This window comes from Leptosomus discolor, chromosome 5 (genome assembly GCF_034619465.1).
Source record: "Leptosomus discolor isolate bLepDis1 chromosome 5, bLepDis1.hap2, whole genome shotgun sequence".
NCBI lineage: Eukaryota > Metazoa > Chordata > Aves > Leptosomiformes > Leptosomidae > Leptosomus > Leptosomus discolor.
Genome location: NC_141395.1, coordinates 22,958,620 through 23,077,825, shown reverse-complemented (window position 1 = coordinate 23,077,825; position 119,206 = coordinate 22,958,620). Strand labels below are relative to the sequence as shown.

General features: G+C 39.3%; 1 protein-coding gene across 1 annotated transcript; it reads left to right on the top strand.

Moving 5' to 3' along the window:
• The first annotated feature begins 27,391 nt into the window (after nt 1–27,391).
• TLK1 (tousled like kinase 1) lies at nt 27,392–98,645 on the top strand. Its single transcript, XM_086466077.1, has 21 exons — nt 27,392–27,536; nt 54,369–54,487; nt 58,995–59,066; nt 63,581–63,656; nt 66,220–66,266; nt 66,626–66,712; nt 67,828–67,917; nt 68,758–68,850; nt 70,070–70,180; nt 71,908–72,044; nt 73,280–73,468; nt 81,757–81,823; nt 84,960–85,057; nt 87,871–87,952; nt 88,245–88,336; nt 88,423–88,512; nt 89,315–89,484; nt 90,666–90,801; nt 93,368–93,479; nt 93,771–93,878; nt 96,896–98,645. Exons 1-21 carry the CDS (start codon nt 27,392–27,394, stop codon nt 97,070–97,072), a joined length of 2,298 nt encoding a protein of 765 aa, XP_086322203.1. The 3' UTR covers nt 97,073–98,645.
• The last annotated feature ends 20,561 nt before the right edge of the window (nt 98,646–119,206 follow it).

Genomic DNA, 119,206 nt, shown 5'->3' with positions numbered 1-119,206 from the left:
GAATGTTTCATTTGTTGTAGTTTATATGTGCTATGCATGTGTTTGCAACAGTGCAGGCAGGTTTATGATACACCTGTTTTTGCTTTTTCCTTAGGGACCTATGTTTTTACCTTCTTTCAAGTGGAACTCTATGGTGACAGAAGCTACACTTCTAACCTCCTGGGAAGCAAATACAAAAGAACAACAGAAGTGTCTGCATCCTGATTGTGTTCAATTGAGGTAAGACAATTAAATTTATTCCATATGTTCTGATGTTGTCCCATTTAAATCAAGACCATATCTGCAGATTATCACCTTGAAGTGCCTCCCAGTCTCAGTTTCTGTTATACTTGCATCTGTTCAACAGAACTTAAATGAATTTGTATAAACTGGAAATACATCTTAAAAGGAAAATAACAGAATAGTCTTTAGGCTTTATCTAGGGTTGCAACAGTTTAGAGAAGGAATATGTTTATTATTTTTAAAATAGTCTCACGGTTGCAGAGAAGCACTCATCCAAGAGGGTGAAAATTCAGGTTATTTGAAGTAAAATTTACATCATCAAGAATATTAAACCTAATATCCATGTTACGAAACTTTGTATACTTAATGTTAGGCATAGGGGTCTTGTCAATTGTTGCTGTGAAAAAGGAGTTAGCAGCAAAATAGTCCCATTTTCCAGAGGATGTTTTATTGATCAGGTTACTACAATCTTGAAGGGAACATGAAAGATTAAGAAAGCAAGTGAATTAGTTTAATGATGGCTAAAACCCACTGATGACACATACGATTTAATAAATGCTCAAAGAATAATCTGAGCATTCCTGTGTATTGATACTAAATGAAATTTTAAGTTCATTAAAAACACAGATTTGGTGTATGCTGTTAGTTCTAAAAACAACCGAAATGTTAAAATTTATAAATATGATGTAAAAATAGAATGCTATATAGTTATAAATGTGATGTAAAAATAGAATGCTCTGTAGCTACTGCAGTAATCCCGTGTATAGTCTTCTCTGTAGTGTGTTCTGTTCAGCTAGAAAAAAGATGCAGTAGAAATAGATGGTGAAAATTTCTAGAGACATGAAAAAACTTCATATGATGGGAGGTTAGGGAAATGAATGATAGACAATGTGAGAATGACATATAATGTTACGTTTTAGTATATAGAAGATCTAGTTTAGCCCTTTACACGGTACAAAAAGCAAGATAAATTAGTCAAGTTGGCAGGCAACAAACCTACATTGACAGGTATGTACAGTGTGCCCTATACAAACAAAGAATCTTAATGTTCACAAGGCTTAAAGATTGGTGAGTTACCAAAAATGGGTTATATTAGATTTTTCCATTTTATTTTTACAGGTGAGAGAGGGAAAATCTGCATATTTGTTTAAGATTTTAAAATGCCTCCAATTAAAAAAAAACCACACACACCAAAAAAACCCCAACTACGATCCTACAACCTTTCTCATTACCTTTTGTGAGATCCTAACGTTGCTCAGCAGTAGAGCTGGGGAATAAACCTGAATACAAAATGGGTCTAGTAGGCACAGTTTACTGAATTAAGAAAAGATAGAGGGGGAAAAAAGTAGGAAAAAAAAAAGAGAAGAACATACTAATTGGCATGACAACATGTAGTCCTGCAGCAATCATACAGCAGTTAGTATTTTATATAGAATGACAAATTCAGTACAGTGCCTGAGAGAGAGGCAGAGAGACATCAGTCTTACCACACTTCCCTGTCACTTATGACAATATCACTGTAAACTGGCATTTGGACAAGCTAAAAGCCAAAGAATTAAAAGTAATTGGTTTGCTAAAAGAGCATACAATTGATTAATTATGCTTGGGTCAGACTGGTTGTATTGGAGGGTTTCACTGCAGAGCCAACATTCATTTTTTCTTTCTTTAGTGTCAGGCACACTCTAGCCTCCATTTCCTCCCAAATAACAAGTGCTCTTTAAATGGAGAAGCTGCATCTTTGAACTTGAATAAAAGGGTTGTTGTGCAGCGTAGGATTTAGCAGATGGGTTTAGAGAATCTGAACTTACCACTAGTCTTTTATTCCACACTAGGAAAAGCTTTGCCGTTTTTAATGGCGCTGTTTGCTACATACCCTATTAAGCACAGTAGTCAGATGTCATTCTGAGGAATCGGGCAGCTTAGTTTCCAATGACATTGATTACACTCAACAGTGAGAGGATGAGAAAGAGTGGTGGGTGGAGAAGTGAAAAGGCAGTGTGAGGCATTTCAAGGAGGAGGTTTGCACTCCAGCGCTTGCATGTGGGTGACAATCCCTCTGAGAAACAGTTTTTCCTCTGAAGTGAAGCAGAGTTGAATCTTCTGTGCTCACTTCAGGTTTAACCTCTATCCCTGCAAACTACCAGTGCAGCCTGTAGTTAAATGTGCATTTACTTAAAATGAAGAGAAAATAATAGTAGCAAGAAACTGCATCTTTAGAATGGAGCTGTGATTTCACAGAGACACACCCTGGCATGTTAATCCCTGGCATAAATGGGTGTAATTCTCAATGACAACACTAAGCCTGTTTACACAGGGGCTGAGCTAAACCCAAAGATGATATACAATGCTGTTCAAAATCAATCATTTAATCCTTTTTAGATTTTTGTGATCTAACAACCAAAGATGTTTGTGTTAAAAAAAATATGGTGTGATAAAACTGTGATTGTCACAGAGCATGGCTTGCTTTGAGATAAAAATTATGAAAACCACACTCATAATCTTATTTTAGATAAACATTTCATCTTGTTATTCAAGAGTGAGTATTAGTGAGCTGAATAAGTACTCAGTGATAGTTGTCAAACTCTGAAACAAGGTCTATATTTTAAATTGGAAGCAGTCTGAGTGAGCTTATACAAAGAGAGAAGAACAAAATTACACTGGCAATAAGTCTGTGGGTTTTTTTTCTGAAGTTTATGAGGAATCAATATAATCAACAAGAACCTTGGGTTTAGTTTCTTTTTATTTTGCATGTACTTATTTTAATAACAAATGAAAGCAGATGAAAAAGGAAACTGCATGACACACATTCTGCAAAGCATGGAAGTATTATTATATCACTTAAGATATTTAACAAACTGCTTAATCGCACTCTTCTTACATCAATTGGCTTGAGGCAGGATATCAGAAACAGTAAATGTTTATTTTACTTTGAAACAATTAATGTTAATAAAAGGCCTCAGGGTTAAATCTGAAAGAAAAAACATCTTTGAATCTTTGACCCAGATTCCCAATGTCCTTTATGTTGGTGTAAGTCCAGAAGACTCTCAAAGTCTACGGAGTCACTTCAAGATATAGACTGGTTGCTTGCAATTATAATCCAGATTAACTGGTGCCTAATATTCCTTGTAAAAATAAAAATGCATATGTACAAGTACAAAAATATTCTGTCAGTAAGAACATCTACATTAAATATGAAAAAATTGAATTCAAATCAATTGCACAGAGACAATAGCTTTGTTCACCACTCTTGCTTTAAGGGCTGAAATTTGGTTTGGGTTTAAGATGCTCAGATATCTGTGTCCATATTTTAGTTTAGGATATTCAGAATTTTTTATCCTACAACATTGTCTAACAGGTATGAACCTCGACAACCAACAAGATAAGCATTGTTAATTAAGGTAAGTGATTTACAGTAAAATGCTTAGGACATGTTAATTTTTGCTATGTTTCTCTCTCAAATACTTGAGAAAGTACTTGTGAGAAAGTATGCCTATTCTTAAACTTAACAATCCTTTGAAGTCCAAAGTAACAAAATTTGTGAAGATAAGACTGAAAAAACCAATAAGGGAAACATTATTTTTTTTTAATGCATTGTCAGGAAGTGAAAATGCATATTTATGCTTTCCTATCTTTTTAGATTTCATAGAAATTGTGTTTTGCTATTGTCAAAAGATTTTGCATGTTGATATGTGTTTCTAAGGAAATACCAGTAAAGAAGTATGATTTGAACTTACATTATGCTTTGGGCTTTCATTTTTTTCACAATTGTTTATTCTTCTTTTCTTGAATCAGTCCCTCAGATTAAAAAAGAAAACAAACATCATAACACTCTTTGAAAGCCACGAATTTTTGATGATAGTGCAGGCAAATTTTAACTGAGTGTTGTTTCCAGTGGATTTTTTTGCCATCTGAGATCAAGAATGGGACAGTTATCTGCTTTACCACCATTTTTTTTAGTAGAGGTGCACTATATGTATGTTTGTGATACTTCAGAACATTTTCACATTCTTGTTTCCAGCTACCCTACTTTGGCATTTACGTAAATAAAACTTTTGGAGATTCCCAAGTGGAATGTAAGTATTACTTACATATTACTTACATTATCTAAGTATTACTATTTGCATTCATAAAGTGAATAAATACAAAGTTTAACATAAATCTCCACATGTAACCACATGAACGGTGACAGCTTCAGGCCTCTTGGTTTTCATCCCCAGCTTACTGGATGAGATCAGCAATGAATGCGCAAACTTTCCCCAGGGGAGCCTAGAGCGACCTTTTTTTATCTCCCTGTGCTGCCAAGTATTTCAGTGCTCCCTGATTTAAAAAACAAAAAACACAACAAAACAGTTATTGCCAAAGAGAAGCCTAAAGGTCTTAGATTATATACATACATACATATATGTGTGTGTGTATAAAAATAAAGTGAGAACACAGAGAACATCAGCAGGTTGGGAGGTAGAGAAATGGAAATTGGCTAGCATCCAATTAAAGAAAAGTCCAGGCATGAGAAAAAAAGGAATTCTTTAAAGAGGCATTTAACATAGGGTAAAAAAGAAAGGTTGTGTGCTTAGAAATTCTCCCTAAAACAGATGGTAGTATGGGATGAGAACTAAAAGAATCGTTATTAGTGGACTTTCAGTTTTCGGTCTGGAAAAGTGTATAAGCCCTAACTTTCATGTTTGGACTTTCTAAGCACTTTTAGACAAGAGGCCTGCTGGGGATCCACATTCTTTGCAGTCAGTATGGGTGCTGAGTCATCAGGAAAGTTGGCCATTCGGTTTTAGGTTTCTAAATATAGAGGTGAACATTTAAAGTCCTAATCTGGGAACAGTGGACACTCATATGCAGCTTTGGTGACCTGAATGATTTCATTCTTAACAGTGCTCGTATCAGAACCAAAGCCATGCCTGCATTACACGTACTTCTGAAAACCGTAGCTCCTATGACAAACAAACAAAAAAATGAATTAAAATTTAAAAATATTAAAATAAATATAGAAGAGCAGCTAATTTCAGTATCTGCTAAGCATCAAAACTCTCTCAGGGTAGCTTGTGTGCTCTTGCTCTTCACAGAGGAGGTGGAACAAGTAGACTTGGGGGAGGGAACAGAAAAGCAACCTAACTTAAGGAAGGAAGCTTAGGTTAAGCCTTAGAAGGGGTGAATTTTGACTCTTCAATTGTGTTTTAGCTACTATGTTCAGGGGCCAAGAAGTGTGAATTTGTGGGAGTCAGTCTGGAAATCATCAGTTCTCTGAATAAATATTATGAGAGAACTTTTGTACTAACTTTACCTTTGCAGATGATAGTTTTTTATTTCCGATGAACTTCTGCACACTTTGGTTTGTTAGTTTGGGAACTTTGCTAAAATAAGACCTTTGACATTCAAAATGCTGTGACAGAAAATCAGAATTACCAAAAAGTGTTTTCATTTTCACTGTAGATAAATTTGTATAATCCGGTATTATATAGTAGGAGCTTCTTCTTAAAAAAGTGAGGTTTTACATTGGTGATTCAGTGTTTTATTTTGGCAGCATTCTGTGCCTTCTGCATAGATCCTAGCTGAAGAAATGCTAACTGAGTGCTTTGCCACCTGAAAATGTGGGACAGGGAGGGAGAAATCCTGTCTGGTGAACGATTGTGTCACTTTGGCTAATCGTGTACATTGCCGTCAGTGGTGACACACCTCTCTGCCAGGGCAGGCCTCAGCCATTGTGCCTGCTGGGTGCCACCGAGGGGCTGTGACTCACTCTTGGTTCTCTTTGCATGGATCTGCTGCTGCAGAGCATGTGCAGCATAGGTCCTGTCTCCCCACCCAGCTACCAAGGTCTTCCAGGAAAGTGAGTCCTTGAACAAGCTGTGAGGTCTGATGGGTATTGTTCTGGCAGGCCAGGTATGGCCCAGGGGCGCACTAGTGCCTGGCTCTGCTTTAAATGAAGCAAATGCTTCATTACTTCGGTTGATTACAATTCAGGTAGGCAAAACTCTTGGTGTTTTTTGAATTAGGGGAAGGATGTCTAGCAAGTGGATAGCAGCAGAGGAAAGACTGTTTTGAGGGAAAATGGCTTTTTCTATAAACTTTATATCAAACTTTCATCCTGAGTATCTACAGTGTGTTTCAAGAACTGTTTTTTGTAGATGAAAAAGCTGGGAACAGAACTTCTTAACAGGGTGCAAAAAATCTGTAGCTATGTTAAGCGACAAAGTAGTAGCCATTGCATCCAACGTGCAGTGCTTTTGTGCAGTAGCAGTTCATGTACAGCTGATTGGTTAAAAAAAAAGTAATCCCCTTACTATAAGATGTGAGATTCAAAATGAGACTGTGCCCTCATTTTCTATGAGAACTTAAAACATGCAAAGTTTGAGGTTTTAAAAGTTAGTCATCCATGTGTGAGTTACAAAACCACAACAAGTTAGCAACTTACATTAAAATTTGAAATGAGTATTTTTTATTTGCTTCTAGCTCAAAACCAATTTTATCAGTTTCCTTCCAACTGGTGTAACACTAAGACAGAAAATTTTACAACAAAAGGGGGATTTCTTGACAATATTACAGCAGGATTATGAGAAGAATCTGTTTCCGATTGAACTAGAGTGGAGGACTGCACTGACACTTGTCTTAAAAGGTACGGTTACTAACCTGCGCCTAGCCATAGACGTCTTGTCTGTTGCTCTGCAACACCTGCTAAATTCTTGGAGTTTCTCATCAGTATGTACATGGAGTCAAGATCTTTGGGGTCCAGAAGATAAGTGCCTAATACGTGACCTAGAAGTGTGTTTCTGCTGCCTGTGATAGATACAAAGAAAGCAAGAAAGTCCTGGTTTATTCCACTAGGAGGAAAAATCAGTAAATGTTCTATTATCCAGCCCTTTATGTGGGACTTTCTAACAAGTTCTTTGTCAAGGACTGAATCCTACTTTCAGTTATGCATGGTACACTGAAGGTATTGATTTGCGACTTTATTACTAGTCTTTATTATAATTCTCTTTATTTTGGGTGCTGACTTTGCACAGGATCAAAACCAGTGTGTGTCAGTTTTTCTTAACTGAACTTCTTTCTCTTATTAGTCTATTTTATACCTACAACATTTAAAACACCAGATATTTCATTAATATACAATAGATGAGACCTTGGTACAATTAAAAAATACAGAATGCAACTGAGATGAGACAGAGATACGAAATGTGACTTAGTGATTGTCTAATTTGTAGCCATGATTCCAGCTTAAAATCTAACGTTGTATGACCAGTTGCTGTGTTTTGTTTGACTCTTGTATGAAAAGAAGCATGGAAAATGCAAAATATTTCCTGTATACACAAAACTGCTAGTGCTTCTTTTCTCCAGTGGAAGTGACCTCCCTGTGTCTTTAGCAGTGAGATATACCCAGTCAGGTAGCAGTAATTCCCAGTAATATAATTTGCTTTTTTTTTTCCTTGTGGAATTCAATACCATTTTCATTTAGTCTTTTTCTTCATCTGAAGGCCCTGAAGTTTCAGTCATCCCTGTTAATTCTGAAAATGCTGCTATATGAGTTGTGGTGAAATTAGATTTCCATAGAAAATGCAAATTTTGTATATAAAATATACTTGTTGATTTCTCTCATGAATGTGCCAGTGCCACAAAGGGCTCACAACAGTTTCCTAGTCAGTGGCTACTATTATGCAGTGTTTAATTTGTGCACATTTATAGTCCCTCATGTAGAAAGCATCTCTAATATTATATTTAAAATATGACATATGATATGACATATAATATAATATATAGTTTTCTTTCCCATGATTCCTGAGACCCTAACTGAAAATTGATATAACAAATGTTCTGACCCACAGGAACTAAGTAAAAGTTTTGCCACCAACTTAATTCAAGACAAGATCTCATCATAAAGAAATTTCATAGTCAGATCTGCAGCTATTGTGCATACCTGTTCAGGTAGATTTGTTGATGTTTTGATCAGTTTAATATCAAGTATTGTTGGGCTGCTTTTTTCTAAGACCTTTTTGGTATTTGTGTTTTTACCCTTCCAGATAGGAAAATGTGGAATCTTTTGGCAAAATGAAAAGGAGAGAGAAAATCCTGCAGCTTAAGTATATCTATGCGTTGCTGTGTTGTCAGACTTGCTCTTTAAAATTAGTTTTTCAGTTATTCTCAGAAGTGATTTAGTAAAATATTAATGTTGGTGTTCAGCAGTCACAGGACAGAAGCAGTCCAGAATCTGTATCTGCTTATAGAAAAGGCCTGTAATAGAAGCAGCAGGATGACTTAATACAAAGAATTTTGAAAAAGGAAGATGTTCTGTGTTCTCGTTTAATAGAGGGAACTGAAGAGTAACCTTTAAGGAACTCAAATCACACCTGAATAATTTGCATTTAGAAAGGATGTTCCTTTCGTGTTCAATTGGTTTATTGAATCCATGTTAGAGTCCTGTAAATGCTGCACAGCTTTTGCATCTCCAGTACTTTGCCTAAATGAAAGACTAACCTTTGGAATCTGGCTTGGCTATATTACATTTATGTTTAGTCTAATAGAGGTGATGAAAGTCATTGAACTGAATGGCACAAATTCCCTTGGTCCTTTAGAAGCAGCTTTAACAACAATCTTGCCTGGATGTTCAGAGTGACAGGAATTAACATCATTCCTATACATAGGAACATGCTTCTGCTTGAAACAGCCTTCACAAATTCATGTTTCAGTAATCTTCCATGAGGGCAGTGGGGTGCCAAAAGAGGAAAAGCTGAATATACTTTTCATTCCCAGGAGAAATTAAAAGGAAGGCAAGTGCTTTGAGTGGTTAGAAAGCCTGCCTTCATTTTGATTCTACTGACCTGCTGTAAAGAAACTTGAAACAAAGCTCATGTTACTGGAAAAAATATTTTGAAAATGAGTGTCTTAAGGAGCCATGGGGTTGGTGTGAATGTGGTCTAAGCTCATTTTTTTCCCCTCTAATGTACAGTATATATTGACAGTAAATTCTTCCTGCAGATAGTGGTCATAAGAAGTTTTGCCCTGGGAGTCAAACAGAAAACAATCAGAAGTGTAAGGGAAATCTCACTGTGTATGTGGGACCTCTATATAATACACCTATTTCAGTCCCTTTCCATTTCAGCATTTTTGTGTAGAACTCTCGGGTATCTAGTATGAATTCTTTATGGACAAGGTAGTATTTAACAAGGTTTTTGAGTCCTGTAATTTTTTGGGATTTGTTTGTGATTTTTATGCAGAAGCAAAATTGTATTGAAATCAGCCATGAATCTAGTTTGTGAATTACATTTGTGAAGTGCTGTGTGGAAAAATGCCCATAATCACAAAGAGGGATTAGAGATTTGATATTCTCCTTAATATACCCAGCATTAGACACATAAGATTGTAAGTAGCATTTCTGTGTTTATTAATAGCAATAACTACTTGCTTGTATTAAGGCAGGGTGACAGTTTAGTTCTGATCCTGAAAAGCAGGCAAAAGCTAATATCTTTGTGAACTCTGCACTCACACTCTATGGGAACTCTTCAATAACAGTGCAATTGTTCTTTTGAGCCAGAGTCTGGGATCTCCTGAGTTATTCTGAATGTGTGCTAACCTTGGTTATTGACATCCTGGTCCCCAGATGGACTTTTTCTTCCACTGCCCTGCAGCATTCCTTGCCAAAAAGGTTACTCTTACCCTGTACCACCTGAAGGTAGAAGGGCTAGAGTTTGGAATGATGGTACCGAAAAGTGAAAGCTTATATGAAGGAGAAATTGTAACTTTTTTTCTCAAAAAAGCCTGTGTACACTTTGCTTTCAGATTGTTGAATCCCACCCCAAGAAGCTATCCAGTAAACAGTTTGTCATTGCTGGGTGTCAGGACCAAATAACAAGAGCCATGGATAACCTCCATCATAAAGGACTACTAAAGCCATTCTCAAACAACCTGGATATTTTGTACCTGTCACATCAGCAAAAAGGGCCTAGCTGCAATCCTGGAGTTCAGTACAGCTGCCTAACTGCAACTGGTTGTGAGGCAGTCTAAGAAATTGTCCCATACTGGTGAATAATAATCTCATCTCAGTCATTGTCAGCTCATGGTTGGGTTAGAATGAGGGTGATATGATAATAAGCATAAATCAGTATCCTGCTGTATTTTCTCTGGGCACGTCAAGAATGAGCTTTGGGTTATTTAAGGGAGCAGAAATAAAACATGGGTCATCTAGATCAACAAATCTTTCTGCAGTGATAGCAAAGCTTAACTACAGGAGAACAAAGTTTTCTTTGGAAATGGTTCATCACTGTCTCAGAAGCCACAGAAAAGTAGCATTTCTTTAATGTTGTGTGCTCCAACATAAGTACCCAGATTTGTGTGCACGTGTGTGTAAGACAAAATAAAATTCCAAAACAAAGCAAGCTGACTTGCTCCTTCCCAGCTCCATGCAGACAAAATCTTAGAACTGCATAGATAGCAGTTGTGTTGCTTTATGCATACCTGAGACGTGGTCTGGAAATATAGAAGTACATAAAAAATAGAATGAAAAATAGAAACTAATGTGCAGAAGTGTCTTGCTGCTATTTTGTTTGCCTTATTGTTATAAATAAATGAGTATGTGCAATTGAGCATGGATTATCCTTTACCCCTGAGGATCTAAAAAACTTGATTGGAAACAAGTTTTAGAGAACATTTTACGACATCTTTGGATTTTTTTTTTACTTTTTGATAACTTGGCATATTAATTTATGAGTGCACTGGGGCACTATCATCAGAAAGAATATCAAAATAGTGACTAGAATAAGTGAAAAGGATATAGAACTGGCCCAAAATCTGTATGGAACAAAGTTGTTACATTTATTATCTGAAGTACAACTCCCATTGGGAACTTGGGTAGGTATCATATAAATCATGATGGAATATGTCCTCTAATGAAGGACCATTATTATGGGAAGCAGGTAGTCTCCATTTAAAATAAAAAGCTAGGCACAATTATATTAGTTGTTAGCATGCAAGCAGCTAAAGGAGCCTGGTGTGTTATTAGACACTTACCTTTACTACCTGAAGTGGAATTGTCTGATAGGAAAATTGGGTAGGACTTCCTGTGAAAAAGGTGCGAATTGTATACAAGGTTGCCTGTATGAGTCTTACGACTTGTTTTAGTGCTTTAAGGTTAAGTTTCCTTGACAATGAAACAAATATTTTGGTTCTGTTCCTGAGGTCTGTGAGCTCTATTAAGTACATGAATAACAAATTCACTTGATGTATCTGATAGCAAACTATGTTCCCTTTGCTTCCCTGGGATCCTTAAACCTTGACTGAATCCTGTCATCTGAGACAGGCTTTGCTTTTACCGTTGTTTCTATGACAGTTGAATGTGAATGGTGAATCTATCTTTGGAAGGCAGAAAATGAGATGCATTGTCTTCTAGTGGTCAGGTCTGATAGATACGCTCTTTTATGTGTCGGTATTGAGTCTTATATAAGATTTTGTGAAAGTGAGAATAAGTTTTCCCTAGAGAGACAGATGAGGAATAAAGGATTAGTACATCTCTCCATACAATAACTCCTAATGCGAAATTCTAGCCCTATTTATAACAATGAGAGCTTTGCCACTGACTTCAGTAGGATCACAACTTTACCCCTAAGGTGCAGTTGTGCTTTCCTAGGAAAGCTAATGTATAAAATACAGCCTCTGCCAGCACATCATCAATGCAATAGCATAGAAAGAGGATAACGCTGAATGACATCCATAGCCAATAATAGCTGCTGCGAGGAGCCTGTCGAGCAGTGTATTAATGTTAGTCACCAGCTTTCCAGGTTTGTATAAGATTATTTTCTTTGTACCTGAATGAGGTAGACTCAGGATGAGTTGGGGTTCTTTGTGGAAATGTGGTTAGCATTTGTTTTTTGTAATTTTTTTTAAACTTGTCAAAGAACATCAGATGTGGTAAAGCTTCTTTGATTTTTATTAATAAAGCACACCATTTATAACTAAGTAAGTTTTTAAAGCCCTTCAAGGGACTGTTTAATTTTTCAGCTCTCTTTTTTTAGTTCTATCTAGTTCTGTATTAGCTTCCTATCCTTAGGTCTTGCCTTTGTAAAGCAGATGTTGTCATGCACACATTTCTAGGAGGTTATCTTGAACCACATGAAAGAAGGAAAAAGAGTCTTGATTGGGATCCCAGTCTTCACTGACCCACTGCTCAGTAGGTAGTGTGCTGTGGATGTCAGCAACATAACAGAGGGTCTTTGGCCAGTATGTTGTCTACAAGTTGTAGATTGAAGTCCCTTGCTCCATACATTCCAGGTAAGGCTAACATACTGTTTCTGATAGGGCTGTTTAGATGTCAGCTAAGAAAATAACTCCTTGATATGTTTGCATGAGAATGAATCCTGTAGATAAAATTATATTGCATAATAGTTCCCTGCAACTCCCCAGGTAGTTGTTAGAGTAGTCCAAAATTTAATTCAGCCTCTTGCTATGAAATTGGATCTCTACTTTGTACTTCTGATTGCTTATCTCAGCTCGATTAATGACATGGAAGCACTTGTTCTTTCTCTGAATAGTGGCTGGGTGCCTCCTGCCAAAGCAATGGAGATCAGCTGCTGCTGAGCTTATACATATATGCAGCAATAGCAGCCATAATGGGTGCTTCAGTGCACTGTGTAATATCTTCTTCCAAATTAAGGAGGCTCTGACACATCAAGTCAGTTTTTCCCTGCCTGTATTTGATCGCACACTTAAAATCAGCTGACTCTCAGATCAAGTGGTGCCTTGTAGCTTTAAGCTGAGCAGTGGCTGTTGTCTATGTTAGGGAATTCTTCTGTCACTGTAAATGGTAAAACAAGTCTCATACTAAAGCTGGTCCTGAAATTTCTTTGCAATGATCCTCCCTGAGAAACTTGAGCTTTCTTGATTGCAGTTACAAAAATTCTTGAAAGAGTGTGTGCACATGGTAGAGAGAACTTAGGAAGGGAAGGATTTTATTGAATAATTTCCAAAAATGAAGTGAAAAAAAATAGATGTATATCAAACCAGAAGGAAGTAGAACAGTAATGTGAGGTGACAGAGTCCTTTTAGAGTCTGAAAGTACTGTAAGTTTTACTCAAGACTGGGCAAAGTTCTGCATTGGGGTATTAGAAGTCATCATCCTGAGGTACTCAGCTTGGCACAGTGAGACCACTTCATTGCCTCATTTCATGTAGTGTGTTTCGGGCTACGTGCTGTGTATCTCCAGTATTTGACTTTTTATCCTCTGTGCAATAGATTCAATTTTCCTATTCTTGCAGGCAATATCTTTAGCAGTATGCCCTGAAATGCCTTATGGATTCAAGCTGTCCCTTAATCAATGTTGTGGAGGCTGCAGTTTTGATCTTTTTCTCTAACATATGAACTATGATACTAGATTCATCCTAGCATACATCTGTCAGACCAGACTGAAAGCATTCAGTTAGAGACACTTCATTACCAGAATGGGGCCAACGAATTGGAGACAATCTAAAAAGGGGGGATTGAAATATAACATAGATAGGAAATAGAGAATATCTCAAAATAAGATTGTAGAGGAGGACTTAAATTGCACATCTATCCAGACAGCAACAGGACATCCTCAAAATATGCTACAATATCTGCATACTGATACTGACTTTAACAAATATGCAACAAATACGGTTTGTTTGTGAAAAGAACAGCTATGGGTCAAGATGTAACATAACAGAGAAAACAACTCTGCAAATACAAATATAAATATTTATTATTAGTGGACAGTAACTGCTTCCTACTAAAATTGGCAAGAACGATGAATCCAGCCCTCATAATATTTATTGGAGAATTAGGAAGCTAATGAGCAAGTGCAGCGAAAACCCTCTTCTGCCTTCTAGAAAAATCAGCAGAGCTAACGTTGCCAGACCGTAATGAAGAATACTCCAGTGTTCTGAGAGCTACTGGGCTGCAGATCCACTATTAAAACCCACCAGTGCTTGATACTGAACCAAGGAGTCAAAAAAACAAAATGAAAAATCCTGCATTGACTGAAGGACATGCAGACTCCTTTTCCATCTGTAGTTTTTGTGACTGTTAATACTTCTGTGAAACACTGCTGGACTGCCATGGAGCAAATTACAAGCAAGAGATGAATGTATCTGGTGTGATCTTCGAGCCTCTTTGATTAGGTGCAGGTAAGAGTCAATGTCATCTCTGCATACTGTGGCGTGTTTTAATATCTGCTGTTACTTTCTGGGTTGGTTTGCAGTTTGAGTCCTTAACTTATGACCTTTTTTTTTTATGTAGCCATTGATTACACCCCAGAAGATGTGGTTCACTTGAACTACAAAATAGCTGTTTGTTGTGATACTAATAAGTATTGTGCCTAGTGAAAGCTGCAGCAGGAGAAAGGGAGGAGGCCTAACAGGCTTGACACCATCTTTTGTCTGTGTTGCAGCAAGGGGAGAGGGAAAGATGTCTAGGAATTGTCTTATCGTCATATGCACATATACACATACATAAGCATTTTTATTTGTTTATCTCATCTCTTGGATGCTTTTTCAATGCCTGTCTTAACCCTTTGTTCTTGAAGTAAGCAAGGAAAAACTATATGACAGGCATTTAATTTTTTTCTTTCTCAAAAGCAGCTAGTGTCCCTTGTGTCGAGAAGAAAATGGGACCATGTGGAAAGCTAGATTTCAATTAACACATCAAAGGGCAGTTTGTGAGGTTTAGACTAAGGTCCAACTGAGTTGCAGGACTGTGGGAATTTTGTGTTTTCCATACACTTGCATATTGCATTCTTACCTCTCCAATTTCTCTACTTTTCCTCTGCTTCTCCGAAGGGGCCGAATGAAAGCAATATAATCTTGTTGAATATATTCTATGGTTCTTGCTGATGAATTAGATGAACAGCTGCTGGGAACAGTCTGGGAATACAATTTGGTGAAAAAAAAAGAGATGAGATACAAATTCCCTTATGATGCCATTCATTCTGTATGCAGTATTATACCAGAGGGGTGGAAAGATGGGAAGGCCTAAAATACAATTTCAGTTTCAGCTGGTTTAAAAAGAAGCAATTCTACATACATTGCACCCACAAAAACATGTATTTATAGGCACAAACTTTCACTTTGTAGGTAGAAACTACACAGCTGGTTGTATACATTTGGTTTTTTGCATGCGTAAGGACTTACTTTTACAGGCACAACCATTGTTCTTTCTTCCCAATGTTTCCCAAACAGTTACACTATTTCTTACATTATATAGTTCATATCTCTGCTGTGTGCTTTAAAGAAAGTTGGGAAGGGGGAGAAAGGCCTACATTTTGGCATGCAGGACAATCAAAAGTCCAATCTAGAAAATTAAAAGGGAATCATTAGTATGTGTCAGTGTTCCTGCAATATCCTCCTGCTCACATTGCTGCATTGTAAAAATCCAGCATGCAATTGTGTGTTAAGACTGGAAATTAAAGCTAATCTCCTCAGTTGCCTTACGAATGTAATATACCAACTGAAGCAATGGGCATTTTGCTTTCTTGTCTTGCTACTTCAGTAAATTCCTTCTCAGGTCCTTCACAGAATTAAACACCCCTGTCTACAGAGAGAGCCAAACATAAGAATTACATTGATCTTGGATAAATTACCATTAGTGTAGTTCTGAAAATTCATAATATTTTGGAAAGGTTGATTAGGTTTTTTGATGGGGATCTTGGTAATATAGAACATGTTATGTCCTTTGGCCACATATCCCATATTTTGAACCAGATGTCTGTGGTTTACCAATTGTTTCCTTTTATCCCACTGCAGGCCAGTAATAGGAATTATTTTCTTGGTTGGTTGGTTGGAACATGCAAAAACCCTCTTATGCTGAGTATGTTTTGTAAACTACAAGCTTGGTCTGAAAACATAACCATTTTAGAGTTCTAGGAAAGTAATTTTAAATAAATTAATGTTATTCTGGAACAGATTTTTTTTAATACTTGGATAATTGGAAGAGGCCTTCTTGGTAGTTACAAAAAATGGAAAAAGAAAAATGTATTTTTAAAAATTAACTCTTAGAAATCTTCTAAAAGTTTAATAGTAGTCATAAAGACTTCAACACAAATGGTGGTTTGTTTCTTTAAAAGGCATTGGATTAGCTCTCAGGATGAAAGTGTCATCAGATCAGCTGTAACTATAGCTTGACACTTTGTGCCTCTATGCATGTGCATAGCTTGATATTATCTAAGTACTGGTAACAGTGATACCTAAGGCTGCTGTGGATAAACACAGAAGGTTTCTGATGACAGCATCTTAAGCACAGGAGAAAAGCTCTCGTGTGGTTTATGATACCATCATAACCCTGAGGTGCTGACAGAGCTTCATTCACAGTTTTTCTGTGAGTTGTTTTTCTTTATTTTATGTATCATTTTTGTTTCTTGTCGAAAATCATGGATACTTTATCTCTTTAAATAAACCCAGATTAAAATTAAGAATTAAAATCAAAATACCTTTTACTACTGTGGTTATTTTAAAAGAATTCAAAATCTCAATTCGACATCTTAATGGTTATAAAATGGGTGTTTTGGACAACAGGACTGTATTTTAGGAAATACAATTTAGTTAAATTAACTCAGCACTATGATTTTTGTCATGTGGTTGATCATATCACTCAATATGACAGTCAACTCCATCATCATTATTAACAGAATATAGTGAGTATTGAATGAAGCTTTTGCAAAGATATATATGTGCAAGCCAGCTAAAAAAAAATTGCCACTATAAAAATCTGGGGTTTATTTGTCTGTTTCTTTGTTTGTTTGTTTAAAAATTGCTAAAGCTAGTCGTCTTTATTTTCTAATTTTCTGAATTGTTTCTCGTTTTACATGGAGGTTTGTTTTATTTTACTGTTTTTATTTTACTTGGCTGCCTACAACAGTTGTACTGCCTAACCTATAGCAGCCAAGTTAAAGGAAACAGGTTCTGTAGTACTGAAATCATTACAGGGAAAAAAAAAAAAAGGAGAAGGGCAGAAAAAGACCTTAAAAGGTCATCCAGTCCATCCCGGTTCTGAGGCAGGAAATGGGTAACTAGGTCATCCCTGACAGATGTTTGTGTAGGCTGCTGTTAAAAACCACAAATGAAGGGGATTCCACAAGCTCCATAAACCTATTCCATCTAATCTAGACTTTAAGTTGAAAGGATTTTTTTTTTGTGGTTTAATTTTTTTTTTCATCTAGTCTGCTCTTTTTTTCCTGCAAATTAAGCAATTACTTGTTATAATTCAGGTGAGTACAAAGAACTGTTGTTCATGGCTTTCTGTATGCTGCCTTTTAAAATATGCATTTTTCCCCCAGTCTTTCCGAAAAAAACAAGCCCCATTCCTTCAACCTTTCCTGGTAAGTAATATTTTCAAAATAACTTATCATTCTTGTTGATTTCATTTCAACTCCATCCAAATCGTTGAAATTGTTCTTGGAGTGCATTGCCCAAAATTGCACAGAATGCTCCAGCTGAGGCCTCAGCGGTACTGAAGATTGCAAAATAATTAGGTCCTGCATCTCACATACTGCACACTTCCTAATACATCCTGGAATGCGAAATGCCTTTCTGCAGCATCATCATGGTGTTGACTCATATTTAGTTTGAAATCCGCTTGAACGTTCCTATCCATTTCTGCAATCCTGTTGCCTGTTAAAGCATCATCATATTGATATGCTCTATTTTACTTTCGTCATGGGGTAATACTTAGTTTCTCTCTATATAATATGAGCTTGTTGCAGTTGTATTGTACTTCATGTAATCGAGATATTTTGAATCTAATCTGTTTTCCTATGCATTTGCAACCCCTTTCCAGATTTTTTGCAAGATTTACAAGTTTACTTCCTGTTCTGTTATCCAACCTGTTCAATGAAAATTTGCATAGAATAGGACAGATGAGAAATCCCTGAAGGATGTTACTGTAGTGCCATCCTGCTTTTTCAGGAAACTGTTGATAAATACTGTTTGGGAGAAATATTTAACTACTTGTGTGTCAGCTGTTACAAAAAATGGTGTAGAGTAAATGAAGTATTGCAGGCAAAATTAGAGAGGACTCTACTAAAAGCTTTGATAAAGTGCAGGTATAACATTTACCGCTTCCTTCTTATTCAATAGACCTGTTGCCCTTTCTAAGAAGGAAATTAGGAGATGTTTGACACAATAATGATCCTAAGATTACATTTTAATGTCTTACTGCTTAATTGTTTCCTATCATATTGGTATCTTCATGCCTACACACTAACTACCTAATAACCTATGATAGTGCCCCTCAGAGATGGATGAAGTATTTAGAAAAGTTAGTTCAACTGAACTCTCATTCCTAAGAAAGGCAGTATTATCATGCTTTCTAGTCTTCTAGGACCTCCCTTGTACTCCATGAATTCTCAAAAAAAAAACCAAAACCACAAACCACAAACAAAACCCAGAATCATCACGCAGAGATTATTTTATCTTTTTAAGTGCTCCAGGGTAAATTTTAGCACATTTTTCTATGGAAACACAGTTTATATGATAACACTGTATGACCAGTCAGACCACACCATGCCTTTTGAACTTACTGCTCACTTTCCAGCTGAACTGGACTGAGTAGTCGTGCTCTCAAAGGTACCACATTTCTACAATTTTTGTGAAAATGAGCAGGTAAACAGAGTGTCCTCCATGGCAACAAGGAATTCAGTGTAAATGAAACCATGATATCAGGCACTGGAAAACTCACGGAAGAATGTTATGAATATTCCAGACATAAATTTCAGTCAGAGCTTTTGCTTTGGGCTAATCCAAACAGGAGACACAAGGCTACAGGGAGGTAGGCTTTATCCACTGCTTTCTGAACTACACTTTTAAGTCAGCAGGATCGGAAACTGGCATGTCTTGATATCACTCAACCCATTCCCTCCCTTTTCTGGTTGGTGCTTCTTGGATCTTTGTTAAAATTATTTGCTTTGGATATTTGATGCTAAGACTTTTGTAGACACAGGCAAAAAAGAGCATTGAATATTTTAGTCTTCTCCATGTCACAGTATTTGCTATCATTCTTGTTAGATACTGGATTTGACCCTTCCTTTTTCTCCTTTGCTTCGTGTGTATGTGTGTAACCTTTTATTGGCTTTTAGGTCCTGTCCTAGTTTAGCTCGTTTTGCCTCTTAGCCTTCCAATTTGTTCCCCATATGAGCATGTTATTCTTTTAAACTAATTTTTAGTCATCTGTTCTTTTTTTTGTGTGATTCCTTCTTAGGTTTTAGTTAATCAAATAGCTCCTGATGAAGCCTTGCTGCTCTCTTGCAGTGCTTTCTTTGCATCAGGGTAGCCGTTGTGCCTTTAATCACTTCTTTCAGTAACTGTTGGCTCTCCTATGCTCCCATTTCCTTCTGAATTTCTTCCAAAAGATCTACCTACCCATTCATTCCCTAAGCCAACTAAAACCTGCTTTTGGAAGCCCATTCTCTTTCTGCCTCTCCATGCTTTCTTTGGCATCATTAATTTTGTTGTTTTGTGATCAGTTTTATATGTATACCTTCCACCTTTGTCTTAATCAGGAAGTATTAACTGATAAGCTAAATAATATGCAAACCAGCCTTATCCTCTCTTATCTCCACAACTGTCTGAAATCACAAGTAGTTGTTCTCAGTACCCTTCAGGAATGTGCTGGGCAGCTTGTGTCCTGCATGGCTATTTTCCAGACTCTCAGAATGGTAGGGGTTGGAAGGGACCTCTGGAGATCATCTAGTCCAACCCCCTGCTAAAGCAGGTTCACCTACAGCAGGTCGCACAGGATCATGCCCAGGCGGGTTTTGAATATCTCTGGGGAAGGAGACTCCACAGCCTCCCTGGGCAGCCTGTTCCTGTGCTCTGTCACCCTCAGAGTAAAGAAGTTTTTCCTTATGTTGAGGCGGAACTTCCTGTGCTCCAGTTTGTGCCCGTTGCCCCTTGTCCTGTCACTGGGCACCACTGAAGAGAGTCTGGCCCCATCCTCTTGACACACCCACCCTTTAGATATTTATAAGCATTGATAAGGTCCCTCTCAGGACCCCCCTTCTCCAGGCTAAAGAGCCCCAGGTCTCTCAGCTTTTCCTCACAGGCGAGGTGCTCCAGTCCCTCATCGTCTTAGTAGCCCTCTGCTGGACTCTCTCCAGTAGTTCCCTGTCCCTCTTGAACTGGGGGTGTCAGAACTGGACACAGTGCTCCAGATGTGGCCTCACCAGGGCAGAGTAGAGAGGAAAGAGCACCTTCCTTGACCTGCTGGCTTGCTTTTCCAGGACCTTTTGTGTGTGTGGAGGGGTGGTGGGTGAGAAGGAAAGGTTGTCCCAGATCTGCTGACTATGGGGCTGTTATCTTTTTCGTGGAGGTATATGACGTGTCTGGACAGAGCCAGGGATAGGACACTGGACTAGGTGGGTGTCAGATCAGATGGAGCTCCCCTATTCCCAGCACAGGGAGCATTGTGGAGTGAGGCAGCAGACCAGCTCACCTGGAGCTGGAAGGCAACAGAAGCAGGGAATCTGTAAATTATAATACTGTCATTTTAATATCTGATATTTCATCATCTATCAGGCTTATTGTTACTGTTATTTGGCCAAAATCCGAAGGCCTTATTCAACAATGACAAAAAACCCAACAACCCTAAACTGGTATGACTTTTGCCTGAAAAAAAAGCATCAAGACATGCCCCATTGCTATTAGAAACCATACAGACATGGCTTTCTGCAAACACTGTCCGTCTCTAATGGCTTAAAATCAAAGGCAACAAAATAAGCTCCAGGCAAGACAGATACTTCAGGAAAGAAGATATAAGGTGTAAAGAGTGAGACAGAAGTATGAAAGATGTGTGGAAAAGCATGAGCTTAAAAAAAGATGGAGAGGAAGCCTGACAGATAAAAGGGGCCTGTTTACCTGAGAGCAGCATTGTAAAAGAATAATCTTGAGTGTAGGAAAAAATTGCAGGGAATAGCAGACAAGTAGATTGCAAAGGGCATGGGAAGAAAAGCAATAGAATAAAATGAAAACAGACAGGTAGGGAAAAAGAAAGTGAATGTGGCATCCATCAGGTTGAGGTTTTTAATTTCTTCATCAGGGAACATTTAAAACCAAATTATTTTTTTATTAAAATGACATACACAAGAAGGGATTGTAAAACTGTCCTTGATTCTGACTGGAATGTAGCTAATAAGCTTAGTAGCTAGAGCAGGGAGAACTGGAGTCAAGAGGAACATTTTTATGGTAAAAAAAACCCACCGTTTAATTTTCATGTTTGGTTTGAAGTGAAGCTGTTTGCAGGCTTCTTAGAGATTTGGAGTACAAATAATCATGGCAGAGGTGGATCAGTGAATCTGACTGATCGTGATGGTATCAAAGGTATGATAAATGCAGTTTATGACAATTACATGGATGATAAAAATAGATCTGTGCTTACATGGTGTTTGTGTCTATTTCTTGAATGTCGGCTTAATGTGATACCATTTTTTTCATTTTGGCTTCTCTGCATCTTGATATGCTGGTATATTTAGGGAAGATATTTTTGCTAGTATATTATTTATGTATGTTTTTTGTTACCTTGCAACTCAGAGTTGCTAGCAAGTGCTATATTAAAAAAATTATAAAGCATGTAGTGCAGTATATGGCTCAGGGAGACAGCTCTAATTCAGTGAGCCTCAAAATGGATTTAATCAAGATCTAAATAACTTTTTCCTATAAAAATATTAGTGCTCTAAATCAGTTTTCTAAAACTTTATCTAAACTTGAAAATTAATATTAGCACAATTGCAACATTCCTATTTGCTCATAAATAGAAATGCTGTATGAGAATCAGAAGCTGTTACAATCTGAGAATCAGAAGCTGTTACAATGCATTTGCTGTCACAGTCACTTGGCATTTTACCTTGTACTTGTGCTAAAACTGCATTTTGAATTTTCTGAGCTACAGGACACAGACTGGAAGATTCTAGTCATCGTTCCAGCCCAGACTGGCCAGAAGCACATTGGTCTGTTACATGGAGGGTCCATACATGTGCTCAGCTGTGTCAGGAAGGGTAGAGTGTTTGAGCTACAAACTTCGAGCATTCACCAAGACAGAAACCAGTATTTTCTTCTCCCAAGTTATGTTTTCCCAGCATACTACATTCCATCTAACCTAGAAATGTCATAAATACATAATTTTGATGATGAAATAATTTAGGCATTTTCTACTCAAGCTGCTGTACCAGTATATCTATTTAGTTACAAGAATATTTTTGTACTATGATCGTTAAATCAGATTGGCTGCTGGTGTTGGCATAGTTATAGGGTGTGTATGTCCTATATATGGGGTAGGTGAGTGCGTGTGTACATGTGTCTGTATATATATACATATAATATTCATATATATTGGCAAATAGACTGGCAAATATACAGCGTGGCATACTGTCTTTACAGTAGCTTTTGTTTTAAGAAAATACTGGTACAGGTATTTTCATACATGCTAGGATGACATGGAACTAACAAAGAATTTGAAGCTGCCTTAAACAAAATCTCAGTTTCACTGGCATTACAAATAATTGATGGACTAAATCAAAGGACTTGAATATTGCTTACAGAAAATAATTGCTTGTTTGAGGAAGGGATATAAACAAGGCTGGATTGCTCTACTTTGTCTAAGAAGGTAACTTGCTCCAAGTCCAAGAAGATGGAAGGAGACTCCATATTAAACATGACTAAATGTACAAAAAAGTAGAGATGTAGTATCCTTGTTGGGCATATTTTAGAACTCTTAACCAAAAGAAGCAGGTGAAGGAAATAGATACCAAAATCATCTGAAGTAAAGACACTAATGATCTCTGATTCCTGACATTTTCCTGATCTCTAGCTGATAGAGACTGATTTACGTTTGGAAGCATATAGTTTAATATTTTGCCAGGGATGTTGTAATTTATCATAATTTGGGAAACTCTTGACTTTCATTCCTTGAAGTACAAGCATACTAAATCAAGTTCCTCCTCTACCTCTGTTTCTTCCAACTGTCCCATGAATTTGAGGCCTTCCTTCTAATTATTGACAGAATTAAAAAATAGTCTTATTTAGAACCTATATGTAAACATGTATTATTCATATAATTGGTTACCTGACCTGATCAGTCACTACTTGCAGGTATTGCAGTATCTGCTGCTTGCATGAAATTTAAGCCAGCAAATATTTGGTTGGAAAAAGAAAGAAAAGACATACCCAGTTATTAAGAATTTGTATTACTTGATGTTAATAGAGTAGGTATTTTTCATGAGGACACCAAAATGTGTTTGGGACCTGTGAGCAATTGCTCTGCAATTGGTCCCACAATCATAGCATATTCTTCCTCAAGAACATCTGGGATAAACTCTGGATTTTACCAAATGAAATGTTTTAAACTATGTCTCTTTGTTCTGTAAAGGATATGTAAAAGTTTTGAAATTGACATTTGACCTGAGTGCAGTTATCTTTATGGGTGCAATGCAGATGTCTCTAGAAACTTGCTCCTGCTGTGATCTTCCATATTTTCCACTGTGCAGCCCATCAATTCTTTTCTTTAAGCCCTTTCCTTCACTATCTGCCAGTTAACTTCTCTTACTTTTTGAAAGATTTAGGGGTAGATTGTGAACTTACTGTGGTAAAAGTTTTTTGCACAAATAATTCCAGTGGCAGAGTCTCACAGTTTTAACATTTTCCAGGATGTTTTTGGCTTAGCATTTTTATCTTTGCAGTAACAAAATTTCATGATGCTTTTCTGTTCTTCAAGTGTCGTTGATTCAAGGGTTACTACTGTGATAAACCTTGCTAACTTCCATTTGACACATTCTCATGAGAAAAATAACACATAGACATTTCACTCCTCTGTTCTGATCTGAATTTTGAGGTCCTCTTCCTTAGCAGTTTGCAAAACTAAGTGAGCTTTCTTGGGCTTCACCTGGAGTTGAGCTTTCCCCTGTATGTAGGTATGTGGCACCTTCTTCATTATTATCTGGTGCAATCCCACTGAAAGGGGATTTCTTATATCTACTACCTCAAGTTATGCCTGATAGCGTGTTTACATAGGAAACCTTGATAGCAGATTACTCTGCTCCTGCAAACTAGAAGGCAAAGAAAAAGATCTAATATTTATTATATTTTTAAAAAAGAGTGAGTAATACTTACTCGGTACTCTTTGAGTTGGATTCAGTTTTTAACTTTTTGGGTGGGTGACACTGAGCTGACTGCTCAGCACTGTGGCCAGTGGACCCCCACTGCGGCCACTGGACCTTGCAAAACTAAGGCAGGGCATTAAAGGAAAAGCATTATGTACATTTATGATGCTATGTAATAAGGGAAGTCTTTTAGAATATGCTTCTAAAAGGCATTAATGAACATGTTCTTCTCTCCTGCTGTGATACTATTAAACTGGTAACACTGAAGCAATGTGGCTTTACAAATAAAGGGATACCTTAAAATCACTGTCAGGTCTAACATGTTAAGAAAGTAGGTTTTCTATGAACTACAGAGAGGAAACATACCAGCTCCATGTATTTTTAGAGTTATATAGATTGTCTTATCTGGAGATCTTCTATGTAATTCACGCCCTGCTTTCAATCTACATCAACAGCTTGCAAAACCAAATGCTATAGCTCTGCTGTATTACAAAAAGCAGACCCCAACCTGTATTTTGCAGCAGGTACCCATTTCTGCCAAGCAGCAGGCACTGTGTTTAATGAGTGCTCTGGTGGGGAGTCCTGCAGTAAGTGCCCACTCACTCCTGGTTCTTCAGTAAGGTACCTTCTAACACATGATGACATATTGCAAAGATCTGATTATTTTTCCTAGTGTTAATTTATGCCAGTTTAAAAGACATCTCGGTGTTTTTATAGTATTTAAACTGCAGGTCTGATAGAAGAAGTAATGAATGGGATCTTCCTCTTCACATCCTGTTCCCCTAGTAAAAGCGACTGGTGATTTATTTAAACAAGGAGTCCCAAACATATCAATGGAATGACTTGTAGGCAAGTTTGTAAGTGAAAGTGGCAGAAAGAATGCTGGTTTATGTATGTTTTTGTAAGGGTGGCAGGGGCTTGTATTAAGTGGATGCAAATGAGTATAAACAAAGAGACTGAATTTCTTTAACTTACTGCTTCTTACTTGGCAGACTCCTAAAGCAGCACGCTGCAGCAGGATATACTCATCAGGAAACAAGGTGCACATTCACTTGTGCTATCATATGGCTTGTGGAATTATGAGTATGTTTTGTTGTTAACCTTGCAAGAAGTTTCTATGCCAGCTGCTAAATATTAATATTGCAGTCAGAGTGAACTAGCGCTGTTTTACTTCATGCCTAAGTACTAGCAATTTCCTGGTGTAATTTGCTTAGGTAAAGCCTGAGAAGTCTTCTCTAGGATCAAGTCTTTAAAAACAAGTAAGTCTTGGTTGAAGTAACAGACCACTTCTCTCTATAGCTGTTACTAAATATATGTCCTGGAACAGATCTATTTAGCAAGTAATCATACTAATTTTTACTTCAAGTTAATACCGAATTGCTAAGAAACTTGCAGCTATGCTGTATACTTGTGGGAGGTGAAGATCTTAGATAATTTGACAGATGTCACTTTAAAAGGAAAAGACAGAATTGGTAACATCTGTGTTGTGCACAGAACTGCAACCCAACAGTAGTAATCTGTTCCTGCCATTCTCAAATAGAGGGGAAAGTAGGTTAGTAGAGGGCCAGGATGTCTCCACACAGCAACCACAAAATGAGCACCATGCCTGGCTGATGAATATACTTCTTTATACATGAAAAATGCAATATATCTGCAAACCACGATATTTTTTAAGTAATCAAAATCATTGTCATACCTAAGTTGCACTCATAAATTAAAAGGCTTTGTTCCAGAACTGATTTTGCCATGTATCTCTCATTCTTAGTGAAGACTATGTTCGCTTTAAGGAAGGAAAAACGGAAAATTTGGTTTAAATTCCGCTATATCTGCACTTTAGCCTAACTCAAGGCGGAACGGAACGTTTTGCAAGATGCACAGGTCAGGCTTGGTGCCCAGCTGGGAGCCCCAGCAGGTGGGGTGAGGCAGGTGAGCGGTGGTGGGGCCTGGCACGTGGCTCCTGCCCGAGTTTCAGTTACTCTGCTGGGAGCCGCTGCTCTGCAGCGAGGCACGTTTCTGGCTGGCGAGTAACACCTTTCCCTCAGGACAACAGCTTCTCTTGGGTCGCCCCGAGTCTCTACCGCCGCACCGTCCTGCTCGGGAAAAGAAAAACACTTGAAATCCGGCAGATCCCTATCAGCCCCTGGAGGAAAAGCTGCAGAAACACCACTCGCCTAGACCCCGCTGGGCAGTGTCCCCCGTTCAGCCCCGCTGCTACTGCACGTACTTAGCGCAGCAGCGGGTTGGGCTCGGGGGGCGCGGTCCCGGCAGCGGCGCGTACCGGCTCCGCTCCCGCGCCGGCCGTCGTGCCTTCCCCCGAGCCCCGCATGGCGGGACGCGGGGGAAGGCGCGACGGCCGGCGCGGGTAGACCGGGCCGCCCAGGAGACCTTGACCGAGGGAGGCGCCGCGGCCTCGGGGGAGCCACGGCCAGCCCCGCCGCGGCGGCCTACGGAGCGCTGCCCGCGGCGCGGAAGGTGCGCGCGGGGGCGGGGTGGGAGGTCCCCGCCGCCGCGGGACGGGCCTGCGTGGGGAAGGGTGAGGGGCGGTCAGCCGGCGGGCGGCTGCGGGCCGGCTCAGGGCAGGGGCCGGGAGCGACCATGCAGGCGGGAGCCGTCCGGCGGGCTCAGGCCGCGCCGCGGGGCAGGTGCGTGCGCGGCGGTGTGCCGCTCCCCGCTCGCCGCCCCTGGGCGGCTACGGCACGGCTACGGCTCGGCTGGGCGCCGGCGGAGCGCGGCGCTCGCTCGGCTCGCGATCGTGTTTGCGCATGACCCCTCCCCGCCTGCGCCCTCCCCTCCCCTCCCCGGCGGCAGCGGCGGCGGCGGGGAAGGTTAGCCTCAGACACAGGCGGCTGCTCGGCGGCGGCGGCCGCGGCGACGCAGTGCAGAGGTGCGGGCAGGTTGCGCTGGCCCCGCGCCCCGTCTCTCCCGCGCCCCGCCTGCCTCCGAAGCCCACTCCTCGCCGGCGGCCTCCCCGCGCCGGTGTCGGGCCGGCCCCCCGGCCATGAGCGCGGCGCTGGGTGTCCCCCCGCCGCGTCGCCTCCCCCGCCGCCCCCGGCGGCTGCCGGGCTCCAGGAAAGTAGCTTGATGAGTGTCCAAAGTAGCAGTGGAAGTTTGGAGGGGCCGCCATCTTGGTCCCGGCTCTCCACGTCCCCACCGAGCCTGCAGGGCTGCTCCGCGGCGGCGGCCTCCCAGCTCCACGGCGCGCCTCCCGGCAAGCCGCCCAAGGAAGGTAACCAGCGCGCCGCGGGGCTGCGCGGGGGGCCCGGCCCTCGGGGAGGGGCCCGGCAGTCGCCGCCGGAGGCCGGTCCCGGGCTGGCGGGGAGCGGCGGTGGGAGAGGCTGGTGCCCCCGGCGGCGGCGGCGGCGGCGGCGGTGTGGGGTCAGCGCTGGGCCCGGTGGCGGTGAGGGGAGCCTCGAGCGCTGGGCGAGCGGGGCCCCGCCGCCCCCGCCCGCGCCTCCTGCCGCCAGTCGTCAGCGCGGCGGCGCCTCGTTGTTCCCCCCTGCCGCCGGGCCGCGGAGAGGGGATCGGCCGCGCTCCCTCCGCTCCCGGGCCGTACGCCCGCTGCCGCTCGCGTCTCCTCCCGCGGCGGCTCTCCTTGGGCGGCCGCTGGCCGCGTCCTCCTCGAAATCGGTTCCCCTCGGCCAGCGGCAAAGTAAAAGTGCTGCGCCGGAGGATGCGGCCGTTGTTGCTGGATGGAGGGAGTCGGGCACTTTTGGCATCATGGAGGTGGGGAGGAGAGAGGGGCCGACACCGGAGGGTTCGTCCCCGTGGGGAAGGCGCCCTCGGGGGCGGCCGGTTTTACGGCCAGAAGTGACAGGGCGCCTTACGGCCACCACGGAATGACTGCAACTTTCTCCTGTCCTCCATCACGCCTTAGATGATAATATTTTTCTCCTCCCTCCCCTGCTCCTCCCCTCTTGTGTTACACCGACAGCGACAGCAGGGTGTTGTGGGTGTTTGCAGGGAATATCTGTATGAAGGTTATGAGCAAACAAGTCCCTTCGCTGTTCCCTTTCGGGTATTGTCTGGTTTTCCTCCTTGCGTTGAAATGTATTGCCACAAGATGTAGCAGTTATACAGCTAGTGAATTGCTCGGTGCTTTTAGATAAAATAACTACTTCCTGAACGCCGGTTAGTGGTGGAGGAGAACTTTTATATGCGGATACTTGCATACCGAGCAGTTGTATAATTTTACTTGATTTGCCCCAGTTTAATGAATACCATGTAGCGTTTCTTGTAGCGTCTGCAAAACGTCATTGCCCAAGCAGGAAACTTGCTAACTTAAAATAGAAATAATAGCGAAAATGGTGAGTCTTTGTTTTTCAGGTCTTCCTGTAGCTGCTTGCTTGTTTGGTGGTTTTTTTTGTTTTTTTTTTTTTTTTGGTTGATAGCAGATGTAAGGACTTGGTAACAGGGATTCTACATCCTGAAAACATGCAGTCCTTGTTTCTCCATTTTCCACGCCAGTAGTTGTCAGACTTGTATCACTCTGTGCCACTTTTGCACACGCTCCTGCAGGTAGATTGACATGAAATGCTCTAGAAAATACCTGGAAAGGAATTATGGTATATGTTAAAGATGCTGAGTAAAGTGGCAGGCATTTTGTGCTCATCTTCTCTGGGAAACCGAAGCTCTTAGGAAAACAACAACCACTGGCCAAATATGTAGTTTAAGTTTATCAAGAGTGCGTTTCTTCAGTGTTCAACACTTGTTATGAATATATGTACATATAATATTCACATAGAGTGTGTACGTGAGGTGGTTTTGGATGTATTTCAGATATGTGGCGTACAAGCCTGAAGTGTTTATTGCAGCACAATTTATATACCTATTTATTTTAAAGAAAATTGGTGTTCCTTGAGTATCTCTATAGAGACAAGGAAAAACATTTCTGTGAAATTAGTTTTTTAACGTCATGATGATGCTTTTTACTTTTTTTCTTTCTTACAACTCATGCCGTTGGATTTTTCTGGATACTGTAATTTATATCCTCTAATAATACCGATTCAGGGTTACAGAGTAATCAGAACCCTGGTCTTTCCTTGGTACTATAATGTGCTCTATTTGCATAGTGTTCCTGGGTTGTGATAATTGTGCATCCTCACTAGGTAGTTCTGTTTGAAAATCAGCATAAGCTGCCAGCCATGCTTCGGTTTATATTTTGCGTTCATGCTTGTGAGATGTTATCAGGACACCTTACTTTATGTGCGTACATTTTACAATGAAGTACCTTGCCTGAAAGCAGTAGGCCCTGAAATATGAACATGTCAGTACATTCATAGATATTTGCTTATATACGTGAAAGAATGATGTCAGATTGAACTAGTAAGTGTGCAGTATTTGCAGTGCAGTGTATATATAGGAGTTTGTGTTCTCATTGGTTCTGAACTTGGGATACCTTGTGATGTTAACAGAGGTTATGAGCTTTGGAGCAGTGCATGAGGCTGCCAGCCCGTACGGGATCAGAGCTGCATCGCTGCTAATGCCTGTGCCGGTTTTGAGTGGGTAGTATTTCCAGATACGGTGCATTCAGTACTTGGGCTGAGCTTGTGGCCTGGCCTGGCCTCGTTTGTGGATGCACATCCCTTTAGTTGGCTTCTGTGACAGTTAGGCCCATGTTGCCCTCAGATGTGCAGGCCTCCACTGCATGCACCATGTGTGCTGTGGTTTATCCGCCCTTACCTGTGATTCACTGTGAAAGTCTGGCATGAGCCCACGTCTCTCATATGGGCTTTTAAAGGTTCTGATTTATTAAGAACAGAAACCCTGACACTCTGCTTTAGGAAGTCCTAAAAATATTCTGGGAAGCTCTAATATGGAGAAAGCAGAAAGAAAAGCTCAGGCATATATAACTATTGCACAAAATTATTTTTTAAAAAAATTGCAATGCCTTGTCAGTACCAAAAAAGGACTGCTTGGGAAATAAAAGTGAAATTAAAATAATTTTTTTTGAACTGCACTACAACATTGCAGCAACACTTTTCATTGGATGTTATCTTCTATGTCTTGACTTAACAGGGGCATCATGGCTTAGGTGTCTGGATTTGAATTTATGTTTTAAGGTTTTAAAATGAAAGGACTGGAGTGGACTTGAATACAATTGCATCTATATGCTTTTATTGGACCAGAATTGTCTCTTGTTTGTATTTCAGTATAGCTTGTAAATGTCTGTAGTTCTGTCAATTGTTTTATATGCCAATAACTTCTCTGTGGGATATGTGTTCACTTACTCAAGAGCCCTGCAGTAGATGCTATCAGGAATTTAGGAGGACTGCTATGCAGTATTATTTTACAAACAGAATGTGATCGTGTGGCTAAACTGTGCCACAGCTCACATAATTTCAATCACACAACTTCAAGAAGTTTCTTGACTTTTGACCATTTTATGTGTGTAATTAAAAAGACCAAAGTGCATAGCTGGAAAGTGCTGTTTTGTACATTGGGGATGTTCATATCATTGCTGACAAGGTAGAGAGACATAAGAGATTTTGGGAGATACATATGAGTGACTTGGAATAGCTTCTCTTTTGAGGTTGGGGGCAGTGCCACAGTGTGATAGGCAAGCGTGATGCTTTGCAAGTTATTTTTTGTGTGTGCAGTTGGCTTTGAACACTTTACTAAAAGCAAAACAGAATGCCAGATACAACTATTAGTTACCATGATAGGAATGTGAATTTTCAGTTTTCAAATTTGAGCCCAAATTAACATATGATGACAAAATGGTAAATAAACTCATGACATGTATTTGGCACTCTTTGAAGAACTGATGTTGTAGGTGTAGCAAATTTTGTTGGTGAACTTTTTTTTTTAAATTTGATAAATGTATGTTATTTGTATTTATTGCTGCCTAAAATGTGATGGTAATTATCCGTTTGAGCATAAAGGTACAGTTAGTACCCTCCTTGGGTTTCCAGTCTAGGAAATTTTTCTAGATGCCAGGTTGTGTCACATATGCTACATACGGTATGTTGATCCATGAACGTGAAAGCTACTTGATCCTATTAAAACTTCCAGGGTGTTTTTTTTTTCTGTTGTTTGCTTGTAGTGTAAGATCTCAACTGCTTTATTTGTTTAACCAGTAAGTTCTCAGTAAGTTTGTTGTTTTTTATTGTTCAGCTGTAGATTCAGAATTTTATGGATTTGGCCAGTTTGTATGGGAGCAGAGAACAGTAACACTTTGCTTTTAAAGGTAATGGTACATTTTTACTTAGGATGAGCACAGCAATCAAGAGAGTTTTTAGGCTGTCTGTAGCATGAGCAGGTGTTGTGTAAGACTGTTGTTCCACTGATATGTGCAGATTCTAGCTTGGGATAATGTTGCTGGTTTTGTTGCAGATGTGGTTCTCATAGTGAGCTGGTGCTTATGACTGATTCTTAGGAGATTTTTATAGCGTGTCCAAATGAGAAATGGGAAAAAATGACCTTTTTTTAACATGGGCCCTTATTTGAATTTGGTTTTCTAAAAGGTGAGTGGTACAGAGAATAGAGCAAATTAGTACCTGGGTGATGGTTTTGTTTTAATTCTGTTCTAACTTGCCTAGAATGGAATTTCCTATTAAACTATTCAATTGTAAATGGAGAGGGAATCAATACCTTTAAGGACAAGCTGTTTATTATTATCTAAATTCAAATAAAAAGCTTGTTATTTCTCTCATTCTTTTTTTCCCCCTTTTTTTTTTTTGTTTGCTTTTTCTTTTGGCAAGTAAATTTTTTTCTTCAGCTTGCTGGAGAAAACTTGCTTATTAGTGATAACTCTGGTCTGCAGTTAGCCTTGACATTGCTTTGGATTTTCTTGGAGCCTGGTAATGCTAAATGATTGCTAAATACTGTTGGGACTCCTGGGGAAGGCTACTGTATACATGTGCATCGTGGTCAAAGTTAGGTCTATAGAATTTTGCAACCTGAGGTGTGGAGATTATGGAAATATGGCAGACTTAAATAAGCCTTTATGCTTTCTGTGTTCTTGATAGAAGCTTGTGTTTTAAAGTAGTACTTGCCCCCAATCCAGATAACTCCCATACTAAATTTCTTGCCCCCATGCTGAGGGGTTTTTTTACACAAGAAAATGTTGAAGTTAGTAAATTGTGTTTATGCAGTAGAGTATTTCCTAAACTGTCACTCTGCTAAAATGTAAAAGCAAGCAAGGTGAACGTAAAAGCAAGCAAGGTGAGGGGAAAAGCTTTTTTCTGTTTGGCTTGTTTCAACTGTAAAAGAGGAAAAGGGGGATTTGGTTTGACAAAGGGCTCCGAGTGGAGGTGAAGGTGGGTAGAGGAAGAAGAGTGGTCAGGGTTTCTGTTGAGAATGCTGGTGCTCCGGTTGTGGTCATTGGAGAGCCATTAAACAGAAGCTGGCCGCCATGATACAACCCAGTTTCTCAGGTGGGCTTGCAAGTAGAAAACTTCTAGTGGTTGCTGAAGATAACAAGGGATGAGTACTGCGCTTTATGTTCAGTACTTAAGGATTGAGTCTGGTAGCAGTAGAGAAGGGTTAGCGAGCTTCAGAAGGTCTTTTGGATCCTACATTTCCTTTCATCTTGACTCCATCTTTACTGAGATGCTCTGTTTGGGATAGAAACTTAAGAGTCTGCTTCCTTCCCAGGCACCTTCTCTCTGGAGGTCTTACTCCTTTCTTTCATTCCTGAGCAGAGTGCTGGGATATGCCAGCAGAAAAATCCTGGCAGCCAGCCTTTCCCTGGGGAGGATGTGGTAGGTGTTGGGAACATGAATGCTTGTAAGCTTTAATCAATCTCAGTCAAATTTAGTCCCAGAAGAGGGGAGTAGAAGGGCTTAAGTGGGGTTGGACATGCTGAGGATTGACAGGGGAAGGGTGGGGCTGTGCGAACCTTTGGGGGTGGGTCCGTGCTGGAGGGATTGACTGAAATCAGAGTGATTATATTACTAATTTTAATCATTACTTAAATCAGGGAGCAGGAAATCCTGATTAAATAATTGTTTTTAATTTTATTTTGCATTTGTGCTTAATTATTTTTCTTAAAGAAAAGTTGATTCTAATTGGTGTAATTTGATCATGCCTCTTGCTGGGCAGAAGGGTATGCATCTATATGCATTTATTTAAGTAGTTACGCAGCTTAGATTCTTAATGTTTAAGAAACATAGTTCCCCATGCCTTAGACAGCTTTTAGCTAACTTTATTAACTAAATAAAATGAATCCTAATTGTGCTAGATACATAAGAAGAAATAAATATATCTAAATGTGTTTTACATTTAAACCAGGCTAAGTAGAACTGTCTGTAGTTTGTGAAATGAGTGTTAATTCTTGTCACTGCGCCTTGCAAGATTTGTAGTTAATATATCAAATCCAGTCACCGTTCCTTCTTGTTTATCATTTGGAAAAGAAAGCCAGGCTTTCCTGCTTTCCAAGTTGTCAGTTGCTCTTTAGCAGTTCCTAGTGAACCAACTGTTGAAGTGGTTGAACAAATGAAAATGGCAGAAGCGGTTGCTGGTGAAAGCCAGTTGAGTGCTTCAAGTCAATCAAGTGCTTCAGAGCTCTGATTTGGGTGGCTCGCCGGCAGCTTCCAGCGATGTGATCGTTTGGCTGCCAGCAGAGCATTAAAGTTTGTATTGTTTGAATGTATTTTTCCCTTGTATGAATTTAATAGACCATAAACTTTAAACCTCACCATAGATTCTTACTGCTTCAAGTTTAGCTTAAATGTTTAACACTGGGGTGTCTTTCTAAAATAAGCAAATAAGAAAAATTATCTACCCTGTGCTCAAAAGGCCTTTTTAGCTTTAGCTGGAGAGTCTCTGAGGCCGACAATTGTCCTCGAAGGATTTAGAGGGAAAGCTAGGGATTATTGGATGATTACACAACTGCGATGGGAATCTGGTTGCTTTGGAATGGGAAGCCTAATTTACGGGAGCTTTTATGTGAAACTGGATGTCATGGAGGTCAGTATTCCCTGGGACCGCCTCTGCTTACTGAGAGGTGCCAGCAGGAGCATTAAGTAATGTATCTTGCCCCATCATATCTGCACAGTCTTAAGTGGGTGGAAACTTAAACGCCACGGTGCTTTCTTTATAATGTCCTTAAAAACAAAGCACTCTGCACTTCAGATTTTAAGAGATGAGGATGGTGGTAAGAAACTCCAGAGTGCCTTTTACAGGAAATGAAGCCCGACGATATTTACTTGGAGACTGGCAAGTACTGGATTCCATTTCTTTGGACTTCTAATACAGCTACACCTATAAGAGAAAAGAAGAAAAGTTTATTTGTTTTTTTTTTTTGAGGAATAACAGGAAATCTTGATGCTTTTAGAAAAATCTGTTGTATGATGTCACATACACCCGACCTTTTAGATATTTAATTTTATGACTGTACCTTGGGCTCAGAGCATATAGCTTTGAGCTATAGGCACTGTGTCCTGCGGCTGAAGCTTCTGGTGGGTTGCGAACTTTTATTTTTTTGGTAATAGAACCTCTGTACTATACGTGTAAGGGCAACAAATTGAGAAGTAATGTTAAATATACAAATAAATATTTAAGTTGCTTTTCATAACTCACATAAGTCTGAAAGAATATAGTTTAGGTTCTGGTCTGTACTTCATGGGTCTCTGATGCCCTTGGGATCATGCAGCTTTAACAACAGAGGTGTTCCCCATTTCTCTTCACCACTGAACTCTTGGACCTCTTGATTCTATGGAGACAAACTTATATGATGCTACAAGTAGGATTTCTTATACTTCTTTCTTGCACTCTGTGGCTTAGGCTAATCAGGCCTGTACACTGCGTAGCTATATTTGTTAAGTATTGTTTTTTCTAGCTAAGGCTGTGTTCTCATATGTTCTACATTTTTTTTCTCCTAAATTTTGCAGCTGTACTTCAGCCAATGCTTTTTTTTTTTTTTTTTTTTTTTGGTGCCCTGATAACCTCTTTCTAGCTATTTTGGCCCTCAGGGACGTTGCGGCCTTTGCTGTTTCTTAGCTTGTTCTTGGTAAAAGTGATGAGAGAAGTAGTGTCCTTAAATAAGTTCATATTTTCATTGTAAAGCAAATGAAAATAAAATCCACACGTTATTAATAATATACTCATTAACATCAATAGAAAGATGTATTTTTAAATTAATATATACAGAATTATAATTTAAACTGTATTTATTTGTTTAGACAGGGCAAACTTTTTGATCGACACTGGTGACTTGCAGCAAGATTTATATTTTTCTAAGCAATATCATTGTAAAGGCCAACTGTATTTGCACATATAAAACTGTAATGAAACCAGTTCTCTTAATAAGTATGTTGTTTGTTTGGTGAAAAATAGAGTAACTTTGAAATAGATTTGTTTTTTTCTTTTACAAACATTTTGCAGCTACTACGCTGGAGATCTTTAATACCTGTAAAATGTTTTCCTTCATAAACTACCATAATATTTGTAAAAGAGAAAAAAACAAAGCTATTTCAAAGTTACTCTATTTTTCACCAAACAAACAACATACTTATTAAGAGAACTGGTTTCATTACAGTTTTGTGTATCTACAATTATCTGCAATCTCGATGGGTAATGATCTGTTTTTAACAATTCTGTTAACAGTTGTATTAAAAGATGTATCAAAAGTTTTGAGACTTTTCAAAGTAAAAGTCATTTGTTACTGCTAAGGTGTATCCAAGAAAGTGTCTTGCTTCCCCTTCCCAAGTCTTTCCCCCAGAGTGTGTTCCCTTCACCAGCCAGGTGAGAACTTATACTGTGGTGAGAAGAGCGGTGGTGGTCTAGGTGCTGTGGTTATCTTCATAATTTTTTTTTTTTTTTTTTGGTTCAGTTGTTGTAGTGATAATTGTAAAGAGTAGATTTATAGGTATTAGTCACTAGATTGGTTTGTTTGTTTGTTGTTTCTTTTGCAAGTCAGTTGTTCCTTGAGCTGGCTGTCATTTGGGAGCAGTTGTGTCTTTGATAGGTGTTTTAGAAACTTTTTGATTATTAGTGTTGCATTTTTGTTTCAGTAGTTTTATTCACAGTACTGATCTATGGTAAAATGCTGTCTCGCAAGTTTTCTACAAGCTTAAGTTAAAGTGGAGTAATTCTTGTTACAGTACCTTTGTGTTTAGTATTATGAAGGGCCATTATGGGGAGTGGGATGTTGATATTTTAAAGTTACTGTAGGATGCAAATAGAAGTAATTCCTGAAGATGCAGGTTTAGAATTTTTGAATGAGATACAAAATGCAGTTTTTGCTGTGCGTGTTATTGCCTCAATATGTGCTTGATTTTTGTGAAGTTCATTGCCTATTTAATTTACCTCTACTTATATAATCAGATTGCATATTACCTCTCTCTAATTAAATTGTGTTAGTAAATGATTGTGATACTAATAATGCCTAAGGGGGGTGACACCAGTATTCAAACTATGAAAGGCAAATATCATGGTCTTTACTTACTTGTTAGACAGTATTTTGTATTCTGCATCCATAGATTTATTTTTTTTCAGTCCCTTGCTTGATACATGCTGTCACATCCAGAGCATCCAAGTGGATAGTATTAAGGAAGAGGTAACTTTATATATCATGCGTGTGCACACTTTTATATAAAAACAAAATGTTTGTGTGAAGTCTGGAGGAGCTCTCTGTTTAGTCATTAGGAATACTAATGTTGTTAGGAACCCCATCCCCCATATCAGTCTCATAAACAAGCTAAGAGTACACAAAAACTTAGCTGCTTTTTAGTAAAAACGTTATAAGTTCCTATTGTCTCTTACTACATACATTTAAAAAAAACAGTTTCATTTTTTCAAATACGTAATTTTGTTAAACCTGCTGATTAGCATTGCAGATGATAGAAGATTTGGCTGCTAGATTAATTGTGCTGGTTTTGCCATACCTTGAGTTTTAGGGGTTTTTTATTGCTGTTCACTTTTAAACAGAGGAGTAGAAACATGTAGGGTTCACAAAAAAACAATCTGGTTGTGTATTAGATTATGTATTAATATTATATTTCTTCTATTTTTCTCTCTGTTTGTTATACTTAAAACATATATCATAATTTGGGAATGAAATATGGAAGCTATGACAACAAAATAATTTCCAGTAAATGACCTTAATAGTGATTTCCCCCCGCCCCGTGTCGTGTGATTGAAAGTTGACCTGATTTGTTCTCCTGGCTAAATCGCAACGTGCTGTTCTCTCTGAGCCTTTCACTTGTTTTTCTTTTCTAGAGAAGTGCAAACAATGGGCACCAATCTCTGCCAGTGTCTGACACCACCTTCCTGCTGTTTTCTTTAAATCTCTTTTTCTTCAAGTTTTTTCATACAAAAAAAAGAGAGAGAACTTGCTATTTTTCCTTTTATTTCTGTTGTTCTTGCGACTTTGAAATCCCGTCTTTCTAAGGGAAAGGAGTGATGAGGCAGCAGTACCAGTGACTGTCAGAAGTTGCAGAATTTGGTGGTGTGCCACCATCCCTGTATCTCTCTGGGTGGGGTGTGTGCTCTCTCCTAGACCAGGTCCACTGTCAACCTGCCTCCTCCTACCACTGGTTTCACTTACTGACCAGTGCGGGGCCACAAGGGTGACCACCAGTCTTGTCCTCCTCCTCTGCTTCCCTTGTGCTTTTCTAAACTGTCATTTTCCTTGTCAAACGGTGGTCCCCCTGCTCAGCTTTCATTTGTGCATGCTGTTGATTTTGCTGGAGGGAGCGTAGTCTTTGATAAAGGGAGCAAGTCGATGCAGTAGAAGCAGGAACCTTCCGGACGCTCAAGCATTGTCCGCCCACACTCAGCTGGAGGTGCACTTGGTGACACGGTTTTGCAGGGATGTAGCCGGGAGTCTCTCCTCTTGTGTCCCGTGGCGTGTCACCATGCAGGAGTTCTCCCACTGTAGTGCCGGCAGCAATAATGAGTGCTTTGTGCAGTTAGGAGTTTGCAGATGCCAGTGTCTAGAAAGACTGGAGAGGAATGTTGGTTTGTCTTGTGTGTCAAAATTCTGCTTGACCACCAGTTGCCACTTGAGAAATGGTAAAATCCAGTTTTGATTGTTGTGGATAAAAGTCCAAATGAGGGGTTTTTGGGAAATGACAGGTTTTGTTAGTATTTTTTCAGTCTTTAATAGTGGAAATTCCTTATGGTTTTTAGGTTTAAGTCAAGAGAGGCTGTCACAATTGTATTTTGTTACGTCCATTGAGTCATTGAATCTGTTGGGTTTGTTGTATGATCCAAGGACACTGAGCAGCAGAATTTATTTCTGGTAAAATGAGACATTTTTAGTACAACTTCTCTCGTTTGGTAAATAATCATGTTAGCATGTAGTACTCACAGAACAATATTTTGTTATGTAAAAGCAGTAAATGAAAATAGTGAATTAGTGATTCAGGTAACTACCAAAATAGATGGTGTGACTAGCTGTCAGGGGTGTAAAAAAGGGTTTTGATTAGAGACTAAACTGATAATTTTTTTTCTAACAGTTATACCAAAATCTGCATGGTGTACTTGATCACATTTGTGACCTTCTATTTAGAAGCTTTCCTGTGTGTGGACTTTACCACGTGTGCATAATAGCTGTGGTGGTGCGGTATCAGCCACAGCCATGGCTGCTGGCTCTGGGGGCGCGCGGTATGGCTCGGCCCTGCCGGCTGTGGTGGCTCTGCTAGGCTTGGTCAGGGCGAGGAGGGAGGCCTCCAACTGTTTTTTCTCCTTTGCCATTGGTGAAACTTTCTCCTTCCTGATGTGTTTTTATTCACTTGCTTTTACTAGTTCTTAAATTTCACTTGTCTTTCCTTCACTGATGTAGCCCGCTAAAGCGGCAGGCTTGGGGAGGGAGTGTAGTGTGTGGCAGGTGCCCCCATGCATATGGAGACTTGTCAGGGCTTTAGACTTGTCTGACTGTACAGGCACTGGTCTCATTTGGACTGACTGGTGATGGAGGTAAGCCTGTCTCAGTTCTGGATCCTCTCTAAGTCCATCATAGATTTGTTAATAGATTTATTCAGTTTTAAAAGATGTGTGTGGTTAGCTTGGTGTTCAGTTACCCCCAAAGACAAGAGTGTGGAAGCAGTTGTGTTAAATGTACACCAAGTGAAACTCACCCTGATTTGTGAACCATTGGTAAGGTGTGCTGCTACCTCCCAGTAGCACTGGCTGTTCTGTCCCTGTCAAATCAGCTGTAGGAACGAGGCTTAGGGAAGCCCACTTCAAACATCCAAGGAATTTCATGGTCCTCCCCTGCATCTGGTGTGAGCTATTTTAAGGAGAAGTCCTGCTTTATCTCCTGTCAGTTGGGGAAGAGAACTTGGATCACACTTGGTTTTGCTTAAATTATAGCCGCAGGGGTCCACAGAAGCCAGTGTAGTGCCCATATCCTTTAACTAAGAAGAAATGTGGTTAGTTTTGTAGGGCAACAAGTACTATGCAGCTGAGTGTTCAGGTGCTTCTACATGGTGGATGATGTTAATTGCACAGAATTATTTTTACTGGTGTCTTGAAATATGTTTTGACAACATACCTGATTTTTTTTTTTTTTCCCAATTTGCAATATCAAAGACTTGTAACTCTGCCCTTTCTTAATTTCTTGTTGCCCTCAGGGCTTTAACTGCATTTATGTTATGAAATTTTATTCACGTGATCATAGACTTTGTTCCATGAAGTCTGTTCCTCGCTCAGCCTGCAAGATGGGCAGTGTTGAAAGGAATGAGAATCCTTTCTTTCTTCTAAAACTTGAATGAAAGTGATAGTATAGCAGAAAAGAAAGCTAGTTTAAAATTAGGCAACGAGTGCTGGATAGGAGAAACGGCTGTAATGCAGATTTCTTTAATGATAATGCTGAGCAACACTAAAACCGCATTTTTGACAGATGATTACATAGGATGTTTCTTTGTCTGTGAACTGGGTGGGTGCTGAATTTTTAAAAATGTTCAGTACACAAAGTTGCAAATGAATTTAATGTATACTGTTGGTATCATCAGGCTTTGTAGCTGTGCTATAAGAAGGATGAGTACAAAGTTTAAAATATTTTTTTCCACTTAGCCGTAAACTTGGTTTTTCACTGATTCATGTATGATTTAATACGAGTCTAATTTTTTCCCTATATGTAGAACGGGAGCAATGCTGCAAGGTCCTAGGAAAATGCAGGTGTAGTCATTGACATGTCAGCTTTGTGTGTGTGTGTAATTTGTCTATTTAGAGCTGTATTCCGAGAGGCTCCTCCCTGTGAGGGACTTTGAGGAAATGAGTTTCTTCCCCTCTTCAGTGAAGCTCAGATTGTCTTATCAGTTCTTATCAACTGCTGATTGAGTTGTAAATTAAAAAAAAAACCAAAAACACAAACCCTAAGGAACAGTTTTTAGTTGCTGGAACCTTTGAGCGCTACCTAGCCTCTAGACAGTGTGCCTGCAAAAGAAACGTAGCCATCTAGCAGGTAGCATGGCCCTACTCAGCGTGGCAGGGCAGGAACCCCATTGCATGAGCTGCCTGCTGGTGTGGTGGTATCTCGTGAAGCTTGTGATTCTGCAGTCTAAATCTCTTAATGTAATTTTTTTTTGTTACAATTTTTAGTATTTTCTATGCTGTGTATGCCATATAGGTATTTTGAAAGGAGGAAATTGACAGTGTTATTCGAGGTTAATACCTTTTTTTTTTTTTTCCCCTTAAAATGGTGTAGTTCAAAAGCCAAAATAGTTCATGAGTCTTGTGGTTACAGTCTGAGGTGAATTTACTGTCCCAGTTAAATCTTAAAGGTCTAATAAACTTTTTTGCATGTTTGATGTTAAACCATGGCCTCTTATATAAGCATATGGGGGTTGAAGTTCTAGTCAGTCACAGTGTTATGAGTGAAGTAGATTAATATATTTGGAAAAACTTAGGATTTTTTGTTTAATTTGTTTGTAGCATGTTTCTTGCCGTGTAATGACAAGAACAATATGGGTTAAGAATTATTTCGTGTGATTGGCAGCTCATTTTGTCCTGTGTGTTCCAGGGAGCAGAGCTATTCCCTCAGCCTCAAGGGTCGGTGGGCTGTCTGCGCTGGGGAGATTTTGAAGATCGTAAGGGCAGAAATGGCAGTAGGAGCTGCAGAAGTAAGGAGATTAGGAAGTTCGGGGAATTAACAAGTGAAACGTGCTCCTATTGACACAAATGCAGCTTTCAAATACCAAATGACTGGTATTACAACTCAGAAAAATAAGATAAATTTATTCTGTGAGATTGCTGGGGGATTTTGGACTGCCTTTCTACCCTATAGGTAGCTTCCAGACCAATTTATTTGGATGCACAATTTACACTTGTTCATTCATGGTTTACTTTTTCTAAGGAGTGAGGGTGAGAACCAAAAACTGTAGGAAGGGGCATTGCTTGCTGTCTTCCTGCTCAGTAGGTGACCTCTGCTTTTAACTTCCTTTTCACTCCTTCCTTAGATAGCAGAAACTACTGTTTATTTTTGATACGTGCAAAAGGCTTGTGCCATTTTAAATTCTTCCAGAACAGCCATTTCGTGGACTCAAGTGTTTTGAGCTCCTGGTTTGTTCCTTATAACTGAAGCAGCAAATGAAATTTGCTGTGCTTTCTGGTATTTCTCTAGGTAGATGTTTCTTCTTCAGGATTGCTCCAGGCTCTTAGTCCTTTTCAGCATAGGAATAGAGGGATGGAAAGCAGTGAGCTTTTGTTCAGAGTGCGGTGCATTTTTTGAGAGTATCACAAAACGTGTTATCTTGTGACCTGTTAGTCTGCATTGTCAACAAGTGACCCATGAACTTGCAGTGTGCTTCTGCCTGCTCACTGCCTCTTCCCCAGGGGGACAGGGAGTGTCTGGTTTTGCAGCGAATGAAGCTGAAACGGGCAAATTCTGCCTTTCTCTGTTTGGATACCTTTTACAGAGCTGTCTAGAAGCAACAATAATTGCTGCATATTCCTCTACGTAGTGATGAAAAGGGAGCTGGTAAAGATAGGCAGGCAGCACGTCACCTGCATATGTGCAGCCCGGGCTGTATTAGGTTTTATCTCTCTTGACATAATGTTGTGTTCAAGGCAGATGTTTGCTACCTAGGAAGACAGTCTTTTAGTGTTCCAGCCACAGATGTCTTGCGTAACTTTGGCGAAGATGTTAGGTGCTTTCTGTAAATATAAATACCTTTTCTTACCTTATAAGGCAATTGTAAGCATCGACTTCTTTTCTGTGTGTTGTATTTATCGATCATAGTAGTAGTGCAGTGCAATACAGCAACAGTGATACTGCCCTGTGGGACACTAACAAGGACTTTTTTACTTTGGATTTACCAAGGATCTCAAGTAGACTATAGACTAAAGCAACCCAAAGGTACCATCATATTTTCTTCTAATCTTTCTTCTGACTTCACAGAATCACAGAATGTTAGGGGTTGGAAGGCACCTCGAAAGACTGTCTAGTCCAACCCCCCTGCCAGAGCAGGACCACTCAGAGTAGATCACACAGGAACGCGTCCAGGCGGGTTTTGAATGTCTCCAGAGAAGGAGACTCCACAACCTCTCTGGGCAGCCTGTGCCAGTGCTCTTGTCACCCTCACAGTGAAAAAGTTTTTCCTTATGTTAACGTGGAACCTGCTATGCTCCAGCTTGCATCTGTTGCCTCTTGTCCTATCATTGGACATCACCAAGAAGAGCCCGACTCTATCCTCCTGACACTTGCCCTTTATGTATTTATAAACATTAATGAGGTCACCCCTCCCAACTAGAGACCCAGCTCCCTCAGCCTTTCATCATAGGGGAGATACTCCATCTCCTTAATCGTCTTTGTGGCTCTGCGCTGGACTCTTTCAAGCAGTTCCCTGTCCTTGAACTGAGGGGCCCAGAACTGGACACACTATTCCAAATGCCATCTCCCCAGGGCAGAGGAGAGGGGGAGGAGAACCTCTCTCGACCTACTGACCACACCCCTCCTAATACACCCCAGGATGCCATTGGCCATCTTGGCCACAAGGGCACATTGCTGGCTCATGGTCATCCTGCTGTCCACCAGGACCCCCATTTCCCTTTCGCCTACGCTACTCTTTAACAGCTCAGTCCCCAACCTATACTGATACATGGGGTTGTTCTTTCCCAGATGCAAGACTCTACGCTTGCCCTTGTATTTCTTTAAATTTCTCTCTGCCCAACTCTCCAGCGTGTCCAGGTCTCGCTGAATGGCAGCACAGCCTCCTGGTGTGTCAGCCACTTCTCCCAGTTTTGTGTCATTAGCAAACTTGCTGACAGTGCACTCTGTTCCCTCATCCAGGTCACTGATGAGTATATTGATTAGTACTGGTCCCAGTGCCAACCCCTCAGGGACTCTACTAGATACAGGCCTCCAACTAGACTCTGTACCATTGACCACCCATTGACTTGGTAGCATACAATCATAAAGCAATACATTAGTGTAGTTTTTCCTTAACTGGAACATTGTTCTTAATTCTGAAGAAAAAAAAGTTACTGCTTTTGACCTTACAACTGTGCAATGAATCTTCCCTTTCCAGTAGAAAGCTGCATGGAACTTAGATGTGATTGTGTAAGGCTTTACGGGAGACTTTAGAGGGGTTAGTGTCCCATTTATGTAGGCACAGACTATAGTGGTCAGAGATGACAAGAAACATCAGGAGGATGTTTTAGTTGGTTACCCAGTTGCTGCCAAAACTGACAGTTGTCATGAACAAAACTTTATTAAAAGCACTTTAAATGAGTGCTTTGTATCTCTGATTATTCTGTCACAGCAGATTTTCAAATCAGATCCTGTTATGAAAAAAGAGTTTTACTGAAGATGCATTTGTTTTTCAGGATCTTTACAATTATTCTAAATGGACTAAATGCTTAGAGTGGTACTTTAGACATAGTTGACTAGTTAATAAACCTGCTCTTGGGTATCACTGACTTTAGCTGTGAAGAGTGCAAAATGGTCAGTGAAGACTGTGTTAACAAACCTACTTGTTTCTTTGAAACACTTGCTCTGCCCGTTCACTATTAAATGGTAGAAGTTGGTGGTGTTGGAACACCACCAAAATCCTTCTGCCAAATCAGAACCTGCTGTTTAATCGCTCTTGGCAGCTCAGAATAATCTAGAGAACAATTGCAAGTAAGTAATCCAGGTTCTTAAAAAAGCAGGAAAATATGACACTTGGGATTACATAGCAACAAGTTTCAAAGGAATGGATACCATTCCTTTTAATGAACATGTTCTGTTTATCACCCATCTAGTTTGTATATATTCAGTGTTGACTTCTTTGTCAGACTCATTCTGCATATGGTATTGTAGCCAACAACTTGGGAAAACTGCTTTTGGCACATTTTTTTTTAATTGTTTAAGCTCTTAGTTGTATGAGTTCAGAATAAATCTTTAAGTAGGACATTTCTGGAAGAGATATTATTCACTGATATTACTTTTCTGTGGAGTATTTTTTGTAGTGGCTTTTCTGGTTTGATTGATAATAGGATGATTCTCATGATGGGGAAAGATCTTGCAGTTTGGGATTTCGATTCAGGAAGTATGCTGTGATCTTACTTATCTCAGTACTGTTTTTAAGAGTCTAGAAGTGATTACTGGACATGGAGAGGGATTTTGTACATGGGGGATTCTTCTTCCAAGTGGACTGTTCTGCTGTTGGGCACAGCAGATGTTTCTGTTACTATGCCCATGAACTGATCTGTTGAATTCAGTTTTTGTCTGGTTAACATGTGCAGAGGAGAGGAGAAAATACACTGATCCTAGTCTTCAAAATGTAGACTCCTTACTGTGGTTCAGGGGTGACAATTCCAAGATAAATAGCTTTCAAGTTACAATAATATACTGCATGTTCTTTCAGTTGTCCTTTTCCCCTTCATTCATCACACTAAACATTATTCAACAGACTCAGGAAGGACCTTGTCGTGGTTCTGTTGCTCATAGCAGTATTTGCTATGCTAACGCTTCCTGTATGTGGTGCACGTGGAGTTACATTAGAAGTTTGGGAAATGGATAGGTAGATGCTGTGTTGAATGTTCTGTGCTATATCTTATCTTTATTACTTACCCCCTCTTTGCCAATTCCTATCATTAATATGGACAAAACCACTGCAAAAATAATGGCATAGTAATTTCTGAGGCAAGACGGGAAAAATTTGCTCTGTGAAGAATTCCTTCAGGAAAAGCTAGCATAGAGAAAAGTCTGGCTAAAAAAACGACCTGTTGTGAGGATTCACATGCCAAGTAAAACTAAATGTTGACATGAACAGGATTGGAATGAGACACAGCATGCCATTGTTTCAGTGAATATTCTGAAAAAAGTTTCAGTAGCTTTCAGACCCATCAGCACCATTAGTTGTTAGACAAACTTCAGTCCTGAAAGCTGTCATGGGCATGCATGCTACCATTTTTCAGGTTTGGGATGTAATTTTTAAAGGTGCGTAGTCAGTTGTGTGTTTTCTATCTTTTCATGTCTTTTTATTGTCTACACTAGTGTTTATCTATCTTGGCTACCGTGCTTCACCTTAAACAGCTTGTGTTTTTACCTGTGCGGTAGGTTTGTTGTCTGTGGTGTTGAAGGAGAGTGTGATTGCTTATATGCAATAGGTAGGGAAAATGAAGTCACTCAAAAATAAGAGCTCTTCATTGCTTCAGGAGGTCCATGCGTTGCTTTTGAGCCATGTGTGGCTTTCAGGCAATTCAGTTGTACTTCCAAAGGGTAGGATTGGTAGAGGGACTTGTCAGAAACAAGGCATCACTGCCTTGTCTTGGACATAGTTGCATGCCTGGTTCAGCCCCAATTACAATAGAATAGACCCTTGGGGACCTATTGTCCTCTCTGTTGTATGAATCACTCCCTGAGCTCTGAATGAGCTATTCTGAGTTGCCATCCTTGTGGCATATACCCACACACACGAGATTTTTGGTTTGTGGCCAAATAAAGGCATTGGTAGGCAACTTGTAAATTCATCTCTGCCCCTGCTGCATACAGCCATCTTATGAGACACATAATGGCCAAGGGATCCTTAGAATAGGGTGCCTCGCTGAAAGGCGGGGAGAATTAAACGTTCTTAAACTGTTAACCACAAATGTCTCCTAGCTGATCCAGAGTTGGACCTAGTGGTTTATTTGTAAGTTTGTCTTCAGGGTGTTAGAAGAGGTTCCCTCAGGAACGTATTTCTCTGTAATTCACTTTTTCTTTCCAGGTTGTTGGCCAGACAATTGAAATCCAAAAACTGGCAGCACAGAGATGAAGTCTAAAGAGCATTACAATTTTTTTTAGTGTTAAAGAATTGATTTCTGTTGTAGAATGATTTGCAGAAAATTACTTATCTATCCAGCAGCGAAAGTTTTCTTTGTTTTAGATCCAGTTTCTGGACTGTTGAACTGGTGGGAAAAGTGAAATAAACAACGTTCAAACAGCATTTTTCAAAAGTGAGCTATAGTAATTTTAAAAAACCTTCAAAAAAGACTTCCAAAAAGAAATAGACTGCATCTTGGGAAGTGAAGGGACACGGGGAATATTCTCCTGTTCTTTCAGCACCAGAAGAACTAATTCTGAATGGTAGAGTCCAGGTAACTCAACTTATCCAAATTGGACTTCCTCATCAGCTTTCCAGTTTGTGGGAAATGGGTCAGAATTGTTGTGTTTGTGGTTTCTTTTTCTCTCTACTTTGTATTTTAACAAGTATGCATCCAACAATCATACAACTGTAATCAATAGAAACAAATTTTATAATGTTTGTCAAAAGCTGCTGTCTTCTGATGTTTATAGGGAAGATTTTTTTCTTACAATTTATTAGATTTACCATAGTTCTGCTTTTTTTGGCCCAAAATTTGCCAGTTGTATTATTTCACTCCCACAGGTTTTATGTAGGCTGAAGCCTGTTAATTATCCAGGTTTTTCCCTCCTTTCTTTCATCCCCCAGCCTCCTGTAAGCAGTAGTCCCCTTTTGCTTGCCTGCATCCCTCTGCCCATTCTTTTGGACACAGTCTTTCTCATTTGAAGAGGATCAGTTTGTGGAACAAGAAGTCTCTTTAGATTATTAAGAAAAGCATTTTAAGTTCACCTAGGCACCTTAGCAGTGATAGGGGTTGTGATTGTTAGGAAACAGAATTGCCTAAATAGAGGAGATAACTTCAGTGAGAAATACTGGGTTTATACTTCTTTTTCTGTGTTTGTGTGCATCAATGTTACTGGCTCAGGTACTGAGAAATGTTGTATCCTCACTGTGTATTTAAAATGACTCTTGATTAGTTAAATGGAGTCAGTTCTTTCCTGACCCTGGGCTTAGATATGTCTCTATCTCATTACAAATTTCTTATCACCTGAGATCTTTCCAAACAGCTAGTTTCACTTTAACGTCAGGATGCATTTTTTCCCCCTTTTCTGTTGCACCCACTGCTGCTGTTTGACTTCAGCTACAGTGAAGGTTTTCAACTCAAGTTGTAGTACCCTGAACTTTTTCATGTTACTTGTTGTTTGGAGGTTATAGTAGCTACATAGTCCTCTGTAAAAGAAGTTAATGCTTTTCATTGGAAAGCCAGTGATTTTAAGCATTTCTAAATTTCCAGGTTAAACTTTGTCATGGGTAATCTGTAGCTGTTTGTTGTTATACTGTTAAGTATTTCGGAAGAGCTGGAACCCTGGGGCCTTGGTAAATGATGTCCTCTAGGCTTTGGTTCTGTAGCTATTGTTAGGAGGTAAATACAGTTTTGGGGTGGGTTTTTTTGTTTTATTTTACTTTAAATCTTAGAGATTGTATCTTGCTGTCTGCCCTATTGACTGCTGATTTAGATCAGGGACCTTCTTAACTTCTGAGGCCACAGTACTGATTGACTGTGGCCTCAGGATTGTGATTCACATTGGATGGTGATGCACTTCAAAGCCTTTCTGCTCAGGGCGAGCTGTGTTTATCCTGTTATCTTGGAATTGTACTCTACTCAAATTACTGCTGCTTGGCTTTATGCCATCATACTAGCATCTCAACTTGTTTTCTTAGCACGTTAGTAGTTTTCAAGGCTGTTTCCCATTCTGTTTTCTGTGATTCCCCAAAACATGCTGTGGAAGAAAGACTATTCAAGACATGGTTTAGTAACACAGGTCAACCTTGTGGGGTTTTTTAAAATTCATTTCTCGGTCTTACAACCCGAATGTTCTATTTTAAATGGAACAGGTGTAATTTTTTCAAATTTAAAAATCAAGACTTTTGCATTCACTGTATACAGTTTGATGTCTTATAGAATCATAGAATCATTTTGGTTGGAAAAGACCTTTAAGATCATCAGGTCCAACCATTATCCTAACACTACCAAGCCCATCGCTAAACCATGTCCTTAAGCACCACATCTATACATCTTTTGAACACCTCCAGGGATGGTGACTCCACCACCTCCCTGGGCAGCCTGTTCTAATGTCTAACCACTCCTTCAGTAAAGAAATTTTTCCTAATATCCAATCTAAACGTCCCCTGGTGCAGCTTGAGGCTGTTACCTCTTGTCCTGTCATTAGTTACTTGGGAGAAGAGACCAGCCTCACTACAACTTCCTTTCAGGTAGTTGTGGAGAGCAATAAGGGCTTCTCTCGGCCTTCTCCTCACTAGGCTAAACAATCCCAGTTCTCTCAGGTGCTCCTCATAAGACATGTTTTCCAGACTCCTCACCAGCTTACTGTGTTTTGGGCTTGCTGTGTTTTTTCACTTGATTAGACTTTATTTTAGTGTCAACTCATTCTGGGTTGCTTTGTTACCCATTGGCTTTATAAGGTGCTGAAGCATAAAGTGTAAGCTGTAATAAATAGAAAGTTATGCTGGTAATAGGAAGAGACCTTGATCAACATGACGAGACTTGCTGGTGTTTATGTAACTACAAAATAGTTTGTTACCAAATAGTTTGTTTTCTTGGAGGCATAAATGTTAGCTTCGTTAAGTTATTTTTCTGGAGAACAAAAAAGGCCTTTCCGGTTCATTCTGCAACAAGGAAAATCCAGAGTTTCAGAAAGATGAGAGAAGAATGAAATTGAGTGCATGGCTTGTTTTTGTGGTTTTTCTTTTTTTCCAAACGAGACAAGAGAGTAGCTCACTTAAAAGGAAATACTCATGGATGCAGAGACAAGGTGCATCTTCATGTTGGTGAAAAGAAAACAAAAGGGTGAAAAGAAAACAAAAGTAGTTGTGTGGGCTTTTTTTTTTTTTTTTTTTAGAAGACTGCTTAAGGATTTAAAAATCTGTATTTTTATTAATTTTCTGTAGTCTATTTTGCATTTGATATTTTAAAGCTTTCCTTTTATCTGCTGGTACATGTGTATTCTAGAATGACAAGAGCTGTCATACTCAATTGTTATGAAGTTAAATTATTAGAGTGTCAACATAATGGGATAAATGGATATTTAGGATATTCCAAATTGAAATAAACCATTACTTAAGGACTTAGGACTTTAGCGATTGCATTGCAATTCTGGTAAACAGTGGGTTTTATGCTTGGAATGGTTACCATGCTTAAAGCCTGGTGTTCATAACTTCGAAGATTGTTTGATACCTTTAAAGGAATTTTGATATTTATTTATTTATTTATTTATTTTAAAAAGCAAGCTGGTTTCCAGGCTGCTTTTCTTGCCATTTGAAATGTGTGTTTTTCCCCCTTTCTTTTCTTGCCCCTAACCCTTTTAGCTGGATATTAGTTAGATTTACTTATCTAAAGGATGCTACTGTCAGTGAAGAGACTTAATGTGGTGGTAATATTATTAGTGTTAATGTGAAGTATTCCTGAAATATGTTGGATATAATTCTCATACCATGTGTGTTGCCATAAAATCTGAGTGCCTGCTAGGAGCACATCAGGAAATTCAGTTTACATTTGGGCTATTGTTGAACTGTCATCTTCTCTTCAGTAGGTAGGTCTCTGTGTTGAGATATTTTGCTTTGGCATTAAAAGCTATATGTGTATAAATCTGTTAAAGAAACTGGACCAAACCAGTATGTCTTTCATTTAAGTGAAAGGTGGTTTGTGTTGGCCTTGAATTCGGGAGAAGGGGGCCTCCATCTAATCTGGAGGGTTGTCCTTAGAAGAATCTGGCTTCTGCATAATGAACTTGATCTTCAACGTAGAAAGCTGACAATGTGTGAAGCTGTTGATCTCGCTTCATCTTGAAGCTGTAATTGATTGCCAGGTAACAAGAGTCCATTCAGGGTAATAAGAAAGTGGAAGATAAAGATTGAGTCTTAGATCTTGATTCCATATTTAGTGGAAAAGAAAAATGTGATCTATCAAGCCTTTGTATTTGGGTCTGCAACACTGCTCTGTAGTCAGCAGTGTTCGAAATAGAGATTGTAGTACATGGTATCACAGTTTTAGGAGGTTAAGCCTTGCAGTTGCAACTCTGCTGAGCTTTTTCTCCTAAAGTGTCGATTTTACTGAGGTATGAGCAAGTTAAGTAACTGGATCTTTTGCAAGTATTTGTATATTTGGAGGTGTGGGGCCTTGGGGTACAGGTGTCGCACTTTATTATTTTCTGGTCACCAGGTCTTAAAAATTCAAACTACCATGGAGAATCCTCTGATTCCTTACATCTCTGTTTTGTGAAGGTAGAATACAGTATCATTGATTATACAGAATGCCATGAAAAAGCTTCTGAATTGTTTCTCTGAATTTATAACTTTGACTTTTGACATAACCCATTGCTTAACAAGTTCTTGAAGGAGTTTGGAGTTATTTTCAAAAGAGTTCTTACAAAAAGTGTCCTCCAAATCTGTGTATTTTATATTCATTTTTATAGGAGAGGCTGTATATGGTTCTGAAAGATAAATTAATGTGGAAGATACCACCGCTCCTGAAAAATACAAAAGCTACGTGATGTTGGTAACTTTATTAAAAAATTACTAGAAAAAGCATTCCAAAATCTGTAGCAGTTACAAGAAAAAAAAAGAAAAGTAATGTTTTAGGGCTCTTCTGTGACTTTTGGGTAATATTCGAGGTATTCTCTTTGGAAGACAGTAGAAGTTTGAATGGCAGTGGGTGTAGCAATGCCAGTTTTTCATTTAGCATCATTGTAAGTATTCTGTAAGTACTCGTGTAGTGTGATTGCATGTTCTTTGAGTGAGTTAGTTGGCTTTCAGGGGTAGGAATGAAGTTAGTTCAAGTAAGAAATCTGGGTATATTTTCAAAACTCTAAGTTATGTCAATCTTTGTGAGCAGAAAGGTGTTCTGTGAGCAGGAGAGTTTATACAGAGTGATGTTTAAGAAAAAATTTTTTTTTTTTTGTCCCTTACATGAAGTGCCTTAAAGCTTACGGTACCTTTAAAAGTACGTATCTTGTCCTGAGAACTGAAGGATTGTACAGAACTGCATGTTCTTGAAAAAACAGCTGTGTGTCTGGGACTGAATGGTGTATTTTAAATCACAGCATGAATGAGGAAGGCAGTTTAATAGAGCTTCCTAGGATTGTGGCGAAAAAAGGTTTGAATCCAGATTTTCTGTCTTGTTCCTGAGATCACAAGGATGGCGGAGTGTGTGTTGCTTTTTGGTTCTGGATATTTAACAACAATAACAAAAAACAAAACAAAACCCCCAAATGTAACAGCAAAAAACCACTCCAGCAGAAATCATTAAGAGAATACAGTCCATTCATTAGCGTGTGTGGGCTCTAAAATCTGAGCAGAAAAGAAATGAATGATTGTATTTCATCTGTGCTGTGGACTACCCCTCTACCTGCTAAATTCCCATTCTGACTTGTAAGGTACCCAGGGGTGCTGATCTATTTAGTGCATTAGTATCTAGATGCAGTACATGAGACCTGCAGCAGCAATTTTACCCTGCAGCACTTTGAATGAGCCTTAGCTATCCACAGCGAATATTGCTTTCCCATATTTCATAAAATAAAAAATATAGGGTGTGGTAGTATCTATTTCTGTAATATACACTTGCTTTGTAAGTTCTAGGATTATGTCAGTAATTTTAAGTAAGTTCTGAACTTTTGTGAGCAGTGACTATCAAGTAGGCTAGTAAATCAAAATATTGCTAGTCCTGCTTCATTAAATGGGTTACTTTGGTAAACTAATATTGATTATTTCAGAGTGGCATGTACTGAAGCACTTTTAGTGTTAAGAAGCAAAACAATAATAATTTAAACTCACCTGACAAATGTCATTAGTTTCTTACGCTTTTTCAGAGCAATACTTTCTCATTAAGGTAGAGATTACATACACACGAGGAAAGATATGGTTTACACATCTTTTTTAAGGAGAGAAAAAAAAGGAAAAAACCTTATTGCACAATGTAAATGTAAGAAATATTTTTTTATGCATATAAGCGTACAATTTGGCTTTTAAACTCTTGGAAGCAGTACAGAAGCACATTTTAGGAGGCAGGAGTTTAAAGAGGATTCGTGATTGTTCTGCACTATGCATACACATATTAAACCAGTCTTTACCCCGAAGAGCTTACAATTTAAAATATGTAGAAATTGGAGGAATTTTTACTAGGCAAGTTCAGAAGTGGCATTACAACTGCTGATAATAAGCCACCTGCAGTTTCAAACTGGGTAATTGCCCTGCATTGCTGGAAAAGAGACCTCCAGCACCATATTGGCTGTGTTTGGGTAAACTCCCCTACCTCCAGAAACAAAATGTGGTATCCTCAACCTGCCACTTGCGGTTTGATTTTTTTCAAAAGAAGGCTCTGCCAACAACACAATTCCTGAATGTCTTCTTACTGACTGTTTTTTTAATTCGTATGGTTTTCTTCCATGAGAGGAGGTCTGGGTACCGGTACAGTAAAGGAGCACTGACACCATGCTCGCTCCCATGGGAACAAGGGCAACTTGAATTAGCCAAATAGCAGAGCCAGTGCTTTCCCTGCCAGGAGGGTTAGCCGCATGGCCGGGAGTGGCCAAAATGCGTGGTACAGAAAGGTGTGTCTAGTTCTTGAATGTTAAAGTTTGTGAGATACCAGAGAGTTGTATAAGAAAGTGTCTTGTGTTTTATTAATGGTGAGGGAAGCTACACTGAAGCCTTGTTTGTCAGGATGCTTAGCTGATGGGTGGTTCATAGGAGCACTTAAACTTGCAAACTGTAGTTTTCATGAAAAGGGGATTCCAAAAGCTTTTTAAAATATTTTTCATTGAGTATACGTAGTTATTACATGCAGTCCTTTCTGAACTGCTGTGTTGTCCTATGGGACTGAAAAGCACAAACTTGTGTCTTAGTTGAAAAAGATGAGGCTATATCACTTTATATGGTACTTGAGGGATATATTAAAATAGTGCATAAACACTTTGGCATTAAATATGAAAACTGAAATGTTTCAATAAATATTTGAAACTGAAATGTTTTAAATTGAAGATAAACTGAATGTTCTAGTCAGAAAGATAAAAACAAAGAACACAGTTTGTGTAAATACGGAAGATGTATTTGTCTAGATTGTCTTTCAGACTCATTAAACAGCCCTAAGTGATTTAAATACAAATTAGAAAGCTGCACATCATGTTGCAGCCTACTCATGTAGGCTGAGCTCATCAGAAAGTCCTTTTGTTCCTCCATTTCCTTCCACCTTACTTTCCCTGCTGATGCCAGCAGCTTTACCCCGTTTAGCAGGGCTCTGTTGTAGGCACTGTCTGTGCAAGGGTCTCTGTTACTCTTGGCTTCTTTCATAATGCTGATCCTGCTCCTTGCTTCTCTGCCCTTCAAGCCTCCACATAACCCTGCATTCCCTTGCGCATGTTTGGGGACTGGTCTACCTTCTGATTTTCTGTTTTTTTCCTATGATTCTTACTTGTTTATCTTGGACATTGATATGTTGATAGCCTGAACAATTTAAATAACATGGAAAACAAGGAGATTGCAGAATTGGGACGGTTTGTGCTGGAAAGTATTTTGCTCCTGTCAGCTAGTTTTTAATCTATAAATAATTGCCTCGTTGGCGTATTGCATGCTGCAGAATCCATGTCTCTTACACGCCTCTAACACGTTCTAGTTTTCACCAAAAATGACAAGGCTGTGCTGATACACAGAACTTTCCCCAAAATTTCTGGAATTCATTGAGTACATTCATTATTAGGTAGCAGGTGGTGAATCGTTGTCGAGTTGAGGGTATAAATCCTTTCTTTGCATAGGCCAGGTATGTTTGGCTTGTTTGTAAAATATTCCACTACAAATGTTACAGAATATAATGAATTTATCTATCTTTTTAGGAGCAATGGATGAACTTCATAGCCTGGACCCAAGAAGACAAGAATTGTTAGAGGCAAGATTTACGGGAGTAGTAAGTGGCAGCACTGGGAGTACTGGAAGTTGCAGTGTTGGAGCTAAAGTAAGTTCTAAGAGCAGTCATCCGGATCTATCATCTTTGAAATACTGATTTATCCCTCACTGTCTCACTTGTATATTGCCCATGCGATTTACTTGCAAAAGTACAGGGTTGGAAGAGGCTCTCAGGAAAATCTGTGTTAGTGTGTTATTTTGCTTTGAGATAGGATTGTTTATCCTGAACCTATCTATGACATTGACATTGAATTGTTCTTAAAAACACCAAAGAATGGGCTTATACAGGCTCTTTCGTGGTTTTGCTCTAGTGCACCTGTGATCAGAGATGGAAGTTTTTCCCAGTGTTTTAGTGGAGTTATCCCTCCTGCAAATGGCCAGCTGCTTACTGTTTGGCTTGAAATAGCCACAGGGAGTCGGGTGTGACCTCTTTTTAAATTTGTTTGAAGACTAATATATCTAGATTAACAAAGCTAAATTCTTTCAACTTTTCCAGACTTTTATGTCAATTTTACCTACTTTTGTTGTAGACTTTATGCAGTCTGTCCGTTAATATCTAAACAGGATGCAACACTTGAGGAAAAACCTTGTGAACATTGAATAGTGGGGCTTAATTACCTTCCGTATGTCATATATTACCCTTCAGTTGATACATCTGCAAAATAAATTTGCTTTTATTAGAAATTCAACTTACTAGCTTCAACTTCCAGGACTTGATTTCTGCAATACTATTGCCTTACTCCATTTTGTATTTGTGCATTTGAATGTTCTCCCCTAAGTGTAGTACTTAGTAAACTGATGTTAAAAAGATATAATACTGCTTTTTTAGACAGATTTCCCCTATTACCAAAGTACTTTTGAATTCTGTTTCCAAAGTGTTTGCAGTGTCCTCATATTTTAAGTATTTTACACAAACTTCTTTAGTATTTTTCACTTCCTGTTCCACATTTTAATTACCAGTCTAGGTTACAGAACAAAATACTACCGAATAGCAGAGGTTGATGAAATTTCTGGAGGCATGTGAGGTATTGATGACTATTAACAAACTAGAAAGAACTCTGTGAGTAGTGATCTTGCATCATATCTTGATTTGTTTTTGAGAGTGACATGAAAGTAGCTGTCTCAAAGCTGTGAAAAAGGTGACATAACACTTCTGTTACTACCATCTTAACCAAGAAGTGAGTTAAATGGTCAGGGAAAGGAATCAAGTTGGATTGACACAGTCTGGCTGATGAACTGTTGTTTTCCCTTTTGATTTAACTGCCTTCTAATTATGACTGCAAAAATGTATACTTGCCATATCTTATGATTAAAATTAGAGACAAACCTAGTAATTCTGGCCCGTCTTTGTTTCTTTCTTCCTTAAGTTCTCTAGTACTACTTACTCCCTTAATTTATTAGGTCATTCTGATTGCTCAGGTAGTTGCTCATAATTCAAATGACTATTCATTCTTTTTCATGTCTAGATCTGTACCTTCTTTTAACTTCATTTAACTTTTAGTGCATTCATAAACACTTCTATTAGTTTTTGATACAGCTGTGTTGGTCCCTTGCCTTATTGCCAATCTTGCTGCCTCAGAATCTGTCTACTGCTATGTGTGTAATGCATTTTCTTTTAAAAGTAATTAACGAGTTTTTTGGGGTTCCTTTTCTTTAAACTTTGGTCCCCTGTGAGTCGCTACTTACCATTTCCATAAATCTGTTCAAGTCCTCAGTTTATTCATCCAAGTTAGCCAGAAAAAAAATGAAATTTAAATTGTTTTTCACTCTACCGTGTAAAACAAGTTTCTTGTCCCTGACACATTCCAAGATCTGTTTGAACAGATAATTGTATCTCATCCAGTTGGTTTCTAAATGGATAGCTGGATAAAAAGTGGGGTGTTTTTTTTAATACTACCAAATGATAATTGTTTGCCAAAGGCACTACAACCACTGTCTTTTGATTGGTGCAGATCCTCATCTAAGACTCATTTCTTCTTACCTTTGACCAGAAATATTCCACAAATGATCTTCAGTACACATGGCAATATATCTTCTTTTTCCTGCTTACTTTTTATTTGGTTTTGGACAGCAGGGAGGTAAAGCATAATACCACTATCTAGTCCTGTGATTTATCCCACCATCAGTAAAAAGGCAATTATATCAGTTTAGTTTGTATTTCTTTTATTTCTGACCATTCAGTGTGTCCAAGCAGATAAGTCGAAGTGTAGTCGCTGATCTGGCTGTGTTTGGAATATGCTTTTTTTGAGAGAGGCTTATCTGATGTTTATTAAAAAACTTGATAAAACCTTTTTGATCTCATGTGCAGAGGTAACTGGGAAAATGTGATTTGTAAATGTGATCTCTGTTGGTCTGCTTTCGCTTTGAAGGTAAAAAATGAGAAGACTTCCTCTTCATGTACATACCCAAATCCACACGTATCAAATTCTATTTTCCTCACCTAGCAAGACAATATAGAGGTTGCAGCTGCACTTACTGGTTTTTGGAAACATTGTAGGCCTGAGCAAACCTCATGAAGTTCAGCAAGACCACGTGCAAGGTCCTGCGCCTGGGTTGGGGCAATCCCAAGCACAGATACAGGCTGGGCAATGAGTGGATCGAGAGCAGCCCTGCGGAGAAGGACTTGGGGGTGTTGGTGGATAAGAAATGGAATATGAGCCAGCGATGTGCACTCACAGCTCAGAAGGCCAACCGCATCCTGGGCTGCATCAAAAGCAGTGTGGCCAGCAGGTTGAGGGAGGCGATTCTCCCCCTCTACTCTGTTCTGGTGAGACCCCACCTGCAGTACTGCATTCAGCTCTGGGGCCCCCAGCACAAGACAGACATGGACCTGCTCAAGCAGGTCCAGAGGAGGGCCACCACAAAGATGATCGTGGGTCTGGAGCACCTCCCCAATGAGGACAGGCTGAGAGAGCTGGGGTTGTTCAGCCTGAAGAAGAGAAGGCTCTGGGGAGACCTTCTAGCAGCCTTCCAGCGCTTAAAGGGGGCCTACAGGAAAGATGGGGAAGGGACTGTTTACCGGGGGGTGTAGTGATAGGACGAGGGGTAATGGTTTCAAACGGAAAGAGGGGAGATTTAGATTAGATATTAGGAAGAAGTTCTTACTGTGAGGGTGATGAGGCCCTGGAAGAGGTTGCCCAGAGAAGCTGTGGCTGCCCCCTCCCTGGCGGTGTTCAAGGCCAGGCTGGATGGGGCTTTGAGCAACCTGGTCTAGTGGGAGGTGTCCCTGCCCTTGGCAGAGGGTTGGAACTGGATGAGCTTTAAGGTCCCTTCCAACCCAAACCATTCTATGATTCTGTGATTACTGTCCTAGTAATTAAATTGAGATGCACTCTTATTTATTTGGACTGCTATTTTGAAAGCCAACCCATGTCTACTGTTTTGCTGAAGAGTTTTGGAATTGCTGGGAAGGGGAAAGCCCATCATCTTCAAGCTTTTTCAGTAAGCAAGGGTGGAAATATGAGTATAGGTTACTGAGGTTATTGTTTTAGGGGACTCCAAAGACCACATACTGAGACATTGCAAGGAAGAACTATGCATAGGCATTTCTGTACTAGAGACTGCTGTGGGGGGAAAACACATGGAAATTTTGTGGATTTAATTACCATTTCTCCAAAAATTTTGATTCAGAGATGATGTAGTTACTCAAAAGATGTCACAGATCAGTATTGTCCTGCAAACTGATGTAGTGCTGGAATTTAGTACTTTGAAGCAAGCTGAGTGTTTGCCTTGGAAGTAGTTGTTGTTTCACCTCAAAGTATTTCTTCTGTCTTCCTACATGGAAGTGAATAATCCAGCAGTATAGGATTTTTTTTCTTGTAATAAAAAGAAGCTCAGGTGATGTTGGCTTTTTTTTTTTGCGTGAACATGGAACAGACTCTTTCAATAAAATGTCCTTGTTGCCATTCTGTGTTCAAAAGATCTCTAAATAAATCAGCCTTAAAAAAAAGTCAAAATAGATATTGTGACTTGAGACTATTTCACATTTTTCACATTTTTTTACCTTTTTTTTTTTTAATCTTTTTTTTTTTAATCTCGTCTAGATTTTTTGCTTTGGGGGAAATGGTTTGTTTTAAGAACGTAGAATAATATTGTCAATAGGTTGTAATTTTCTGTCATTGGATGGTTTTAAAAAATTAATCTCTGCAATAGCCTAGTGTCTATCTTGGAGAAATCAAACCTCCAAAACCCTTTGAAAAATGAAAACTTGTAGTAGTCTCCAGCACTTTCAGCAATATTGGCCTTTTAAGCCTATTTTTTGGAATCATTTGGTAGGGTTTTTCATTGGATGTTTTGCTATTCCCAAATAAGACTGAAACATTTTTGAATGCTCTAGGGTTTTACTTGACTTATAAGCAATCAAAATACAGAATTTACTGTGCCCTGTCAAAACATCCACCTTCAAACATGTTACCCTCCTTGCAAGTCACCGTTAATCTTTTGCTTGCAAGCATGAAATTTTATTACTGTTACTTCTTACAACTGTGAGTGATAATAGTGGATTAGCTGTTTTAAAGATTTGTGTATAATGTTTAATATTTTATTTGTCTTGGTAGGCCTCAACAAACAACGAAAGTTCAAATCACAGTTTCGGAAGCTTGGGATCTTTAAGTGATAAAGAATCAGAGGTAAGTATATGGGGCAGAGTAATTATTAACTCAAAATTTTGGTGCTAACAAGTCATGGTTTTGTATTCTGCTTCGATGCCTTATTTTATATAGAAACTTTTAAAATAAAATGCAAAATACACAGCTAGATAAGAAAAAGCATACATTACTAAAAGATAACATCTCTTGGAGGGAGGGGTCATGACTTCATAAAGTTTCTTTGGATTTTTGGTTATGAAAATAGCCGCTTCTGCTTCTTTATTATCCATGTAGTCATGCTGTGAGGATACATACAGCTTTTGGAGCTGAAAATGCTTAAACAGTTTGCTGGTTTTTGTTTAATAAGTAATAAGGTTTTCATCAGTACAGACAAACTTTGACTAGTCTTTGGCTGCATCTTTGAAAATACTCTAGAAGCTAGTTTGCTATGTTTTCTTTAAAAATACAGATTTACTCCAAGGTCAGACAGTAGCTATCATCTGATTTGTAAAAGCTGGAGTTGTCACTGTGTATTTTCTTACGTAGTACCACTTCATAATCCAAAAAAGGATTCATACTACTATGAGGCTTTAATGTGCAGAGTGCAGACTTCCCTGGAGTAGAAAATTTTCCTCTTAGTGACGAGCATTGATGTACTTGCACTAATGCAGATCTTACAATTTACCTTTTTTGGGGTCGATGAGTCTCTCTAACAGTTTTGTCTGTGTACATAACGGATTGCATCGATAAGATTATACCCGTTGTAAGCAAAAGCATATTTCTAGCCTAGGTTAGGCCTGTGTTTGAGTATGTTGTGCTGGAGGGAGAGTTGTTTGGAGTGTGGTTTTGACGTTCTTCTCACATGTTAAAGCTTTTATTTTGAGGCCTAATTGTTCATTTAATCAGTACGAGATAGTACCTGATGTTTGCTTTTATACGGGGCTGACCAGCAAGTGAATTTAGTTGGTTCCCAAGACCAATACCTTATAAATAAATGTTCTGTTTGTGTGATTTCATGTTTTCCTTTTGAAAAAGCCTCTGCTATGGTTTTTTCCCCTTGCTTTTCCCAGCTGGATTTTCATTTCAGTTGTATGTATGCTATTTTCTTAACCAGAAGAGTCTGTCTGCCTGTTGTTTTTCTTCATGGCTTTTCCTAGAAGTACTTAGGGCAGTGTTGCAGTGATGCAGTTCTGATGTAGGAGTGGGAACGGAAATGTGCTGCAGTACCTTGAAGGTTATGATGCATTATTGCAATTCTTGACAGAAGAATGTGTCTGTCAGTAGTTGAGTAATCTCAGAATGCTTGACTATACTAACTTTTTGGTGTAGAAAAATGTTATTTTACAGTTGTATACGTGAGATACGGAGGCAGGGTTTTTCCAAGGCATGTAAGTTTGAAGTTCAACTGGTATATTCAGTCTTTGCACAGTGTTTTAACCTCAAGCCACGCTTCTAGGTAGGGATAATACATTATTTTTTAAAAAGTATTCTAAAACTTGGATTCTAAAATAGAAATATACTTTTTTTTTTTCCCTAAAAAGTCTCTGCACAGATCTCGAGTGCTTCAGTGCACAGAACTTCAGGTTTCTTTTGTGTTTTCTGAAAGATGAGTCTTAATGACATTGAATAATTAAATATGATTTCTTGACCCATTTTCAGTTGTCAGTCATATTCACTTAAATTATAATTGTAATACCAAATATGTTAATAAGTTTTTAGAGTTTTGTTCTTAAAATAACATCTGGTTACTTGTATGCTGTAATCCTATAAAAAGTACACTTTAGTTTATATTGCAGGCAGGTTGTGGGATTTTTTTTTGGTGGTTTGTTGGTTTTTTTTTAATGGTATGACAATGAAGGTTTCATACTAACAGGGAATTCCTCTTGTGGATGGTACTGTAGAAATACAAAGATTTACTCATATGGGAAGCAGTGCCGTCATTTGATGTTGAGAGAGAAGGTTGTATTACAGTAGATTTCAGGAGGAAAAAAATGTAGAAATGCAAATCTCAGAATCGTTGAAATTAATTTCTAGCAAGAATGTCAGTTTCTGATCAAATTGTGATGGTATATTCATGTCATTGTTCTATCCTTTCGTCACTAAATGGCACATTAAAAGAAAGTCATACTTAGTTTTAAAAACAAGGCAGGCTTGACACCCCCCTCCCATTTTTGTTCTTCTGGTGTGAATTTACTTTTTGCATGTGGCATTGCAGAAAATACAACTATTAGAACTGTAGTCTTTTTTTTCCTGTCTGTTGGATGTATGAAGAGGGGCAGCTTATCTGAATAATAGTTTTAATTGAGAAGAGACTTCTGAAGTGACTGAAAGCAGTTTCAGTCTTTTGTTTATCAGGAGGATACTCCTCAGTCCCATTAGTCTTCAGTTTCTTGTAATTTGTATGATTCCATTCATTAAAAAGGACTTTAGAGGACATTTTCTAGTGATTGATGTATGCTGTACATTACCATGTGAATTTTGTACTTAGAAAAGGTGAACATGACCTTGTTGGGTAACCTCATTAATAACCTCATTAGTGTGCTAATACTGTTTAGTTTGAAAGGTTAAATTAAACACTGAAAGAGATCAGAAGAGCTTAAGGAAATAGACATTTATGAATTATTTGAGTTTCAGTTTTAAAATTATAAACGTCTTTAAATGTCTGTTTTTTAAATACAAGACATAAGTCACTGCAGTTGGAAACTAATTTTGATGGGGGAAATCTTAAATGCTTAGTTATTAATTAGCTTTTAACTTTCTTTTGCTTTATATGGCAGGTAAAACTGACACATGAGAATAACAACTGCAAAATTGAAAGCTGGAAAATAAGAATAATGTGAAAAAGATTGGTTAAATAGTTTCAATTTAGTTTTGTGGAAAGATAGCTTAATGTTACCTATTTGCTTGGCAGTAATTGCAAATTATTAAAGGAGTATTTCTAAACCATATTTTCTGCTTTTAGAGTCGTACAGTCTTAAGATAACTTCGTTGTCAGGAGTCTGTTTTGCACAGTTTGCTAATGTACAATAGCACTGTAAAAGATGCAGATTTTGGTTGGAACAGTTTATTTAAAATGAAATGTATGTAATTTGGACTTTAGTTGTACCCCAATTAAAAAAACAGTTACAATTGTAAAACTTCCGAAGGTGTTTTTATGAAGCTATCTCCAGAGCTAAAACTTCTAAAAATTGCATGCTATAGATAAGGAACACCCTTCTTGTCCTGATTGTTCTTTTACAGACTGATAATTTTCTACAGATTGCAGGTAACTTAAAATGGTTCTTTGCCAGAATAAGTATTTTAGGGTGTTTGTAGTAAATCTACTTTGGAAGATATCCATATGAAGATCTGTGGAACTGTGAAACATACTTGAAATGGATTGAAATTTGAACTTTTATGTCGTTTACTGTGTTGAGAAAGAATACTTGAAGCGCAAAGTAACAAATACAGGAAATTATACAATGATGGTATCATTAAAAAAATTACACATGTTCTCACTGATCTCAGATTTGGTCTGGGATACTAGGGACCATCGATTTCCTGATTGTAAATAGAGTTCATGTAATGGCTTCTATGCTTTCTCTGGTTGTTGGTATGAGGCTCCTCGGAGGCTGAATACACACACAGCTGCAGTATCTTTTCATTGAACCAAAACAACTTGTAGAATTTAACTTACACTGGGGGAGACTAACTGGTATGAATCCTCAGATCAAGGGAGAGCAAATATAAATCAGAGATACTTCTGATCACAGCCCTTTCTTGTTATCTATGTAGTAGGTAGTGACTGTCATTTCTATGCAGCTATATATAGTATTTCTGGAATAAATTTTTAACAGATCTGTATCTTTTTCACTTGATGTTTTTCTTTGACTTTCTTGAGATACAAATATAATGGGGAGGGAATGGTGACACTTTCCAAGCGGACAGATATTCAAATTTTGAGCAATTGCTCTCTCCTTTTTTTCATCTTTTTTTCTCTTTTTTCCTTTTTTTTTTCCCTTTTTTTTTTTAAAGTTATAAGCAGATTCTAGAAATCTACAGTTTATATTAGTTTGGAGAGGACTTCTGCACTTCTGAAAATGTGTAATATGATTGGCTTCCTATTGAAGCACTAGAACGTTGTGTTTATACTGTGGAAACGTGTAGTTAACACCATCAAGAATCACCTTATTTCACTAAGTATTAAGCTTTAAAACACCCACAACTATCATATGAAGTTCTTGGTAAAATGTAGCTGTAAGTGAAACCACATTGGGTGTTCATAAACCCCAGAATGGATGAAAAGGTATAATTGCTTAACAATTAATATGTACAATTGCCTTTTGGGAAATTATTTAAGAATTATTTCTCACTTTCTTAAATATCTTTTCTAGCTTGTATTTATCTGATTGACCAAGGATCATATTATCTACTTTAACTATGATCTGAAATTACATCCCTGCTGAATTGTGAAATCATGTTTTATGAATGAGGATTTAAATTGATTTCACAATAATATAGCAATAATACAAATAAATAGAGCTGCTGTTGGATTGTGTGCTTTTTGTTGCTTGTAGACTCCAGAGAAGAAACAGTCAGAACCTTCCAGAGGAAGAAAAAGAAAAGCAGACACTCAGAGTGAAAGCAGCCAAGGTAAACTACAATGTAAATGGATAGTTATTGCATATATTTAACCAAATTATAATGCACAAAGTTTTGAATGTTAGACTTAAAAATTCTGTATGTTTGCTTCCACAAGACACGTGTTGGGTTTTGGATAATAAATTATGTATCATCTGTTTCCCCTCATTTGTCACTGGAAGGGATGGGCAAGTAAAATCTGAACTGGGCTGGTAATTGCCCATAAAAAGCGTCTGCTACTGTGTGTGTAACTTGCAACTATGATACAACTCTGTATACTTTTTAAGAATTGTAGCAGCTCTTCTCATCCAAAATACCTTTGTGGTTTGTATTTCTTTTTGATAGGTAAGGGGGAAAAGGGATTACAGATTATAATATCTGACTGCTTGTAGTACAGGTATATTTGAAATTGAATTTTATCCTTCCTTTTCTATGTATTATTGTACAGTGTAGTTGTCTAGAGGGATGGGGAAATGGGGATGAGACCGATTTCCAATTTAATATTTACAAAACATAGATATTGTCTTTCCTCTCTTTAATGTGATTTTGGGGAGGAGTGGTGGAAATTAAACCTCAAGACAAAAATTCATCAAAAGGGGAGTGGAAATAGTTTTGATAACATCTGTATTAGCTTTTTTTGGTTTCTAACTGAACTAAGAAATGTCCCTTCAGATATGTATCAATGGACTCCGTGTCTGGAAGTCTTCATGATGCAACATGCTATTAGTAGAAGAATTATGTATTTTGACTAAAATTAATTTCTTTGTAAGTGTTGCTTCATAGAGACCTGCTTTGTTCAAAGAACTTGAATGAAATTTCCGATTTCCATTGTTCTAGAAGCCTATCCTTCCTGCTACCAATGAGAGTTCAAATTAGAGATGATAGAAATTTTAGGAACTTTTTGGCGTAGACGACATGATTTTAATGTCTTATAATTAGTGTTTTACTGTCAGCAGTGGTGAAACTGAATAGTCTGCACTGCAGTGTTCTCAAGGAACAGGCCTAGGAAACTGCAGCATATTGAAGCTGTACAGTACAGTTGAAGCATGGCAAATACTGCTATTGTATTGAGAAAAGGAACAAGAGATCCATTTCTTATATATTGCATACCTGGGGTTTTGACTTTGTAATGTGCAAAATAATCCATAAATGTTGAAGAAAAGTATTGTTTAGAACATAGAGGTAATTGGAAAGTAGGATAAAATCATTGTAAATCTATTCATAATTGGCTGTGCCAAAATAATTTAATGTATTTTTTCAGTGCAGAGTTCTGCATGTGGCATAGAATAGATTTTTCTATATTGAAATGGAATGCAGTCTGTTTCATTTATTTGCATGAAAGCAAATTTAAATTAGATAAAGCGATAGAAGAGAATTAAGCATGAAGACAGAAACTGCTAGCAGAATTACAGAGTGGGTGAAGAACTGGATAGAGGGCAGTAGCAGTGACATGTACACAAGTGAATATCTACTGGAGGAGTTAGCTGGGTGCTGTTCTAGGTCTGAATTATTTTATCTAAATATTTCTGTTGAAAGTCTTGACACAGAAAAGGGCTGCCAAATGTTTCTGTTTCTTTGTGATATTCTTAGTGACACAAAGTTACGCAATACTGTCAGTATAGAGGCATGTTGGACTAGAAAGAATTCTTCAGGGCTGAAGCAATAGAAAAGCTTGAAAATCTTTGCTAAAAAGTCCAAAATTACATTTTTGGACATATGGGTAATGATCTCCTAACTTACTGCAAAAATTTCTTTCTGTAAAGAAAAAAGCTTTGAACAATGGTCCATTTTCAAGGTGTGTCGTAACAGGTGGTCTGACCTGTGCAAGAGACAAATACAGTCTTAAGACTTAACAGTCATTTTAGGGCCAAATAGAAGAAAACAGTTATGCCATTGGGTAAGTCATTGGTGCAGTCTCTGGAACACCACATATGGGTCAGGTCCTCATGTTGAAGAAAGATTAATTCACACTGAAGCTCCTGAAGTCTTGATGCTGATTAAGATAAAAGGAATTCTGCTCTCATTCTGCTCTGTTTATCTCCCTAGTTAACCCTGTGAGTTTGCCAATTCATAATCAGGTTGGGAGGAATGGAAATGCTTGTAATCCTCCATGCCCACACTGTTATTGGCACTTAGAGAAATACTTGGCCTGAACATTTGAGCACAATAACTCACCTGGAGCATATGATGTTAAGAGACTTGGTTAATTTAGTATTTTGGAAGCGGGTGAACTTTGAGATAGTGCTTGAAAAGGGGAGGGACTTAGAGCTAAAGGTAGGATGAGAGATGAGTTTCCTGTTATCTAGAAGAGATCTAGGCTTACTGCTAAGTCTGCACTAATCCAGTTTAGGAGTTGAAGTGTGACTTCTGATTTCTCAATGAATGGAATATGCAAATCTCTTCGTTGTGGCCAGTCCCTTAATTATCTACATGTGGAGATCACATATTGGCACATCAAAGAAAACCAATTAACAAGTGGTAAGACTTTACTATAATTACTGTACAGGTAAAATGTAAGACACATCTATAAGTAATTTATTTAAGCAATTCTAATGTATTAATGTATTTGTTTCAGGAAAGAATATTGGGGGACGCAGTCACAAGATTAGTGACTATTTTGAGGTAAGGTTTTTGTGTGTATAATTCACTTTAGCTTTAAAATTTACTTTTAGCTTTTTCTGGATGTTACAAAATTTTGCTTGTAATGAACAAGCCTCTTGCAAGGATACTTTTTTTTTCCTTTATGTAAGTTTGAGTATTAAAACTTGAAGCAGAGATGCAATGGTCTCTTGGTGCAGCCTGAGCTAAAATACAAAAACCATTTTCTTTCACGCTTTTCTTTAAATGGCCAAAGACTACACTAATAAAAGTAATACAATCTGATTTACAAATTCTGTGTACAGATGGGCTGTGTTTCAGTAGATGTATAATGTATTTTGATAAGAAGATTGACTAATTGGAGGGCCCTATCTTCTCTACAGTACCAAGGTGGAAACGGCTCTAGTCCAGTGCGAGGCGTACCACCTACGATCCGATCTCCTCAGAATTCACATTCCGCTCCTTCTTCTGTAAGCTCGTGAACTTCGTAACTGCTGAAAATACTTTAATAGTCTAAAAGTAGCATAACTGAAAACAATATATTCAAGGGAAGAGTTTTCAAAGGAAGGAATCCAGGGAAGCAGTTCATTCTTTCAAAAGGGGGAGTGGGGTGGAGGAAGGATCAAGTTAAATATTAAAATGAGAATTTTCTGTTAATGTTGGGGCTTTTTTCCTAAAACATTTTTTAGATATAAAGTAATTTTGTTGAATAAATGTTAAAATGTTCTAATTGTATCTGTTCAGAAGCCTCACACAAAGGGGAGGATTTTTGTTACTTGTGAGGAGACTGAACCCTGAACTCAGGACTTTAAAAGCTGTTTTTGATGAATCATAAGTATTTAAATAATTGACACCTAATTTGTCTGTATCCTTTTGAAGTTGTCTTTGTTGGTCATGCTAATTCTTTTTTTTTTTCGTCCTCACATGCACAATTTTAGCATTAAGTACACCCGCATGTGATTCTAAATGGCCAAATAGATTCTGCCAGTTACTGAAAGGATTTATTTTCTCTGGTGCTAAACCTCAGCTTTTATTCCATGTACTTTCAACTTCATCTTATTCTTGCTAAAAGTATGGAGTGTAATACAGATTGTAGAATTTTGCTTGAAAATAATCTCATTCACACAGACTAGTGGGTTTTGGGAAGTTTCATTAGCGGAATTTGTGTTCTGATCTGCACTAGCTTCCCCCTTCTGTGTCTCCCATGGGAAATAACCACTCCAAAAATAACTTACATTGTTTTACTTTTGAGTTGTGAAAGCTTAGAATCAGAAAAATAAGTCTCTGTAAGACTGACATCACCTTATGTCAGTCTTGTATTGTCTTAAATCTTTCAATTTGTTTCCCAAAGTTCCCAAGCAATCTTCATTTTCTCAGAGAATATGTGCCTCGTTTCTAAACTGCAAGTAATATATAGCAGCATAGCAATACCTCTCAATGCAGTGCTCCAAGTAGTATCTTCTGTAATAAAGATACCTTATTTCTCTATTCTATATGATCTTCCTGCCAAGAGTTGTAAGCAGGGCTATGTTCATAATTGAATATCACAATTGTATCTAAACCCCTTTGTTTTTATGCATTCCAGGTTCGACAGAATAGTCCTTCTCCTACTTCATTAGCTTTCGGGGACCACCCTATCACGCAACCAAAGCAGTTATCTTTTAAAATTACTCAGGTAACTATTTTTGAGTAGGGCTATCCTATATCACTTCAGACTGTAGAAAAAACCTGATAGATAGTTTATTTCTTTGTCTTTCAACTTCTTCTAATCTCTTGAAGGCTTTCAAAAGCTTTGCTCTTTACAGTCTGCTGAAGCATTTTTCTGTTAAGCAGCTCATAATTTAAATCTCTCTGATTAGTTTTGTATTCCTTGCTTGCTTGCTTCCTACATTGCACTTCATGAGTAGTAAGATGACCATGTCATTGATAGGCTTTTGCTCAAGGTTTTAGCAGTTGTGTGATCTTAGAAGTAAAGGCTGCTCTTTCAGGCAGTATTTGAAGTGACAGCTCCTGTTGTCATATTGCATTTAAAATACGATATTGAAAAAGAAAAATGAGATGGTAATCAAAATGATCAAGATACAGTTCTGTCATTACTTTTAAAAGCCAAAAGCAAGTGTTTTAATCCTTTCTGCCGTTTCTGACATGATCTGTTCTTTCTCAAGTTAGTCAGAACAAGGCTATTTCACCTGTTGACCAAATACAGAGATTTAAAGTAATTAGCTGACATTTACATTCTTGCCCTGTTTTATGTTTTTTTTATGAACAACAACTTTTCAATTAGTGATGAAATCTTTTAACACCGTTCATGATTTATCCCAGCTGTTCAGGGGTCCTCATGAAGAGGGGAAGCAGTTCTGAATAAGAACCTTCCATGTCACTTTAAAAACACTTGGAAATAGGATGTGCTGGTCTTGTTGAATGTTTTAAAGTAGTTTATTTCTCTGTGTAACAAAGATGAGAAAAATAATGCTGTAATTGTTAAAGGATAAATATTTCAAAATGTTCTTTTTAGACTGATCTCACAATGCTGAAATTAGCTGCACTAGAAAGTAATAAAAATCAAGACTTGGAAAAGAAAGAAGGTCGTATAGATGACTTACTCAGGGTAAGTGTTAGACATGGGGTGAAGATATTTGTTCAGAAAAACAGTGAATCTGAGGCAAATATTTTAAATGTTTGAATAAGCCTTGTTTTTAAAAATTGCCCTGGAGTTACCTAAATTAAAAGGTGAAATGAGTTCTTAATTTTTGTAATTTTTTTTTTCTGAAAATCCAAGAAGTCTATAAAATTAAATGCATAAGGGTTTTTTTTCTGCTTCTGTGCTACTGTTTGTTAATAATTAAATATTTTTATAGAATTTCTGAATGTACAGAGAAAGTTGATGCTGTTTTGCAGGCAGTTGATTAATTCTTTAAGTTTGTAATACAATTTCACGTAAGAGGTCGGGTTTTGTTGTACTAATTGTGGATAGCAGTTATCAGTGGGACAACTGTTGGCAGTTTCAGAATGGAGATGATTGTGACAGAAATTATTATGGGCAATAAATAACTATTCATGAGAAACCTATGCTATACTGTGCTCTTAAGACTCGTTTTCAGAAAAAAAAATCTTAATGCTTCTGCTCTTGAAAGAAGTGTTGGAGAGGTGATATATAGAAATATGAAACAATTTGTAGTCTGTTTAGTGTTTATATGTGGACAAGTACATATTAACCTATGCAGTCATACATTATAAAATTGTGTATGTGAACTGTTTTAGGACATACTCAACAGTATGGGATAGACAAATCTAACCTTTTTTTAAAATAAAATAATTTAGTTTTAAACAAAATAATATCAATGTGGGTTTTTTTAAGGTAATAAGTTAAATATAATTGGGTCGTAGGGAACTTGTTAAACTTAATTGAATAATAGTCGAAACTTCTACAATTGTGAATTTTTTGTTTCCTTTTAAATGAAAAACGTTGGGATTTCACGTGACTTCAGCAATCAGATGTAAAGGATCTGGAGCTAAAATTAAACTTCCCGTTTAACACTGGAGGACTAGAAAAGTGATCAGTAGAATGGTTTTATATGTTAATTATATGCTGAATGCTCTGTAATACAGCGTGCAGCTCAGTGTAAAGGAAGTAAAAAAGGAAGCAAGGTATCCTTCTACAAATTGGGAAAGATCTATCACATGAGATTTTTGCCTATAGATATATATGTTTTATGCATGTTCCTTAGTTTAGTCATGTGAAGGTAGATACCTTTATTTTCTGTGACAGCTGATCAAAAAAAATGGTGTTTCGATACATCTTTTCAAAATTTATGTATGTTCATTAGGCTAACTGTGATCTTAGAAGACAAATAGATGAACAACAAAAGCTACTTGAAAAATATAAAGAAAGGTTAAACAAATGCATTTCAATGAGCAAGAAGCTTCTGATTGAAAAGGTAAGTTTACTTTTAAAGTATTTGTGATAAAAACTTTGAGGGTGCTGTAGAACTCCATTATCAGCCCTTCATTTTCACTATTTCGCATTAGTCTTTGAGACTGAAACTTCATATGCATGGTCTCTATCTGGAAGTGTGTGTTTTTTATAAGCCTGAATAGGCAAAATAGAATGTTGACTCTTTTTCAGATTGTGGAAAATGTGACCTTTCTAATTTAAGGGGGGGGTTCCCATCATGAGTAATTCAGATATAGCAAAGCATAAAAGGTCAGAATTTAGTGTGTGGTAAATTTTCTGGACAAACTTTAAGAATAAGATTACAGTGGATGAAAAGATTTCTGAACGTAATCGGTTGTGAAGAAGAGACTGATAAAATCTCTTTGTGAGACAACTTAAGTGGCTGAGATAATTTTTGATCTAAAGTGATAAAATGCTATGTTAGCTCAGAATTAATGGAAACAAGCAAATGAAGGTGATCATTTACATTCATGCTACTATGACAGAAATATTTATTTCAAATTTAATGCCAATTATAGTTAAACTAGCAGAATTTCTTAAAAGACAAGGATACCTTGTTTATCTCTTCTTTAAAATAGCCTTATTTAAAAAAATATTAATGAAAAGGCAATAGAAAATCAACTTATTACAAATTAGGATACAAAAAAGGTAAACAGCCAAGTCTGTTCCCTAACACTAGCCGCTAGATGCTGCTGTCAGATACAAGGGCACCAACTGATCCATTAGAGGATTAGGGAGTTTCCTTGCTAGCATGCCATAAATAAATTATTGCAGTCCTTTTTAAGTTCCAGCATGAGGGGAATCCAGACAAAAGACTCATCAGATCTGTTGAGCGTGATGCAATACGGACACCTTCAGACTGAGAATATCGTATGAGCCATTTTTCATGAAAGGCCATGCAGGCCTTCTCTTCAGTGCAGAAGTCTGTTTGCACAAAGATCCTTAATTCTGTCAACTTCTCTCACTTTTTTTTGTGTGTGTGTGTGATTTTGAGCCATAGGCATTTCTTAAGAAACAAGCGTTTGTAACAATTAAAGAAGTTTCTGTCCATCAGCAGTGTTCACAGTGCTCTTCTTGTGCTGAAGCAGACTAGGCAGACTCAGTCACTTATCTCAAGGAGGCTTGTGGTAGTAATGACTAGTTCTGAGATGAACATCTGTTTCTGTTGCTGCAAGTGAATATCTGATTGCAGTTAAGTCTACCTGCAGTGCATTGCCACACAGAGATTCCTGAGCTCAGTCAGTTTGGTACAAGTAGTAACAGAGATGCTCCATCAAGGGAGTTTCCAGACTAAGTATAGTAGGTGCGCTCTTCTTGATATCTAAGCAGGCTCATTTAGTATAATGGGCATGTACAGGCATAATCTTAGTTATATGCCTGTATGATGCTGATGATCTCAGTTTTGCTGTATTTACAAATAAAATGTTTTGTTAATTATGAAGAACAGTGAACTTTATAGGAAAACTGAGCCACTCAGACTTTTTTTTTGTGCACAAATCGTTGTTAGTTAGTACCAGTTCTGACAACTGCAGAAGTTTGAGTTCTGCGGAAATTAGAATAAATGGAGTAAAGTAATGAAAAGATATTTTCATCTACTCTTTTTTTCCCTCACTTAGAAAGTTGTTGGAGGAAACAATCCTGAGTGTTTTTACTGACTTTTTGAACACTTTAGTGTTACTAAATACTATTTTTTTGTTGTTGTTTTCTTAGAGCACGCAGGAAAAACTGGCAAGCAGAGAGAAGAGCATGCAAGACAGATTACGCCTGGGGCATTTTACAACAGTTCGTCATGGTGCTTCATTTACTGAACAGTGGACAGATGGCTTTGCATTTCAAAATCTTGTGAAGTTAGTCAATGCTATGTTCTTAAAATTCTCACTAATTGTTAGTTCCCTCTAGTGGATTTTTTTATTACTAAGGTTCTAGGATTGGAGCGGCTTTTCATACGTTGTGTTCTGCTTTGCCTTTTGAAGGCTAAGAATACAGTACAGAACTCCTTTAATCAACTGAGAGAACACTAAGGTTTGGTATCTTTGAAAAACAGTTTGGTTTCACTTGATTTTAACTATCCTTAAAAAAGCATGAATGTACTAAATGAGCAGCGTGTAATTATTCAGCTCAGCTGGTAGAAAGAGCTGTAAAACTAAATCAGTGATTTTTCAAGCAGCATGTATCACTGGTGGTCACTGGGGCAGATGAGGCCTGTGAAGTTCTCATTCGTCACATAGTGCTGCATATCCATCACTGTAGCAGCTTTTTCAGGGATCCAGCTCCTCAGTGCCGTGAAAGAGGAGTGACAAATCTGGCAGCCTCAGATAGGGTCTAGTGCAAGTGGGTGGGGGAAAGCAGCCACCTGGGAAAGAGCTGCTGTGACAGGTATTTCAGCAGAGATAGAGCCAAGGAAAGGACCCCTGGGAGACCATCAGAGATGGTGGTAAAACAATTATGCAATGCCCTGGAAGATGTTCTTTGGTAACGAGTCTGCTTCAATCTTTGGACATTGTATGTATAAAAAAGTGATTCACCAGGGGTTTAGTTTTTGAAGGGCAATATGTAGTCATAGCATTATGTGATTGTCTAGGGCATTGTTGGGGTTTTTCTTAAGACAAGCTTAAAAAGAGTATGTATATGTGTTTTGCATAAAATCTGTAATTGTTTGCCATACAACCAAACCGGTGGTTTATTTGGGAACGGTCAGATCAAATTCAGTATTTGGCCTATAAAAATGAAGTACTTTGTCTCTGTTACACTTCTTTTGATGGTATAAAAGAAGGTATCCAACAGCTCAGATACTTTCTTTTTTTTTTTCTTCTTTTTCTAGTGCAGAAATCGTGTGTAACACTTCAAAACCAAAACAACCTCAAAACAACCCCCCACCGTGTATTTCAAAACTAAATTGTGCCAAAACGCCAGCAAAATTTTTCACTCATGAAGAGCACTGGTGTTCTTTTTCCTAGGAAACATTTTCATGTGCACAGAAAGTTTTCTAAAAATTTCTTAATGTTTTATCAGTTGAAAAAAATGGTTCTTCAAAAAATGCAAAATGATGAAACTTTAATAAAGCTTTTTTTGGGGTTTACAGGCAGCAAGAATGGGTGAATCAACAAAGGGAAGACATTGAAAGGCAAAGAAAGCTCCTGGCCAAGCGAAAGCCTCCAACTACAAATAATTCTCAGGCACCATCTGCCAATTCTGAACCCAAGCAGAGGAAAAATAAAGCTGTGAATGGGGCAGAAAACGATCCCTTTGTTAGACCCAATTTACCACAGCTGTAAGTTTAACATTTCAATCAGTCTTTTACATAAATTCTCAGATATTGTCTGTGTGAGTTCTATTCAAATAACAGCATAAAAAGACACTCAGTATATTCAGCAGCTATATTCTCACTGACGACTTGCTGATGTTAGGGAAATTTGCACCACTGCCTATGAAGATGTCGTACAATTGCCCAATTTATTTTTGGTAAAGTCACCAGAGAAAAGCCCATTCTGTGTTTATGCAATGTTCCTTCTGTTTTCCTGACCTAGAGGAGTTCTTATTCTGGTCTCCCACTCTTGTAATGTCGCTGATGCTGTTGAACTTTTCTTGCTCTCCATTGGCTTAGGAGCCTCTTTTTTAGTTGGAGATCATTTCATTTTTCATATAACAGTCTATCTGAGAAGAAAAGTTCTTTTCAGCCTTTAGTATTTGAAGACGTATCTAAAAACAAATGGAAAAAATGTGTTTGGGTTTTTTTTCCTTTCTGAATGCTAGATCCTGAGAGCAACTGTCAGAAGTTACTGATCGCATTTCACATATTGACAATGTTGAAATTTTTTATCATTTAAACACAAAAATTGAGAGCTATCAAAGAATTCTCCATTTTTCAAGTGACATTTTTTTCCTGCAGACCGAAATGATATAATTCAAGGCACAGACAGATGTGTTTTTGACATTTGAGTATTTTAAGAAGTTGCTTTTTGGAAATACTAGTTATTGCCCTTGATGCTAAGAGGCTGCAGCTGATAGTGTGTCTGTTTCTAGTCAGCTTAAATAAAAAGTAAATAACTAGGGTTAAAAAAGACTAAGAAATTCATCTTGTTACTTTGCAGAAGTAGGCTACATGTGTTGAATGTGGTCACCTGTACCTCTCACTTGTGGAGGTAGTAATTTATGCCTCTGGGGATGAGGAGTAAATAAATTACTCTGGTTAGATCTGCAAAATACATATGCTTGGACTGTCAGTTTGAAGGCAGCTGCATATATTTTGCATAATGCATCATTCTTAAAGTTCACATTGTGAAATTGTTTGACTGTGACAAAAATATCATGAAAATACAGTAGTAAGGCTGGTGATGTAAGCAAATCTTGATTAGTGTTACTCGTATTTTGGTAGAGAGCTGAAGAGTCAATGCTCAATTTGATTCTTTAGTAATACTTAGTGCCTACGTTTCTTCTGCTTAGGACATAATTAATACTTCTGAATAGTACAGTAGATAATTACCATCATGTTAAAAAAACCTTTTTATTTGAATGTAATCTCTCTTAAATGTTAAAAGTAACATTTAAGTAGAGGAAAAGACCTGAAAAATTACAGAACTTTTGATTTGCCAGCTTTTGGCCATGTCTTCATTCATGTTAAATTTCTATAATCTTATTGCTGCTTTAGGAGGTGATAAAATATACATTTGGGAAAAAATACAGAAGATGGGTTCTCATTATTAAGTAGGACAAAATTAATTCCTGAATTAGACTTCTGTATATTTTCTGGTGTTATGCGGTTGTAAATAATTTCCAAATGACTAAAAACTTCACATTTTCGTTTCATTTGACTTAACCAGTTACATGTTAAATTCTTGCTGGTTACAGAATTGCCAAGAGAACAATCAGAATTGCCCTTTTGTATGTAATGCTAGCATAAATGTAAACTGTTACTGAATCAAAACTGTTTTGCCTTTAAGTATCCTAATTAGATCATTATATAATCTAGATAAGAGATTGCTTACCTCTATGATAAGCTTATAAATTTTGTTTCAGACCTTGGAGAGGGTCTGTAATGTGTCCTGAGATCACAGAATCGTTAAGCTGCATCATGCTCTTCAGCCTTTACTTGAAAGGGTTTTTTAAATGTTTGTATTTAGGATTCGTTATAACTTTATATAGTAGTGTTATGTGTTGACTCCTCTCTGTTTCTCAGTACAGAATTAAATATGCTTTGTGTATCTTGGTAAAACAACTATTAATTGTGTGCTTCCATTTTAGAGTAAACTTGTCGTCTACTGTATGTGAGTCCCTCCTATTACATTGTGCTTATCACTGTTCCTGTGTTACTTCAGAAGTAATGATCATAATTAGTATAGCCAAATGGAACAGTTTCTGGTTATATGAGGCATGGGGAAATGTAGAACTGCTTGAGATTAATGAACTAAACCATTAGTAAATCAGTACAACATATATGCAAGTGATTAGGCAGATCTTTTTTAAACAAACAACTTGCTAGCAGTTGTTAGCAACAAGTGTCTCTACCACTGTGTTGTTTGCTTTAGAAGATGTCTCCAGCTGCAGATACTGACAAACAAAATGATGTATAAGTTTGTAAGAAGCAGTATTTTTGAAGGCCTTTCTGAAAACAGGTGTTAAGTGTTTTGAAATGGATTGAAGGTACTGCCTGAGGTATTCTTAATAAGGGCATTTTTTTAGTTTAGCTGAATATACTATGGTCTCTGATACCAATTTAAAAGCAAAATTTTTGCACTGAAGTTATTAGTATAAAAGTGGCCATCTGCCACTGTCCTGTGAGTGAATGATGGGTTTGGTGTTTAAATAACACGCACAGATGAGTCTAAACACTGTCCTGGTTTTGCATCATTCTTTCTCTTTTTGTGGCCCAAACCAAAACTAAAAAGTAGTTTCAATTTTGAGACATCTCTTTTCTGCTAAGCAAAGTGATTTTATTAGTCTTACATGAAAGAAATACTTTGGAATTTATTTAAAGAAAAAAACCACCTATTTGAAGTAGAGCTTGCCACCTTAGCCCTGGAAAAATCTGTTTCAAAACTCTATTCTAAATTCTTCAGAGACTGGAGAGATTATAATACTAGTCCCTGCTTCTTGGAATCAGTTCTTATTTCACTAGACAATTATTTTGAGGAGCAACATTTTATTTAGTTTAGGTGGTGTAGTCCTTCCTGTGCAACTTCAGCCATTTCAGTTCTGTTCACTTCCCAGTCACCTCTTCCTCTGCTTTCCAGTTCCTCCATGGGAGTCTGCATGCATCATTGTCCCTGCATGCGATTTGGAATAGGAGAGCAGAGCGAGCTGGCAGAGTTTGTTACTTTAGCTGAACAAATGCATCATTTAGAGGGAGCAGTCTGTTCTGTATGGAACAAATAAAAATATTTTCAGAAACTTTTTCAGGCTGAAGTGCCAACAATGTGTCTGGGCTTTACAGGACAAGTAAAGACAGCTCCGGTCCTTAGGCAGTCTCTTTCTAAGGCAAACATGGAAACAATGGGCGAAAAGACCTCACGGAAGGCTTTGACTTGGTCAGCGCCTGCCTATCCTTGTAAAATTCGAGGAACTAGAGTGAGAATAAGGTTGGACAAAAAAAAGAAGCGCTTTAGAAATTGTAGCAAAAAACTTGCATGTGTGTATGGCTGTTTGGGGGCATGGCTGCGTTCTGCTATGCCTTTGTATCCAGGATGATTTTTCAACTGGGAAAAAGTGGGTGGAGAGATGGTTGTAAATGTGCCAGGCTTGATCATCGTGAAAACTAAGGAGCATGTGGCCATTTTGGTTTTTTGTCTTGTCTGTACCCACTAGTAAGAGTGTTTTGATCATAAGAGAAGGTTTTGTCTGAACTTGCAAGAAAGAAGTGCAAAGATCATCGGTTATGTCTACCCATGCATACTGTGCCAAAGCCTTTGAAATTTGGCTATGAAAATGTTGTTTACAGTCGTAAGGCTTATTTTTGCTAATTAAAAAAAAAAAAGTTTAAATTTGTGATAATCAAGCCTGTCAGGACTGGTAAGCTGTCCACTTTCTTCCAGCGACAAGTAAAGGTGGTACACCGTGACCCTACACGTCACAGGAAGATTACACTACATGTACAGAATATGTCCAGTGCTTTTTAGGGAATTTTGAGAATTCATTGTACGATAGCTCATTTTGCTGTAGACAGTTAAAATATAGCATTTAATTCACAGTAATTTTGAGTGGAAAAGAATACAGTCAGGACCAGACTGTTACCAGCTTAATTCATGCAGCTTACTGCCAGCTGAACTTTTTCCCCAGCACGCCTCAGATTAGCCTCAAGCCTGACTATCCCAACTTTTCATTTAGTGGATGGCAACAGCCTGTTTCTGGCCAACGTCCCGCCCCTATGCTCCTCAATGTTGCTTTCTCCACATCTGATGAGACGTGTGTGTCCCAGGTGATGGAGGAGCAACCCTTCTGCAGGAAATGATGGTGTCTCGTAGGTGACTTCTGTTCTCAGAAGATGCCTCCAATGTGCCACTGCACTGCAAAAGGCAGCAGGTGGATGCAGGTGGGAAGCCTTGGGCTGATAGAAAGCAGTCTCTAGGCTGGATGTTTTCAGCCTGTGCAGCAGGGTGGTGGCCTATAGCCAGAAAACAGACAGCATGCACACTGTTGTCATTTTACTGCTGTTTGTCATGTGCTATTTTAGTATGAATATGAAGTACAGTATAGGTACAGATAAAAAGTAGTAAACTCTTTCTAAAAAAAAAGTTTGCTTTTTCTGAATGTGAGGGAAAAGTTTGGTGTTTCATAAGTAAACGAACAAAATCCAGAGTGACTGTATACAGTTCAGCATTTTATACGCCTTCCTCCCAAATGTGGTGGTTGGTAACGACAGTTTCAAATTGCTGTGAATCATGCTGTGCCTCTAATAGAGTTAGATTTGTAAGGAAATAGAAAAATGGAAAACAGTCATTTGTTGGGATATAGCATGGAAACATGGAAAGAGTGACTTTGAATCTTAATGTTTTCAATATGACCTTTTACTTATGCTCTGTGCTCAAGAGGGCTATGTAAGAACTTTTTGGAAGGCAATACTTGCTAGAGCTGTCTAGGCACTTTGTCATAACTGTGTAGATAGCTGAGATTTTTTATAAAAAGGACCAGATTTCCTATATTATGTTAGTTTTTCGGGAGATCTGTGGTTTTAGTGCTCTTAGTGTTCAATGAAAATTCTGGAAGGTCATGTCATAAACTGTTTTTCCAGTGTCTTTTACTTTGGTTCAGTTTTGCTAAGCCACCTAAACACTCTTCTTCCTGAGAAAAACAAACTTCACTATCTGCATTTCTAGAAATGCACAAACCTGTAATTTATACTGCAGACAAGAATCTGGAAAGAGTAATATTCAACCTCTTCACATTGACATTGATCCTTTGCCTTTTTTAATTGAGAATTTAATCCATGTTAGAGTAGTTTGCTGGTTTAGTAGAAGTATTAAAAAAATGTCAGGGATGCTGCTGTAAGTTGTCTAGCGTGGCCTTGATGTTCTCTTGTATAGGTCTAGAGATATATTAGAGCATTATTTTCTTAAGTTTCTTGCTGTTGTTTGGACTGTACAGAGAATGCATTTCCAGCTTTCCTAGCTATTGATACACTCCATTTCACATTTGCTTTAATGCCTCTTCTGTTAAGGTGTGGTGTAAATTGTCTAAACCCAGAGGAGATTCTGCAAGGAAAAAAATATAAATATTCAGTCCAAAAATCTGATGTTAAGGGACCTTTTGCCTTTCTTGGAGAGGCAAATTTCCTCATTCTGTTGCCTTCAGACTGTTTGGGGATGTCTGTTGACTGGAATACAAGGCTGCTTTTCATTCCAGTAGGAAAAAAAGACGCAGGGTAACTTTGTATGACACTTCTTAAAAGAAGGGAAAATTTCCTTCTAAAATTCTGACAGGATGTGGTCATGGGTTCTTTGTCATCTGATCTGAATGTTTTCTATACATTATAGACCAGAAGGTTGATGAAATAACTACAGTCTTGCGAAGCTGTTTCTGTGTTCTTGGAAATTTGGGTGCTGTGGTCAAAAAAGAATCCAGCAATTCCACTAATATTCATGAAGAATATCTGATCAACTCAGTCTTGTGTCCTGGCCGAGTCAGAAAAGGAGCAGTGAAATTCAGTGTTTATGAAATCAGGAATAGAAAAGAGCTCAATGAAGGCTTCAGAACCACCAGGTTTTATCCTGAAAAGATGGACTCCTTTATTATTGTGCAAAGCATTCAACACTGACCTGCATGACATCCTTGTGTCTAAACTGGAGACTGGAGACAGACATTGATAAATGGAGCACTCAGTGGGTCAGGAATTGGCTGGATGGTCATGCTCAAAGAATCACAGTCAACGGCTTGATGTCCAAGTGGAGACTAGTGACGAGTGGCATCCCTCAGGGGTATTGAGACCGATGCTATTTAACATCTTTGTCCCATGGACAGTGGGATTGAGTGCACTCTCAGGAAGTTTGACAACAACTCCAAGCTGTGTGGTGCAGCCGACACACTGGAGGGAAGGGAGGCCATCCAGAGGGACCTTGACAGGCTGGAGAGGTGGGCCAGTGTGAACCTCATGAAGTTCAGCAAGGCCACGTGCAAGGTCCTGCGCCTGGGTTGGGGCAATCCCAAGCACAGATACAGGCTGGGCAATGAGTGGATCGAGAGCAGCCCTGCAGAGAAGGACTTGGGGGTGTTGATGGATGAGAAATGGAATATGAGCCAGCGATGTGCACTCACAGCTCAGAAAGCCAACCGCATCCTGGGCTGCATCAAAAGCAGTGTGGCCAGCAGGTTGAGGGAGGTGATTCTCCCCATCTACTCTGTTCTGGTGAGACCCCACCTGCAGTACTGCATTCAGCTCTGGGGCCCCCAGCACAAGACAGACATGGACCTGCTCAAGCAGGTCCAGAGGAGGGCCACCACAAAGATGATCGTGGGTCTGGAGCACCTCCCCAATGAGGACAGGCTGAGAGAGCTGGGGTTGTTCAGCCTGAAGAGAAGGCTCTGGGGAGACCTTCTAGCAGCCTTCCAGCGCTTAAAGGGGGCCTACAGGAAAGATGGGGAAGGGACTGTTTACCGGGGGGTGTAGTGATAGGACGAGGGGTAATGGTTTCAAACGGAAAGAGGGGAGATATAAGTTAGATATTAGGAAGAAGTTCTTTACTGTGAGGGTGATGAGGCCCTGGAAGAGGTTGCCCAGAGAAGTTGTGGCTGCCCCCTCCCTGGCAGTGTTCAAGGCCGGATTGGATGGGGCTTTGAGCAACCTGGTCTAGTGGAAGGTGTTCCTGCCCGTGGCAGGGGGGTTGGAACTGGGTGATCTTTGAGGTCCTTTCCAACCCAAACCATTCAATGATTCTGTGGTTAACGACTTTTGAGGCTCAATAAATACAGGGTTTAGATTTCTGCAAATTCTATTGAAGTTGGCATTTGCTGTAAGAGAAATCTGAATCGGTGTCCCTCAGCTCTAGGGAAACTACTAGACACTAGTTCCTTAGACTTGCAGTATGAACAGCATGTATAGCCTTCTGAACACTTTATATAACTTACCTTCCCAGGACAGTTGATGATTGAACCCACTAAAACATGGACTTTGTGAAAAAGTATTATACTATTAGATTTAGCTTTACATCATGCAAGAGATGGTAGATCTAGGCAAAACAATAAAGTATTTAATTTTAATTTGTTCATAGGGATTTGTGTGAATCCTTTCAAGGGGGTCACGCTTCTTTCTCCTTCCCCATCCCCTGTTGCCCTTCATCATGCATGTATGATTTCTTCTCTGAAACTTGAAGTCTCTTTAGTTTCTTTTCTTTGGTGTTTTTTTTTCTGTGTCTTGTTGTTGTTGTTCATTTGTCAGATGGATACTGCATGCAGTCAGTTCATGGGTTTCTTGGTTACTAATCCATATGAACACTCTAGATCCTCTGGATGATAAATGACTTTGTGTCCTAGCAAGTCTACAGGCAGTGAGGGACCACTGAATTAATTGTAGCCAGGAATCTTTTTCTCAAAGGAAGATGAAAAGAGAAAAAGCAGGAGTTGCGTGCCAATTTAAAACTGGATTTGTGGTCTCATGCAAAATGTAGTGTTAATGAACTTGGAATGTATGGTTTTGCACTATATTCTTTTAGATCACAGCTCAAAAATCCAGTGTTATCAGTCTTGTCTTGTCAGTTTCTGGATCTCCGTCCTTTGGTTCATTAAGTGTTAGAGTTGAGAACCAAACAGTGGAGTAACATCAGCTAAAATACTGAGATGGTGATGTGATTCAGGATGCACCCAGCTGATCTAACAGGCTGTCTCCAGTGGGAGAGGCAGTTAATATTCCGGAATACCAGACACAGGCATTTTATAAGTATGTTTTGACCCTGAAATTATGCACGCGGTGTTCAGATGGTTCAAAAGTGTAGTCCTAGTGTTGTGGTAGTAAATAATTAACATAAGGTACTGTATTTACTGTAGTATTTAAGTAAGAATGCTATTGTTTTGCTTACCATCATATAAAAGCTATAATTAAATGTTTGTTTTGTGGGGTTGTTTTTTTTTTTTCAGTTTAACTCTAGCAGAGTATCACGAACAGGAAGAAATTTTCAAACTTCGATTAGGACATCTCAAAAAGGTATGTATATGGTCAGTTACTCTAAGACTTTTTTTTGACCATGCCCAAACCCATAAAAATTAGTACAATCAAAATAAGGAGGGCTCTTGTTGAGAGCTATCTGATTAGAAAACATACTAAAAGTGCTGTACAATTTTATGCCTAATAGTGGCTTTCCTTTTTTTTTTTTTTGGTGCAACTTGCTACGAACATTGGGAGTATAGGGGAGTAGTAGTGAGTCCATCCAGCGTGACACTGTACTGATCCCTTGAATCCTTCTAACAGTGGTAACGGTGATGGTGCCACCAATACTGCTTGTGTTTCAGAGCTGAGGAAGTGGAGTCAGCCAAGTTTGATATATGGACTTTGTATGTTAGTTTTTGATCTTTAAAAAGGTCCAATTTACAAAACATTGCATTTCTGAATAACTATAATGTTTAGATCATCTGCAGTATCCACTTCAGTTGTTACCAGTTAGCATACTACTGATTGCAAGAGAGAATATAATTCTCCTACTTTTATGGAAAAGCTTTTCTTTGTATCTTAAATTATTTTTGCAGTCAGATACTTTTCTCCATGTTTTTTTCCATGCCTTAACTTTTTGAAGTCTAATGGAAATGTCAAGTTACATATGAGGGAAGCTGTTACAGAGTTGTTTAATAGCTGGGTTTTGGGTTTTTTTTTTCCACCTTGAGCATTAATGCTGTTCACCTTGAGCATTAATACTCTGTATAGGAAGGAACTTCCTTGGCTAAGTGCCAGAGGGGAAATAGAAGTTGTTTCTTAGCAAATCACATTTGAATATATCTGAAAACAATGATAAAAATATGTACTTGCATTTTAATTCTTATGTGCAATACAGATTTTGTCATTAACTAAGGAAATTTATTTTGTTACCTTCTTTTTACATGTCTGTATTTCTTCCCTAGTGCTTCTTTGCTGGTTACATTCTTTTCCTTCTTTCCTTCTGCATATGCTGTTTTGCTGTCTGCTCTTCTTGATTTTCACTCTCCAGATGCTTCCCTGGTGCTCTTATTTTTGGTGCCCTATACATGCTGCCACCACCAGTTTTCTTTTCCTTCTGGTCCTCAGGAAATTCTTTTCCAGCTAGCAGCTTTGGTCCTGGAGAGAAGCTCTTGTTTTCTCACTTTCTTTTATATAGCAGTGACCTGAGGCAGCTAAGCTGGTTCATTCTTGCTTAAAGGTATTCACAGCCTGAGTGTCCTAAATAACAGCTGGAAACAATGCAACCAGCCAGTTCTCTTTGGACTAACATTGGCCTATGAACCACATTTTGGGAACCACTGAATTGCATAATATATGAACAAAAAAGCCCAAAAGAGGCATAACTGATGGATTTTTTGTGTCAGCCTTTGGGAAGAACGTAGACAATTGTGTGTGTATATAAGTGTGTGGCCTTTTGCAGGAAGAGAAGGCCTACAGTTCTTTATGAAGGACTATTGGGTTATGAGGAACTGCATATCATTTCAGGATATTTAAGAGAACTGCAAGGAGTAATTTAAATGTATTTTAAAAAAAGAGTTCAACACTGTATAAACAGGAAAAAAAAAAAAACTACCTTGACATTATGTGTTAGGAAAAACAAATGGTCAACCCAGATCTGCTAGCAGATTAGTGTTACTTAGTCCAGCTTTTAAATTACTAGGAATTTGATTTTCATTTTCTGAATGGGGGTTCACCTGGTGTCTTGTTTTGGGATGAGAATTTTTTTCCTTTACTTTTGGGGAGGGATTCAGGATATCCACTGAAATCATCTGGTCCAGACTCTTCAGCTCATTGGAAATGTGGTCATTTAACGTGTGTTTTAGATTATACAAGTACAGTTGTTGTTTCTGGATGTGGTTTTATGGTATACAATGTTTGGCAATACCAGCTTTATAGCAGTTTCTCTCCCCTGTGCTAACTTCTGCCTCCGTCCCCTTGTGCCATGACTTGTTGCTCATTTGCTTTTACCAGCACTTGCAGGTTGTGCGGTCAGAGTATAAAGTTGATTGGAGAACTGATCTAGCTTCTTTCAAAAACGAAATATATATCTTTTTGTGAGGTTTGCTTTTTTATTTTTTTTTTTTTTAAATATAAAGAAAAGATTGATTAGTTTTGCAGTTTGGTTCACCACGTGACTGTATAAGAGGCTGTGCCAAAATAACAAGAGATGATGTGGGGCACTGCTTCTGCTGGCACTGCTACTAAAAAAATATGTATCAGATGCCAGGCCTTCTTTTTAGTTTTCAGCTAGAATAATTCCATAATTAGGAGCTTTCTGGTATGGACTAAGTTTGTCTCCCCTTTATTCAAATTTCCAAGTTCTAAAGGCAGTAGCTCTGAAATTGATACAACCCTTTCTACAGTGTCTTTCAATGAGTATGTTTTTCATATACACAGGTTTCCATAAATTAGGCACTGTGAATTCTTTACTTTTTTAGAGAATCTGAATAAACAACTATTTCAGTGTTTTCTAATATGTAGCATAAAGATGAGTTAATTTTAAATGCTGAAATTAGTTAGGGAATGTGCTCATACCTGACACGCTGCTTTTGAAATTGCACTCAAAATCTTAGGCAATACGCATTCTGCATTTGTAATTTTAATAAGATACAAATGGAAAAACCTTTTTAAATCAACTTGGGTTTGGTGTCTTGTATCAACACCTTAAGAACATTTCTGCAGTAATGACTTAGATTCTTTTTATTCTTTTTTGGATTTGCTCTTCAGCCTCAAAATATTTTAAACGTCTTTTCTTGATTTGTTGGTTTGTACAAAATCTATAACTACACATATCTCTGTTTTTTTCTTCTTTGTATGTCAATTTCAGACCGCTTCCCAGATAATTTCTCTCCTTGGCTGAGGTACAAAACCCAGCTGCCGCTCATTCCAAATAGCATCCCTACAGTGCAGAACAAAACTGTGAACATCCCATTACCTGTGGGTTCATGGACAGAAAGGTTCCTTGAAACAGGCTTTTGCCTTATCTTTCTGAATTTTTCTGGCTTTAAGAGAAAAGCAGTGCTTTCTTCTAGTTCAGCAGGGTTTTGTAATGTAATGTTCCTCCATCACCACTAGTATTGATGCAGGGTAAAAATATCCTTTTCAAACAAGGAGTAAATGAGCTTTTATATTTTACTCTTTTCATTTGCAGGAGGAGGCTGAAATACAAGCAGAACTTGAACGTTTGGAAAGAGTTAGGAATCTTCACATAAGAGAACTGAAAAGAATAAATAATGAAGATAATTCACAGTAAGAAAATTACTGTCTTAATTTTGCATATCTATTTTTAAAATAATGCTCTAAAATCACATTTTACCTACAGAGGAGAGGCTCATTCATAAACTTTCTTTGATTCTCTTTATTTATGTATGTACTTTAAGCACCACCTTATTTAAACTTAAAAGCAAAGAATTACTTACAATTTGGTAAACTTATTAATGGTTTTATTGAATATGCAAGAAATAATATATACACAGCTTATAGTGCAGGAGAGCTAGACCATATTACTAAGCTGAAAAAAATGCTTGTAAAGGAAGGTAATGCAATTCACTTAGCAGACAATAATGCAAGAAAATGGCAGCGAGGTTTGATGCAACAGCAGCAATTTTGTGATGCCGTTAAAATTAGTTTTGGTTTTATTGCACTGTAATTTTGTTCCTACTAGGAAAAAGACAAATGCAGTCTTCTGTATCATGTTAAATGTTACTTTGTCCTTCAGCTTGCATGGTAATATATCATAATGTTAAATTGTTATTTAGTATTAGCTATTACGATGTAGATTTGAAAGTAATAATTACATAACTAAAAAAAAATGAGTCTGTTTTCCATGATGGTGAATACTAACACTACAGTTTCACCAACACTTTAAACTGGCACTGTACTACTGGAGAGAGTCCAGCAAAGAGCTATGAAGATGATTAGGGGACAGGAGCATCTCTCTTATAAGGAAGGGCTGACAGAGCTGAGGCTCTTTAGCCTGGAGAAGAGAAGACTGGGAGGGGACCTTATCAATGCTTATAAAAATCTAAAGGGCGGGTGTCAAGAGGATGAGGCCAGACCCTTTTCAGTGGTGCCCAGTGACAGAACAAGGAGCAATGAGCACAAACTGGAGCACAGGAAGTTCCGCCTCAACGTGGGGAAGAAACTTCTTTACGTTGAGGGTGACAGAACACAGGAACAGGCTGCACAGGGAGGTTGTGGAGTCGCCTTCTCTGGAGATAGTCAAAACCCACCTGGATGCAATCCTGTGTGACCTGCTGTAGGTGAACCTGCTTTAGCAGATGATCTCCAGAGGTCCCTTCCAACTCATGCCATTCTGTGAACTGCTTCTGCCTGTCCCTGATGATGTGCACTCTTGCCCTGTTTCCTTTCACATGCTTGCAGTGGCATTTCTTTACTGAACAGATGCTGGAAATTGATCCAAGTTAAAACCAGCTCCTGTGCTTTCTCTTTCTGGATTAATTTTAACCCCAGATCCATTTCCTGGTCTAGTTCTTTGCCCCAGTTGCAAAAATGTTTATGCTGCCATGAGGAGACAGGGCAGTGCAAGGGTCAAATGAGCTGCCAGGGGGAAGGAAATGGTGGGACTGGGCTTCTTTCTACACTAGTAAATGTTTATGAAACAGTAGCCTTAAGACTTCAGGATTTTATTTTATTTTTTACTTTTTAGACACAATAGAATTTTATATACACTAAGACTTTTAAACATTAAAGCAACAAGGTGTGAAATTGTGCTTTACTGTTTCAATGGTCCCCATACCAACCCTGCGGGAATACAGAAAATTTTTGTTGCTTAATATGTGGCTATAGTGCTAATTGATAGCTAAATTGATGTTGTGTTTTGGATATGAAAAATAATGGGTGTTTATGCTTACAATTGGATGGCAGAATATTTTCTTTTAAAAATAAATGTCCTACAACAAATAAACAAGCTGTTCTTTGCAGGTTAAAAGATAACCTTTTTTAATCTTCAGTGTTTGCATTAGAAGAGTGTGGTGGTTTGTTGTTTTGGTTTTTTTTTAAAAAAGGGATCCTTCAACAAGAAGGAATAAGTGCCACAGAAAAATGACAGACTTTGACTGTGTAAATGTTGCATATGTGGGGCAAAGAATGTCCAAATTACAGTCCCAGTTGAAAACAGAGTTACAGGACATGGACTGCAGCTTCACTGCTCATTTTCTACAGTCAGTGTTGACGCATTTTATAGTGACTTGACTGTCTATGACCATACCTCTGAAACTGTAGAGAACATGGAAGAATGGGATGACCTATTGGCAGACTAGCCCTAAACGCTTCCTTAAAGTTTTCTATGGAGTATAATTGGCAGCTGGCTCCAGATTCACGAGTATAATTGTCTCATCATTGCGCTAGAAATGTCATGAGTATTCACCTCCCTTCCCCCTCGCTGGATGGAAGGGTATATTTTGTCTTCTGCACATTTCAGGAGAGAGTGTGGTCCTTTTCTCTGTCCTGCAGCACCATTTTGTGTTTGGAAGGAGTGTTTTCTTCTTGCTTTTTATTAGAGTACGAGCAGATATTCAGTCCTCCTCTATGTTTTTCCTGTATTGCTGTTTGTTATTTGTTAACTTGTTAGTGTTATATAAAATCCATTAAAAAAAACAGGTATATACAACAGTTTCATGGTCATGTTTCGTGTGAAATTGGAAGAATATCCTCCTTGTCGGTTCCAGAAAGCTGAAGTTTGAGACCTCTCTAAAATTTGGCACAACAAAGAGAGAGCCCTTGTATCGTCTGTTTAAATTTAAGGATGCTTTTCTTATTCTTACAAAAATAGAGAAAAATAATGAAAAGTTTGCCAGAATTGACTTGTTCAGTGATGGTGTTGTGATAGCATTTGTACACTAAATAGTCAAAAGGTACTGAAACAAGCCGTGTTGTGTGTATAGTTGTGCAGTAAGGTTACATATGGTGTAATATTCAGGTTATTACATATTGCTAGTAAAAAGAAAGCTCCATTTGAAAAGTGATTCTAAGAGGTTCACATTTTAGACTCTATTTGTATTCCTTAAATCTAATTAAATGCTGCTTTTTTTTTTTTTGAGATTTAAAGATCACCCCACATTGAACGAACGGTATTTGTTACTCCATTTACTTGGCCGAGGTGGCTTCAGTGAAGTATACAAGGTAGAGTGTACTGGGTCTAATCTAATGTTTGAGCCATGTATATTTGTACATTTAATTTTGGGAGGGAGGAAAGGGATCTAAATAAGCAGAAGGACTGTAACATGGTACACTTTTTAAATGCTGGTTGAGCAAACATCGGTTAACCTGTGGAGGGAAGTAGCATTACAACAGACTTGTCAATAGACTTGTGAATTACGTGCCAATTTTTTTTCCTCTCTTTATTGGGTAAATAAATCCTTTATTTTTATCATCTTTGGTTGTAGCTTTCCCATATTTGTGGTTTCTTTTTTAGGCCTTTGATCTCTATGAACAAAGATACGCTGCTGTGAAGATTCACCAGCTTAACAAAAGCTGGAGGGATGAAAAGAAAGAAAACTACCACAAGTAAATATTAATGACTTATGCTTCATATGTTAAATTCAATAGCATTTTATTGATTGTAGAAGGTTAATGTATCCTTCTTCTTTCAGACATGCCTGCAGAGAGTATAGAATACACAAAGAACTGGATCATCCCCGGATAGTTAAACTATATGACTACTTCTCCCTGGATACAGATACGTAAGTACAAAAAATGGTACATTTTCTAGAACTTGGCAAGGATTTTAGTGCTGTATATTAGATAAACAGAAATGAGTATTTGAACAACATAATATGTTCTAGCTTTCAGCCGAAGGATTTCCTTAAGGGGATTTAAAAAAAAAAAACCAAAAAACAACAACAACAAAAAAAACCACAAAAAAAAAACCCCAACAACAACAACAAAAAACCCACCCAACAAAAACCACTGGTTGCAGAATTTTGTCTCAGCTAAATATTGCAGGCCTTCTATAAAGTGATGAAAACTATAAAGTTTTTTGCAATACCTGACTAGCAAGCTCTATAGGATGTCCTGATGGTGAAAGGGACATGCAGTGCTGTAATTTTTGGGGCAGAGCACGGGCTGCTGCAGGGCAGCTCCGAAAGGCTGCCGTAGCTTAGAGAAGTTTTCAAGACTAAATGTCATCAGGAGTATTATTAGCCTAAGTGTAGCCCATGATCACTGTCTGCACCTCTTGGCATGAAATTATGTCACATCTTAAGGGATAGTGACTGTATTTTTCTATTGAGAAATGTGCCTACAAAAACCTCTCATCGATATGGATGCATTTTCTCTTTTGGTGAGTACGCATGTTCTGATTGATGTCAGTTTTCATAAGCTAATAGTTATGCTATGTGTTCTATTAACAATTTTATTCACGTCGTTTAATATTCAGGCAGCCGTTCTTGAACCTGCCACTATCAAACTAGGTTGTCATAGCTCCATTTCTGATTGTGCAGTTTGCTACGTTATTTAATGTTGTCTGTCTGAATTCTACCCTAGGTTTTGCACGGTGTTAGAATACTGTGAAGGCAATGACTTGGATTTCTATCTCAAGCAACATAAATTGATGTCAGAGAAGGAAGCTAGGTCCATTGTAATGCAAATAGTAAATGCACTAAGGTATCTCAATGAGATCAAGCCCCCTATTATACACTATGATCTTAAACCAGGTAAATGAGGAATGTTAATGATTGAAAATGTCTTTTTTTTTAATTTAATCCTTTATTTTGTTTATAATTCATGCCTGGAAATACCAAAATTATCTTCTATATGTCAGGCTTATAAACAACTGAAAAAGTATGTACTTTTCTTTCTAGTTTTATTGCCAAAATCATGCGTCTCTTCTTTGGAAAAGTGTTTGTCTTAACTTTTCTACTTTTTATTCTTTCAATTTGAATTTGTAGGAAAAAAAAACATATAGCACATAGATATATGCATTGGTATAGAGCCATATAAACAGATAAGATCATTAGCTGGCTCAATCCTGTCTGATCGTCTGGTGTGTAAATAATTTTTCCCTTATTATTTTTTTAGCCTGTAAAGGACTGAAATAGGTGGTACTTAATCACTTTCAACATCCCAGCATAAGCACTTCAACACAGAACTTTACAGAAGTTTTCTTTACAATTAATAATAAGCATTGTCATAAATGATGTATTCTGTTTTGATTCCATGGCATTTGTTTTACCACCTTGCATGAATGATGCTTGTATTCTTCATGTACTTTAATCTACCACACTTCCAAGCGTAGGGTTAGTAATTAATTCCTAGTGCCAGCCTGTTTGCTTGCTGCTGTGTAATAATTGTTCGCACAGATTTCTCTCATATTATGGAATTGTACAGAATGTATTCTTAGTCTCATTAGTTTTTGTTCTCAGAGGAACTTCATCAGATGACTTTTATATCAAGAAGTTACTGTACAACTTTTAACACATGGAGTAAGATTCGTAGTATTGCAGCAATTTATTGGCACAATTTTGTGGCATATGCAAGCCCTGAAACCTGTAGTGTAGGATTTGTTCTGGGCAGAAAAATACAAAACATCATTGTAACTGGTAGGCTGCTACATTTTGGTGTTTCCTCACTACATTTTTGTGTTTCCTCGCTGTCCAGCCAGCTCCCAGCTGAGGGAGCCATTTCAGATTATGATGATGATAACCTAGAGAGTGCCTGAGACCACACTGAGATGTCTCATAGTCAGGTTACTCTAGACTTGAGAATATAAAGATGATATAAAGTTGTCACTGACCCTCATGAAGTTAGACGTTCCTGAAGATTGAACCTGGTTTTGAAACTAAAGCATTGCTGTCTTTTTTTGAGATTTGTTTTTTGGTTTTTTTTTCCTGGATAGGTAATATCCTTCTTGTAGATGGAACAGCATGTGGAGAAATAAAAATTACTGATTTTGGCCTGTCCAAAATAATGGATGATGATAGCTACGGTGTGGATGGAATGGATTTGACTTCCCAGGGAGCAGGAACTTACTGGTAATGCCTGGTTTGATTTTGCTGTTTAGATTCTGGGTCATTGTTCCGATTTCATAAATACTGTCTTATAAAGCCAATTTGGATGGAGAGCTAGGATTAAAAATGGATGGCAAATAAAGATTTTTGTGCAGTACTGTGAGTATTGATATTCCCAAATGTTAGAATGATAACATAACAAGTAAGATAAGAGAGTGTGAGTTGGTTTTTATATATACATATACATATATATATATATGCATGCACATATATATATATATATATGATAAAAATGTGGAGATGATCACTGTGACTTAAAAACATGGTTTCCCTGAAGAAGCAGGTGTTTAATCCTTGGCTGCAGGTGGTTGAAGACGTTTGACAGAGCTATGATGATTAAGCGTGGGTGCTTAGTCCTTGGAAATCTTAGAGCAGGGATTATGAGCAGGTAATGTCCTTAGGACAAAAGAGTATTTACTCTTCCATCCTAAAGGTTAGTGACAGCTCAGCAGCTGTGATTTGTTTTCTGTATGCACTTGCATGCTTGTCCAAAAACCTGAAGTTTTGGAGCTGCCTGCAGATCATGAATGACAATAAGCTAAGCATTTCATTGCTTACAGAAAAGCTATTTCCAGAATTTGCTCTCTAAAGATGCAGCTTCTTCATGGCACAGTAGCTCTTTGAGGCTGGGAGCATGGCAGCTGTGTCAGGGTGGGTGGAATAGAAAGCCTGTATTGGCCAGGTTATTACTTGTGAATTAATTTACTCTTTCTCTCCTCGTTCTGCGTGTGGCAAGATAAGAGTCATGAGCTGAAAGCTAACTCTAAACAGAGAAGCCAGCGTCATTCCCATTTTCTCTGCAACTTTTCCCATGTTCGGAAGTAGCACATAATAAAGTTTTTGCCATTTCCTTCAGATCTTCTAGGAAAGAAAACACACACACTCTTGCACAAATGCCAATGCGCAAATGCTGTGAAAAGATGAATATTCAAGTTGAAGCATTTTAGAAGTGTTAGGCTTTTGCTACTTTTTTAATACTTTACCTATTTGAACACCAATTTAAATATTTTAATGTAGGAATGTATGTAAAAAAATTTTGGCCTTTGGATTTCATCTAAAATGCCACAGGCTGTAGTGGTGCTGTAAACTAAGATATCAAAAAAGGTCTGTGACCAGTATAGGTTCATGATGTATCTTTGTGTTTCTAGTTGGGCTTTGTCTGAACCCAAAATCTGCATTAAGGCAGGAAATATTTTGAGTGTGTTTGAGGTGGGGGATGAGTCTGTTTAGAGCAGATTGCACAAACTGTCAGCAGCATAGTCGTGGAAGGGATTTCCTCAGTTACTGGGTCCGGTTACCTGCCTTTCCATGCAGTTAGGTCACATAATCTCTTTTGTAAACTTACAGACGTTTGTATTAAATTTAGTTAGTGTTTTGTCCCCAGTAATCTGATTTGAAGTGTGTTCTGTAACCTCAGTTCTCTGATCATTAGAAACCTAATCCTCTAATTTACAGACTGTGTTTATTTGTGGCCAGTTTATACTTGTTTGTTCCTGTGCCAACACTGTCCTCCCTGAAGTAGGTTGTTTCCCTTCCTAGTACTTGCTCCTTCGTGTTTTTAATAGCCTTCATTTTTTTCTTTCCCCTGAATTATAGGCTCTCCATTCTTCAGGTCATTTTAGTAGCTTCCTTTGCACTTGCCTCACTTTAAGCTCATTTTTCTTGATTGTTGTAATCAGAATTGTACACAAGTATTCCAGAAGAGTTTTTGTGATGCTGTGTGGAATTTGTATTTGTATTGCGTTCTTATCTCATTTTTCTGCTTATTTCCATTTCCACAAATACTTCTTCAAAATTAGTTTGAAAGCCTTATATGCTTTAAATGAAAGAATGTCTGGTCTGAAGTCACTCTAATAATTTTTATGCCTTTTTCAATTTTAGATATTACAGTCAGTAGTACTTAACTGCCCCATATTGATATATTTGGGAGGTTTTGTTTGTTTTTTAAAGGATGTTCCATTTCACCAATTCTTTTGTAATTCAGGAATGGCACGGGAACTCCTCAACCTTCATCTCTTTTAAGTATGGATTCTTGCAGATTATAGAAATGGAAATTGCAATCACCTCTGTCTACCATACCCCTCTGCTTAATGTTACCATTCTTACTAAAAACTTAGGTAAAGGGTCTTTAAGCCATACCTGCATTATCTTCGATTCCTAACCAGGCCTTGTGGTAAAATGCTCTGTATGACTTTCATCTTTTCTTGCTCTGATAGATGGAGAAGGTTCATGTTTAACCTAGGATCCTAATTTTAAAAAAAAGTGATAATTACTGATTTAGGTAAAGAACGTCAGTGTTTGTGCTTGTGTGAAATAGACCCTGTCTTTGACTGACTGACTATACAAAAACCTGTAATGTCAGTTTTGATGAGTGTGCAAGGTGTTGGAATGTGGATTGTAAGGCAACTCTACAGTTGTCGGAAGATCAGAGATGTGTGTGTGAAGTGTTTGTATAATTTGATATTTGAATGTGTTCTAGTGATGCCATATGTCTGCTTGCAGACACTGAGGTGCATGTTTTGTTTTCCAGGTACTTGCCTCCAGAGTGTTTTGTAGTTGGCAAAGAGCCACCAAAGATTTCTAATAAGGTTGATGTATGGTCAGTTGGAGTAATCTTTTTCCAATGCCTTTATGGTAGAAAGGTAAGGAAAATGTTTGAAAATCTTAAGAGTTTTAGTGTAAATGCCTGTTTCCAGTAGACTATGAATTATAATCATAAAGACATGAATCTTCATGGAAAATTAATTGTGTTACTTTTTGGTGATGTGCATTAATATTACAAGAAATGTAGAAAATCTTGACTGAAATTTTTTTATTTACAGAAAGGTTAGCAGTTTGTATTAACACTGCAATGGCTTACTATAGCATAAATATTTATGACAATGAAGTAGTTGGATAACTCTCATGAAGAAAATCATGTGCTTATTTTTCAGCCTTTTGGCCACAATCAATCACAGCAAGATATCTTACAAGAAAATACAATATTAAAAGCCACAGAAGTTCAGTTCCCTGTCAAACCTGTTGTAAGCAATGAAGCCAAGGTAACTTTTCGTATGATCTATGAGTAACTGTTAAAACATTCATCATAAAGGATTCAGCTGTAAAGTTGCTGTTAACTTCAGAATGCCATGGGATGTAGTAACTGAACATATAGGAAAACATAATGGAGAACTAGTATTCTGATGGTTTTATTTAAGCAGACTTATTCTGGGACTTCTCAAAATCACGTACCTTCAAAGCAAGACTATGTATATATATTCCAGAAATTTGCAAGTGGTTTTAAGTAGGCCCCTTCAAAAATGTATCTGCTTTGCTTTTTCGCAGAGAACCTCAGGTGTCTCAGTAAGACTGTCTCACTAGAAGTTGTTGTGAAATACTTGTGCTAACAGTAACAAGCTCTTTCTGAAAATAGTGAGTGTTATTCTTTGCAGCCTTGTTGGCTTGAAGAAGTTTTTGACTAGCAAATACCTGGAGGATATGCCTGCTAACACTCTTCCCCTTGAAAGGTCATGCATAGTATGTGTGTATGAACTCAAAGCTGAGTTTAGAAACATAAATTCTTAAGAATCTATAAGATATGTTGATGCTGATTCTGGAAATAAGACTGCCAAAGTAGTTGATCTGCCACAAAGGTGTGGATGGCAATGTTTCCTGTATTTAAAGACTTTAGTTTGAAACATCTGTAGTATCAAACTCGTCTCCACAGACTAGCTATTCAGAAACAGATTAACGTGGTTTCCCGAATGATTGCTGCTGCTGCAGGCATCCATAGCACAAATCCAATTCTGTGAATATGGAAGAAGACGTTATACATGTGTTACCTGTTTGTAAAACTGTCCCAATTTTTAAAAGATATATTCATGGCCAGATGCAGTAGAGATGTGCTCGTTGAAAAAAAAAATTCCAAGATAATACAACGCCTACTCAAGTTTCAGCAACTGATTAAACATACTTAGATTTGGGATACAAACTGCAAAAAATTTAGGAATGTTAAGATTTAGCTTCTAAAGATAAAAAAGGAAAGGAAACCTGTTTCTAGAGGCTGTAACTTCCCAAGAAAATAAGTCTTTTGGGTTTATAAACCTGCTGTTAACAATTTGTGGCATGTTTCTGTTGGTTATATTTTCTAAAACAGGTGCTAGTGAGTTGCAGTTAAGGTTATGAAAATTTGGTTGAAGAATTGTAGTTTGTCCTGAGTTCGTTTTTTTTTGGTTGAGTTTTTTGTTTGCTGTTTTTGTTTTTTCACCCCTATTTGGAAAAATTATGTCCCTTGAATGCAGTTGACAAATACGCATCATATAACTGATAACACCACACGGTAGCGGTTTGTATCCCTGTCTTTTAACTTTGCGTTTCTTTGTCTTTACTAGTTTCTGTGTAGAGGGTGTTGGGAAAGAGTAGACAGTTCAGCATGGAGAATTGGCAACTTATTTTACATTCTCTGTCTATTCCATGTTCTGTTTGTTTGAAAGACTGAACTAAACTTTCAGTGTTCTCCACTCTTATTAACATTGTCACGATAGCTGTAAGCGAGAGGGAGAAATGATTCTCTGGTGGAAATGCTATAAATCCATTTCAGGCTAACTTGGAAATTCAGACCATTTGTGATGACTGTGTAGAATCCAGATTGTCTTTCAGATTTATAGGCCTGGCAGTTGGAAAAGAACAGCTTGTAAACTGAAATTCTGATTTGGAAAACATGGAGGTGAAGTAAATACGGAACCTGAAATGACATTGTAGTTAGTTTTCAGACTGTAACTGTCCTTTGATCCCACTCACTTTTTCCTACTTTGTGCAATGTTCTCCTTTGCATCGCAGTAATGTGTCTATGGTGCCACAGAAGCGTGGAGTATTTTAGAAACATTCTGGACACAAGCTGTTACTCTGAGACTCTTGCAAACAACTCTTAGCAATTCATTTGTTATGAAGGATTTACTGTGAAGAATTTGATTAAAATCCATAGTGTCCAAGAACATGTGTATAGATATTAACAGATGTGCATGGGTTTTATTTTGTACCTTGTTCATGCTGGATATGTAAATAATAAAAGTAAATTCTAGCAGGATTCTTTGGAACTTGTATCACGGATTTTTTTTCCTTTAATCTCCAGTTTTTAATTGGAGCAAAGAACAAACAGCTGAACAGATTTATCAAAGAAAAGATATGTAATTCTTTTAAATTAAGTTCTAAATTAAGTAATGATGTGCTAATCAGTTCTGTAGCAATAATAAGGATTTTCTATCATTAAATGTTGAAGCCCAAGCTCTCAGGAGACCAAATGTTCTGTGTATACTAGACATAAGACTTGACAGAAACTTTCAGGACAAAAATGATTGGCCTACGTCCTATGGACCTAAACACAGGATAACATAGCGTCTCAAGAATATTCCTGCAGCTAGCTACAGAATTTTTCAATTGATTAGATATTTTTAAGCGGATGGGGTTGAGTTTTTATTGGGGAAGGAGTTCCAGCTAGGTAGTGGTTTCTTAAATAGTCTATTAGTTCTTTAATGCCTATTGAACATGGCAACCACCATTGACAGATTTCACGTCTTCCTCTGTTCCGTCGTGGCACATGTGGTAATGCCTGCTTTCAAAGGTCAGCTAAAGCGTTGAAATTCTGTCCCTGCATCTTCTATCTACTCTTCATCTACTGCACACCTGAATGGTTTTAGAAGCTCCATGGAGCTCCTTTCTACTTTTTTCAGTTCTCTGACATTTGCTTCTGGTTTTTACTAAGCTGTTCAGGGATGATACATGCAGAATTCTGATTGTGTGAGATGCTAATATTTTACTTGTAAATCTAGTTCCTAAACATGGAAATACATATTTGAAGTGTGATTATTTGAAGCCAGTTAATTTGCTGATTTTTTTTTTTTCTGCTGTGACATTACATTTTTTCATTAAACTCAGTAGTAAAATGTTACACTATCATTTGAATTACATAAGAACAAGAAGTTATTTAGAAACTAGTTTATCCAAGAGGACATGCATATTTGCTTGTAAGCAGGCATAATTATTTGGAATGGTATTGTAACTTCTTACATTTCTTTTCTAGGCCTTTATCAGACGCTGTTTAGCATACCGAAAAGAGGATAGATTTGATGTCCACCAGCTGGCTAATGATCCTTATCTTCTCCCTCATATGAGGAGATCGAATTCTTCAGGAAACTTGCATATGACTGGGCTAGCAGCATCCCCTACACCACCTACTTCAAGCATTATTTCGTACTGAAATTTCTCCGACCGAGGAATGGCATGATAACTTTGTGTAGTTTCCAGATGCAGACTTGAGCTTGAAAGCATTTGAGTGTTTATACACAGGACAAGTTTGATAACTGTGTTTTCAGACTTAAGTCCTCCTACATAGTGTCATTTGTATGATTGGAATGGATCATGGACTGTGAATAAATGTACCCTTTTGAGAAATACCTTTAAACATTGAAGGATGACACTGCCTGTTACACACTAACAGGTATACTGTGTTTAAGACTGAAGAAAAGGTTTTTAGTTTTTTCTGGGGAACATTGTAAATAATCTTTTTAATACTTAAAGTACATTTGGTTGATACTGGAAAGTTCTAACATGAAGGGTAGTTTTTCATTATTTAAATAAAAAAAGGTAGTGAGCAAATTTGAAAACACAGCAAAAATTCTGTGCCTGGTTATAAACTAAATAAACTGCCATCTTTCCAAGACCTTGATCTTTTGAAACCAAAGTAAGGAGTGTGAAACAGTCAGATACGTTCTGTATCAGATTCCTTGGATAAAATTGTAGTATTTTGGCAACTCAGGCTTGTACCTCCAAAAATGTGGTGGTGTTTCACTGAATTTAGATTGGAAGAGTGATACAGAATTCCTCGTATTTATTTCTCAAATAGATTGCTAATTTTGAAATCCGCTCAATTTTCTAAAAATACTATACTTGCTGTGGAATTGAAACTTGTGAAACTTTCCAGGCTCCTGATAAAAGCAAGCAACAGTGTGAAACCAAACGCAAACAGGTCATGTATAATGTTCTATGCAGGAATAATGATAAATTCCCTTCTAGCTCTATTGTAAATTGTTGTACAGATGTCACATTTTCAGTTAAATTTCAGCAACTTACTCCTGTACAAATGTTTAAAGTATGGCTTTTTCTAATTGGATATTGTATTTTTTTTAAGTCTCCCTCAAGGCGCTTTTAATTGCTGCTAAATGACGTTGCTTTTACTTTTGCAAAAGAATCAAATGACCTCCTTAAGGTGCAAGTCAACTGTACATTATAGAGAGATTAAGAGTAGGTAATTCATTAACAATCAAGGCATGTAAAACAGATCTGTTGGCAATATACAGTACAGTTCTTTAAGTCAGTTTATTGCGTTCTCAACCTGCGGAGCACGTTGATACTAGATGTAGAAGTTGCTCATGGTTATTCTCTTATTTCTGGAAGTTCCTATCAACAAGGAAATGTTTCTTGTGGCTTGTACAGATATTTTAAAATGTGAAACATTTTCTAACTGCCTTGTATGGTAGAAACTTATTTTTCAAAACAGTGTATCTCTCTCCCGTTCACTATTCTTTTTACTATCCCATTCTTGATGCTGAATACCTATATGTAATTTTGTCCATGTCGCAGAAAAAGGAGGCTGTATTACCACAGGTTTTCATTTAGTATTGTACAGTTAAACTGTTGCTCTTGTTTCTGATGTTGCAAGCCATTTTGTTTTCATTGTATATAAAGAAACATTAACTGTCTCTTTAAGATGCTGCTGAAATTGTAGAGAATGTAGCCAAAACAGTAATAAACAATGACAGTTGAAATTTCAAGGTTTTCATTGTGTGTTTTTGCATTTCAACGAAGGGCAAATCAGCTAACCGTATCACTGAGCTACACTTAGCCATTTAAAACAAACTCTCTTTAATGACAAACAAAAGACCAATAATAGAATGATTAATTTAAGTAACATTGGAGGTGAAAGTGGAGAATGCCGTGAGACTCAAGACATCTGTCATAATGAAGTAACCAAAACATCATTTCACTGAATAGACCTCACAGAAACAACTTGAAATATTTCAACGGGTCCTTCTAGCATTCTTTAACTGTGGAATGAAATTAGCTCATAGAATAAGTTTGGACTCAAATAGTGACTCTTTCTTGCCTTACATCACACCAGAGTACTGGAACTGCATCTTTTTCACCCTCTACAGCGCAAGACCAAGTGCAGGGTTCAAGGAGAATGTGCCATCGCTGTAGGCTCACATTAGATTTCATTCCTTCTTACTCTGCATGTGTCAATATCAGATGTTAAATTGAAGAATGTTTTGCCTAAGGAAAACATACAGGATTGTGTTAAGTGTATTTTTATTTATCTGGAACGTCTTATGATAAAGGGAAGCTTGGCAATATACTAGAGAACTACTGAAGTAACTGGAAGTTTTACAGCTACCTAAAAATAATGGGGGTTATGCATTGCACTAATTATGTACAGACTTGTTTTTCCTGTTGTTCGCATCTGGAAATAGGCTGTTGTGGCTGAATACATGGCACCTACTCCAGCTTTAGAAATACATGGTTTTGAAACCTAAACAGTCACTTTTAAGTTTCATACAGAAATACATGAAAGAAAAGGAGAGTCACTATCTCATCTTTTGAATCAAAGTTGCAAGGTTTTTCCTCCAATATACACGGTTGTGTTTGTGTTGGCATCTGACAGTACTGTTAATAAAAGTTTTGTATCCCCTGCGGTCACAAGAAAACATCCAAGTTGGTGTGTTTGGTGCCTGGTATTCAGCAATTTGTGCTTAGGATAGAAGTACCCTTGAGGCTGAGTCTAGAAGCCCAAATTACTGCTGCCGGTGGAGGAACGCTGATCTACTCCTAGGTAATTCATGCATCTGTTGTTCGGTCTGTATTTCATGTATATTTTGCTAATTTCGTCACCTGTCATCCATCACTAGATTTCCTAAGCTGTCTTCCGATTTAGCAGCAGGTAGACAAAAGGAATGAAGTTAAACTTGCTCAGGCAGTTTTTAATGAAACTTGGAAATAGAAGGTTTCCTTTAAGTTCATCAATACTTAGATTTCTGCATTTTCTGGAAGATGCTAAAATACTACATTGCTGTATAATTAAAAAAAAAGAAAGTATGAAACAGAGGTGACTGCAAGAGAAGTTCTGTACTTGTAACTATGATTGTAGTGCTACAGGTCATTGCAGCCAGACTCAACAACGTTCGGCTTGTTTCTGGGGAGCTACCATGTTTTGGCACTATTTTATTTATGTTTGCACTCAAGTTGCTCAGATTTCAGTGTGGAACATTATTCACCCTTAACTTGGTCTATGCTAGTTGATAGATACCATTTTCATGGAGGCTAGTTAATATTTTAATTTTCTAAAAAGTGCTTTTAACACTTGCAAGAAGACTGGAAGGGCATCGCATTGCTGGCCAGCTGCCCGAGTGCTATTGATTGTGCACACTATGGCTATGAGCAAACCCCTGCATAATTAGAGAGGCTTTCAAAAACCCACAAAGCCGTGAGCCCTCTCTGTATGCAAGTCACGGGTGCACGAGGTGCCGAGCCACTGCCTAGGGGTGCTCTGTGCTGCTGGGACCCCATGCGGGAGCTGGGGGGAGCTGCCGATGGCAGCCTAAGTAGGTGACTGGCTAAGGCATGTTTTAAAATAAGCAAGCCCTGGAAAGGAAAACATGCCCTGGGATTTGAAGCATCCCAGGTGCTCTTGCTCTAGCTTTCACACCTTCCCAAACATGAGGAAACCACAGGTCTGAGGCAGGGCCACCAGCTCAGCCAGGCCTGTCTTCCCCATCCCACAGCTCTCCTGGCCAGGCAGGACATGATGCATCCAATTTGGGGAGTGGATGCCGGTCCCAAACAGTGCCACTGCTCTAGTCTTGCTCTGGATTTCAGCTCTGCTGGGGCTGAAGCTGCTCCCATCACAGCACAGAGGAGCTGCGGCAGCTGAGGGGCCCTGGCTGGGCAGGTGGTGGCAGCCAGCCCCTCCTCACCCACTGCCATGTTTTCTCCAGAGGGCTGGAACAGTAAGGGATACTGCTGGGTGGAAGGCAGCTGCCAGGAAAGGTGAGAGGTCTCTCTGGGACATTTATTTCTCTTCAAAGAGCCCCTGGGACTTGCTGGTCTTCTCCAGAACTGGGACATTGCATTGGAAAAGGGAACTGGGGAGCCTGGCCCAGTGCGGGGGGGGACTGGGCAGGCTGTCAGGCAGGGATGGCCTCAAAATTTGGAGGCAGTGGTAAGGAGTCTCCTGATTTCAGTGTCTAAAACACTTCAGTTTCACAAGTGCTGTTGTATGTTTTAAAAATATTTTTTCTACAGGACAACTACTGTCAGAGGGAGGACCCTGGTTTTGCAGGTGAGCACTGCCTGGCAGCACAGACTGGCAGCGTTTCACTGTCGTGGTCTCACACGCTGTGCCTGCCAGCCCACCATGTCTGTCTGCCGCCACGTCACTGGGGCCAGGGAACTGTCACTTCCACGGTCCCAGCAGGATCCTGCCATGAGCTTTGGGGTGTAAGTACCTCTCCTGAGGCCCGGAGCATACCTGGCTCTGGACAGCCATGGACTGTAGAGTTGAGGACTGTGTTGTGTTTGTAGGAAAGGTAAGACTGCAAATGTTTTCAGAGACAGGTAATGAATTTCATGTCTCTGTGACTGCAGATTGATTAGAAGAGTCTAATAAGATAAACAGAGCTCCCTCTGAGTCACCAGCCTGGGGGCCTGGCATTACATACCTGCCACCTGAGGCCGATGTGTTTCCAGGTGCCCTTTCCAGAAACAAAACAGGTTTTACTTGGTCCTCAGTGCTTACTAGGCAAAGGGTCCCTGAAAAACTCTCTAGTCTCTTCCAGTCCCCAAGTTTGGCTCAAGTTTACTTATATGCTGACAAATGTGTCCACCTTATACTTAAAGATGCCCATTGGTGGAGGCTGCATTACTTATCCAAGCAATCTACTCCAGTTTTTCCTAGCATATTGTCTTTCTTGCTGCTTATTAAGCCTATTATTTCCAGTCCTATGCACTATGCCATAAAGAGCATTTGCCTGCCATGTGTAGTACATGAGCCTCGCTTTCTGTGCAGCCTCCATATATTCCGTTTTTAACTTCATGCACGCTTCTTGAGTATCCTTGGGAGTTAAGATTATTAATCTCTGAACAAGTGAGGTTCTTGGATTATTTATTTCAGATATTCAACTCCTAACAGAATGTTAGGAAACTTTTGCTGTTGAAGAAATTATTTTTTTCAGTTTTGCTCTAAGTAAGTGAGTCGTCTTGTGATCTTTTCGTTGTGATCTGTTTCCCAAGCCAGTAAAACTCTGTGCATAAATAGAGGGAAAAAGCTTTTCGTAGAAATCTCGTTTTGTATTTAGTGTCTCTCGGGCTAATCAGGTATCGTTAAGAAATTACGTGATGTTTGAATTTCAGAATCTCCTTGTGCAAATCTTTGGGTATCTTCTTCTGTGCAGCATTAAAACTCACACAGGGACTTTCTGTTTAAAAAGTGATAGAGATCAGAACTGCATTTGCTATATCCTCTAAGGATATGCTACCATCAGACACCTGCAGGTCAGTTAGCAAAGTAAGATGTTTTCTTGCTCTTGTGCAGAAGCTGTGCCATGGTATTCAGCAAAGCACAACTCTGCGGCCCAGTGAAACAAGCGTTACCCAGGAAGAGAATGCCATGGCCTCAGCCCTGAGCCTCAAGACCAGTACGGTTTCTGCAGTTCGGCAGTTGTGCTTTCAGTGTAGAAAACATAAGCAGTCCCTAGACATTAACCATGTGTTGACTCTCACTCTTGGGAAACCTGTTTACCCATACACAGAGTTCGAATCAGTTTTGCAGGCAGCCTGGGATTGTGGCTTCCCATTATTTTTAGTATTGATGCACACGGGGATTGCGTAATTGCTCCCTTCACCAAGACTGGAAGGATGGTCCTTAGCAGAGTCATTGACTTTGGTAAGGTCTGGGAGCTGCTACAGCTCAAAGAGGTGCAAGCACAGTCCAGTGCTTCAGTACTTAGGTGTCCCTGTCAGTACTTTGCTGAATCAATATCCTAGTTCATTTTTCATGCTGAAATTCTGAAATATTTATAGTTCAGGACAGAAGGAAAGGAGTCTTTATGCACTCTCAAAACAGCTTCTTCTAAATATTGTTCACTAATAGAGAACTACGATAGTTTAAAAAAATCAGTTGTGTGCAGCTTTATGAAAGGTAGTATATGATGTTAAATACATTGGCTATATGTATGAGCATAGGGTTAATTTTCTTGATGATTCTAGTTGAAAGGATAAAAGTGCCACACACATCTGTAAGTCCATGGCTTGTATATAATATAAGCAAAGGTGATATTTGATTTGTAGTACTCCAAGGTAGGATCTGACAATACGTGTCTCCTATTGCCTAAATGCTTTTAAATATAAATTTATGTATTGTCTGCACACCTTTCACTGCAATGGAATAACTGGAACTGGGCCTTGTAGGGCAGGAGACCCTTTGGCGCCTAAATATGCATCTTCCAGCCTGCAGGCATTGGTCTTGCAGCTTCTAGGACAGCTGGGCTGGTGCTGTGTCCAGAAGTGCTCCAGAATGTCACCATGCAGCCACAGCCAGTGATGTGTGGAGGAAGCGTTCCTGAAACGTGCAATGGTTAGCAATTGGGTGGATAGCAAAGATTCCCGTGAGAATCAGTGAAGTAGTGGGGTGAAGTGTACACGGCCTTGAGAAATACTGTTTGGATACATAGGGATGTATTTCACAGCACAAGCTCTTTCTTATTCATATCCCACTAATGGGGATACTCTTACTCTTTTCTTCCAGAAAAGAGTTCTCAGTGGTGTGAGTACAAGACAAAGACAGGAGAGATGGTTTCTTGTGTCCTAATGTGTTGGGACATGCTCATGACTTTAGCAGGCCTGGAAGGAAAGCCGGGAAAGGGAACTGACTCCCTGTTAGCATTCGTGACAACTTTGCAGGACAGAGCACCAAGAACCGTGCTGCGTTGTGCGTGTGTGAGCAGATCCAGTAGATCTTTGCTTGCCTTCATTGGTAGAACAGCATCTTCCACTAAAACCAATGGGACTAGTAGGGAATTAAAGCTTTAATTCAAAGAAGTAAAACATATTCCCTCCATGCTCCCAGATTTCTACCTCATCTGCCCTTGGGCTGAGCAGGACAGAGGAATAGGACCTGCCAAATGATTGCATATATGGGGCTGACTTAGCAAGAAGGTGCAGCTTCTTTCATTCTCCTAGGTTTGTCCCTCTAAACTGCCACATGAAGGGTTATTGCGCAGCTTTGTACATTTGCATAATAGAAAACTTTCTTCATGACAAAAATAATCACGCTAACTAGTGCACAAATGGTTCTTTTCAGGCTTGCAGCTGTGGCTCATTGACAGCTGGCAGAGCTCTCATCACTGATTCAAGCATTGGAATACCTTCTCTGCATGCCCTTCTATTGCAAAGCCAGGTAAGTAACATATTAGTTGGCAAACTACACATGAGCACTTGCCCATGGTGAATTGTGAGCATCTTACTCCATTGGTTAAATGTCAATTCACATACATTTATATGATACCATGAAATCCTCATCTTGCTTGTAGGGTTACATTAGGATGTACCAGATGCTGAGCCTGATCTCATAAATTGTCTTCTTAGAGCTGTCAGATGTCAGGACAGCTTTATTACTGAACCCAAACACATTCCATTCTAACAAATTAGCATAGCATAAAGTTATTGTTCTATCACCCAATTAACAAAACCCATACTGACAGAATAGAAAAATCACTCCTCTCTCATCCTTTATCATCTGTCAGAATTCCTGTGTTTTAATGAACCTCATCCTTTTCCATTTATATTAATACCTTAATATACTGGTAAAATGAAAACCTTATATATAGGCAGAACATTGAACAAGGTCCTAGTGGTGAAAACTGTAAAGATTAGGGGGTTTCTCCTTATCTCAGGGACCACTGAGAGGAATTCTACTGAATTACATTGAGATAGCTTTTCTATTTTGGGGTATGTTTTGATGTGCTCTGTGAATATCAGGCAGCAATGTGAAGGCAGTTCTAATCAGTGGGACAGGTAATGATTTTCTCCTTTCGGGTTTTGCAAAGCATTACTTAGGTTGCGAAGGGGTTTGCCAGTTTTGTGCTAGGGAGCAACACAGACAGGGCACAGAGATCACAGAGAAAAGTCAGTACGAGCCATTCGTATTTGAAACTGGGGAAATGCAAGCAGGAGTCGGCTAGGCAAGGCTCCAGACGGATGGTGTGACTGAAATGACACTTCAGCTGAGCTCACATAGATAACTTGCTGCTGTATGTCCAGAACAGTTTTGGACTCAGCACTGTGTGGACACAAGGTGAATTGCTATAATAGCTAGTGGCAAAGTTTTACATTGTGTTTCACATTCAGCTATACAGAAAGAAACCTCAGGGCACAAGGGGAAAAGTAGTGGTGCCTGAACTGTCACAACTTTATAAGCAGCACATTGCTGCTCATAAATCAGCCTCGGCCTAAAATCAGGGAGGTACCTCAAAACTCATCTTGCCACTGGAGCTCTGCATCAGCCATACTTGCCAGCAGCCCAGGGCAGAAGGAAGCACACAGTATTCCAGTGCTCACTAGAAGGCAAAGCGAGGCGCTGTATTCAGGCTGATAAAGATCTACTTCAGCTGTCTGCACCTCACACTGGTGTGACACAGAGCTTGGGCATGGCAGTATTAGAGCAGCGGATGCTGTGACTGAGCAGTCGGGACTGCTCATCTCTCTGGGATATTGAACCAGGGCTTCTCTCTCTCCTGCAGGCAGAGGATTTAATCACTAATGACAGTAATTTTCCTAGAAATTGGCATGGGGTATCAGTATTTGCTAGCATTTGGCTGTACTTTGCTAGCTATGGATTCAATAAATACTAAGAGAAAACTGTTTCTCTTATAGCTTACATAAAGCAGAGAGGAATAAGTTGTAACAAAGGGTGGAGAAAAACTTACTGGTTTACACAATCCATCTGGCTTGGAGCAAGAGTCTTGAAATAAGAATCAAAGCTTCTGGAGTGAAGCTTGACTTCTGTTTGGAGTTCATGGCAATATTGAGCTTTAGTGCCTGGGAAAAGGATCTGTAAAAGAATTTAACTCTAAAAATGCTGAATTTTGTCTCCTCAATTTTTGTGTTAAGGCCTAACCTGTTATTAAGAAAATTTGGACTTTTAGGTGCTCAAAAAACATAATGATTGATACCAAACAGTTTGAAGCAAGATTCACACAATATATTTATAACTGAAAATGGCTGGAAATATTGCAATTCAGGTCTTCTTCTCTCTGCTCTGGACTTTATTCTTATTACTGCCATTTTGTCATTTGAAATGACACAACCACAACCTAGAAGCTCATTAAAGTATCATTTTATTATTTTCAAGTCACACATTTCCTCGTGATGGTCACCACTTACAAATTCATAACATGTTATTCACAGGACATTGTGCTGATAAAGGTGAAATAATGATAGGAGGCATTTCTAAACTAATTTCTAATGTGGTGAAATAAACAGTGATAACTACTACAACATGTAATCTGCAAGAGAGTTTTTCACTTAAAAATATAATGTAGTAGTTACTAATCCTAATAGTATGGCTGTTGTGGTTTAGGGCAATTAAATATCCTTTTATCATTAAAGGTTTAATTGTATTTTTGACCCAAGAGAAATATTTAATGTGAAAATTATCTGAGTGCTTCACATAAGTTGATTCTATTAGGGTGTAGTTGTATGTTAGAAGTTTCTATCTTAATAATTAAAAATACTGTTTTGCTCTCATTTGTGTGCCTAGAGGGAAAAATGCTATTTTACAGCTACTGGAACAAAGTCATAAAAGTGAGAGCTATGATGCTCTTGGTTGGTTGAGGGTTTAATACCACCCAGTTTTATATTCGTAGCTGGATGTAAGCTAGCCCAGGGCTCACCCCTGAGCCCTTCACATCCATGGCCTCCCTTGCCTCTAGACCAACGGCCATGCAGCTGTGTGCTAGGTGGCACCAGCTGGCAGGTCTGGCTGAAAATGCAGTGCTCTTTTTGGCTGGGTTACTTCTCAGCCAAGACTGAGAGGTGACCCAAGGCCCCGAGCAGCCACACGGGTGCAGGCACCAGTGCTGGGAAGCAAGTGTGAGCACAGTGGGCATGTGGAGCAGTGGGAGGGACGTGTCTAGAAATGGCAGCATCTTAGCTTGGTGCTGGACAGGTCTTCACTTTCGGCTCAGGCTGGCCCACTGCCTGGCTGTGCTCCCTGTAGAGCCCCCAGAGGAAAAGCTGCTTATCCTCATAGATGGCCTTTGGTGTGCTGGCTTTCCTGCAGGAGGAGCACCTCTTTTAACGGGGGCAATCAGCTGGCTACTGGCCTACCAGTATTCTCAAATTTTCATTCTTGCCGGAGATTTTCTCCTTCCCTCCACAGTTGCACAAATAACTTTGTTCTCCAGGCATGATCCAACAGTGTGCTGTACCCAGCTGAAACGACAGTGGGAAATTCAGACACAATGCTATAAAGCAACTGGAATTTGTTTGTCATAAACCCCAAGGGCATGTTCTCATTAAAGCAACGAGTTGTATCCAGCAGTTATGTTCTTTCATGTTTGCATTACACCCCTCTAAACTGCCAGAGATTAGAGTTCGCTTTCAGTGTTGTCTGTGGGTCTCTGCTCGGTTTGACAGGGAGGAAACTTTTCAGCCAGGGCTTGGAACAAAGCGTCTCCCTCCACATGACAGCTATTAATCCTGCCCTTCTGGGTGGTGTACTAGCTTCATTCACTGGCCAAAATCAGTCGTGTTAAGGGGAGGACAAGGGGGTGAGGAGAGGCAATCTCTCACCTGACAGAAAACAGCATAGATGTTCTGCAGCAGCAAGCAAAGCCACTGGTAGGAGATGTAGGAGACATCCTCCTGCGAGTCAACACCACTTCCCGTGGGGCCCTCAGGTAGCTGGTTACTTCAGTGTTTCTTTTGTGCCACCACACAAATACTTGACCAAGCCAATGCTTTTTTAGCATATGAGAGAGACCTAGCACATAGCCCATGCTGAGCTGTGCTGTCTGTTGAGGGACAATGAAGAATCAAAATTTCCAAGAAACAACACTGATCCCAGCAGCCACTCCAGTGATCTGAGTGCTACTGGCATTTAAGCACTCAGCACCATTTCTGCATAATTAGCTCTAGAGAGTAGGAATTACTAAAACCACTGTATTTTTTAAATGTTCCCTGACTAAACTAATGTAGGAAGAACTTGGTGTTCTATCCCATGGGCACAGAAGTGATTATTCCTGTAGGTCCTGCATGAATTCAAGTATCTGAAGCTAATCTCTAATACTGCATCTATGTTGGCTGTCCATTGGACACCCAATGCTGAGCCTTCACTGATTACCAGAGGCCTTTGTGCACTGTGACTAAGCAATTACATCTGTTCTTGGCAGACACGTACTAATCCAGGATGCAAATGTAAAATGTTTTCATAAGTGCAATAAACTTGTAGTTTTGAGGGCAATAAAATTCTCACTCAATCAATAGTCTTTTTATGTGGTTAGATTAATTAATAGTATTTTTGAGTCAAACAAAACCACTGATAAAATATTAGCAAACACAGTGTCTTGCTAGGCAGCATGTTTGCACTTACTGTGCTTTTAGAAATGTTGATGATCTTTTGGAAATCTTTGTCTTCTTAGACGATGTTTCTTAACACTGTGAATTTCTAACCAAGCTTGGAAGGGAAAAAGGGTGTTTGCTTCTCTCCTCCCCACTGAACTGCCCCATTCCCGCCTTTTGGCATTGGCTGGTGCAGAAACGCTTGTTTAACCCCCACCTTTCTCAAATTGAAGAGATTCCCTCATTGATGTTTTGGACAGGTGCATTGTACATGGTCTAAGAACAGGCTTCCTCTCAGGGAGCAGAGACCTGGCTCTGGGGGCATTTTCTCCAGGGAGTGGGTCGCCTCTCTTTCTCATCTGGATCCCTTGGTAGAAGACCCAGATTTAGAGGGGCTTTCTAGAATTCTGCTGAAATCTGCTAGTGACTGGACTGAGTCAAGTAGTTAGAAATAATATTTGTTATCAGATTTGTAGTGATAAACTGGTAAAGAGGTTAAAGTTAATCCCAAAGTGGGATGGATTGGGTCAGGTGCTTGACTGAAACTGGGGAGATAGGACTCAAATTCCTGCAAACTTTGATGCTTTGCATTTGAAGAGAAAGACAGATAGACAGATATACAAACACATACATACATTAATACAAACACACATGTGTATTGAAAATATACTGCCTCTGCCTTGTTAAGAATATAGGACCCTGTAGCAGGGACTCTCTCCACGTGTTCACACAGACTCAGCACAGGAAGCTGAGAAGTCAGCTGAGACCTCTGGACCCTCAAAGTAATGCATATATCAAACATAAGCTATTGCTTAATCAATATTTTTAACTCCTAAGGGGTGAAGCATCAGCATCTTCTTTATTTATGACTCAAGCAAACTGGTCCTTAAAACTGTTCATCTTACAGGTAAGAGAAGTATTAGATATGAAGAGGATTACAACAGTGGAAGCAAACACTTGCCCTTGTGAATTCTTATGAACTATATTTAGAATTTAAATCCAAGCATAATTAAACAGTACTAATAAGACAGAGGGACTTATCTTCATTTGGTATAAAATTGGCATCACTGATTTCCTCATTCATTTTTTCCTAGTTTTAAAGCCTTCTCGTTCCAGTGAGATTTGATGGTAAAAGTTACCCTACAGAGAGAAAGTATCTGGCCTGGAGCTTAAATTCAGCTGGAAGCCTTTTAAGAGATGCAGCTTTCTTGATAGCATCATTAACTGACAGCACAGACACCTGTGAATGTGTAGCCAACAGTCAAGACGCCACTCTTTTTGCAGTGTACCCTTGAAAAAAATACCATTTCACACAGTATTGCAAAGACCATAATGGGGAAGAAAAACTCACTCCTTGCTTCCAGTCAGGGAAACAAAACATGGTAAATTTTAATACTGTAGGTATATAATCCACCGCTGTCAACTGAGATATGCTCCAACTCATCCAGGAATGTGAAGCTTGCCCAGAAACTCTTGGCGACATTTTGTGGCGGGCATACTGCGGCAGGTCAGTGTGGAAGATGGTAATGATCTTGCCCAGCCTTAGTAGCCCTGAGCCCATAAACAGAGCAGCAGCCTCTGTTACAGCTCTGCTCCAACAGCTGATTTTGTTGCTGAGCGAAGGACAACAGCTACCTGCAGCAACAGGGGCTGAACATTTTTTTTTGACCTAGTCAAAATCAGCAGAGAAGTGAGTGCAATAGGTAACGTCAAGTTTACGAAAATCCCATTTTTCTTTTCAGGTTGTGTCTTTGATGGACTCAGGCTCCTTTTTGTTATGTACTACTGCCTCAAATGGGTACAAATTTTTGGAGGTTTTAGTCCACATCTGTTGCTACAAACTACAGCAAAATCAGCTGTTTCTTAAGAGGTGGCACAATAATGACTATGACTGTACATTTCAGTGCTGCCAGGCATACCAGGGTGCTCGTGCTTACCAGCTGACAAGGGTGCTCATAAGCATCATTCACTTAAGACTACACTGCACATCATAGTGGGAGTGCTTGCAGCCAGCTGGAATCTGTTCTCAGTGACTGCCTGTAGAATAAAGATTCTCCAAACCCTCCTCTTTCCAAAATGACCACCGCTAGCTAAATGTCCATCTGCACACTGAGCCAAACCAGTTCAAAGAGGACGACTACAGTGTCTGTGAGCAGGCTCTGCTGGATACGAAGAGGGTAGAGAGAGATGAATCCCACAAAAGACAAATGTTTTTCATCCTCCTCCAGTAATTCAGCACAGGCTTATTCTTTGGTTTGTTGAACCCAAGACTTTGTTTTGTCCTTTTCTGGAAGGGGATTTGAACACTTCCCTGCTAAGACTGTTATGCTGATTAATCTGAGACACAGGAATTATTACAAGCATTTGGGCTAAAGTTCCCTTTGCTCAGTTTCACTGGACCACTCTGACCGTATTACCTGCAGCAAATCATAGAATCATAGAATTATGGAACAGTTTGGGTTGGAAGGGAACTTTAAAGGCCATCTAGTCCAACCCCCCTGCAGTGAGCAGGGACATCTTTAGCTGGATCAGGTTGCTCAGAGCCCCATCCAACCTGACCTTGAAAGTTTCCAGGGATGGGGCACCTACCACCTCTCTGGGCAGCCTGTTCCAGTGTTTCAGCACGTTCCTTGTAAAAAATATCTTCCTTTTATCTAGTCTAAATCTACCCTCCTTTAGTTTAAAACCATCACTCCTTGTCCTATCTCAACAGGCTCTGCTAAAAAGATTACCCCCATCTTTCTTATAGGCCCCCTTTTAAGTGCTGAAAGGCTGCAATAAGGTTTTCCCGGAGCCTTCTCTTCTCCAGGCTGAACAACCCCGACTCTCTCAGCCTGTCCTCATTGGGGAGGTGCTCCAGCCCCCTCATCATTTTTGTGGCCTCCTCTGGACCTGGTCCAACAAGTCCATGTCTTTCTTGTGCTGAAGATTTTTAATGCTGGACATAGTCCTGCAGGTAGGGTCTCATGAGAGCAAAGGGGTAGAATCACCTCCCTTGACCTGCTGGCCATGCTGCTTTTGATGCAGCCCAGGATGCAATTGGCTTTCTGGGCTGTGAGTGCACATTGCTGGATCACATCCAGCTTTTCATCCACCCACACCCCCCAAGTCCTTCTCGGCAGGGCTGCTTTCAATCCCTTTATCCCTCAGCCTGTATTGATACCAGGGATTGCCCCGAACCAGGTGCAGGACCTTGCACTTGGCCTTGTTGAACCTAATGAGGTTTACACAGGCCCACTTCTCAAGCTTGTCCAGGTCCCCCTGGATGGCATCCTGTCCCTTGGGCATGTCAACTGCACCACTCAGCTTAGCATCATCTGCAAACTTGCTGAGGGTGCACTCAATCCCACCGTCTGTGATATTGATGAAGATACTAAACAGCACTGGTCCCAGTAAGGACCCCCAAGGAACACCACTTGTCACTGATCTCCATCTGGACATCGACCACTACCCTCTGGATGTGACCATCCAACCAATTCCTCACCCACCGAACAGTCCACTGATCAAATCCATCTCTCTCCAATTTAGAGAGAAGGATGTTGTGAGGGGCAGGGGAAACCATGTCAAAGGCTTTACAGAAGTCCAGGTAGATAACATCTGTAGCTCTTCCCTTGTCCAGTGATGTAGTCATTCCATCAGAGAAGACCACCAGGTTGGCTGGCCCTTGGTGAAGCCATGCTAGCTGTCTCAAATCATATCCCCATCCTCCATATGCCTTAACATAACTTCTAGGAGGATCTGTTCCACGATCTTCCCAGGCACAGAGGTGAGGCTGGCAGGTCAAAAGTTCCAAGGGTCCTCCTTTCCACCATTTTCCAGTCACCAGGGACTTCACCTGACTGCCATGACTTTTCAAATATCATGGAGAGTGGATTGGCATCTACATCAGCCAATTCCCTTAGGTCTCTGGGATGCATCTTGTAGATCCCCGTAGATTTATGTTCAGGTTCCTCAGGTGGTCACAAACCTGGTCTGCTCTTATTATGGGAGAAACTTTGCTCCCCTAGTGCCTGTCTTGCAACCCATCCACTTGAGACGTGTGGGAAGAGAGGTTGCCAGTGAAGACAGAGGCAAAAAAGTTGTTGAGGAGTACCTCAGCCTTGTCCGTCGTTACCAGCTCTCCTGTCTTGCTCATCAGCAGGGGGGGTACGCTTTCTTTAACCTTTCTTTCTCGTTGACATACCTGTAGAAGCCCTTCTTATTATTCTTTACATCCCTTGCCAAGTTCAGCTCCAGTTGTGCCTTGGCCTTCCTGACCCCATCCCTACGAAACCGGGCATCATCCCTATGCTCTTCCCAGGATAACTGTGTCCCTGCTTCCTCTGCCTGTTCAATTCCTTCTTGCCCTTCAGTTTGACCAGCAGGTCTCAACTCAGGCATGCTGGTCTCTTGCCTTGCTTTCTTGATCTATTATACCTGGGGATCAGGAGCTCTTGAGCTCTATGGAAAGTGTCCTTAAACATCTGCCAGCTCTGTTCTGTTCCCTTGTCCCTGCACTCAGTGGGTCCTATTGACTAACTCCTCAAAGAGCTGGAAGTTTGCTTTCCTAAAATTCAAGGTCCTAATTTTACTCTTTACCTGACCCATATCCCTCAGCCCAGGCTGCCTCCAACCTTGATGTCACTGATTAGCTCACTCACATCAGTGACCACCAGGTCCAATATGGCATCCCCTCTGGTTGGGCTGTCTGTTAGCTGGCTTATGAGGTTATCCCCCATTCACTCCAGGATCTCCTGGATTGCCTACAGCTCACTGTGCTACTTTTCCAGCGGCTGTTGGGGTGGCTGAAGTCCCCCAGCAGGACAAGAGCCTGCAAGCCTGTGAGCACAAAGCCTCCTGTAGCTGGAGTAAGAAGACTTCATCCATAGGCTCCCCTTGGTCAGGCGGCCTGTTGTAGACACCAGCCACACGGTTCTCTTTGTTGCCTCAGTCTCTAATACTTACCCATAAGCTTTCAACCTGCTCGTGGCTATTCTTCAGAGACAGCTCTTCATGCTCTATCCAGTTCTTGATGTAGAGGGCAACACCTTTGCCCCTCCTTCCTCACCTGTCGCTTCTGAACAGCCTGTAGCCATTGATAGGCACACTCCAGTCATGGGATTCATCCCACCGAGTTTCAGCAACGGCAACCAGGTCATAGCTTTCTAGCAGCATGGTGGCTTCCAGCTCCTCTTGTTTGTTGCCCATGCTGTGTGCACTCGTGTAGAGGCACTTCAGCTGGGCTGTTGGCCGTGTCACCTTCTTAGAGGAACAACCCCTAATTCCTTGAGGAATTTCACCTGTGTCTTCCTGTTGGCTCCTATTACCTCAGGAGTCCCTGGCTCACCTCTGTAATACTTCAAGTGTGCTGCAGTGCACCTATGTCTCAGAGCAACAGGATGAGGGCCCTTGCTAGCGCGCAGTCCCTCTAACCATGGCATGTCATCCCACAGCTTGTCACAGGCAAGCCTGATATGATCCCTGGCCCCCTTCCAGTCTAGTTTAAAGCTCTGTCAATGAGCCCCACAAACTGCTGAGCAAAGACCCTCTTCCCCTCTGAGAAAAGTGAATCCTGTGTGACACCAGCAAGCATGGTGCTGTGTAGGTTGTCCCATTATCGAAAAACCCCAAACTGTGGCAGTGGCACCAGCCCTGGAGCAATGCATTAATAGACAAGATCTATCTGTTTTGTCTAACATCGCTGGCTGTGACTAGAAGGAGAGAGGAAAATACCCCTTCCTCTTTTTGGAAGCTGCCTCTTTTGACAAGTTAAGGCTCTGTTGCTGTTCTAGGAGGTGAGACTTGCAGCTGTCCTTCCCCTTCATCACTGCCTAGCTGAGCTATTCAGTCAGCCCGCTGGCTACTTATTTGTAGTTAATAGTACTGGTTTTAATTTTCCAGGGGAACAGATCATTGTTCTGCACCCCCAAAAATATCTTCATTTTTTGGTATGTTTCACAGAATGGCATGTCTGCTCATGCTACTTTTTCACATTAATAGTCCAAGTGTTCAGGCACTTAACACTGCCTTGTGGTTGAACAGCAATGAGGAATACAATTGGTAACCAGAAGAACTGAAAGCAGCAGCAAGTACAGCTGCTCCCCTTGTGAGCAGTCCAGAGCCACAACCACTTGTCCCTTGAGCCCAGCTGAAAAGATGCCCTTTTTCAAAAACGAGATTTCTCTTTGACTGGGATATGAAACAGAGGTCCTGACTGGCTACAGCTGTGAAAAATCCCTTAGCTCTCAAAGTATCAGTGACTGAAGTCTTACCAAATTTGAAGTCTATCACTGCATTCTGCTGCCTTGAACATAATTTTCAATTATATTCCTTTTTAACCACCTTAGCACAACTGCTGGGGATTCCCACTGTCAGGATTAAACAGATGTTTTATTTCCTGCCGAAGGTGGGTGAAATAATAATCACCAGCTCTGCCTCATCGGCTGCCATGTGGTCTGGAAAGCCGCCATATGCCCAGCGCTCAGTGACTGCTGCAGACAGGAGGCTGAGGGCCTTATTTATTATTTGCCTAATCCACTTAAATACTGTCTTTCTTTCAGAAAGCACATTTCTGGTCTTTATAAGAAGATACGTGCAGGACTCATCAAACACCCTCCTCTAGTGAAGTGCACCTGCTGGTTAAACCTCCAATATCCCCCTTGCATGGTACACAGGGCTAGAAGTAAAGACCTTGCACTTGAAACTGCACTGTGCTCATGAGCTGTTCTCAGCATCACAATCAGTTGTAGAGGTTGCTCAAGTTCAGCCCCGTGTGCAATAACAACAGTATTCTATCACTCTTCATCCTTTTGAAGAGTTCTCCTTGAAGAGAGTGCCGGGCCCCTCCTCCAGCAGGCAAAAGGTGTGACTGCAAGCAAACTGCTTGCTGCTAACCTGCATCTTGAAAACGGCTGCTGTGCCTTCACAGTGACGGGATGTGGTGCCATGGGTATCAGGCGCAGGGCAACATCTGTCGGCCTCTCTCCCACCAGCCAGCCTGCATCTTCTATCATGTGGTGGTGCAAAGCCCCTCCCTGGGCTGCATTGCGATGTCAGCCCCAGTCAACAATGTGTTCTCGTGCAGTGAGCTGGGACAAGCGGGCACCTTCTGGTCTTGCCTATTGGAGCAGTGAGTTGAGACAATCTGAAGGTACCTTCACGTCCTAGGTACAAGTACAGTGAGTTGGTAAGATTAGTCACTCCCATACCACATCCGAAAATCCTGTTGCCTGGGAAACGTACCCAAAACTCCTCCTGCCTGGATTGTAGCCCACTCTGAAGGGTGCCAGGATTGCCTGACAAGAATAATGGCCACAATGGAAAAATACTGACCAGAGTCAATCATCGTGCAATCCTGTGAGTACCAATCCTAAGTGAGGCCCTTTGAGCTCTCAAGGATCGCAGCAGGCTGTCTCTCCCAGAGCTGGGGCACCTCTCTGGGTAGATTCTCCAGAAGTACCAATGATCATCCACTGATAAATGCCAGAGAAAAGTGAGTAATTCATTACAATTTACTGCAAGCGCAGTAGGAGAATATTTTGGTAATAATTTACTGCAAGCGCAGTAGGAGAAAAGTCTCGGCCATAGCTTACCATTTATATCTATGTGTGCACGTGTCTGTTTGTGTGTATGATTTGATTTAGGAAACTCTATCATACATCTCATGTGAACCTTGCCATTATTGAATCTTTACCAAGTTGCTATGTTGATTACTCTGATATTGGCTGATGATCAAGTGTTGTTAAAAATTATATAACCTAATCTTGTGATTTATTATAATAGTGCTAATAAATCTTAAATTGCTCCTATCTCACAGCTGTGTAGGATTCCCCTACAAATTGACATAGTCCTTTGTTTGTTTGTTCCGTGCAGTGAGTGAACCATGCCTTCAAACTTCAAGTCGCACTTTCACAAATTCACATTAAAATTACTTTTGCTAATATCTTCGATGGTGATTCTTTAAGCATCCTTAAATCTCTTCTGCTGACTGATTGGTGTAGTCAGCAGGATCCTAAATCAGGATTCTGTGACAAGTGATTTAAGTGATTTAAAACACTCATCCGCGACACACCGAAGCTGCAGATCTCCGAGGTAGAGCACAGGGTGTGGCTGAAGCAGGGCAACCAGGGTGTGCAGCACAGACCAGGCAATGGATGTGGGTGCTGACTTCTGCCACGTTCTTGGAAGGTCCAAGAAGAAGTAGTTCAAAAGTCACAGGCACTCCCTGTGGGAGGATGGCAAGTGAGGAGTCCTAGGGAAGAGATGACAGTAGGACCCCTTCTGCTCTGTGGAGTAGCCAAGCAGAGTGCAAAATGCAGTGATTAGTAAGGAGAAAGCCATCTGGCTTCTGTCCTTTAACAGCTCTCTTCAGTAGCTCTCTTCCTATACACCACAGGAAATCTCCATGTGTTTTTAGCAACTCTTTCTAGCCTTTCTGAATGATACAACAAGGCCCCATCTAGGGGGCTACATAGGGAGTAAGGTGAAGCAAGAAAAAAGGGAGAAGGATGATATAGTGGGCAAGAATCTGAGATGCCTTCAGGCCTTATCCTGAAATATTACCTCAGTAGTACAGGATATGGCAGCAAGTTCTTTAGAAAAGAGGCCTTATTGAGAGATAGTGTCAAGTTGTCGGAGGCAGAATCATAGGATCATAGAACAGTTTCAGCTGGAAGACACCTTCAAGATCATTGAGTCCAACCTTTGTCCTAGCTCTATCAACACCACTAAACCATGTCCCTAAGTACAACATCTTCCTGTCTCTTAAACGCCTCCAGGGATGGTGACTCCACCACCCCCCTGGGCAGCCTGTTCCAATGTCTGACAACTCTTTCAGTAAAGAAATTCTTCCTAACATCCAGCCTGAACCTCCCCTGGTGCAGCTTAAGGTCATTTCCCCTTGTTCTATTGCTTGTTGCTTGCGAGAACAGATCAACCCCCTGCCTCGCTACAACCTCCTTTCAGGTAATCGTAAAGAGTGACAAGGTCTCCCCTCAGCCTTCTCTTCTCCAGGCTAAACAGCCCCAGATCCCTCAGACATTCCTCATACGAGACATGCTCCAAACACTTTACTAGCTCGGCAGCCCGCCTCTGTACCCTCTCCAGCACCTCAATGTCCTTCTTGTAGAGAGGGGCCCAAAACTGGACACAATACTCCAGGTGCAGCCTCACCAAAGCCAAGTGCAGGGGCACGATCACCTCCCTACTCCTGCTGACAACACTATTCCTGATACAGGTCAGGATGCCACTGGCCGCCTTGGCCACCTGAGCACACTGCTGGCTCATGTTCAGCCGGCTGTCAATCGACACTCCCAGGTCCCTCTCTGCCCGGGAGCTCTCCAGCCACTCCTCCCCAAGCCTGTAGCACTGCTGGGGGTGATTTTGACTGGAGCGCAGGACCTGGTGCTTGGCCTCATTGAAACTCATGAAATTGGCCTTGGCCTAGCGATCCAGCCTATCCAGATCCCTCTGTAGAGCTTCCCTACCCTCAAGGAGATCGACACTTCCACCCAGCTTGGTGTCATCTGCAAACTTAGTAAGGGCACTGCAGGCTGACAGGTAGGCATTGGGAGGACAAGATTCAAGGCTGAAGCAAGTACTTCTGCAAGTTGGTGAGACTCTGGAGCAGACTGTGCTTATACTGGACTCCAGCAACAGGAATCTGACAGGTAAGGATGCACGAGCACATCTCCATATGAGTGATGCATGGCTCTTTCCAAGGAGCATTTGAAAAATACTTGGTTCAGTTCCTCAAAGTTCTCAATAGTTCACCCCAAATTCCTCAAAGTCTTCCTACTCCTTTTTGATGTGTACTTTTAGGCTAAAAATAATCATAAGCACAGTGCAATCCAGAAGTATGTTATTTTTGTTACTTTTTGTAGTTAGGAATGAAAATGGTCAAGAAGTGGGTTAGGAACAGTAAGTTACTTTTCATTATTAAACAGTTAGTGCCCAGAGAGCAAGTGTGGGGTTTTGGGGTGGGTGGTTTGTTTTTTTTTTTGTCTTCTCTCTGAATAGGTGTTACTGGTAAGATGGGCAAGGAAGCTGTTTCAAACAAAAACGTAACCTTGAAACAAAAGGTAATTGTTTTACAAATTCAGCCATTTCCAGTGCCCAGCATGTTATTTGGCAACACACAGACTTCCAGTTGGTTTCTATTTTCTTAGCAGTTGCAGTTGCTCTCTGAAAGGATTTTACCCAAGTACTGTTTAGATGTACAAAACCATCTCCTATTGTCAGACTTCTGAGCAAAGTAGTGTCACTGCTTGGGAGCAGGCTCGTTCTGTTCCCTGTTTCATGTGAACACAAACTCACCTGAGGGCATAAACAGTGTTGTGCAATAGCTTCTCATGTCTTCTCTTACAGTTCCAGCTTTTAGCATCACAGCTGATAAAACTTGACTGATGCCTAGTAAGTGTTAATACCGAGCTGCTGTTCGTAAAAAATCTCAACTATTGTTTCCAAGCCCTAATGCTTCTTAAATAAGTTGCACTATTTCTCTGAGCTAGCTTCAGTTCCCAGATTCTTTCTTTAAATTATTTAAGCACTGCCTGATGGTATGTGCCAATCCAAGCACATGGTACGCGTACAGCTCCAAGCCCATACAATGGGTATTTAGAAATGCCAGGATTGGAGGTTTGAAATCTTCAGTTTGTTTTTAAAGACTATTTTGAAGATTCAAAAAGCAGAATTTCAGAGGAAATCAGCTTGAAGGATAAGGGTGAAATGGTAGGTAGATGGTCAC

Excerpts from the sequence above, each read along its gene's own strand:
- TLK1 (XM_086466077.1), top strand. The coding sequence starts at position 27,392 with ATGAGTGTCCAAAGTAGCAGTGGAAGTTTGGAGGGGCCGCCATCTTGG. Across the intron at positions 70,181-71,907 it reads AGAAGCTTCTGATTGAAAAG|AGCACGCAGGAAAAACTGGC; the intron begins GTAAGTTTACTT and ends TTGTTTTCTTAG. Across the intron at positions 93,480-93,770 it reads AATGCCTTTATGGTAGAAAG|CCTTTTGGCCACAATCAATC; the intron begins GTAAGGAAAATG and ends CTTATTTTTCAG.